At 45.4% G+C, this 143,842-nt stretch overlaps 2 protein-coding genes across 11 annotated transcripts; one reads left to right on the plus strand and one right to left on the minus strand.

Annotated features, from left to right (window-relative positions):
* Nucleotides 1-5,341: 5,341 nt before the first annotated feature.
* JHY (junctional cadherin complex regulator) lies at nt 5,342-76,830 on the plus strand. Of its 10 annotated transcripts, none has more exons than XR_007920379.2 (9): nt 5,345-5,518; nt 7,767-8,187; nt 24,023-24,536; nt 40,763-40,876; nt 50,105-50,748; nt 61,093-61,387; nt 64,944-65,044; nt 73,834-73,914; nt 74,666-74,794. XR_007920379.2 is itself a non-coding variant. In XM_051848511.2 (9 exons), the coding sequence occupies exons 2-9, from the start codon at nt 7,850-7,852 to the stop codon at nt 76,581-76,583; spliced, it is 2,313 nt and encodes a 770-aa protein (XP_051704471.1). In that variant the 5' UTR covers nt 5,348-5,518; nt 7,767-7,849; the 3' UTR covers nt 76,584-76,830. The 10 variants fall into 10 exon arrangements, 8 of the variants coding, with proteins under 8 accessions (XP_051704498.1, XP_051704492.1, XP_051704487.1 ...); XM_051848511.2 differs by lacking the exon at nt 64,944-65,044 and adding an exon at nt 76,386-76,830 and having other exon boundaries at nt 5,348-5,518; XM_051848516.2 differs by lacking the exons at nt 5,345-5,518; nt 64,944-65,044 and adding exons at nt 5,757-6,033; nt 76,386-76,830.
* Nucleotides 76,831-92,077: 15,247 nt separating this feature from the next.
* BSX (brain specific homeobox) lies at nt 92,078-95,683 on the minus strand. The gene is made up of 3 exons (XM_002708337.4): nt 95,422-95,683; nt 93,305-93,501; nt 92,078-92,326 (listed from the first exon to the last, which is right to left on the minus strand). Exons 1-3 carry the CDS (start codon nt 95,681-95,683, stop codon nt 92,078-92,080), a joined length of 708 nt encoding a protein of 235 aa, XP_002708383.1.
* Between the last annotated feature and the right edge of the window lie 48,159 nt (nt 95,684-143,842).

Here is a 143,842-nt window from a genome sequence, read left to right on the forward strand (position 1 = left end):
CCTGGTTGCTCCTCTTCCTGTCCAGCTCTCTGCCGTGGCCCAATAAGGCAGTGGAGAATGGCCCAAGTGCTTGGGCCCTGCACCCACATGGGAGACCAGGAGAGGCACCTAGCTCCTGGCTTCGGATCAGCGCAGTGCGCCAGCTGCAGCGGACGTGAGGGGGTGGGGGGGTGACCCAACGGAAAAAGGAAGACCTTTCTCTCTGTCTCTCTCTCTCACTGTCCACTCTACCTGTCAAAAAAAAAGAAAAAAAAGAGAAAATTCAGATGGAGTCTGATGCTCCTGGCTTTGGCCTGGCCCAACTCTCATTATTGCAGGCCTTTGTGAAATGAACCAACAGATGGAAGATCTCTCTCTCTCTCTCTCTCTCGGAAACTCTGTCTATCAAATAAGTAAAATAAATATTAAAAATAAATTAATTAAAACTTAAAAATACAAATAAAAGATAAATTTACTTTGGTGCCAAAATTTTTGAAATTAAAACATACCAGGGAGCTTGAAAAAGCTCATGGAAAACACATATGATGAGAAAGTCATGCAAGGATTCCAAGCTTTTGCACAAAAATAAGTTGATCTTTTAATTCTAGTTTCCACAAACCTTTGAAAGTATGTTCATATATTCAATGGGATTTCAATCTACCAAAAATTCTCAATGCCGAGTTATTCTGAACAATTTTTTGTGGTTAAGAGTTTATCCCTTAAGATTTTAAGCATTTTATGGGGCAGGCATTGTGGCGCAGTGGGTTGAAGTCCTGGCCTGAAGCACCAGCTTCCCATATGGGCGCCGGTTCTAGTCCCAGCTGCTCCTCTTCTAATCCAGCTCTCTGCTATGGCCTGGGAAAGCAGTACAAGATGGCTCAAGTCCTTGGGTCCCTGCACCTGCGTGGGAGACCTGGACGAAGCTCCTGGCTTTGGATCGGCGCAGCTCCGGCCATTGTGACCATCTGGCGAGTGAACCAGCAGATGGAAGACCCCTCTCTATCTCTGCCTTTGCCTCTCTCTAACTTTGCCTTTCAAATAAATAAAATAAATCTTTAAAAAAAGATTTTAAGCATTTTAGTATTTTGGATAAATGTGTTTTTAAAAGATATATTTATTTACTTAAAAAGCAAAGCTGCAGTGCAGAGAGGCAGGGGGAGAGAGGAAGAGAGAGAGAGGGAGGTCTTCCATCCACTGGTTCACTTCCTAAATGGCTGCAACTGTCAGAGCTGGGTCGATCTGAAGCCAGGAGCCAGGAGCTTCTTCCACATCTCCCACATGGGTGCAGGGGTCCAAGGCCTTGGGCCATCATCTACTGCTTTCCCAGGCCACAGCAGAGAGCTGGGTCAGAAGTGGAGCAGCTGGAATGCAAACTGGTACCCAATATGGGATGCTGGCAATGCAGGCAGCATCTTTACCCAGGTCGCCACAGTGTTGGCCCCTTGGATAAATATCTTTTAAAAATGCTACATTCTCACTGTCCACTCTGCCTGTCCAAAAAAAAAAAAAAAAAAAAAAAAAAAAAAAAAAAAAGGCACACAAAATGCTACATACTTTTACCCTTTTAGTCAGTATTCAGCAAATTGATTTACCCTAAGTTTTAAAAAATTAATCATTATGAAAATCAGAATTTGTGCTTGCTCTAATGTGTGACTGTCACGTGGAATGATAAGTGTAAGGTGCTTATTCCCTGCACCAAATGATCTCAGGTTGCATTGTCTGCTTGCATAACTCTTCTTGTTGTGATATTTCTGTCTCTACACTCACTGGCATTGCCCTTCCTCTGCCCTCAGAGTGCCCCAGCAACCCATTCTAATCATTGCTTCTAATTCAACGTATGTATAAAGGAACAATGCAACTTGTTTCAGTGATGTAAGGAATGGTCACACTTCCTGGCTACCTGGGACAAGTTCTGTTTATAGCTGTTATCCTGGCATAATGTATGAATAGCATCATTTTTTTTAGTTCTTGCCTGGATTTAAGTAATAAATTATCTTATCATGCTAGTCATATACCAAGTAAGAGAGTATCCCTAACAAAGAACATGATGGGCCAGCCACTCTTACCGGTTCTGTTAAAGAGCCTAAAGGACTATACTTACGTGTTCTCCATTCAGATGCTAAAATGTAGATATTGTGACTTTTTTTCAACATCTATTGAGCATCTATTAGATGCCATGCACAATGCTATTTCTGCAAGTTTAAGAGTATAGTAAGGAGATGACCAAAGAATGCAAGTAATTTGTTTCTTTCAGTTTCATGTATTCATTTGAAAGGCTGCATGACACACAGGGGGGGACAGACAGAGAGAGAGAGAGAGAGCAAGATCTTCTATCCAATGGGTCACTACCAAATAGCCACAACAGCCAGACCCAGGCCAGGTGCAAGAAAGAGCCAGGAACCCCACCCTGGTCTCCCATGTGGGTGGCAGGGGCCCAGGTACTTGAGTCATCTTCTGCTGCCTTCTCAGGTGCATTAGCAAGAAGCTGGATCAGAAGCTGAGCAGCTGAGATGCAAACCAGCCCTCTGACTGGTATGGGATAAATAAGTCACAAGCCACAGCTTAACACGCTGCACCACAACACTGGCTCCCCATGCAGGTAATTTCAATGCAGTGTTGTACAATATGTACTCTTGACTGTGTCGGGACCACAGAAGTACTATCAGCCTAACACAGGGTTTGTCAACCTCAGCATTGTGGACCATTTTCTGTTGCCATGGAGGCTGCGCTAGGCACTGTAGGATGACTACCAGTAGCCATGGCCTCTGATCACTAGATGCCAGGAGCACTCCCCAGGTTGTGACCATGTAAAATGTCTTGAGATGCTGTCAAATGTCCCCTTAAGAACAGAAACTGTCCAGGTTGAGAATTATCCTAGCCCCAGAACCACAGAGACACTGTTTGGTGGTGGTGGTGGTGGGGTATCTTTAAATTCCGCCTGGGGAAATGACGCTGAGCGAGGAGTCTGAACAGGTGTCAGAACAGGAGGTGAAAGGGGGCAGAGGGAAGGACTCGTTGGACAGAGCTTGAGGAACAGCGGGGAGAGGGAAACAGGGCGCATGCATGAATGGAATGTGGAGGAAAAGGAGTAAACTTCGGCTCAGATCACTAGTCTATGTATTTTAATCATCTGACTTGTTTTTCTCATTCTTCTCTGTGTTTTGGTTAGTTCAGGGTCAGCTTGACAGCTGAATTCTGAACAGATAATATATGCAAAAGCACTCTGCAACCCCTGGGAAGTGCTATTCATATGGAAATTAACAATATTATTATTATAACAGCCGATGAAAACAATGCACTTTATGGCTTTATTTTGTTTGCATGCTCTCTGTAATCCTCACGAATTGTGAGGCCAGCATTACTGTGCTGCCTGTTAGCTGCTGTCTCTGGGCTTTAGATACTTTGTATGGGTGGAGCAATCTGTCTCCTTTGCCATCCGGCCCCTTGTTAAACTCTTGCCACCAGGGGGCAGCAGCAAGCAACCACAAACGGGAGAAAGGAAAAGGGATTCTTTTGCCATTCTTGGCCCCGATTCCTCCCAGGGTCACCTTGGAGTGTTTCTTCAGGCCAGCAGCTCAGTTTGTTCCAGGAGCAGCAGTTGATTCCAGTTTCTCCCATATTCCCAGAACCAGTTTCATCGGGACCTTTTCAGGGACACAAGCACGCGCTAGCTGGGTTCTGGTCCTGGGAGGCCTGGATCCCCACTCCGGGGGCCTCTCCTCTAAGCTTCCGTTTGTGACTCCAGGTTTATCTCCGTGTTCCACCAGCTATGGAGTGGAAGCTGCTTCCCGTAGTTACTATGTCCCTGATACTGCTGTTTGCTTTTCTGGGTCTAAGGACATTTTCCAATTCCCCATGTTTCCTGTCATTAATGAGCCAACTGGTACCGAAGCATCCTTGCTTCTTTAAAGTCAGTTACTCAAATCTACTTGGGGTTTTAATGGGATTTTATGCTATTTTAACGTGAACATAATTCCCAACACTTCCTTCTTTCACTCTTCCTTAAAACATTTTTGACAGTGAAATAGTCTACACGTACCTAAATGTGTGGCTTAACAAAGTGTTATAAAAATAAACATCTACAGAACCACTACTGAGGTCGGGAAATAGTATCCCCAAAGCACCCTTCTCCATAACCCTCGCTCTGCAGCCACAGCTGACCACAATCTCAGCCTCACGGGCATCACTACTTAGTTTTCTCCATGAAGTACAAATGCATAAGCACAGTTTAGGTTAGCTTGTCTGCAGTTTTCATCTACAAAATCAAACCGTAGCTGCTTTCTCCTGGATTTTTGTTGCGGTGGCTCTATACTGTGCCTGACAGATGCCCCACTTTTGTCAGATGCCCCACCTTGCTGTATGTAACTGTTCCGTTCATCCCCACTGCCGTCTAGCATGTTGCCATATGGAATGTCGCAGTGTAGTGAACCACCTATTGTTGATGGGATTTCGATTATTTACAGTTTTTTTTTTATTTATTTTTTTTTTTTATTTTTGACAGGCAGAGTGGACAGTGAGAGAGAGAGAGACAGAGAGAAAGGTCTTCCTTTGCCGTTGGTTCACCCTCCAATGGCCGCCGCGGCCGGCGCGCTGCGGCCGGCGCACCGCGCTGATCCGATGGCAGGAGCCAGGAGCCAGGTGCTTTTCCTGGTCTCCCATGGGGTGCAGGGCCCAAGCACCTGGGCCATCCTCCACTGCACTCCCTGGCCACAGCAGAGGGCTGGCCTGGAAGAGGGGCAACCGGGACAGAATCCGGCGCCCCGACCGGGACTAGAACCCGGTGTGCCGGCGCCGCTAGGCGGAGGATTAGCCTAGTGAGCCGCGGCGCCGGCAATTCGATTATTTACAGTTTTGATGCACAGGAGCACACAGTTCTTCCGGGGAAATGCCCAAGAGAGATTACCGGATCCTAAAGTACACGTATACAAAGACAAATCATTCTCCAGACTGGTGGCACCAGTTCACATCCCCTTGCAGGTTCGCACCCTAGGGGTTCGCTCCCCACCTGGCCCTCTAACCAGGCACCAGCACACTTCTGGCGCCTGGCTGGTGAGCAGGGTGTTCACTGTGGCTTTAACTTGCCCTCTTCTGAGTGTTAACGAATTAAGCACCTTTTCAATAAACCACAAATATTTACGGGCCACTTGATTTTTTTTTTTCTTTTTTGGTGAAATACGTGTCCCAGTCATTCACCCGCTCATGGTTGGATTTTTTTTTTTTTTTTTTTTTAAACAGGAGTTCTTGGTATCCTAGCTGCTTTATGTACGGCAGCCCGCCTCTCCTGCCCTTCGGCTTCCCGCGTCGGGGTCAGGGTGTGCGCGCGGCGGCGGCCCCTCGGCGGGGCCCGGCCTCCGCGCCAGCGACAGCAGGTGCAGTTGGGCGCGCGGCGGCCCGCCCTCCCCGCCTGGGCGCAGCGGGCCCGAGGGGCGCGGCCGGCTGTGTTGGCCGCCGTCTCCAGGCAGCGCCGGGGCGGGCGGGCCGCGGAGAGCGCCGGCGGGAGCCCGAGGAGGATGCAGGGCCGCCGGGAAGCGCCGCGCAGGTGACGGGCGGTGGCCTCCCGGCGCCGGGGTGGGCGGCGCGGCCGGGGAGGGAGAGCGGGGGGACCGGGAATCCGCCCGAGCAAACTGGGTCGGGACGGGAGGACTCTGAGGAGCCAGCCTTGGGACGCTGCGAGGTCGGGGTCGCGGGCCACACCCCGAGGGGCTCCCAGAGCCGGGTCAGGCGAGGCCGGCCCAGGCCACGAGGCTCGCGCGGCCGTCACTTCCTGCACCTGCAAACGCCCCTGGCGGCGGGCCTGGTCCCTGACCAGTGTCCGAGCGGCGGCCCCCCTCAGCACCTCTCACCTCTGCAGCGCGGTCAGGCCTCCTGGTTCCCGGGGAGGGAGGTCGCAATCCCAGGGCTGGTGGCCCAGACCCAGGTTCCTCAGGCCAGGCCCTGCCTCCTCCCTGGACATCCTTGGGCGGTCGGCCTGGAAACTCCCGCGCCACGACCGTTTCCCGCTGCGCGGTGCCGGGACCCGCACCCCTCAGCCCGCTGGCTAACTTCTCTAGGCTTGTCAGTATTTCTTCTTTCATCCCATGCCCTCAAAAAACCAGAGCTCCCCAGGAAACCCAGCCTGTGTGAGATTTCACTTTGCTCTTCTCAAATTCCGTTCATCTGTTAACAAAATTATTACCCCCTACATTGCCTTGCCTATGAATTCCGGGAAACTCTAGCCTTACCTCATTGAAGGAAAGAAGAGCTGAAGGGGATGAATTATTTTATGAAAGAGCAATTCTAAAATGGACTGTGATGGTTATTGTACGCTTGCTCCTCAAGGTCTTAAATAATGACGGTAACTCTGACAGTAAAACTGGTGTTTATACAAACTGTGTTAGTTTAAATGTATTAGTGTTTGGTAGATCTGTTGCTTTATGGCAATGTCCTAAAAATAAACAGGCAGTCTGCTTCTCTGCAGTAAATAATATGGCAGAATACAATATGTGTTTTTAAAATCAGAGATTTAATACAGGAAACCAGTCTGTAAAATTAGGTTTTACTGATGTCCATCTACCAACAGAGAGAACGGAGTTGACTAGAAAGATCTCGTGTGCATTTAAATATGAAGGTTACCTTTTGTCTGCTAGGTTTGTCAGGGTGCTTCCCCCACCCGCCCACCCCCAGGGAGTTGAGCTTCCTTGGGAACATAAGCAAATTAGCAACAAGGTCAACATCGGGCGCAATCCTGAGAGGAGGAATAAGGCCCTGTTATTTAGTTAAAAGTTAGGATTTGCCAAGAGAACAAGAAAGAGCACAAATCTTACAGTAATCTCCAGTAGTAACGGTTTCTGTTACCTGGGGGGAGGGGGAGACATAAAGGCAGTGAGATAGAAGATAAACCAAAATAGAAACACTAGGTAGAGATGAAAGGAGGCACATTCCAAAAACATCATGTGCTTTCAATCCTGTATGCACTCCAGTGCTTCAGGGGTCATTATAACAGCCCTTTGAAACAGTGAGGGGCGCTGGGAATCACACTCAACAAGGTGGCAGAGACTCCAGCTAACTCTCAGCTGTTGCTCGGGCGATCTCCCACCCTCCCCGCTTTCCCCAGGACAGCATCAGGTTTGTGGACATCCAGCCTCTGCTGTCTGTGAATTGCTCAGTAGCACAATTCACAAGGCCCCCACATCTTTTGTTGAACAGCTTGAATCGTTATTCTGTTGTTGTTGTTGTTTTAAATACCGAGCTGAGGTTGATCTCCACGTCACGTCCACCTAAATCACATGTGTCTAGCAACCTGGGTGTTTCAAAAAGTCTTTTGCAAAAGATGTGGTCAGCTGAAACAGGTCTAGGAACAAAACAACTCACTGGTTCACAGCTGCACTTTGGGAAACCACTCTTCTTTCTCTTGTCTTTGCTTTCCAAAAGGTAGATCTTGCACCTGTTTTCCTGTACCCATGGATATTACTGAACAGAGCGTATTTTTACTGCCCTGGGCATTTGAAATAAAGCTTTCAAGGTACTTTTGTGCTTAAAACATGTGGCTTGGTCCAAGCTTGTTGGTAACAAGCCCTGGGAAGCTAGAAGCAGCCATTTTAGGCTACTGATGAGCTCTACACCAACTGTATTGCTGTACATAGACAAGCAATAGTTTTTCCAGTGTACCTCCCTCATAAACACAAAAGGGTGCAGGAAAAAAAGCCTACAGATAACAGATTCTCTTGACTCACTGACCTTTTGGATTAACATTGCCATTAAGGAGACTCCAGTGACCCCAGACTAACAAAAATACATTTTGTTTTTAGGTAATGCTTTTGTGAACCACAACTTTAAGTCAACCAGCTGCTCCTCTCAACAAGAGTATCCTCTGTTAATTCTTTCACCTTGCATGATGAGTCAGAGAAAGCTAATTCCCAAGCCCTCTCTGCAGTCTCCTGTCCCTCATCCGAAGCTGAACTTCTCGTCCTCAGACCCACCTGTGAAGCAAGACGACCTGCACCTTTCCAAAGACTCCTTGGAATCTGACTCAGAAAGCCTCGCTCAAGAGATGCACTCCCTTTCTGAGCGGGAGTACCAGCTCCGGGACAATGACATGGAGCCTGACAGTTTAGAGGGAAGCCCTGGACCGGACAGCCTGAGTGAGACCCAGGAGGAAGCCAGCAGAAGAGCAGCCGAGGCGGCCAGGGAGGAGGACGTCCGTGCCTGGGACAGTGTTGTGAAGGACAGGTAATGAATCGGCTCGTGCAGGGTGGTGATGTTACATCCGTACTGGGACCATTGCAACTGAGAGAGAGGCGGCAGCCTGTGGTAGGCAGGTCTCCAGTGGCAAAGGACAGCTTGTTGCCTTTTTTTTTTGTCGCTTTCTTTACGTTTTTTTTAAATGCAATGGTTATCATCAAGGACCTTTGCGTTTCCTATACTCCTTATATCCTTGTCCGTATTTCAAGGTTTGCCCCCCCCCCCCGCTATGACCTCATCTTGGAGAAGGTTCAGGATACATGTGTGTTTGCAGTCTGGTGGCCTTGATTTGGTCCAGGCACTGCTGTTTGGTGATGATTTGGAGTAAGTCACCCGTCTCAGGATGCTCCCTCTGTCAAATGTCTCATGGCCTAGCTGAGGATGTCAGTAACATACAAATAATGAGAGACACCTATCTGGCCCCTTGTGTCAGAACTAGTAGAAGTCTACCTCCCAGGCCTTGTATGATCAAAGAGGCTGGTGTTGTGGCATACTGGGTAAGCTACCACCTGCAACACTGCATCCTGTATGAATGCTGGTTCGAGTCTCAGCTGTTCCACTTCCGATCCAGCTCCCTAATGCACCTGGGAAGCCAGCAGAAGATGCCCCAAGTGCTTAGGGCCCTGCCACCCACTTGGGAGACCCAGATGGAGTTCTGGGCTCTTGGCTTTGACCTGGCCCAGACCCAGCCATTGTTGCCATGTGGGAAGTAAACCAGGTGGAAGACCTCTCTGTTTCTCCCTCTCTTTCTCTGCTTTTCAAATAAATAAGTCAATCTTTTTTAAAAAAGTTTAATCTAATAATCAGTGTGTATGGTAACTTTGAGTGGCCACGAAATGTCAGGAAATCTAAAATAATGTGGTAATATCACTGAATTTTTATGCTCAAATTTAAATTAATTTATTTTTAAATTGTATTTAATTTAAGTTTCATATATTTCATATATACAGATTTACGAGCATAGTGGGACTTCCCCTCCCTCCCACCCACATTCCAGCCCTTCCTTCCTCCCTCTCGGATTCCCAGTCTTCATTTTTGCAATGATCTATTGTCAGTATACTTAGTGACATATAGCTCACCCTACTCTGAGTAAAGGGGTTCAGTAAATAGTGTGAAGAAAAAGAAAAGAAAACAAAACAAAATAAAACAAAGCTAAGCAAAAGATTAATCTTCAGTGGAAGAGATAAGGGCAGTAAACAATCATCCACTCTCAAAATGTCTATTTTGCTCCAATACTTTACATTTCAGGTATTCTATTAGTTGTATCGGATCAGAGAAAATATGTGATATGTGTCCTTTTGGGACTGGCTTATTTCACTAAGTATAACAGTTTACCGTTGTGATCATCTTGTTGCAAAAGACAGGATTTCATTTTTTTTCACAGTTGAGTAGTACTCCATAGTGCATATATACCATAATTTCTTTATCCAGTCATTAGTTGATGGACATCTGGGTTGATTCCATATCTTAGCTATTGTGAATTATGCTGCAATGAACATAGGGGTACAGATAACTGTTTCACATACTGATTTCTTTTGGTTTGGGTAAATTCCCAGGAGTGGGATGGCTGGGTGATATCCCTGTCTTAATGAAGCAGTAAATGATGCAATGCAGTACAGAAGTTAAAAGCTGTTGATTAGAAGGGGGCTTTCAATGCAGTGGGAAGCAGACTGCTTGGGTTAAATACTAGTTCTACCATTTACCTTGTCCAAACCTAATTAATGTCTCTGTGCCTCAGTTTCCACACCAGTAAAAATGGGATGCTAATAATAATAATAATAATATTAATGGTACCTCATGGTGTTATTGTGAGGCTAAAATAATACATGTTTTAACAGCAACTAGCACAGACCGAGTTTGGAGTCTGATTACAGGGACCTGGAAGACTTGCCATGGTACTGGAAGATGAATTTATGGATCACTGAGTATAACCACTCACCTCACAGAGCTCAGCTGACTTGCCCCAGTGTGCGGCCCCCGCAAAGGCCATAAGTGAGAACCAGAAGTGGCGCCCGGTCCTTAGTCTTTTTCTTCCTTCCTTCTGCTCCTTCTTTCTTTCTCTGGGAATCTTGAATCAAATCAAACTCCTGTGTGTCTTCAGGGGCCACAGAATGCGGTGAAACTGATCACTGTGGTCACCAAGGTGCTGGGTGCAAGAGCACACAGGTGGGTTTGAGAAAGACAGACGCCTTCGCCTGGACTGGGGAGAATGAGCCAGGAGGAGAGAAAACAGGCTCAGGGAGAGCAGTGAGATGAGGCGGCGCTTAGCGAAGGCTGTTCTGCCAGCTCGTGCCTTTTAAATTACAGTGTAATCACGCAGTGGGCAAAGCCACTTCAGTGTGGTAATGCCAATGACAAATGCTGCTGATGATATCACGTCAAAGGTCAGTCTGTGGTTTCACTTAACTCTTTAATCAGCCCTGCAGGCAAGGTGCTGCTGTTTCCATTTTGCAGATAAGGAAAATGAGGCTAACAGAGATGAATATGGTCACCATGCTCTGAAGGGATATTGTTGTTTCAGTATTCTTTAATCATGAAAAAAATTTAACCTACAAAAAAGTACAGTGGAAAGTATGGTAGGGCTCTTATTGCCATATTTGTTGCAGGTATATTTTTTAAAATTATAACATATTAGAGAAAAAGTTCCCTTTATTTATTTGAAAGTCAGAGTTACACAGAAGGAGAGGCAGAGAGAGACAGAGAGGTCTTCCTTTCCATCCACTGGTTCTCTCCCCAATTGGCCACAGCTGCCAGAGCTGTGCCTATCTGAAGCCAGGAGCCAGGAGCCTCTTCTGGGTCTCCCACATGGGTGCAGTGGACCAAGGACTTGGGCCATTTTCTACTGCTTTCCCAAGTCATAGCACTCATGTGGATGTGCCTCTCCTTACGAATCTTTTGTTCATTTCTTTAGTGGGTAATCTGTAAGCAGTGAGTATGAGTGTGTGTGTATATATTCACTAATTGTACAATCACTAATATGTGTGTAGGGGAACCCTGCTTTGTTCAGGTAGAGGTTTTTTTTTTACATTTTACTATTATATTTTTAAATTTAGACGCATGGCCTTAGTTCATTCATTTTTAAAAATGTTATTTATTTGAGAGGAGAAAGAGAGAGAGAAAGAAAAGAGAGAGAGGGGAGATAGCGCTTCCATCCGCCGATTCAGTCCTACAAATCCCCCCTGCAATTTGAGAACCGAGAACTCAATCCAGGTCTCCCTTATGGTTGCCAGGAACCCAATTACTTGAGCCATCACTGCTGCCTCCCAGGGTCTGCATTAGCAGGAAGCTGGAGTCAGGAGCTGGAGCTGGGTATTGAACCCAAGAACTCTGATATCAAACATGAACAACTTAGCTGTTAGGCCAAACGTGTGACCCCATTTTTAATTACTGTGTAAGTTCCGTTATATGTACAGTTTATCCATTTTTCTATTGATAGCATTTGGGTTGTTTCCAGTTTTCGTTACTCGGCAGGGTGCTCAGTGCACATCCTGTGTGTCCCTCCAGGCATGTGTGCCAAAGTTTCTGTAGGGCATATGTATTCACAGGTGAATGTCTTCAAATTTACCCACCTCGCCTGCAAGTTCCCAATCCGCACAATTCCCCAGTCTCTTTAATTTTTGACATTCTGACAGGTTATAAAATCCTATCATTTTATAAATTTGCTTTTCTCTGATGACTTGTGAGCTTGAGTATCTGTACTTAAAAGATCTATATATTTGAAAGGCATAGCAACATTGAGATAGCGAGAGATACAGAGAAATCTTCTGTCCACTGATTCACTCCCCAAGTGGCTGCAATAGCCAGGCAAAAGCCAGGAGCCAGGAACTCTATCCTGGTCTCCCACATGGGCGGCAGGGGACCAAGTACCTGGGCCAGCTTCCACTGAGCAGGAAGCTGGATTAGAAGCAGAGCAGCCAGGACTTGAACTGGCATTCTGATATGGGATGCAGACGTTGTAAGCAGTGGCTTAATCGACTGTTCTAGAGCACTGGTTCCTTTAATATAATTTTGCACGTTTTTAGCCAGAGATCAAGTCAGATATACTCTTTGGTATGTGGTCATTTTCATTTAATAAAATATCATCAGTATCTTGGGTATCTTTCTTTATTTGTATTTATAGATGTACCTCATGCTGCATAATAGTCCATGATACGTTTATTCATTTGCTAGTAGGTGGACATTGGGATGTCCCCAGTTGTGTGGTTTTTTTTAAAGATTTATTTATTTGAAAGGCAGAGAGAGGGAGAAAGAGAAAGAGAGAGAGAGGTCTTCCATCTACTGGTTCACTCCAGCAACGACTGGAGCTGTGCCGATCCAAAGCCAGGAGTCAGGAGCTTCTTTCTGGTGTCCTACACAAGTGCAGGGGCCCAAGGACTTGGGCCATCTTCTACTGGTTTCCCAGGCCATAGCAGAGAGCTGGATCCGAAGTGGAGCAGCCAGGACTTGAACCTGTGCCCATATGGGATGCCAGCAATTCAGGGGGCGGCTTTACCTGCTATGCCACAGTGCCAGCTTCCTGATTTGTGTTTTTGTTTTGCAACACTTTAATTGAAATGTTATATCTATATAGTTTATATATATGTATGTGTGTGTAGTATATATACATATATATATATATGTAGGTACTAAAAGTTTTGTGAAAAAATAAAGTATGAGCTTATTTTGATGCAAAGACAATTTTTGGTGCAAATTTTTTCATAATATATGGAAATTGTTTACTATGGAAAAAACTATACATTGATTTCAAAATTTATTTTACACCAAAATAAACTCATATTTTTAATTCCATTTTTCCACAAGCTTATTGAATTACACTTGTGTGTGAAAGAATTGACAGAGTTTGGTGGCAGATCAGATATGAGAAGTAAAGGGAGAAGAAAAGCCACAGGTTGCTTTAAGGATTTCATCACAATAGCTGGCAATTTTAGAATGCTTATGGTGGCCTAGACATTTTGCCTGTACTCTCATTGAATCCTTATGCTATCTCTGATAGGCAGTTACTGTGACGATCCCATTTTAAGGGTACAAATGAAGCAGAGGGGTTATGTACACCATTCCCTGTGTCTAGTGAGCGCTGGCGCGAAAGCTCAGGAGTCTGAATTCCTGCTGTCACCGTGTTTTTACCCTGGCTCTCCTCTGAATACTGTGTAGTCTCCTGGGCACTCAGTGGTAGTAGTTCTTATTTACAGAAATGGCAGCATTGGAAAGGAGAGACCTCTAGCAATAGCAGGGTATTCTCAAGGTGAAGAATTTAAGGCAGGGATCCACTAGGTGGCCTCATTTCTTCCTTTTGTCCAGCTCTAAGGGACCTGACTTAAACCCCTGCTCCTCACCAAAGGACAACTTAAATACTGTTTAATACATTTCAAAGTAAACAGTGATGCCCGCACAAATCAAAAAGGGAGTTTTGAAGAACTAAGGCTGTTGTCTTCTGATGCAGAGGCCCTTTGGTATTGCTGTCTCCCCCGGGTGGATTTGCCTTGGAAGCATTTAATGACTGCCAACCCCAGGATTAGAGTGGGTGACAACCCCATTTAATTGTTTGGCTGCACAGTGCATTGATCAACCAGAGGCCCACTTCCCTGCTACAAAGGAAAACAGGACTGAAGCCTTTAGCCAAAGAATGCCTCAAGAATATGATCTGGGTGAGTGTGTAGTTCCTGATTTCTCTGCCCTGTCTCACTTGAGTCTCGGAAACCTTTCCCGGGTACATTAGTGCTTGGATCTGAGTATCTCAGGAGGCACGAAATTCACAGATGAATTGATCTCAGATTCTCAAAACGACATTCAAGTAGGCTTTCAATTCTGCAAGGTAGACAGCATTCTGGGAATTGTAGTTCAAAATAATTAGTCAAAGTCTTGCCTTAAAACCAAGGAGAAATCTCTTTCTTCTTGCTTTTATAAGCAATAATTGTGAAAGCTGCCCGGCAGATCACTTAGCCCTACTCGTGTGTTTTGATGTTACTAGAACCTCCTCAAAGCAATTACTCCCTTGTATCTACCAAAGTCAAGCCATCGTTCAATGTTTATGGATTAGAGAAAACCTTTTACTTAATAGAAATTGGAGCCGTATTGACTGCAGTGAATGAGTCGTGAGTGGAGAGAGGAGCTTCATGTGATAATCCTTAAACCCCACTCCAGAACAAGCCTTGTGACACTCGGTGCGCACAAAGAGATCAATGTAATTCCTAGAGCATCAGAAATAACCTCTTCAGTCCTGGAGCCTCTGCAGCCTTGCATATTAAGAAAGAAAAAGCAGCAACAGAATACTTCATACATGTGTTTAATAAGGTCTTCTTTAGCAGAATACTTACGTAATTAACTACAATTTCCTTATAAGAGCCTCTTAGATGGGTATTATTTTCCCAGTCTTGCAGAGAAGGGACCAAAGCTGTGAAGTTTGTGGAGGTGTACAGACTCACTCAGTGGCACAACCAGAAATTTACCTGAATTCTCCCAACTCAAAAGCATGAGCTAGGGCCTGCGCTGTGGTGCAGTGGGTTAAAGCCCCAGCCTGCAGCGCCAGCATCCCATATGGGCACCAGTTCAAGTCCCAGCTGCTCCACTTCCGATCCAGCTCTCTGCTATGGCCTGGGAAAGCAGTAGAAGATGGCCCAAATCCTTGCATCCCTGCACCTGCGTGGGAGACCTGGAAGAAACTCCTGGCTCCTGGCTTTGGATCAGCTCAGCTCTGGCTGTTGCAGTCATTTGGGGAGTGAACCAGTAGAATGGAAGACCTCTCTCTCTGGCTCTACCTCTCTCTGTAACTCTGTCTTTCAAATAAATAAAATAATTCTTTTAAAAAGAAAAAAGCATGAGTCCCTAGGGCCTGCATTGTGGTGCAGCAGGGTGAGCTGCCACCTGAAATCCTGGCGCCCATACCGGAGTGCCAGTTTGAGTCCCAGCTGTCCATTTTTGATACAGCAGGTGATGCCCCAAGCACACGGGTCCCTGCAACCCACATGGTAGATAGGATGGAGTTTGTGGCTCTTGGCTTTGACCTGGCCCATCCCTGGCTGTTGTAGGCATTTGGGGGAGTGAACCATGGAATGAAAGAGCTCTCTCTCTCTCAGTCTCTCTCTGTCACCCTGCCTTTTGAATGAATGAATGAATAAATAAATGAACTTTTTTTATAAAGCCTGAGCCTCTAGTAATAAATATCAAGATAGGTCAACAAAGACTGATCTGATGAAAGATCCCAGTTCACTGTGTAGTGAAAGGTAAGATACCACAATTTCCATATGGAGGGGCCAGCGCTGTGGCGTAGTGGGTAAAGCCGCTGCCTGCAGCGTCAGCATCCCATATGGGCACAGGTTTGAGTTCCAAATGCTCCACTTTCTATCCAGCTCTCTGCTGTGGCCTGGGAAAGCAGTAGAAAATGGCCCAAGTCCTTGGGCCCCTGCACCCGCATAGGAGACCCAGAAAAAGCTCCTGGCTCCTGACTTCAGATCGGCACAGCTTTGGCCATTGCAGCCATCTAGGGAGTGAACCAGCAGATGGAAGACCTCTCTCTCTCTCTCTCTCTCTCTGCCTCTGCCTCTCTGCCTTTCAAATAAATAAATCTTTTTAAAAATATGGAGCAAACCAAAGCTAGGGTAAATATGCACATAAAATTTATAAGTTTTAGGAAAATCATAAAAATTTGAAAGGCTACCATATCCTTGGGATAAAGAGACTTTAACTGGATTTCACTTCGGGTGGTGAGGTCATAATAAACCTCATTCTTCAGCGCCTCTCCTGGGAAACAGGTGCTTTCCTTTCTTATCACCTGGAAACACAGTCTCCACAAAAGGGAGGCTTTCTGTCCAGTAAGCAGCTGCGTTAGAGAGTAATGGGAGGGAGAGAGGAACAATGAGGGATTAACAGTTAAGTTGAATATTCAGAATTATCTGGAAGTTAAAAAGGAACTCAGTAATAGCACTCTGCATTTTTTTATTGTTGTGATTTATCATTTTTCCCTCCAATGCTTTCATGTATTGTTTCTGACTGATACAACGATCAGGTGAGTGGTGACTTCCAGGGCCTGAAGGGTGTTCCACAACCGAAACAGAGACATCCTGAGCAGAGACCGACTCGGGGAGGCCAAAGCTCAGGATTTCCGTGTCCCCCCAGATTTCCCAGGCTGTTTTTATAGAACACATTGGAAATATTTAAGCTGAGGTTAGGCTACAGTCTCTTAAAGGTGTAGTAGCAATGTTTTCGCATTGATGGGGAGAGTAAACAAGGCTTTTAAGGCTGGTTCTAGTACTCTGAGATTATTGAGAACATTGTAAGAGCGTCCAGGGTCAGCGTTTGCTCCTGTTGCTTTCTGGAACGTCATCCTTGTTGCTACATGTTGTCTTGGAGTAGATCGATTTTCACTTTGAGTCCACTGGTTGGCCAGTCTCTTCAAATACGTCCCACTGCATCCGTGTTCCAGGGGCTTTCCACACAGCCTTTGGGAAATCCCTAGGAGCGTGTTCTTTCTGAGAGATCAGAGTAGTGACTTTGTGCCGTCTCTAGGTTATTAGTCATTTTGTTTTGCGTTCCTTCATCTCCTCACAAACTGTGCTTTAGTTAAACCCCGACGCACTCATCAGAGCAGGCATGGTGCCACTGTAACAGATGAGCTGTTGTGGGAGTCAGGTGTGCGTGGGCATGAGTCGCATCTATTAGGGCCAAAGTCCCAGCCAGAAATGCTAAAGCCCCCAGAGACAGTCACTCCTTCCTTTCCAGTTTAGTTCAAGAATTGGGATGTGTTGTTCTGTTAAAATAAGTAAATACACAGCCAGTTCGAAACGTAACAAAGAGTAATCTAAGGGTACATCACCTACAATCCCCTGAGTTTGTCAAGAGGATCAAGGGGCTGCTAATGAAGTTGCTAAAGGGAAGGTCTAGTTCATGGACTTCACATTCTTGTTTATTTCCACTTCCTGACAAGTTTGGAAATATAAACAATTTTGATTAGCATAGTTTTTTACTGGATTGAATTCAAATTAAATAATTTTCCCAGCACTTGCTTACACTGCTGGCTTTTTGCATCAGAGGCCCCCAGTCCAACCAAGAAAATAACAGATTGTTAGAGCAGTGGGCATTGCTAACGGTCATCCTGTTCACCTGTTGCACAAAGGAAGACCTCAAGGCCCAGAGAGGGGAAGCGACTCATCCACTTCCTGTGCCTGGTCAGTGGCAACCTGGACTCCACCCCAGGGTCAGGGCCTGGCCCTTGCTTAGCCCCCATGATCTCACAGCTGTCTTGTGATTCAAGTGCTCCTAATATCTGGTATTTAAAACGTAAGAAACTTGGCAGGTGCCGTGGCTCAGTAGGCTTGCGGTGCACCGCCTTGCGGTGCCAGCACACCGGGTTCTAGTCCCAGTTGGGGCGCCGGATTCTGTCCCGGTTGCCCCTCTTCCATTCCAGCTCTCTGCTATGGCCAGGGAGTGCAGTGGAGGATGGCCCAAGTCCTTGGGCCCTGCACCCCATGGGAGACCAGGAGAAGCACCTGGCTCCTGCCATTGGATCAGCGCGGTGCACTGGCCGCAGCGCTTCGGCCACGGCGGCCATTGGAGGGTGAACCAACGGCAAAGGAAGACCTTTCTCTCTGTCTCTCTCTCTCACTGTCCACTCTGCCTGTCAAAAAAATAAAAATAAATGTAAGAGACTGTATCTGAGGAAAGCATAAGCCCCTGGAGATCGTATAAATCGACATCCCTTTCTGCCTGTCAGCCGCTGTTTTGGGGAATGAAGGGAACACACAAGCCTTTCGTGGCAAATGTCTGGCATTCGCATTGTAAACTCACTGAACGAAGGGAATTAGGCTTCCAAACACTGTGTCAGACAGCATCTCCCCTGTGAAGGCACCGCCTCGGTTTCACATCACATAGTCTTAATAGAAGTGAGGTACTAGAATTTTACATTGCAATTACTCACATGTCCTCTTTAGATAATTTGTTTTCGTTTAGCTCAGAGATTGTCCTTGAATCAAGACTGGTAATAATAAGGATCGGAGACAGCTATGTGGGTATTTTGCAGCCTCAAATCTGTTTTAAAGAAAAAAAGAGGGGGGAGGGGACTTTGGAATCATCCAAATTATATAATTGCTGTAAATAAAATTCACTGGATAGCTATCCAGCCCCTTCTCTTTATTGTTTCTGTCAGTCTTTGGCCTTCAGTTTGTAGACCATCCTTTTTCTATTAAAATGTTAAATTTCTTCAGCAGAGTGACTATCTGCATTAAATGAAGTTTTCTGGGTTTCAAATAACCTCCAGAAAACATTTCAGTATACTTGTGGAACCATTTTATTTAATACTTGCAAGAGTGAATTTTTAATCTTTTGGATGTATTTCATTTTATTTACTTAAAAGCCATTGATAAGAAGATTAAGATGAGCATAGAATTCAGAAATCCTTGGAAACCATTGTCAGCTTTATAGTTCTTTAAAGAAGCGTTAAAAACTTTACACTTAAACAAAAATTGAATTTGCTGCTCATATGCATAAAAGATTTAATGGCATATAAATTGGGAATAATTGTTCTGTTTAAAAGGATTAAATTAAACCTAAATCAATAATGACATGTGCAGTTTCAATTTAACTGCCTACTTAAAATAAAGTGGCAAATAAATAACAGCTAAATGATTAATAGCAATGCTTTTATTCACCTCCTCAACAGGCAAAATGGCCAGTTACTGCATATTTTATTGTGAGTGCACAGGATGTTAATTGTACTAGAAACATGCTCTAATTTTAGTAATTTTTTGATTGAATACAATACTGAATGTGAGGCTCTTCATTACATGGAGATTTGATTTTATTTTGTTTGAAGTTATCACAGTAAGTACTCAAATAGGGTCCATTAAAGCCAGCAAATATCATGGCCTATGCATGTGAGATAACTCCCACCCCTTCCCTCAGCGCTTGGGTCTCTAACCTAGGATCTGAAGAGGAGCCCCCGGCATCTGTTGTCTGAATGGCAACAAAAGAGTTGTGTGCTCATTGTCTGTGTAACCTTTCTATCAAACAGGGTGGGGGAAGAGGTGCATGTTGTGTGCACAAATGATTACTTATGAAAGGACACTTCAGGCTCGTTTTGTCCCGGTGTGTTGACCTGGACCATAGAACACAATGGAGCTTCTTAGCACACAAGCCCAGAACAATGGGATTCTCTAATATCATGTTCTATCCCAACCATTAGGTTTGTTTCTGTGAAGTGTTCCAGCTTTCCATGCTCATGATTTTGCAAAGCACAACCTCCCATTTGTTTCAGCATAGGTTGTTGCATTCAGCAAGGGGATGTTATAGACAGGCGTTGCAGGTGTAAATGGTACAGTTTCACGAAAGCTCTTATGAGAGCCACAGTTTCAGACTCTACCCTCCTCTGGATGCATTCTGGGAGTTTCTCTCCAAACAGTTGGTTCAAAAACATGTTTCCCAGCCTCAGCAACTTGTTTTCTCTGGTTTGTTTCTGGCTTGTCCAGGTTACATTTAAACATCAATCTTTGCTGTCGTATATGATATTTCTTCTACAGTCATCTAAGAGTGGAAATTTGTCACGGTTAGAAATTTCAGCTTTTTTATAGGTCTAAAATAATTTCATTCTCCCAGTTTTATCTTCCTCATTATCTTTCAGCAGATGTTAAAAATAAGTCTATCATGTGGAAGCACTGACATTTCTTAATCCTGTTTCCTAAATTGTTGTTCAGATGTAATCCACAGTGTTAATTCTTCACTACCACTCAGTGCATCCCAAGATAATGTTGTACCCTGGAAACATTTTTCCAAACGTAAGCCCTGGAGAGAGAAGAATCCCTTTGAGAGCCATCAGCAGGAAGTACGATGCACAACAACACTGTTATGTCATGGGGACCACACGTAACCCTCAGCAAGCCAAGACCAGCCTCCCTAGCTAGCCCTCACTGAATCCTTACTCTGTGCCAGGAGCACGGTTCTGTGCATTTGTATATACTAATTTGCTTAATCCTCTCAACACTGAGAGGAAGGTACTGCTGTCACCCTTGTTTTACTTATAGGGAGGCTGATGCACAGTAGGTAAACTATTTGCCTACATTCACATAGGAATGGCTGGTATCAGGAACCAAATTCAGAAACATGGTGACCAGCTGGAGTGCACCAATTCGCTTAGTGTCACAGCAGACGTTGAAGTCAGGGAATCCACTCCCCTCTGTCACTGAAGATCACCGATAAAAAAGTAATCCTGGCATTGCTCAGTTAGTGATTCTTTTATGAGTCTATCACAGGCTTAGAGAAAAATGGAGTTGGAGTGGACTTTGACATATCATCTAACAACTGGATCTAGAAATAAAAGGGTAACATACTTCCAGTGATAAGCAAGGTTGGGTCCTCCTTTCTGAGTACCCATAGCATCCTATATTTCTTTGTTTCTTTATGCACCTAATTAATCAGTACAGTTGCTACCTAAAGCCTGTCCTCCCCACTGGAGGGCAAGATCTATCAGTCTGCTTCTGTTTTGCTCCGTGCTTTGTCCTCTGTGCCTGATAGTCTGCCTGTACCTAGGGAGGTACTCAGTACATCATCTGCCGACTGACTGACAGATCAGTAACTCACATAGGGCAGAGTCTGCAACACACTTGCTTGATTACCACCTGTCGGAGTGACACAATACAACTCACTGGATGGGAGTCGGGTTCCAGAGCTGACTGCCAGGGCCTCTCTTCTGGCTCCTGCACTTGTAAGCTCTGTGACCTTGGGAGACTTACTTAAGCCCCAAAACCCTCAGCTCTCTCTAGTACTAAATGAGGATAATAGTCCTTCCCTCAGAGTTACTGTAAGGATCAATCTGAAGAGTCACTGCAAGCATCCCTTGGATCAGCATACAATACATAATGCACACGAGATCCCTGGTGTTGTCACCTAACAAAGGTGGCCAGCCTGCTCCACGCAACACAAAGTAGAGGACCACCTTTCTTTCCAAAAAAGATTTTATTGCTTCTGTTCATAATCTCTCCCAGAAACTCACCACTTCAACTGTCCAGAAGTATTTATTACAGCCTTTGCTCTCTGATTAAACTCTCGGCCCAGATGCCTTCACAGAGTTTACAAAGTCCTTCAAGATCTGACCTCTACTTAACCTTGAACTCTACCTCTCAGGTTTCCCCTGTTTTATCCATACAAAAGCTGATCTTTGGAGGGACTATATTCCCTCCACTCCATTCCTTTTTACATGCCATCCTGCCAACCTGGGATACACCTCCTGCCCATTTTGGCCTTAGGTCTCAACTGTGCCATCAGTTCTACCAGAAGCCTTTCTCCCATCTACCAGGACAAGATTGGATGCCCCACCCAAGTTGTCCTGATAGCTCATGCTTGTTGGCTCATCACTCCAAACTGTTCACAGCTTGCACCCTTGTCTACCCCTAGTAGGCTGCCAATCCAATGCTGTACCGTTTGCTACTATGACCCCAAGCATAGTAATTGCTCAGTAATTACTTTATAAATTAGTGAAAAGTGAAAGTTAAATTCAGTTTTTTGCAACAGCATAGCATGGGTGTGGGAAAACATATCCTTTCTTCATTAAACACACTCACTCACACACACACACACACACAGCATTCATTTTTATGAAGATAGTTCGTGAGCTTTCTCTTCCTACTAAACAATCACACTCAAACCTTAGGTTTAACTTAGTACAAGATAAGCCCTAAATTCATTCACTAATTTGGTTCAATGCAAAAAACTTCTGTGTGTTTAGATCCTAATTTAAATCTAAAGCTATATAAGAGTTGACTAGAGTCAACAGTTGTTATTCTATAAGCATTTTCCTTTTTTAAGATTTATTTTTATTTATTTGAAAATCAGGTTTATAGAGAAAGGAGAGAGATCTTCCATCTGCTGGTTTATACCCCTACATGGCCCCAGTGGCCAGGCAGGTCTAGGCAAGGCTGAAGCCAGGAACCTAGAATTCCATCCAGGTTTCTCACTTGCGTGCACGGGCCCAAGGACTTGGGCCATATTCTGCTGCTTTAGCAGGGAGCTGGATCAGAAGTGAAGCAACCAGGCCTCAAACCAGCACACAGATGGGATGGCTGGCTTAACCTGCTACACCACAATGCTGGCCCATAGATGCATTTTTTTGACTTGTGCCTCCACAGTACAGTGTTCTAGGACATACGTGGGGAGCTTATGAAGGCAGAACCCAGGAGCTTACAAAGGCGAGAAGACAAATTTACCATTGGAGAGCTCAGTGAGCACAGTGATAGAGCATTTGTGCAGCCCTGTGAAATAAACACAGTGAATATGAATGATCCGTATTTACAGTTGTGAGAAACTGTCTCGGAGGTGACACAATTTGCAATGGACACATAACTGGTAGAGAGAGACCCTGAATATGGGTCCAGGTCTGTCTGGTTCACGTCTAGATTATGCCCTGCTGGACCACATCATGTCTTGTGTACGTGCTGGTGACTTCAGAGCCAAGTGAAAGGCCAGGCAGAGAGGGCCTGTGTGCTCCTAAGATGGGACAGCCTCCAGGTGAACCCTGCTCATCAGGCCCCAGGACCAGGCCGCCCCTGTAGGGCTCAAGGCGTGGTGAGACCCGTATTCTGACAAGTGCGATCTGTGCCCATCTGGGCACTGCACTGGAGGAGACTGGAGCTTGTCTCATGTTGGCAAAGGAAGAGCAGCCTGTTTTCAAGAAGTTTCTTATCTTAATATGTGAACTAAAAAATTCAAAATGACAATTTAGCAAGGCATGGGAGTTTTGGCTTTTTGCTCTGGTTTTTGCTTTCCATCAAATCAAAGAAATCTAGGTCCACATTAAGAAGAGTAAATTAGCATTAAAGGGGCCATTAGTTTGTTTACCCAGCATAAAATTATGTCCTCTGTAAACGGGAATATCAAATAGCATAAAAAGCCCAGGTGATTTACATTTTCTTTTTGATTAGAGGATTGCATCCACTGTACTCAAGGAAGGAAAATCTCTCCCATTTAGCTTTTGAAGATCAAAGGGGCCATTAAATATGCCATATTACTGGCATTTTTTTCTTTTTTGGTTAAGACTAGGGGGTGCTTTACAAATTGAGATTGTCATGAGGAAAGGGAGGACTTCATTTGGGGTCAGGTGCACTGACTGTGGACTCTTCACTCCCCCCAGGGAGGACCACATGCTTGACTTTCTATTCAAATAGGGCTGCCTTACACTGTGAGCACACCCTGACCTGTCTGCTGGGCTCTCATGCTAACACCATGAACCTTTCAGGGAGACACAGTCTGATTCTGAGGCTTGGGGAGGTTTCTGTAGTTCCCTTGGTAAAATAACAACAACAAAATGCAGTGAAAAGCAAAGTCACTGAAAAGAAAAATGATCTTCTGTGGGTGTTTCATCAGGATAAAACCTGGCTTTCCTTCCCACAGGGGCAGGCAGAGGCAAATGTTATCTAGGTGACAGTCTGGGTTTCCCCTCCTATATATAGACAGATGTGGATATCACCAGCTAGGATGACGATTCTATCTTCACCATCTGAACACTGAGTCACTGTTGCTGTGCCCAGCACCCTTTGAGCTACAGTGGTTCATGACTTAACCTAGTGGCCTTCGTTTCTCGGTCGTTCTGACATTTAGCATTGAACTATCTTCTAATTTTATTTTGGATTTCAGTGAACTTGGATAATTAAGACCTTTTTGCCCTTATGTGTTGTCAGGGGTGGGGGAAGGGATCTAATCTGAGCTGAGCTATGTCTAACATACAGATAGTGAAAGTAAAGAAGGAAGAAAGGTGGAGATTGATTTAGAATAAAATGATCAAGGGACTGTAATGAGTGAACTTGTTTTGATTGAGGACTTGCCATTTCTTTTCTGCTTTGGGCAGCCAACAACCAATGAAAGATAAATATTCAGACCTCCAATATGACCCAAACTGGAATAAGAAACAGGAAAGGCAGCTGTCGGCTCTGGAAGGGCTGTCGGAGTCTGGAGAGAGCTCTCTGGAAAACCTGCCTCTGGATCCACTTCAGCCTTCCAAGGAGACATCGGCGGAGCTCTCAGGGGGGAAAGACAGCCAGCAGAGTCCACAGAGTGCAGCCTCCTTACTTGGGAGTGAATTTTTAAGCACACACTATGAGCACAGCACTCCTTGCAGTGAGCCGTTTTCCGAGCTGAGCGATAGCGACCTGGAGGAGGATTCCAGCAACCTCTCTCAGTATGTGAAGAGTTCAAGTTCACATAATGAGGTTTTCCTGTCGGAATCACGAGGCCGTCGGCGAAAGAAGCCCAAACAATATTTTGTAGAGAAAAATAAGCTGACCTTGGGATTGCCCACTCCTAAAACAGACTCTTATCTTCAGCTTCACAATAAAAAAAGGGGGGAAACTCACCTGCAGCAGGTAAGTAGAGGGTTCCTAACTATCTCTTCTGAAACACTAAATGGGAATTTGCTTTTGTTTGAGATGATTGAATAGCTCTTCCTTTGGGGCGATGGTGTCACTGTAACCACCTGGCATTGTGGAAAAAACGCTTCCATCCTAGGCCCTGTGGGCTGCCCCTTCTTGTAGAATGAGAATTATTCCTCAAATCCTTAACATCAAGAACAAAAGCAATCGATGGTTTGCAGTGCTGTGACTGCTAATTCAATTATTGTATCCGAAATATCTCTATTAGAAGAATTAGAGAATTTTTAAACATTGTGTATCCTGATAGATTTAGGAATGAGTATTTGATTCCCTATGATAATTGCCTTTGTTTCCACCGTAGCATGGTTTTTCAAGACTATTAAGTGCCCCAACACAAGGGAGGTGATGTGATGGACTCACATCAGTAGCTACAGCTCCTGTGCATAAGTGATTCTCCACTCAGATTCTGTGTTCATATAGGGTGATCGTGACAGTGGGAGCGGGGGAGGGGACAGGGTACAGCATGGTGGCAGTGGGGGCAGGGGAGGGGACAGGGTACAGCATGCTCTTTTTTATAAAAAAATTATTCAAATGATTCTATTGTCTTTGCAACAGTCATTGATAATCATTACATCATACTTTGTGGACCTGCTTAAATGATATGATACTGTTAAACCTTGGTCTCTCCATCTATAAAACTAGGGACAGGTGTTGTGGCAGAGCAATGAAGCCTGCATCCCATGTCACAGTGCCTGGTCAGGTCCTGGCTACCACACTTCCAATCCAGCTGCTTACTAATGAACACCCTGGGGGGCAGCAGATAACAACTCCAGTACTTGGGTCCTGCCACCCACATGGGAGACCTGGACTGAGTTCCTGGCTTTGGCCTGGCCCAGCCCCAGCTAGCTCCAACTATTACAGGCAATTGCAGGAGTGAACCAGCAGATGGAAAATATCTTTCTATTCCTTCTCTCTCCCTCTCTCTCTCTCTCTCTGTCTCTCATATTGCCTTTCAAAATAAATAAATAAACCTTAAAAAAATTAGAAAATATTAAATGCCCTCTCTTCCTCATCTGGTTGTTTTGAGTGTAAATTCGATGCCAAATGATTGATCCCACCCTGTTGGAGGCAGTGAATTTGGTTCTGTTCCATGGGAGCACAGAAAGGCCTTATCAGCCCACCTCCTGGTGGATACTTCCACAGACCAGACAGGAGAGGCTGGATCCGCAGAATTCACCACCCTCTTTGGAAAATGGCTTGAAATTCATGACCTACTAACATGGGGCCCTTTTCGGACATGAAGGAGAGATTATTAAATTTAATGTGAATACCCTCAACTCTGCTCTAGATCCTAGCTGGAATTATTTAAAGTACTCTAACCTGTTCTGGCCTCTAAGCATTTCCTGATGGACAACATAGCTGAAATGATGGACACTCATGGATTCTTTGATTCAGACTCTTTATCATGTTATTGGATTGTGTGACACCTTTGCCATTGTAACATTAAAATAAAGGAATGGATGTCATTGATTTAGCTGAATTATCAAAACAAATTCTTCAGCAGCTTTCAACATAATTTACTCAATTTTAGTTTAAAGATTGTCTTATAAAAGCCATGTAAAATTTTTAATTGTTCATTTAAAAATATAAATCCATCTGTCCAATATCTGTGAGAAATATTCACAGCTAGTAATTTCTCACAGTCCAAGACAATAGTTTTCATTACTTTAAAAAATGTTCTTGGGGCCAGTATTGTGGAAAAGTGGGTTAAGCCACCACTTGCAACACCAGCATCCCATATGGGCACCAGTTAGAGTCCTGGTTGCTCCACTTCTGATCAGGCTCCCTGCTAATGCACCTGGGAAAGCAGTGGAAAATGACCTAAGTCCTTGAGCCCTGAACCCACGTGAGAGACCCAGATGGAATTCTGGGCCCCTAGGTTTGGCTTGGCCCAGCTGGGCCATTGCAGGCATTTGGGAGGTGAATCAGCAGATGGAAGAACTCTTCCCTGTCTCTTCCTCACATTCTGTCCCTCTGCCTTTCAAATAAATAAATAAATCTTTAAAAATGTTCTCAAAAGAAGCTGATCTAGAAGGAGAAGCAGATTGTGAGACCAAAAGAGATAGTTATATTTTCAATGATAAGAGAGAAAAATATTTGTTATAAACTCTTTAGTTGCTGATTTCTTGATTGCTGATTTTGTCAATAGTTACAAGTTAATTTTAAACAATTTTTGGGTGAACTGATTGTCAGCGATTCCATAACCTGATTTTCGTTGTGTTACGCCACAGAGAAAACTAAATCATTTTAGCTTTGCTCAGTCCTTAAACTCTTGAATAGTCTTGGAGGGGGCTATTGACATTTTCCACCACTTTCTCCAGGTTCAAATGACTCAGGGTTTACTGCTAATCAATTTCAAAGTTGTTTATTCACCATTTGTCTAGCTTGTATTTCCTTACTCTTATTCCTATTTAAAGGAATTTATTCAAGAGGCAGAGAGTTTCCATCCACTACTTCAATCCTCAAATGCTGGTGACAGTTGGGACTAGGCCAGGGCTGAGCTGGAACTGAAACCAGAAACCAGGAACTCAATCCAGGTGTCCCATGTGAGAAGCAGAAACCCAATCACTTGGGTCATCACTGTCTCCCAGGATCCATACCAGCAGGAAGCTGGAAACAGGAGCCAGAGCTAAGACTTGAACCCAAGCACTCTGATGTCATAACCACCAGGCCAAACAGCTGCTCCATCATGTTTTTTAAGGATGGAAATGAACCTGACCTAATAGCAACATAATGGTATGTGTAATTTGTTTTATTTAATTATAGCCAATAATATAAAATGATGTGTTTCTTTTGAAATACTACTTATAAATGCGTGCAGGTCTTTTCTGCAGATAGAAATATGTTCCCCATGGGCAGGAACTGTAGTCTGTATTTACTTTTAATCTTCACAGTAAGTAGCTTAACACAGTTTTCCTGGGAAGGGCTCAGAGAATATATGGAGACTAAAAAATATATCTCTTCCTTTCCCCCAAACTGTACTGGCTTTAGTGTGACTTCTAGTGTATGTAGGGGAAATGGTGTTTGTGGAGCACTGGTTCAGTCACCTACAAAGCTTATACAACAGTGACTCTTGCTGCACCCAGACCTGCTTAAATCTAAGTAAGAACCTGAGATTCAGTTTTGCTTTTTCTTTAATGCTCTTAGGGTAATTCTAGCCTGAAGCCAGGTTTGAGAACCGTTGTTCCAGATTAGAGGGGTGGTTCTCAGCCGTGGCTTCACATGGGAATCACTGAGGAATTTGAAAAATACCGATACTTGGCTGAACCACTGAAATTCTGATTTCCAGGCTGCATGCTCAGCATGGGGAGTTGTGCACACTCCCCAGGTGGTTTCAATAATGTTAGCCAAGGTAGGGAATCCCTGATTTACAGCAATGGTTTCCAAATTTTAGTGTGCGTCAGGATCTTCTGAAAACTGTTCAAACAGATTGCTGGGCCTGCTGCCCCAAATTCCCTGAGTGTGCGGGGTGGGGATGGGGGTAGGGTTGGAGGACCAAGAATCTGAATTTTCTACATGGTTCCAGGTGATGCCGCTGCTGCTACAGGGCCTATGCATTGAGACTCACTCAGGCCTTGCTTCTCAAACTTTGAAGTGCTTATGAACCAGCTCAGTATCGCGTTGAAGTACAGGTTCTGGTCCCGTAGGTCAGCGGGAGAGTCACAAGCTCTCAGATGCAAGGCTGCTGCTCTACAGATCACACTGTGACAGCAAGGGCTAGAGTCAGGAGTCTGCAGATGTTACCAGAGACCTAGCAGTCTAAATCAGTGGAAGGCAGTACCGAGAGAGCATTAATCTTTTCTACCACTGATAGGCTCATTCAGTTGATTTGTGGTAGGCGGTGAGAAGGTAGGAGCAGCAGATTTGGAGGTTATTGTTTTAAATTAAGCAGCATCCACCTGGAAGCTTTTTACATTGGATATCAGTTTTCCTGGGAATTCTTCGAGAGAGATGACAAATGTCTTCCAAGGAGGACTACTGCAAGGCTAAATGGCACTTATTGTTGATTGAATGCACGAATATTGATTATCATTTCACAACCAAAAAACTCAGGTGTAAGTACATCCTGTTGTTGCAAACACCCAGGCCTGGATGAATCAGGCAGGGTCTTAGGGTAGTACATTGTATCTGGGAAGATTTTTCAAAGTAAGTCTAAGTTTGCAGCATCCCAATAAATTTGTCAATAGATTTTCTTCAAAATGAAGGTTGAAGAGTTGATTATTAAGTTTGAATGAAGAATAGCCAAGAATAATAAAGAAAACTCTGGAAACAAAGAGTAATGAAAGGATCTAGCCCTACTAGATAATACATTATAAAACTTCAATGATTAAATAATGGAGTGATATTTAATGCCTGTGTGACAGAAAAATGGAATATACAGAATAAAAAGCCCAAACATGAAACCAAATTACATATGGGAATATATTATATAATGATGTGATTTGAAAAGGGCAGCATCTGAAATCAGAGAGAAAATGATGGCTAGTCAACAAAACAGCTGGGCAGCCGTCAGAAAAACAGTAAAACTAGATCTATCTCTCATGGATACATCATAAATTTCAAGAGGATCAAAGATTTAATTTTTAAAAATAAACCATAAAAATACTAGGAAAAAATAAGAAATTTGCCTACAATCCTGAAATGTTTCAGAATTCCGAATATATAAACGATTAATCAGAGACTGGATGTTCAGCATAGTGGATGTCTGCATCCCACATGAGAGTGACTAAGTTCAGTTTGTAGCTCTGACTCCTCACTGCATTTCCAGGCCAATGTAGACCCTGGAAGGTAGTAATGGTGGCTCAAGAAATTGGGTTCCCATCACCCATGTGCGAGACTTGATTTGTGTTCCTGACTCCTGGCTCTGACCATGGCCCAGCTGCAGCCGTTGTGAGCATTTTGGGAGTGAACCGGTGGATGGGATAACTCTCTCTCTCTCTCTCTCTCTCTCTGTCTCTCTCTCTCTGTGTGTGTACCTCTCAAATATATTTTAAAATAATTTTTAAATATTTATTTATTTGAAAGGCAGAATTACAGAAAGGGTGAGTATTTATTTATTTGAAAGGCAGAGCCAACAGAGAGGGAGACACAGAGAGAGACAGAGATCTTCCATCCACTGGTTTACTCTCCATGTGGCCACAATGGCCAGGGCTGGGCCATGCCAAAACCAAGAGTCTGGAAGTCCATCCAGTCTCCCATGTGGTGGCAGGGACCCAAGTACTTGAGCCTTCATCCACTACCTTCCCATGTACATTAGCAGGGAGCTTGATCTGAAGTGGAGCAGCCAGAACTCAAATCAGTGCTGTGTATGGGATGCAGCTTAACCTACTGTACGACAGTGCCACAACCTGCCCTCCCCAAAGTTTTTCCTAAAATATTGATGTTTGATTTTATAAATATCAAAAAATTCTTCAAGAATAAGCAAAGCTAAAATCTAAAGAACAATCCAGGAAAAATATTCCTAATTCATATCACAGGCAAAACATTACTATGTTCAATATATAAAGAATGCCTAGAAATCAGTAAGAAAAAGACCAAGATCCTAATAGAAAAATGGAAAAAATATGTGAATAGATAATTCACAGAAAAATTAATACATATGGCTGCTGACCATGTGAGAAGATACTCAGCATTAGTTGTTTTAAGAAAAATGCCAATTCATACCATGTTGAGATTCCATTTTTCACATGTAATTGAATCATCAGAATTCCAAAAGCTTGATGATCCTGTGAGCAAAAAATAGTTAAGCTGGCAAGAAAATAAATTGGTATAATCAGTATGGAGGATAGGTTGTTATTATCTGTTCAAAATGCAAATTCCCTCCTTGAGAAAGAGACATAGTGACTAAGAGGGTAGACTTGGAGCCAGGTTGGTTGACACTGCCATCTACCACCTACTGTTTGACTCTACACAGGTTACTAAACCTTTCCATCCCTCAGTTTCCTTAAAATGAGAATGACAATAGAATTTTACTCGTAAGATTATGAAAAAGATTGAATAAATGGGTTAATATATGAGAGTGCTTATACTAATACCTGATTCATAGCACCACACAAATGTTCACGATTACTATTTTTATTTGACCCCAATGCATTCCACTCCTAGAAACTTTTCCTGGCTGTACGTGTGCAGTTTTCCATATTTGTGATAGTAATATTTGTAGTCCCCCAAATGTCTGTCATTTGGGGAATGAATAAGTTACGGTATATCCATACAGTAGAGTATACTGAAGCTGTTGAAAAAGTGAAGATGTTCTCCAAGAACATTACAGATGGCTTACCAGCATCTATTAGTAGGCAAAAACTTCTAGGTAATAGTACATGCAGTATTTAAATAGTGGGAAGGGTGGCAGACACCTAGCCTTGTGGTCAAGACACCCACATCCCATATCGAGTACTTGGCTTCAGTTCCTGGCTCCAGCTCCTGACTCCAGCTTCCTGCCAAGGCAGACCCTAAGAGGCAATGGTGATGATGGCTCAAGTAATCGGGTTCCTGCCAGCCTTGTGGGAAACCTGGATTGAGTTGCTGGCTCCCTACTTTGGCCCAGCCCACTCTGACCATTGCGGACTTTTAGGGAGTGAACCAACAGATAGGAGCTGTACCTTTGTGTCTGTCTCTCTCTGCCTCTCAAATAAAATTTTAAAATATAAGTGGAGAGGAAGAAAAATATGTATCACATTTTCTGTATGCAAAAAAAAATGTGGAAGACCACATAGGTAGTAATTATAAAAGGAAGAGGGGTGGTGGGTGAGAACACAACTTTTCATTTTGCACTTTTTAAATTATTTTAATAATCTTATTTTAAAACATTTTTCCTATGTTTATTTGAAACTTGTAAAGAGAGATGGGCAGAGAGGAAGACAGAGACAGAGTCAGACACAAGAGATCTCCCATCCTCTGGTTCCTTCCTGAAATGCCTGCATAGCCAGGGATTGGCCAGTCCAAAGCCAGGAGCCAAGAACTCAGTTCAGGGCTCCCACGTGGGTTGCAGGGACCCAACGACTTGAGGCATCACTGCTGCCTCCCAGTGTGTGTAGCAGCAGGAAACTGTGATGGAGAGTAAAACTGAGACTCAAATCCGGACACACCACATGGGATGAAGATGTCCCAGGCAGTGAGTGGCCTAACTACCTCACCAAACACCCGACCCACAGCTCTTATTTTTGAACCATATCTGTGTGTTGCCTTCTTAAAATGTAAATTGAAAGCTAGCAGCAAAAACAGAGAGAAGACATTTACAATATACATTGTGTAGTTACCTGTGTAAGTTCATACCTCCTGATTGACAGAGTAGCCTAAATTGTACTTTTTGCTTGTAAATAGTGGCTCAGAGTAAAACCACTGATTTTTTAAAAATATTTTATTTATTGATTTGAGAGGTAAAGTTACAGACAGTGAGAGGAAGAGACAGAGAAGGTGGTCTTCCATCCGCTGGTTCACTCCCCAAATGGCTGGAGCTGTGCCGATCCAAAGCCAGGAGCAGGAGCTTCTTCTGGGTCTCCCACATGGGTGTAGAGGCTCAAGGACTTGGGCCATCTCCCACTGCTTTCCCAGGCCACAGCAGAGAGCTGGCCTGGAAGAGGGGCAACCAGGACAGAATCCGGCACCCCAACCGGAACTAGAACCTGGTGTGCCAGCGCCACAAGGCGGAGGATTAGCCTAGTGAGCCTCAGTGCTGGCCCACATATCTTTTGATTGTCCATTCGAATGCATTTTGAATATGTAAGCTCTTAATCACATGATGTGAGAAGCGAGGAAATGATGTGAAAACCAGCACACACTAGAGGGCACCTGAGTATCACGGCCCAACAGTAACTTTGCTGGCAATGAATACTCCGTGCTTTTATTCATCATTTGTTCCGGAGCCAAAAAGTATTTGCCTGCAACTCATTAGAGCTTGGGTCAATTTCTGATCTACCGTGAAAGGAAATTGTGTTTTGAAAAATGAACTTTCTATCTCGATTCTAATATGACTTTGAAGACAGATGAAGGTGAAATTTACAATGGTTTCAGAAAGGAGCTTTAAGTGCTTTATGCATGTTATTTGGCTCTCCCTTGTAATTTCTTGGAAAGATATTTTACAAATGTGAATGTAATTGCATGCAGTCATCAAGACAATAAGAAGCCACAAGCCGAATGCACTATCCACTCTACAGATTGGCCCACCTCTGAAACTCTTTCTCAGATAGCACATGCTAGGTTCTCTTCTTCTCAGTGCTAGGCTCTGGACATCTAGTGCCCCTGTCTTTCAGGAGCGTACATGCCAGTCCTGTGACAAGGACAAGAAACATGCAACAAATTATTTTCAGTACTGACCAGCACCTTAAAGGAGAGAGAATAAGCTTTATTTAATAAAGTAGTGAGGAGTAAAGGATGCCTCAAAAAGTTTGTGAAAAATAGAATTAACTGGCATCCTGGTGAGTTGGGTTAAGCTGCCACTTGCAAGATTCTGGCATCCTGTGTCAGAGTACCATTTTGAGTCCCAGCTGCTCCACTTTCAATCCAGCTTCTTGTTAATGTGCCTGGGAAGGCAGCAGATGATGGTCTAAGCCCTTGGGCCTCTGACACCCATTTGGGAGACCAGCATGGAGTTCTGGGATTCTGCCTCAGCCTGTGTGAGCTATCCTTCAGGACAGGGAACTTGGGAATGACATTGGATCATAAATAGCGTTCAGTTCTTGAAGTACAGTTGATCCTAATAGAATACTGCTACTGTGACTCCCTGTCGTCTTCGAAGCAGACTTCAAAGTCTCAGAGTAGCGTGAAAGGCCCTCGGTGATCTGGACCCTTCCTGCCTTCAGCCGTATTCCTCACCACTCCCACTGGCATCTGGAGCCCCTGCCCCAGCCTGGGAGCAGTTCCCAGGTCCAGCATCTCTTCTGGGCCTCTCTGTTCAAACTCATGACCCACTGGCCCCTGGCTCATCTATTCAGAAAAACCTGACCCTCTTTTTGAGAGCAAAGTCATTCTTTGAATATCCTTTCTCCCACTCTGTCCTCTTCCTCCTTACCTGAATGTCATCCTAGAACCCGTAAGGGCACATAACACTATTTTGCTCCTCAGTCTCTGTGTTTTTTTTTTTAACTTGTAAAATCCTTAAGGTTATGAGCTGAAAATGTAATTTTAAAGTTTTTTTGTTCTAAAATTCCATGGTTTTTAAAATGACCCCCCCCCCCAACTAATGTGAACTAGTGTGCTGTTGACTTAAATACTGGAATTCACAATCAAAATATCTGGTTTAAGCCCCATTGTTATCACAGCCATTTCCAACCTTGGGCTTCTAAATGTTTGCCTTCCACCATGGAACCAGGACTACCGGGATAATCAAATGACACAGCGTATGCACAAGCTCTTTAGGGTTATAAATCCCCATATAAAAGTGTTGTATTTATTTTGTTATATTTATCGCTGGATGTGTGGTTTGAATTTACCATCTCCTACTGGATAAGATTACTATCTAAGTGATCTATTGCTCTTCTTTTCCATTGTTTTGAATTTAGTTACACTTTTGGTTGTCTAAAAGAAGACCTTTATTTAAATTATGTTTTAGCAATTACCCCATTTCATTAGAAACAATTTTTTATATAGAATTCTTCCTGTCTGGTGGTGCTTTTGAGTCTCCACCTCTCCCATTATCCTTGTAAAAATTACTCTTCTACGGATAAAAACTCTGTAGATGTTCATTGATTGATGGATTTTCTTCTTTTTGCCCTGTGCTCGCACCACAAGAGCACTTACTTACGACAGCATAATTTCAATTGAATGTGATGGCTTTTTCAATCGGAGACTTTTCTGAAGCCACCTTTCTGGTGTGTGCTGCTCAGCACTCCGTAGTTAACTACCCATTTGTGTGATCCATAGAGTGACACTTCATTAACCCGACATTACTGTGGAGGGACCCACAGAAAGAAAACTTGCCGCATCACTAAAGCATCCCCTCTCAGACTCCACAAATCTCCTATAATTAATCGTTTCTAAGGCTAGTTTGCAAAAACGAACCACGTGAACGGAGTCATCCTGCGCTGCCTTACGCAGGGCCTGCGGCACTGTTCTGTAGTGGTCAGAAGCTGGGGTCATGGCGAATAGTTCTCCACCTGTTCGTCAGAGGACCCAGACGGGGTCGGCAGTCATTTTACGCTGCTGTTGATGTGTTCTTGTAGAGCCTGTGGCCTAGTGGGAAGCAGACGCCCAAGCAAAAACTGCTATACAAACCCAACATCTGAAGTGTCCAATGTCCAAAACTTTTTGTGATGCCAGTGTGATGCCATGGGAAGATTCCACACCTGACTTCATGTGACAAGTCAATACACAAGCACACTAACATTATTGTTTTAAAATTTCTTTGTGGCTATGTGTTTACCATGCGTATGAAAAAATGAATTCCATGTTTAGACTTGGGTCCCTTCCCTAACATATCTCATCATGTGTGTGCAAATATTCAAAAATTTCATAGAGTATTCCTAAAGATCTCTTGTGTATTCTTATTTTAAAAGACAGAGACAGAGATAGTAAGAGAGAGAGAAAGAGAGAAAGATAAAGTGTCTCCCATCTGCTGGTTGATTCCTCAAATGTCCACAGTAGCTGGGACTGGACCAGTTTGAAGCCAGAAACCAAGAACTCAATCCAGATCTCCTCTGTGGGTGACAAGAACCCAACTACCCAAGCCATCACCTGCTGCCTCCCAGAGTGCACATTAGCAGGAAACTGTAATCAGCAGAGCCAGAACTTGAACCCTGGCTCCATGATGTGTGACCTGAGTGTTCCAAAGCACATCTTAACTGCAAGGCCAAATGCCCAGTCTTCTGGTCTGTGTCCTTGAGAATATCCAATTACTTCATTAAGTCACCATTTCTTTATTAGGTGCTTAGTATGTGTCAAGCATTGTCACAGGTGCCTGGGACACATCACTAAAGAAGACAGATGGAAAATCCCAGTGCTCATGAGACTAACCTCTGTTAGGAGGAGACACTCAACAGACAAAACAGAGAAAGGGGTGCATGAGTAAATGGCAAGTGCTGGATGCCCATAGAGGAGTTAAGGGGGGAAACGAAGCAGAGAAGAGCTGGTAGGGATCACCAATGTGCGTTTTAAACAGGTTGCGAGGTGAGAGAACACCATGAAAATACGTGGGGAAGAGGGTTCCTGGGAGAGGAGCTGCCAACGGCAAAGCTCAGTGACTGCAAAGCCAAGGGGACTGGGCCGAGTGAGGAAGGGGAGATGAAGTCCAAGTGCCCACCTTATTCTGTTAGCAGGTGGCTACCTGGATTTACTAGACACCACAAAGCTAACCCAATAAGCAAGTACATTATATAGTTCTCCCTGGTATCCATAGGGAATTGGCTCCAGAAACCCCTCAGGTACCAGAATCCCTGGGTGCTCATGCGCCTTCTGTCAGTGTCATGGTGTTTGTGTATAACCTGTTCTCATCCTCCTATTCACTTGACAACATCTCTAGATGACCAAGGATAACTAACCCAGTGCAAATGCTATGTAAATGGTTGCTATACTCTATTGTTTAGGGAATAATGGCAATATATTACAGTACAGATGCAATGTGGTTTTTTTCATCTTTGTTTTCATTGTTATTTGAAAGGCAGAAAGAGAGAGAAAAAGAGAACGAGGTCTTCTATCCACTGCCCCACTCCTCCAAATGCCTGCAAAAGCGAGGGCTGGGCCAGGCTAAAGCCAGGATCCTAGAACTCCATCCACATCTCCTAAATGTGGCAGGGACCCAAGGACTTGATCCAGACTCAGAGATAATAATAATGGCCCATCAGCAGAACTGAAGATACCATAAGAGGAGGGTGAGAAGCCCCTTCATAAAGCTTTGGAGATTAAGGGCAGTGGGAAAGTTCTGAAAGGTTTTTAAGTAGGTGACTATTAGTTTGGGGGCTTATTTTATTTGCACTTTGTTTATTTGAGAGGCAGAGAAAAATGAGAGAGAGAGAAAGAGACAAAGAGAGAGACATAGAGCTCCCATCTGTTGATTCACTCCCCAAATGCCTATGATGGCTGAGGCTTGGCTAGGACTGGAGCCAGAACTACGAACTCAATTCAGGTCGTCCATGTGTGTGGCAGGGAACCAATTACTTGAGCTGTCACCTGCTGCCTCCCAACTGCTACCTCTCATCAGAGAGGTATTATCAAAGAAATAGTATTATCAAAGAGATAATGTAGAAGTATGTAGAGGGGCCGGTGCTGTGGTGCAGTGGGTTAATGCCCTGGCCTGAAGCGCCAGCATCCCATGTGGGTGCCAGTTCGAGACCCGGCTGCTCCACTTCTGATCCAGCTCTGTGCTATGGCCTGGGAAAGCAGTAGAAGATGGCCCAAGTCCTTGGGCCTCTGCACCCATGTGGGAGAACCAGAAGAAGCTCCTGACTCCTGACTTTGGATTGGCTCAGCCGTTGCGGCCATCTGGGGAGTGAACCATCAGAAAGACCTACCTCTCTCTCTCTCTCTCTCTCTCTCTCTCTCTGTCTCTCTCTCTGTGTATGTGTAACTCTGACTTTCAAATAAAAATTAATAATAAACATTCTGAAGGCAAACATCTGAAATTGCCTTTATATAAAAAAAAGAAGTATGTAGAAAACTAGGGTCAGGGACCAGAGCCAGTTATGGAAACCAGGCACATCCCTGTGGGACACAGGTGTCTTAACTGCTATGCTAAAGGTCTGCTTCCAGTCTGGGGTTTTTAAATCTGCAGTGTAATAATAATATTCAAAGGTTTCAGTGTCATACGCGTACATGCTGACTACATTATGAGGGGTTCCATAGGAATGGAGAAAGTAGCCAACCACAGACCCAAACCATTTCATGTGTTTTGTCTCTAAACAGCTGAATAATACAGACCCTTGGACAATTAAAGCAGCTGTGCTGTGCCACTGCTGCAGCCTCGTGATGGCAGACCATTTGTGTTGCAAGGCTTCAGCCTCCTCTGTGGGCCTCGTGTGAATACAGGCAGCAGCGGTGCTGGCATGAGCAGGCATAAACCAACACACCGCAAAAACAATATTAGAAATGGGACAGAAATAAATACTCCACGTCATGCATTAGCCAATAATAAAGAAGCTCTCCCTGATTCTTGTGATTATACCTGGAAGGAGGAATTAAATAACAGGAAGGCTGGAATGATGGTTAGCAAATACAACCTTAAAAAAAAAAAAAAAACCCTTTGGCTCATTTCATTTGGAATGTGTGCGAGTTATCAGGACAATACCATCAGGGAATGAGAGTAAGAATCTAATAAATCAACATCTAAACATCAGGTCAGTAGTAAAAACAAAATATAAAGGGAAAAGTAGCAAAACCTCCAGTGTTTGCAGAACTTAATGGCAATATGTTTATCCAAGTACATGTCAATGTGTGTCTATGCAGATATGCTAATTCTTACCTGCCTGTCAGTGAGGCATCAACTTTTGTGTGTGTGTGTGTGTGTGTGTGTGTGTGGCACTGTGTGATTCTCTAAGAACCTGATGAGTTTCTTTGAGAGAGAAGTAGCAGCCCAATCTAGCTCAGCTGTACTCAATCTGAGTTGCTTTCCTACCTACAAACCCTCACTTCAAAGCAAGGAACATAATGTACAATTTTTTAATGGCTCTAGACCCAGGCACTCAGACTCTCTGCTCTGCGCCTTACCTCAGTGTAAACACCTAATCAAGATTGCCTGCGCTTCAACAATAGCAGCCAAATGCAATTCGAGAACCATAAGCCTTTGAAGTCCTCCCTGCAAAGGCCGGTTTTCTAGTCTGGGATAATGACGGGCCATGATTGCTTGTCTTTGTTGTATCTTTTCAGTAGAGAAGCAATTATAGGCCCCAATTTAACAGAATAGACATTACACAGCTTATGATGCTCAAAATGCAATTTCATTTGATCATTTTCTCGATTTGATTGGTATTAATAGAATGGCTCACAAAAAAAAAAAAATAGCTGGCAGAGGTTGTGTCCCATTCCACTTTCAAAGAGATAATGTAGAAGTATGCTTTACTTGCCCGGATACTCTCACCAGGGTGATGCAGCCACCCAGTTCCACCAAAATAGCCTGTGGGTGGAAATATTGTACATTCTACATTCTCTGGGAAAGGAAACATGAGACACTGTATTCTTAATTTGTAAACTTTTTACCTGGGCTGTATAGGAGAGCGTATCACTGTCAATCGAACAGTTAATATAAACTAGCTGAGCCGGGGTGTTTATTTCCTTTATTTCCTAGGTGTTTATGAAAGTCAGGGAATCCTCATGCCAGTGGCAGGTGTATGAAAGAGCTCAGCTTCACTGTCCCCCAGCCGCCGGACAACAGTGCCTGCACCACGTTGCCTCTCGGCGGCTTACAGGAGGATTATTTCCTTGCCTGCTTAGCCGTCTTGGCTGTTTCACTCTCTTGATCTTCATGTCTTCCTCCAGGACAGAGTGTTTTGCTTTGAACGAGCTTGTGTTTAACATTATGGTAATTAGAAATCCATACCTTTTGCAACCATGGAGGCAGAAGTCGTCAAACGTGACACTTTGGCGGTGGCCTTGTGTTTCTGGAAGCAGCACTGTGAGAGGGACTGAGCCATGATGGGGATGTGAGAGATGGTTCCCGACCTTGAGCAGCAGTGCTTAGAGTGCTCAGCTTTCCGTTACAGCACAGGTTCAACTGTGTAAGGGCGTGAGGTTTTCCCATTCTCAGAGTGGGTGAGTCACTCGAAGCCTGGTGATTACTGCCATTAATAATCAAAAGGATTCCAGAATCCCATAGGTCAGTTTCATTCCTTGTTTTAGGAGTGAAAATGCAGGCAAAAAGTTTATTTTCATTTTTTTCCGATTTTCAGGTCAACTTTGGGGTGTAAGTCCACAGCATCTATTCAGCTTGTTTACTTGCATTGTGTGTGAGTGTGTGTGCATGTGTGTGTGTGTGTGTACAGTAATCATGATCCCTACTTCAAGAGTAGAGGTAGTTAGTTCAAGTAGGCATAATGTTCCACCCAAACTCAACGAATGTCTCATTTGTGCTACAGAAGTCTCGCTGAGTGTCAAAGAATGAAATTAACCTCATTGACAAACATTTATTTGTCACTTAGTATTTTTTAATTAGAGGCAGAGAGACAGAGAAAGGTAGAGACAGATGGACAGAGAGAGCTCCCCAAATGCCCACTAACAGCCAAGGCTTGGCTGAAGTCAGGAGCTGGGACGCAATCCAGGTCTCCCATATGGGTGGCAGGGACCCCATCACTTGGGCCGTCTCCACTGCCTTCCAGGGTGTGGATAAGGAAGAAGCTGGAATTGGGAGCCTGAACTAAGCACTGAACTTAGACGCTCTGTTGTGGGGTGCTCATGTCCTAGCTGGCATCTTAACCACTATGCTAAATTCCTGCCCCATCACTTAACGTTGAACACATATTTTTATCTCTTTCTGAAGTGAATATTAGTCCTCAGAGGTATGAAGCAAAAGTAGACAGCAGAGGGAGAATGTGAACGCGATCATGACAGATTCCAGACCCTGCGTTCTTTCTAGTCTTACACCCCTCCCCTCGTCACATTACACAGCCTGCAGTAGAAAATCCCAAATCTAAATTTTAGAACTAATCACATCAGTTCAGAAAGGGAGAGACATGACAGCATTCACAGGTGGTGAACCAGAGTGTGGAATGGTGAAGAAACACTGAGATGGCTCCTCTAAATAAGAGACAGCTTGGGAAAGACACCTGTGTCAGCCTCTGCCAGTGCAGCGCTGTGGTCAGAACGCAGAACTGACCTAATCTGTGTGACTGCAGAGGGCAGAGCAATAGAAAACGCAGAAAGGCGAATTTTTGTTGTATAAGGAAGAGCTGTCTGGCATTGCGCTCTCATTGGCCTGATCACAAGTTACCCACAGCATCTAGCTCCAATTACTGTTTTAAGACTGGGTCCCTTGAGGGTGTATCAAGCATTTAAATGAAGTAGTCGTTTAACCTCCAAGCACCAGTTTCCCTACACCTGCAAGAGAAAACATTGTTTATTCTCATCTTTTTGGGGGCCAGATCTGGGCCCTGAGAGCTGAAGACATGAGTCCTTGGGATGAAGTAAAAACAAAGCCCCACCCTGCAGGACCTCTGTCTGGAATGCACAGACTTAATGCCCCATGGCTGTCAGACAAGAATGGATCCAGTTAACATGCTCTATGTGTTTTCCCCTCTTAGGTCTCCCACCCGGCCAGGGGAACGGAGAAGACGCCTGTTCAAAACGCCAAGGAGAGTGAGCCTGCTGCCATCGATCCCGAAGACAAATGGCATCAAAGAGCACAACAGCTAAAGGTCACCCGCTAAATTGCATTTTAAGTGTGTTGCAAGCAATACTGCTGAATATAAGCAATGTCCATGACTGAGTTACTTAAGGGTTTATTTTTATGCCTAAGAACAGTTACTCAGCTTCCTGTGGCTAAGACTGGCCTCTGCCCAGAGGAGCCATTGCTTGCTCGGCCAGCCAACCCTGCCTGTTTCTCCGAAGGCCCTGTTTCCTAGAAGAATAGCATCGTATCGCACTTCAGACACAGGGAACATTGCTCACATGAGAGCAGAATGCAGGAAGAGTCCCAGTTTTAGGATTGTCCAAATGTCCCAAGTCCATTTCCTTTGTGGGTTGCCAGTTGTGTTATTATCCCAAGGAGACAGGGACACGACCCCAAAAAGTAGATGGGATACTCAGAGCCTCACTGAGCCATCACTGACAGGATATAAAAGCTTACCAGCGGTCATTGGCATGATCGCATCCTTTTTGGCCATGGGTTTACTGCTTTGAAACCATAAATGTGATTTTAGGGAAGATTTTTTTGGAAATTGTTCCTACTGACTATTTTTCTTAAAAAAAAAAAAGGAAAAAGCACTAGAAGCTGCTTTCTCCTTGAACCAGTGTGTGGAGTCCCGTAGAATCACTCCTGGGCCTGGTTTTATCCGTGCTTGAGAAGGGATGACCCTGTGACATCACCGAGTCTAGAGCCTGTTGACATCATCCGTTAAAACCATGTACAGAGGTAAACGTGTTAATAAAAGCAATACAGTTCACCCCCACCGAAGTGGGACAGCCCAGCTCTTGTCCTCGGTGGTGGCCTCCAAGCCACCCTCAGCATTGCCAAAAAGGGGAGGTGGTGAGGAGAAAGGAAGGAGTAAAAGCAGTCATTCAGCCAAAGCTTCCTGAAGGCTGATACCAGAGAGGCCACCCCCAGAAACTGAGAGGAGGAGGACATCTCGTGGCAGGGGGTGTGGAGGACTGGATGTACTAGCAGACCCCAGAGAGAACCCCTGGGGCTCAGCCAACAGGATCCAGAGGACGAAGAAAACACTCTATGACCTGTTGTGTGTTGTTGGCCATGACTTGAATTTCTGGGCCTTGACCTGCCTTGTACTGGTTGCCAGACTCAACCTCTTCCAAGTCGTAAGGTGGTCTTCTTCCTCCTCCTCCCCTTCCTCCCTACCCTCCTCCCCCCCCCTTCTTTTTTTAAGATCTATTTTATTTATTTGAAAGACAAAGCTACAATTGAGAGACAAAGAGAGAGAGGTCTTCCATCTGCTGGTTCACTCCCCAAATGGCCACAGCAGCTGGAGCTAAGCCAATCCAAAGCCAGGAGCCAGGAGCTTCTTCCCGGTCTCCCCCATGCATGCAGGACTTGAGCCATCCTCTGCTGCTTTCCCAGGCACATTTTCAGGGAGCTGGATCAGAAGTGGAGCAGCTGGGACTCCATCCAGCACCCATGTGGGATGCCGGCACTGCAGGCTGGGGCTTTAACCTGTTGCACCATAGATCCAGCCCCGGGTTCTTCCTTATTAAATGAAGGCTGGCCTAAATGACCTTGTAGATCCATCCCAATTGTAAAGTACCATGATTCTATGATCACTTATTTCTAGTTATTTAGGTTATTATAGAAAGCACCTTTGAAGCATTGTTGCAATCAGTTGCTTTCATAATTGTCACTAAGGAAAATCATAGGTTGCCCAATGATAAAATAATCAGGGTAGGGGCTGGCGCTGTGGCACAGCAGGTTAATGCCCTGGCCTGAAGCGCCGGCATCCCCTATGGGAGCCGGTTCTAGTCCCAGCTGCTCCACTTCTGATCCAGCTCTCTGCTATGGCCAGCTCTCTGCTATGGCCTGGGAAAGTAGTAGAAGATGCCCCAAGTCCTTGGGCCCCTGCACCCACGTGGGAGACCTGTAGGAAGCTCCTGGCTCCTGGCTTCGGATCAGCACAGCTCCAGCCGTTGGCAGCCATCTGGAGAGTGAACCAGCAGATGGAAGACCCCTCTCTCTATCTCTACCTCTCTCTCTGTAACTGTCTTTCAAATAAATAAAATAAATCTTTAAAAAAATAATAATCAGGGTGAAATCACAGTGCTTGATTTATGCTGTGCCCTTAGAGGCAGTAAAAACTTCATGTGGCCACAGATCAGGAGAAAGCCAATAGAGTGCTTGTTAGGCTCTGTGTGTCCCAAGTACTCTGATTAGTGTGTTTATCACTCACTCCTGAGTGAAGCCAAAGTGGAAGAAGAGTTGAAAAGATTGTGAGACCTGCAGTGACCAACGCACAGTGGCCAAGGCGGGGTCCCCTCTCTCTCTTCAGGCAGGATTTGTTCACAGCCCACATCCTAATGCTGGCTAAGCCCTGGGCCAACTGCAGGCTGTGTTTCTTCTTCCACTTGCAGTAACCATATTTGATGCTTTCTCTTTGATCTTTCTCCTCCTCAAGTGTCACCTCCTGCAAGATTTCTTAGCCTTTCCCAGTCCTTTTCTATACTCCTCTTTCAGCTGCTGCTGTGTCTGGCATACCCCACCCACCCTGCCCTGTTTCAGTAGCTGCTGCCTGTGTTTCTTTTAAATCAACTACACTAGAAGATTCTTAAAGGTTGGGATGGTATCTTTTTCCTACATCCCCTACCACAGTGCTTTGTCCAAAGCTGGTGCTCAGTAAATACTCTGGGCAGGCATTTGGCACAGCAGGTGTGGCACCATTGGGGATGTCTGCATCCCTTCTTGGAGCGCCTAGTCCAAGACCTGGCTCCTCTGCTTCCCATCCAGCTTCCTGCTAATGTGCACCCTGGGCAGTAGCAGATGATAGTCCAAGGGCTTGTGCCCCTGCCACCCATGTGGGAGACATATATTGAGATCCAGACTCTCAGTTTCAGCCTGACCTAGCCCTGACTGTTGCAGGCTTTTGGGGAGCTAAGCAGCAGATGGAAGATCTCTCATCTCTCTGCTTTCAAACAAAATGAAAATAATTTTTAAAAAATTTGGTAAATACATATCTACCCATTGACTAAAGAAACATTTGAAGGTCATTTAGTGCATGTCCAAGTGAAAGTGGACCACATTTTCTTTTCTTAATTTTTTTTATTTTTATTTTTTATTTGCCAGATAGAGTTATAGACAGTGAGAGAGACAGACAGAGAGAAAGGTCTTCCTTCCTTTGGTTCACTCCCCAAATGGCCGCACAGCCGGCACTGTACCAGTCCAAAGCCAGGAGCCAGGTGCTTCTTCCTGGTCTCCCATGCAGGTGCAGGGACCCAAGCACTTGGGCCATCCTCCACTGCCCTCCCAGGCCACAGCAGAGAGCTGGACTGGAAGAGGAGCAACGGGGACTAGAACCGGTGCCCATATGGGATGACGGCACCATAGGCAGAGGATTAACCAAGTAGGCCATGCCCCCGGCTCCCCTCATTTTCTTGCAAGATGACTTTGAAAGAATGTACAGTTCCTTCAGCAAACCTATAATGACAAAAAGAGCTCCCTAATAGGAAATACCTTTAGTGAGATAAGAATAATTCACACAACAAGTGTTTATCGAGTACCTGCTAGATTCCAGGCACTGCATGACAGGAGTCTGGCCTGAATGATGGAAAAAAAAAAAAAAAAAAAAAACAGCCATCACAGTAAAAATCTCTTCAGTAAAATAAATAAAACTCGAGGGAAAATAATTTTAAAGAACAAAAATGGTCCCTCCTCTCTAGGAGTTCAGAATTACTGTTGTGTAATCGCTGGGATGTGATGATATGGAAGCCTCCACAAAACTCAGTGGGACTAGAGGAGCACCCAGTACTGCCCTAGGAAGGCAGAGAACCCTGCCCGGGAGCCAAGTCTTCAGAGCCAGCCCTGGAAGGCTGAATTGAAAGAGCCTAGCAGACAAAGGGGGCAGAGCATGGCGAGAGGGCGAGGGAGTGGAGTAGGAGGAGCCAGAGAGTGGAAGATTTTCTGTGTCAGGAAAAATATTTCAAATTCTGTCCTGTGGACAGGAGGGAGCTGCTGGCAAATTGTGAGCAGATTAGTGACATCATCAGGATTGCACATTTGAAAAATCCCTCTGCCCATGGCCGAAGGAATACGTCGGAAAGATAGAAGACCGGAGGGACAGCAGAGCCAGTATGGTGACACTTGTGATTTCTACAAGAGGGAGAGGGAGGAGTGGAATGGTGGCAGCGCTGCTCCTGTCTCTTATGCACCCCACACGCCCAACTTTTTGGTCTGCCGGGTTTATCTTACTCTACCAACTGGGTGAAACCTGCAGGTCAGGACAGCAGCTGATGTCGCTCAGCCCTTGCACAGAGACGAATAGGCAGTGGCACAGCAGACCACTAAGAGGTTGGTGGTGGCCTGAGCGAGCCATTCCAGAGGAGGGTGACAATGGATGCTCTCCCCCTACCCCTGCAGGGTGAGGAGGCCACAGTGAGGGATGGGCAGTGGGGCCCCGTGCAGCCCATGTACTATCAAGATGCTTGGCAGGGAGTTGAGATACAGGTAGCGTTTAACCAGAAAATGGGACCAAGGGATGGTTTCTTTCTTGTTTCCATAGGAAAGGCAAAAACAGTTGCATGCCTTATGGAATGAGAAACTAGACACAGGACAAGGAAAGAAAGAGGTTTGGAAAGCATACATGCTTTATTTCACAACAGGCATTTCCATGAATTTTTTAAAAAACCCCTGGTATGCATGGATTTTGAGTTTTTGCACCAAAATAAACCTGTGTGTCTTTTAATTCCAGTTTCCCATGAACTTTTTGCAGTACCTTCCTAGGCCTAAGACGATCTAAGTGCATGTATTTACACCGTATGAACTGCAAATAAGTCATCTTCCCATCTGATTTAAGAATCTTAGACATGCCTATAAGACCTCTAGGTCAGGACAATGAATCCCTTCTCATTTAACCTTTCCACCTGGGTCTCCCTGTCAAGAATCCTTTTATGCTTCCTTGTGAATCCCACAGGTTTTCCAAATCGCATTTGAGTTGTGTGCCCAGACAGGACTCAGAGTGAGGGGGCAGCTCCCACTGGCGGGAGATGCTTCCCAGGTGTCGTAGCCTGTGTGGGCCACTGCAACAAGGCAGTGCAGACAGGGTGGCTTATCAGGGACAGACCCTTTGGTCTCTTACTGTTCTAGAGGCTGGGAAGCCCAAGGTCAGGGGGCTCAGTGCCTGGGGAGAGCCTGCTTCCTGCTTCATAGACGGCACCTTTTCACTGCATCTTCACAAGGTGGGAAGGAGGGAGGAAGCTCCCCTGGACGTGTTGTCTAAGGACGCGAACCCCAGCCTGGAAGGCTTTGCCCCATGGCCTAATCACCTCCCCTGAGGCCCCACATTTTAACATCTTCACCTTGGGGTTAGGATTTAATACATCAATGAGAGGGCAGGATACAAACCATTGTACCTGGCAAGGCATATGTTGTCCATGGGGGAAAAAAAATGCGAATTTCCTCAGTGAAGTAAGGCTCCAAAAGGATAAAGTAGAATATTTCCTTTCCTTCCATTATAAAATAACTCTTGACTTTCCAGGAAAGGAAAAACTAACAGTAGTATGGAAGGCATGTGAGAGGGGCTGGAGCTATGGCGTAGTAGGCTAAGCCTCTACCTATGGCACCAGCATCCCATATGGGCACCGGTTGGAGTCCTGGCTGCTCCTCTTCTGATCCAGCTCCCTGCTAATGGCCTGGGAAATCAGTGGAGGATGACCCAAGTGCTTGGGCCCCTGCACCTGTGCGGGAGAACCTGGAAGAAGCTCTGGCTCCTGGCTTCAGATCGACTCAGCTCCAGCTGTTGCGGCCATTTGGGGAGTGAACCAGCAGGTGGAAGACTTCTCTCTCTGTCTCTCCCCTCTCTGTCTGTAACTCTGCCTCTCTAATAAATAAAATCTTAAAATTAAAGAAAGCATGCATTAAAAAAAGAAAAGAAAGGGACATGAGGCCAACTTTTACAAATGAACGCCCACGTCCTGACAATCACTTCCTAAGTAATCTTCCAAAGTACTATTTGGTTTTGCCTCCAGCCCTACTAATAAATCCATGTTTCTTATATTCATCTAAACACAGTGTTCTTTCTTAGCACAGTGACATTTAGGACCAATTAATGTCAGTGCCCAAAATTTTCTTAATACTATCAGATGGCATCTGTAACCCAAACTCAAAGGACTTGTGCTTTATTGTTAATAAACAGACAGAAAACCAGAGCACACCAGAAACTTCTCTGTGCCACAACTTAGCAGGCACAACTCTTGGGCCTCCAGGGTTGAGACAGGGTAGCTGAAAGCAAAGTGGCTTTTGTGTTAAGGCAGAGCTTTTCGGTTGAAATCAGAACAATCGTTCTCCCTCCTGCTTATGGGATGTAAACAGGAAAGCCGTGAAAGGGAAGCAGCCAGTGACTGCCCTTCCCGGGTTGGGGACACACTCCCCTTCATGCCACAGTGTGAGTGAACATTAGTGTCTAAGCATGAGGCATTAGGCCTGTGCTCACGCTCCATGCATGACGTGAAAACCCGCTGCCATTAAGCAGTTATTCTGAGTGTAGTAGGGACCGATTGCGAGTGTTGGTAACAAAAGAACCCCAGTGAGAGCAGGATGAAATAGAGGATTTCAGTGCTGAAGGAGATTAAATAGCCTGAGAATGGCTTTGTATATTAACTTCTGGGAACTCTGGGGTCTCACCACCTGAAGAGTGACACCTGATGCCTCCATTGTAGAGTAATGCATCTCAAGTAAACCACAGATCTCAAGGAGGCGGTCTGGAAGGCGAGAGAAATCACATCAAGCTCCTAACTGTCTTCCTTTCTGGGGCCTGAAATGTCATCTCTGGGCACTTAACACCTTACGTGAATAGCGGATTTAACACTTGAGACAATCGAAGTTTCATAAAGTGATGAGTCCTTGGCCTTGTTGACAAAGCACCCCGTGAGGAGTGACAATGGTGAGCTGAGCTGTCAGCAGCAAAGGCAACAACCTGATTAAAATCGAGTGGTAGCCCAGGATTTCAAGTCTGGTACCTGAGAAGAGAAATCTCTCCCAGATGTTGTCTTTTTCTGGCGGGAATGAGGAGCAGTCGGTGGGAAAAGTGCAGTGAGATGAAGGAAGAGTGTCCCTGGTCATTGATTTCTCTGGTGAGTCAAAGGCTGGACTGATACTGAGAAGAATGACTGTCATCACTGGTTAATATTTAGCAAGTGTAGTGAAGGGTTGGCTTTTTTGACCTCCATGAACAGCAGTGACAGCCATGAACAGAGCTGTCCGTTGTGTTGCACAAAACTCCTATAAAATTGTAAAGGAGCCGTTTTGTTCTGCGTCCACTACAAGGAAGGATGCTCTTGGGGCTATAGATTTGCAGGGCCTTCTTAGCTCCGCCCCCCCCACCCCCCACCCTCACACAGCTCAGTATCTCGCAGGGGAGAAAGGAAGCTTCTCCTTATTATTTATTTTTTGGAGCACTGCAAGGAAAAATTTTAAGTTTAGAAGAGCTCATCAGAGCCTGGGAAATCCTCCAGAAATCTCAAATTTTGAGAAGAGCATACTATAAATCCCAAATTAGAAGCCATTTTTATTTTAAAATATATAATAAGAAATACTGCATGTTACTATTTTAAAGTTAAACTTTCCACTCTGTCATTATAATGCCATTTCATTAGACATAGAACGTCACTTACTAATATACAGGAATAAGCTTAGCGACTGTATCAGAAAAGTGAAATAAAAGCCCAACTACCCCAATAGTGTGATCTTCAGAGCACACTAAAGCGAATGATTTGAGCAGGGGCTTGATTTTTTTTTTTCACTTTAAAATGTTTCTTCTCCAGTAACACCTAACCATAGCTTTTCAAAATTAACGCTGCACAGATACATTCCATAGAGAGGTTTTTTTTTTTTTTAAAGCTATGTGTGTGTTCGTTCAGAAAGGGAGAAGTGAGTTGTAGTTGTGTAACACACAGATGCCTGTGGCCGTCTTGCTGTTCTCAGTAAGCATTTAATCACGCTTTCCAAAGGCCTCTTCACTCTGTGAGCTTCCCTCAAAATGAGGAGCGCTTTATTCCTTGGAAAATATTTCTGAATGGCTATGGCACAATATAATTACATAGTGTGTCTATTCTACCAGGAGTACATTTTGTTGTTAGGAGACTCTGGAAAGCATAAAGACTGTTCTGAAATTGAAATCTTTCCCCAGATGTTTGCTTGCCTAAGGACAGGCTACAGTAAGGAGCGGAAGCCAGACGGCCCCTGCGGCTTCGCAGAGGCCCTCTCACGGCTCAGCCTCCTTTACAAACCCCTGAATAAAACGTCATTTGTTTCCTCTGGTAAAGAGGCCATTTCTGCCTTCTGACCCGCATGGGTGAAGTCTCATCTTCGAACTGTGGTTCATGTTAAACTTGTACTTGGTTGGCAGAGCCAATCGTCGATGTTTTCTGGTTAAGATTTTGTTGCAGTGCTCACTCAGCTAAAATAAGCTTGCCTATGGTTATGTAGATTTGCACTTTCTTTCCATACGTGTCTTAGAGGTCAGGCCCCCGTTCCCTTTCTATACCTATCCTGCCCCAATTGGTAACACTTCCCTTTACAACATTTTAAGTCAGAGACTTATCCTTTTTTCTTTTTTTTAAAGATTTATTTATTTGAAAGACAGTTACAGAGAGAGAGAAAGGGAGAGACAGAGAGAGAGAGAGAGAAAGGGAAAGACAGAGAGAGAGAGAGAGAGAGAGAGAGAGAGAGAGAGAGAGATCTTCCATCTGCCAGTTCATTCCCCAAATGGCCACAATGGCTGGAGCTGGGCCTATGCGAATCCAGGAGCCAGGGGCTTCTTCTGGGTCTCTCATGTGGGTGTGGGGGCCCAACCACTTGGGCCATCTTCTACTGATTTTCCCAGGCCATTCACAGGGAGCTGGATCAGAAGTGGAGCAGCCAGGACTCGAACTGATGCTCAAATGGGATACTGGTGTTGCAGGCATTGGCTTTACTCACTATGCCACAGCGTCAGCCCCGAGACTTATCCTTGGTATGAAGCAATTCTAAGTGCTCCATGTCTCTGGCACATGGTCTAAAATTTCCAAGAGGATCCTCTTAGCTATTCAGTCTCCAATTGCTTGAAATTAGGAAATGACCCCTCTGTGGCCTTTGTCTACTGGATATCACTCAGCTCCAAACTCCACGGTCAACCTTTCTTGAAGTCTCAACCCCCAGTTTGAAAAACACTAACTTAAAATTTATGAAGAGTGTCAGCCTTATCATTGTATACTAACCCAAAATATATTTTTAGAATTACCAGGAAAACTGTTCTGAATATGAGAGTACAAAAGGTCAATCTTCTGAAATAGTGAACAACCAGCAACCTTCTAGAAGACCAGCCAATGCCAAGACTGGAAAACAGCATGGCCACCAGAATGGCCTGAAGTCTTTCATGACCGAAGAGGTCACCATCGGTCAAGGAAACGAGAATAACACCTCCAGACAGCAGCAGAACCTAAATCAGCCTGTTGATGCTTTCATTAGCCACCAATCAGTTGTGCTTGTGAACACCTCCAATGATAATTTACAAGGATCAAGTGCACTTAGGAGACAGAATCCCAAAGTAACCTCCACTACATCTGCCCCAGCAAACCAGGCTTTTGCCAAGGTGTTGTCTAAGAACTCTACTAGCTATCCCCCAGTGCTGAATGTGAAAAAAGAAAGAGGACACAGAGACCAAAAAGAGAAAAGACTGTCACATCAGCAGCCGCATCTCAGCACCCTTTCTAATATGGACTTGAACAACCTCGATGAATTTTCCAAGACACGTGTGCACCCCACCCAGAGAGGCCCTCAGTTTGTTTATAACATAAATGATCATGGATTCACCAAAAATAACAAGCAACCCAAACAGCCATATACAGAGACAAGATATAGGAACTTGGAAATATTATGGTAAGAATTCTCTTTTTTCAAATGGTTTTTAGAGAAGTGGGAGACTGCCGGAGTTACCTGGAGAGGAAGAAGGGGCAGATGAGTCCCTGGAGATAGTTAGTTGAAAGAGGTTATCCACTTAACAACTTCCTGGCTCCAGTTCCTGCAAAATATAGTCCACTTTTGATGCATTTTCTTTCTACTTTTTTGCCTTTCTCTACTTTTTCTACTGTAGTTAGACTAGAAAATAAGAGGGAATGAGGAAAGACATAGGGACCCAATCTAAAAAAAAATTCAGTATGTGTTTAAGGTTGCGTCTTAGGTTTTAGAGGAAACCTATCCAAAGAAAATAATCTAAAATGTAGGAAAATATGATGCACCCAAATATCATTATTCATAGAAACGACCTAAAAAGCCAGCCATAGGGAAATGTTTAGATAAGTTATGATATTTAATATCATGTGAACACTAAAATTATTACTATGAGGAGATCCTTTTTTTTTTAAGATTTATTTATTTACTTGAAAGGCAGAGTTACAGAGAGGCAGAGAGAAAAATCTTCCACCTGCTGGTTCACTCCCCAAATGGCAGCAATGGCCTGAGCTGGGCTGATTCAAAGCCAGGAGCTTCTTCCAGGTCTCCCACACCAGGGTAGGGGCCCATGGACTTAGGTCATCTTCCACTGCTTTCCCAGTTGCATTAGCAGGGAGCTGGATCAGAAGTAGAAGAGCCAGGACTTGAACCAGTGCCCAAAAGGGATATGGGCACTGCAGGTGGTGGCTTTACCTGCTATGCCACAACACCAGCGCAGATTACACTTTCTTTTACCAAAAAAAAAAAAAAAAGTTTGATTATTCTCATCTACTTGAAAGAGAAAGAGAGAGGTCTTCCATCCTCTGGTTCACTCCCCAGATACCCACTACTACAAAGACTGGGCCAGGCCATGAAGTCAGGAACCCAGAACTCCATTTTGGTCTCCCATATGGGTTTTAATGGGGCCCAAGGACCTGGGCCATTCTCTGCTGCTTTCCCAGGTGCATTAACAGGGAGCTGGATCAGAAGTGGAGCAGCCAGGACTCAAACTGGCACCCATATGGGGATGCCGGTGCAACAGGTCATGGCTTTAACCACAGCTCCGGCCCCCAAACATATTTTGTATACACCTGACATATGCTGGCTATAATGCTAAAATACTACAGAAAACACCAAAGAAGTATGGTTCATGGGGCTCCCTAAAGTAGAGGGAAAATTTTACACATATGAGGGTACTTCAAAAAGTTCATGGAAAATGGACTTAAACCTAAGTTTAATTTCATGCAAAACCTTTTTGAAATTTTATATACAAAGGATCTTCAAAAGGGTCATGGAAGACATAATATTATGAAAAATACGTGCATGGATTTCAAAATTTTTGCAGCAACATAAACTTATCCTTTAATTCCATTTTCCATGAATGTTTTGCAGTACTTTGCTATGAATTGATCAGAAGACATTTAAGTGCTACACATGTTGGCATAGAGGGTTCAGAGTTAGCTTCCTGGAAAAGATAGTGAAAAACTGTAAGCACCATGTCTTTTTTTCTCACTCTAGAGGGGTTGATTCTAACATGTTTACCATTAAAATCATGTTTAATTTCTGTTGTATAAAGAAATAGGGAATTACTTCCTATTCCTGTTTGTCTTTGGAAAGAATTTTGTCATAAATTGGTATTTAACTTTGTCAAATTTTTGTCCATTCTTTAATGAGATAAAATACATTAATAGATTTTTTAATGTTATACTCTCCTTTCATTCCTAGGTTAGCACAACTCGTCATAGTATTCTTCTGCTAAATTGCTTGAGTGGATTTTGTAGCATTTTATTTTGTATTTAATGTTCACATGCATGACATGAAATTGGCTTATCATTTGCCTATCTGCCACTGGCCTTGTCTGGATATGCTATCAAGATCATACCAGCCTTCTAAAATGAGTTGAGGACTTTCTCTCTTCTTGAGTCCTCTGGAACACTTTATTTACAGTTGGAATTAGCTTGCTATTTAAAGACTTGATAGAATTTTCCTGTAAAGCTGTTTTGGCCGTGTATGTTTTATTTATTTTTTAAAGAATTATTTATTTATTTGAAAGAAAGAGTTACAGAGAGTATAGGAGAGAAAGTCAGAGACAGAGATGTTCCATCTCCTGGTTCACTCCTCAGATAACCACAACTGGCTTGATCAGGCTGAAGCCAGAAGCTTCTTCCGGGTCTTGGGTGGCAGGGACCCAAGCACTTGGGCCATCTTCTACTGCTTTCCCAGGTGCATTAGCAGGGAGCTAGATAGGAAGTGGAGCAGCCAGGACTTGAACCAGCACCCATATGGGATGCCAGCACAACAGGAGGCAGATTTACTTGCTGTGCCACAGCTCTGCTCCCTCATTTATGTTTTTTGTTGGGCTTTGTTTTTTGTTGGGAGATTTTAAACTCACGATTCATTTACTATAATGATTATAAATCTTCCCAATCTTTCTACTTCCTCCTCAGTCAATTTGATAAAATTAATCTTTTTCTAAATAAGAGTTCCATTTTTGATCAGTTTAGACTGTACTATCATAAAACTTTTTATAGTATTTACCTAAATTGCACATTATTTAATTTCTACTATATCTGCCATCATGTTCTTCCTTTCATTTCTAATATTTTTGTCCTTTTTCATTTTATAAAAAAAAATTTATTAATTCATTTGTTTGAGAGGCAGAAAGAGAGAAAGACGCACAGACAGAGCTCTCATCCACTGGTTCACTGTTCACATGCCCACAGTGGCCGCAGTTGGGTCAAGGCAGAAGCCCAGGGTGGGGAACTCAATCCAGGTCTCTCCCATGCAGGTTGCAGGAGCCCGATTACGTGAGCCTTCCCGCTGCCTCCTATCAGGAAGCACTCTGATGTGAGACATTGGCATCCTAGCAGGCATCTTGACCAAATGCCCATCCCTTCTTTCTTATTTTTTTAAATTAATCTCTCAACCAAAGGTTAATTTATCTCATTCCCTCTGCCTGTCGAATAAGATTTTTTCAAACTTTTTTTTATATTTGTATCATATATTTCTCCCCCCACAGAAACCTTTTATTTAAGGAATACAAACTTTCATAAGTACAACTTTAGGAGCATAGTGATTCTTCCAACTATACAGTGGGAAGATTTTTTTTAATGCTAAGAATTTTTAAATAGGGGCTGGGCACTGTGGCGCAGCAGGTTAACACCCTGGCCTGAAGCGCCGGCACCCCGTACGGGTGCCGGTTCAATTCCTGGCTGCTCCACACCCAATCCAGCTCTCTGCTATGGCCTGGAAAAGCAGTAGAAGATGGCCCAAGTGCTTGGGCCCCTGCACCCATGTGGGAAACCCAGAAGAATCTCCTGGCTCCTGGCTTCGGATCAGCACAGCTCTGGCCGTTGCAGTCAATTGAGAAGTGAACCATCGGATGGAAGACCTCTCTCTCTCTCTTTCTCTCTGCCTCTCCTCTCTCTGTGTAACTCTGACTTTCAAATAAATAAATCTTTAAAAAAAAATTGACTGTCAGCAACTGCTTTTCACTTTTTAAAAATCTTCTCCTATGGCACTTTCCACAATCTTAGTTATACTTACTGCTGTGTTTTGCTGCAATAATCTTAGATGTTTCTGGTGACTGCCCCTTCGAGTAGGTGAAAATTTGGCTTCTTGTATCACCATACTTCCCCTCACGTATCCTCCAAAATGAGCTATGACACAATTTGGAGTGAGGCAAATATTCAGGGTGTTTTTTTATTCCAGCACATTTATAATTCACATCCTATTATTATGTTTCATTTTTATTTTTTCTTTTTCTAAAAATATTTATCTTATTTATTTGAAAGGCAGAGTAACAGAGAGAGGGAAAGACAGAGATCTTCCATCCGCTGGTTCACTCCCCAAAATGGTCACAGCAGCAGGAGCTGGGCCAATTCCAAGCCAGGAGCCAGGAGCTTCAGGGTCTCCCATGCGGATGCAGGGCCCAAGCACTTGGGCCATTTTCTACTGCTTTCCCAGGCCATAGCAGAGAGCTGGATCGAAAGTGGAGCAGATGGGATTCCAACCAGCACCCATATGGGATACCAGTGCTGCAGACGGTGGCTTTACCAGTTATGCCATAAAGCCAGCCCCAACTTTTATTTTTTCTAAAACTTAGGAATTGTCTTGACCTTTTTCTTTTACCTATGTCTCTGTGTGTGGCCAGTGAGTCCCACCCTTTCAGCAGCGGCTCAGTACACACCTCCCCAGGGGCTAGTGTCAGGCTTGGTTCATCCTGGGGGCTCCCTTCGCTCTTCTCCCTCTCTCACCCTCCTGTCCTTTCCACCCCCGTCTCTCTCTCTCTCTCTCTCTCTCTCTCTCTCTCTCTCTCTCTCTCTGGCAGAGAGCATCCTCCCCTGCTCATGAGGTGATGTTTTCAGACCTTACATGGCTGGAATTCCCTTACTCTGCCCTCAGCCCTGACGGAGAACGTGGCAGAGGTTTAGAGAATTCTGGACTGGAAACCATTTTCCCTCGGAACTGTCTTCCTGCTCCCGGAGTTGGTCATTTATATAATTTATACCTGACTTGTTTTTTTGTTTTTTTTTGTTTTTTTTGCCTATGGAAGCTATAAGGTTGTCTCCTTTTTTAAAGATTTTATTTACTTACTTACTTAATTAATTATTTGAGAGGTAGAGTTACAGACAGAAGGAGAGACAGAGAGAAAGGTCTTCTATCCACTGGTTACTCCCTAAGTGGCCACAACGGTCAGAGCTGGGCTGATCAAAAGCCAGGAGCCAGGAGCCTGGAGCTTCTTCCAGGTCTTCCATATGGGTACAAGGGCCCAAGAACTTCAGCCTTCTTCCACTGTTTTCTCAGGCCACAGCAGAGAGCCGGGTTGGAAGAGAGGCAGCAGGGACAAAAACCAGGGCCCATATGGGATGCTAGCACCCCAGTTGGTGGCTTAGCCTCCTACACCAGGGCACCAGCCCCTAGGATATTCTCTTTTTCTCCAATGAAGTGAAATTTCCTAATAATACTCATTTGCCTTGCTTTTGGTCTATTTTCATAGATTGTGCTGGAAACTTGTGGCCTTCAGTTCTGGGAAAAATCTGGAATCCTGAGCACTTTCTGTTTGCTCTTTCTAGAAACATCTGTTGTTCAGATATCTTCTTCCAGGATTGCTCTTTACAATTTTCTCTTTCTCTTCCTTTTCATTTCTTTGTAATTTTGCTGTACTTTTTTGAAGGGTTTGTTGGTTGTGGCTTCCAGCATTTCTATTGCTCTCTCTCTCTCTCTTGCTCTCTCGCTCACTCGCTCGCTCGCTTGCTTTCTAATTTCCAAGAGCATTTTCTCCTTCTGTGTTTGTTTTCTGCGTGCTCCTTTTATTAGCTCCTTATCTTTTAAGCTCCCAGATGCAGCCTCATTTCTTCTCAACATCTTACACATCTCAACAAGGCAAAACAAAAAGTGCCAGCCTTTGGGACAGAACCTCTCAGTGTTTCTAATTCCACACTTGGTTTCTCTTCCCTGCATGTTTTTCTTGGCAATGCCTACTTTTCACCTGTTTTGCTACCTTCCACGTTAGGGCTCCTCTCGGGTATCGGCTGGTGGTGATGAAGTGTGAGGGAGTAACAGGCTTCCTAGGAGCTCTGAGGGCCAGGGCGGGTGACTTGTGTGGGCTGCGTGATGGGAAGCCTTGCTGTCCGCATTAGTTCTTTTGTCCTGGTTGGTCAGATGCATTATCCATGCCTGACACAGGCAAGAGACTTCCAGCCAGTTCCCATGACAGTGACCCTCACGTGGACCTCCCCACCCCCACCCCCACCCCGGCTTCTTTTTTTTTTTTTTTTTTTTTTCAGGCGCCTTTTAAGGATTCCAGGGTGTGAGCAGTGTGGCTTCCCACGCTTTCCTGGCAGGAGACCTACTTTCCCGAGTCCACCAACAGTCGCCATTCAGGCATTCGTTTCCAGCTCCCAGTTTTGCTCCTTCAGAAATTTCTTAATATATAATTTTCATTTGGATTTGGGAGTTAAATTGTGTGTGTGTGTGTATATAGGGTTTTTTCCCCCTACTATCTTCTCATCTTGAAAATATTCAGAGGCTGGGGGCCGGCACCATGGCTCACTTGGTTAATCCTCCACCTGTGGCACCGACGCCCATATGGGATGCCGGTTCTTTCCCAGTTGCTACTCTTCCAGTCCAGCTGTGGCCCGGGAGTGCAGTGGAGGATGGCCCAAGTGCTTGGGCCCCTGCACCTGCATGGGAGACCGGGAAGAAGCACCTGGCTCCTGGCTTTGGATTGGCGCAGTGTGCCGGCCCTAGCGGCCATCTGGGGGGGTGAACCAATGGAAGGAAGACCTTTCTCTGTCTTTCTCTCTCTCACTGTCTAATTCTGCCTGTCAAATGAAAAAAAATATTCAGGGGCTGGCGCTGTGGTGTAGCGGGTAAAGCCGCCGCCTGCAGTGCCGGCATCCCATATGGGCATGTGTTCAAGTCCCAGCTGTTCCTCTTCTGATCTAGCTCCCAGCTGTGGCCTGGGAAAGCAGTAGAAGATGGGCCAAGTACCTGGGCCCCTGCACCCATGAAGGAGACCTGGAAAAAGCTCCTGGCTCCTGGCTTCCAATCTGCCCAACTCTGGCCTTTGCGAGCATCTGGGGAGTGAACCAGTGGATAGAAGACCTGTCTCTGTCTCTCTCTCTCTCTCCCTCCCTCTCTCTCTGTAACTCTACCTCTCAAATAAATAAATAAATCTTTAAAAAAAAGAAAGAAAATGTTCACACTTAGTAGAAGCTTGGGAGAAAAAAATCTACAATGAATACCTTTAGATTTTGTATCTTTTAAACTTTATTATTTTACATCTTTTACCTTTGTGGTTTTTTTTCTTTTTTTAAAGATATATTTTATTTATTTGAAAGACAGTTACAGAGAGAGGTAGAGAGAGAGAGAGAGGTCTTTCATCTGCTGGTTCACTCCCCAGATGGCCACAATGGCCGGAGCTGTGCCAATCCAAAGCCAGGAACCAGGTGCTTCTTCTGAGTCTCCCACGCAGGTGCAGGGGCCCAAGGACTTAGACCATCTTCCACTGCTTTCTCAGGCCATAGCAGAGAGCTGGATCAGAGTGGAGCAGCTGGGATTAGAACCAGCACCCATATGGGATGCCAGCGCTTCAGGCCAGGGTGTTAACCCGCTGCGCCACAGTGCCGGCCCCATCTCTATGCTTCTAAGAAATTTCCTTAGATAAGTTTCCCAGTTCAGTAACTCTGGCTGTGTCCTTTGTGCTTTTTAATGTACCCGTTGAGTTTTAAATTTCAGCAGTGGTGTTTTTATGTCTCGGATTTCTATTTGATTGCAATTTAAAGCTCTGTGTTCTGAGGGCCATTTGGTGCAGTGGTTAAGACACTGCTTGGGCCTCCCGCATCCCATACCGGGGTTCCTGGGTTTCAGCCTTGTTTCCACTCCCCATCCCAGCTTCCTGCTGATGCACATCCTGGGAGGCAGCAGGTGCTGCTCGGGTACCAGGTGAGAGAGCCAGGTTAGGTTCCAGGCTCCTGCTTTCATGCTGGCCCAGCACCAGCTGCTGCAGGCATTTGAGGAGTGAATCAGTGTTAGAGACCCATCCCATTGTAGTCAACTGGGGACTGAACCAGCAGATGGAGATCTCTGTCTCCCCTTCTCTCTCTCTCTCCCCACCCCCCCCCCCGACCTCTCCATTTCAAGTGAAACAAGAAAACTTCTGTATTCTTTTTTACAATGCAATTTTTCAAAATATGTCTCAGGATTTTGGTTTCTTCTTTCAAATCTTTAATCATTTTAACACTTTTTATAAATGCTACCTAATATTCTGTTACTGGAAGCTAGAAGTCTACTACTGTTGTTTGCGCGCATGTACATGTGTGTTTGCTGGCTCTCGTGATTAGCAGATTATCTCTGCTCTTGTGCTGGGCCGCTGGACTGTGAACTTAAGTTCAGCCACCTAGTCTGTAGAAACCGAGGCAAGGTTGTCCCTCCAAAAAATTTTTGTATTTGCTTCTGACAGATACTCCGTTAGCATCCCTCATTCAAATTCATTTTTATTTTCATTTCTTCATGTTTTTTATTGAGGGTATAGCCCTTTAAATGTTATAGTCTGTTTTTAAAAAAGGTTTGTTTATTTGTTTATTTTGAAAGTCAGAGTTATATAGAAAGCGGGAGAGACAGAGAGAAAGAGGTCTTCCATCCGCTGGGTCACTCCCCAGATGGCTACAATAACCAGCCTTGGGCCAGGCTAAAGTCAGGAACCAGGATCTTCATCCACGTCTCCCATGTGGGTAGCAGGGGCCCAAGGACTTGGCCATTGTCTGCTGCTTTTCCCAGGCCATCAGCAGGGAGCTGGACTGGAAGAAGAGCATCCAGGGCAGGAATTGGTGCCCACATGGGATGCCAGCATTGCAGGCAGTGACTTTACCCGCTACGCCGTGAAGCCGGCCCCTAAAGGTTATAGTCTTTCTGCAGGAATATCAGTTCTGATCCCCTGCCTTACCTGGGGCCAAGATCATACATGTCTGTTCCAGTGTTAGCTGTTAAAATTCAACTCACAGGCCAGCATTGTGGTGCAGCACGTTCAGCCACCATTTGTGATGCCGGCATCCCTTATCAGAGTGTCAGTTTGGGTCATGGCTGCTCTGTTCCAATCCAGCTCCCTGCTAGCACACCTGGGAAAACACCAAATGATGACCCAAGTACTTGGGCCCCTGCCACCCACATGGGAGACCCAGATGGAATTCCAGTCTGTTGGCTTCAGCCTGGCCCAACCTTGACCATTTGGGGAGTGAACCAACGGATAGAAGATATCTCTCTCTGTGTCCCTCCATCCCCTGCCCCTCTGTCATTCTGTTTTTCAAATAAACAAATCTTTTTTATAAAACGCAGTCTGGGGGCCGGTGCTGTGGCCTAGAAGGCAACGCTGCCACCTGTAGTGCCAGCATCCCATTTGGGTGTCGGTTCGAGTCCTGGCTGCTCCACTTCTGATCCAGCTCTTTGCCGTGGTCTGGGAAAGCAGCAGAAGATGGCCCAAGGTCTTGGAACCCTGCATCCATGTGGGAGACCTGGAAGAAGCTCCTGACTCCTGGGCTTCGGACTGGCACAGCTCTGGCTGTTGAGGCCATTTAGGGAGTGAACCAGTGGATGGAAGATCTCTCTCTCTTTTTCTCTCTCTTTCTCTCTGCCTCTGCCTTTGCCTCTCTGTAACTCTGTCTTTCAAGTAAATAAATTAATATTTTAAAAAAATGCAATCTGAATCTTCCACAAATGAGGCAATCTGATTTAGTTTTTGAACCTCCTTTTTTTGTTTGTTTGTTTTGGTACTTAGAGATTCCCTGCCTCTCATACAAATTTAATCATGTATTCAAAGAATATTTGTTTATTTAATCCATCAATTTTAAGTGTTTTGTAATGAGAAAATCTTTGATTTTTTTTCAAAATGGTGTTTGGTCTGAATGCACTAAATGAAATTTCTAATTTAGTACTAGAATATCCTAAGGAAAAATAGAAAGTTTTTTTTTTAAGATGTATTTATTTAAAAGTCAGAGTTAGAGAGACAAAGAGATATTTTCCATCCACTGGTTCACTCCCCAAGTGGCTGCAATGCCCAGGGCTGAGCTAGGCAGAAGCCAGGAGTCAGAACTCCCACTTGGGTGCAGGGGCCCAAGCACTTGGGGCATCTTCCACTGCTTTCCCAGGCCATTATAGAGAGCCAGATTGGAAGAGGAGCAGCCAGGACAGGAACCGGTGCCCATATGGGATGCTGGTGTTTCTTCTGGCAGTTTTCCCCACTATACCACAACAGCAGCTCCCCAAAGAGGAAGATTTTAAGATAAGAAATCAATGTATCCCTTCAAAGATCGAGCTAAATATCTTTGATTTTTGGGGATAATAAATACATGAAATTAGGGATTCATAAAGACTTTTGTACCAGAAGTCAAATGAAGGCAGGTTTTATTTTTTTTTAAAGATTTATTTATTTACTTGAAAGAGTTACACACAGAAAGAAGGAGAGGCAGAGAGAGAGAGAGAATCTTCCATCTGCTGGTTCACTCCCTTCTGGCTGCAACGGCTGGAGCTGTGCTGATTCGAAGCCAGGAGCCAGGAGCGTCTTCCAGGTCTCCCATGCAGGTGCAGGGGCCCAAGGACTTGGGCCATCCTCTACTGCTTTCCCAGGCCATAGCAGAGAGATGGATTGGAAGTGGAGCAGCTGGGACTCAAACCAATGCCCATATGGGATGCCAGCACTGCAGACGGCTGCTTTACCCATTATGCCACGGTGCCGGCCCCGAAGGCAGGTTTTATTAACAGGTTTGTGGCTTTTTTTTTTTTTTTCTCCCTAAGGAAATTCAGTTCCTCCTCTGACGGACAACCTGTGAGAGCTTCTCCAGAATCCCAGCTCACTCAGATAATGGAGCAGCATCAGCAAGCCCTGGTGCAGCTGACGGAGGTGCAGCCCCGCAGCGGTGCCTTCCCCGGCACCACACTGCCCCCGATCTTGTCACGGGTGGAGAGTGAATCCCAGCTCAGTTCAGAGAGAAGCCAGAGACAGCAAATGAAAATCAACCGTAGCAATTCTGAAGGCTACCTGTTCCAGCTGGAGAAAGGGAAAAGGCACAGGAAGAGAAGCAGCCTTAAGGTGAGGCAAGCACCCATTTCCATTCCGAAGAGATGGGCCTTGACTTTCATGCCCTCCAGGTGCAGCCCTCTGGCAGGTATGGTCATGAGGCAGCTGCCGCCAGGACTGGATGGCCCAGGCCCTAAGGGGCCCCTGCTGCTCCCTGCAGTTCTCTCCCCTACCCCTCCAGAATGCCCACCTCCCCCTGCTTTCCAATCTTCTCTGGAAAGTGTCCATGCCCCTCCTGGCCCCTCCAGCTGCACTGAGTCTCCCCATGGACGCCCCTGTAACAGTAAAGAGCCGGTCGGGGCGAGTGAGCCAGGGAGCCTTATTGCCTCTGGATTTTCCCCACCACCCAGCCTGGGCTCCTCACCTCTTGAGAGCCCCCCAGCCTCCGCGGTGCGGTCCCAGCCAGTGACGGAGCCCACCTGCGGAAGCTGGCCAACCTTCACTGAGCTCTCTGTCTGCAGCAAGATTCACCAGCACCTGGGAGCACGTCAGTCCTTCCCCACAGGGACTGGCTTAGTAAGTGAAATCGGGGGCCCACAGTAGAATACTTTCAGGAACAGATGAGGGCGCACAGGAAGGAGGCGTTTTATGTCCCGTGCATTTCTTCATGAGACATAAAACCCGGCAGGAAAGGCCACTTCCCTCTAGTGTCAGACAATAAGGAAAACGCACCGTTTCACAGGGCCGCAGGGAGGGCCTGGTTGGAGACACCAGGCCTGTGGCGAGGCGGGTTCCCTGGGAACAGCCTCTGAGCTGCAGGTTTGAGTGCAGGAAGCACCCTTGAGACGCTCCCTTGGGAAATGCCCTGTTAGTGGGGAGTGGGGAGGCACAGCAGGACAGAGGGACAGCAGGAACTGTGATACAGATGGGACAGAATCCTCAACCAAGGCCTTGAGAGCTCTGAGGCCAGTACCCCTTCCAAGACAAGGGACCCGGATTTCAGATGCCCCACGTCAGCCAGTCACTGGGATAGTGCTGTCCCTGGGGAGTGGCTGTGACTTTGGGTATAGCAGCTGCATCTGGCAGAGGGAGGTTCTAGGGAGGATTCAACCAGGAGCCATCAGCAGCTGGGGAAATGAATGCCTCCGTCCAGAGAAACATCCGGAAAGTCAGCATGGGAGGAGGTAAGCAGGTGGTCCTTTATTCAAAGTATGATGGTTGGATTCCTACTAGGAACCTGCTAGGTGTGGGACGGAAAGATGAATGAGCCAGGACCCCTCTCCGGAAGAACCTTAGGGCTGCAGGGCTTTAGGGAGGACAGACGTGGAAATGGCTTCAGTACGATGTTGGGAGCAAAGCAACCATCCTCGTGTATGTGCGGGAGCGCAGAGGACACGCTTCCCAACCTGAGAGCCAAGCAGAGCGGCGGGAGACAACAGGGGCTGCGTCTTAGAGAGCTGGCAAAGGAAGGAACGTTGCAAGAGTGCTTCAGGCAGGGGGCCGGCAGGCGCAGAGGTGCCGAAGTCATGGCAGCGTGATGCACGCCAGGGCCGGGCGAACACTCCTGTCACTGCCGCTGTAACCAGGGGGCACCGGCGTGGGGAGCAGCGGGTGAAGATTAGTGGGGGCCGAGTTTTAGAAGATCTTTTCATTCAGAGACGAAGGACTTTTAATTCTATAGGCCGGAGGACGACCACTGTGGCTTGGGCCCCAAAGTTCACGTGTTGAAATGTAATCTTCAGGTTCACGTTTGGATGGTATTTGGAGGCGGGGCCTTTGGGAAGTCATCAGGGTCCCATGAGTTCATGAGGATGGAGCTCCTGCGATGGGGGTCAGTGGATTATAAAGAAAAGAGACCTCAGCACCCCCACTTGCTCTTTCACCATGTGATGACACAGCAGGAAGGCCCTCACCTGGGGCTGGGGCCCTGCTGTTGGACTCCGTGGCCAACAGAACTGGGAGCTACATAAACCTCTATTCTTTATAAGGTGTCCAGACTCGGTGTTTTTTTGTTTGTTTGTTTGTTTGTTTTTTTACAGGCAGAGTGGACAGTGAGAGAGAGAGAGACAGAGAGAAAGGTCTTCCTTTGCCATTGGTTCACCCTCCAATGGCCGCCACGGCCGGCACACTGCGCTGATCCGATGGCAGGAGCCAGGTGCTTCTCCTGGTCTCCCATGGGGTGCAGGGCCCAAGGACTTGGGCCATCCTCCACTGCACTCCCGGGCCACAGCAGAGAGCTGGACTGGAAGAGGGGCAACCGGGACAGAATCCGGCACCCTGACGGGGACTAGAACCCGGTGTGCCGTCGCCGCTAGGCAGAGGATTAGCCTATTCAGCCGCGGCGCCAGCCTCAGACTCGGGTGTTTTGTGTAGAAATGCAGAATGGACTAAAAGAGGGGTCACTGAAGAATTTTAAGCACAGTCACGTCTGTGTTTTAGACCTCTCTGGCTGCAGTGGGCAGAGCAGGTGCAGGACATTCCAGGAAGTTAGAGTTGCTAATAATTCAGTGGACCCTCCGGTGGGGCCCTCAGAGAAAAGGAAATGGGCGGCATTGAGGAGAACGGGGAAGCTGGGCTAGAGCAGCCAACGGTCATCTCACAGAGGAGGGAAGTCGGCTTGGGGCGGGGGTGACCCAAGCCCCCTCCTGCAGCTCCCATCTCAGGGCCCCTTGTGTGCCCCAGGTCTTCAGCAGGCTCACAGCCCTGCGTCCTCACTCCGGCCCTCTCATGGACCAACCTGAGGGCTCTTTGAACTCCTTGTCCTAGCCCCCTCCCTCCTATCTTCCATCCTGCTGGGGTGCGGGTAGGGGTTCCTGATCCCTGTACAGGCCCTGGAGACCACCGACTTGTGGCTGGGAAAAACCCCAGTTCCACTGGAAATAAGGAAAAACCATGTTTTGGATTCACAGGTAACTAGTTTTCCCACTGGAGCAGCATGGGAGTAGTCCCAGTCAGCAGCATGTGGTGGAGCTTATTAACTCAGCCATTCCTAAGCTTGGAGCTCTGGCACCTAAAATCCGTGAACTTGGGGAAGCGCCTCATTCACCCCTTTTTTCTTCTGTGCACCATCGGAAGGGTTCTTTCTGCTGGAGATCTGGTGTGGTGTTCAATGAAATCACGTATCGCCTCAGCTTATTCCCTAGCAAAGATCCTACAGCTACAAATGTTCACTTCCTTTTCCTCCCTCGGGTCTCTTTGTAATTTGCATTCACTTTTACTGGGGGAGGGGGGATAGAGGAAGACCTCCCGGTGACTGTACATCAGAAATCTAAGGGCCTAAGAGGGCAGGGGGGTTTCCAGTTAATGCCTCCCAAGCCCTGCTTCCCACTGGGACAAGCCCTCACTTCCTGCTTTGTCTCACACAGCCATTTCTCAGTCCCACCCCTTCACCTGCGGCTGGCAAATCCACAGAAGCACTCTTTGTCCTTCGAGTTATTGCAGAGGCCGAAACGACTCAGAACTGAGCTATTTGTGCAGGGCAGCGGGTAGCCGGGGCGCCAGACAGAGGAAAGCATTATCCAGGTCATGCCCGTGGTTTCCAAGGGAAGCGCCCGCCCCGGATCACGTTAAACACGTGAGGATTTGGTAAAGATCATAGGCCCCAGAACCCTCCCTCCTCTCCTGGCAGTTGTGTCGTGATGGATCTGTGAACACCAGGCATCGTCCGTGCCGTGAGGTCCAGACGTCACACAGTAAGAGATTAACACAGTGCGTGCGACGCCAAACAATGTAAGTGTGCACTTGTGGCGTCACACCCTGCAGAACGCCTGCCTTGGGAGCCCCCATGGCTGGCTGTGCTGAGCCGAAGGAATTAGCTCACGGGCCTTGTCCCAGGCACTCTGGGTGCTGCTACTTGACTGCATCTAATAAGAGGTTTACTTGGATTAAGTTTAGCAACCACAGAGCAAATTTCCTTCACTTGCTGCTCCCCGGTATTTGAGGCACTGTTTTGGTTTTTCTCGTTTCGGTTTTATTTGTGTCCCTTTTCCCAGTGACTTTCTCACAGCTTACACAGCCGAGGCATTTTCTGGAGAATAGCTCTGCAGTGTCCACCCCACAGGGCACAACATGTCAGAGCTGAAATGAGCCCTCCACAGGACAGCCCACGTCAGATTCAGTTCAGGCACCCTCTGTTGTAAGTCGACAATCAAAGTCACCCTTGTGACTTGAGAAGAATTGTGGTTCTGTACTGCTAGAAGCCTCCCATCAGGAAAGTCCTGTGCCGTTGTCTGCCAAGGCGGTCAGCCATGAACACCAGGCCCCGCGGGCGGCTCTGCACTCAACAGTCTCACACAGTGCCAGCTCAGTGGGTCTTGTGTGAAAACCGATCTCGAATCCCATCGGGGATTTGTCGAGAGAGTGCCGTATTTTCCAGCCTCTTCCCTCTGTGTTTGGAGCCTCAACGGGACTATGACTGTGGATTTAATGCGGCTTTGTCTTTTTGGAAGCATACTCCTGTGACCTGTAGTCTTGTGAAAGTCAAGGAGAAGTAAAGCAAATCAAATTGTGGGGATTATTTCATTATATAAAAGACTTTTGTGGAGACAGAAAGTGGATTAGTGTTGTCTAGGGCTGGAGGCGGAGGGGGCTTAGGGAATGACCCCTAATGGGGACAGCGTCTCTTTTTAGGGAGACGAAAATGTTCTGAATTGGATTGTGGTAACGTTTAGACAGCTCAGTGAATACACTAACGACCACTGAATCGTCCATCCTCAAACACATGAGTTCTGCAGTGTGTGAATCATATCTCAATAAAGCTGTTAACAGACTTTTGATGCAGCAAGATCAAACAAAACTGCAGCGCTGCGAACCAATCAAGATTACTTGCGCCAAAGTTAAGTAAATCCAGGATTTTCACTGCCAGTCACCCAGAACAAACTCCGTTAGGAGCCCTCCCTGTCCCCGGAGCAATGTGCCTTTGCTCTAAGCACTTCATCTTGTAAAGGGATCAGCTTCACTGGGAGGTGGCCCCTTTGGGCCACCTCTCTCCCTTCACATCCACAGGTAATGCCAGACGCTTGGCCCTGCTTTTCTGACAGCCAAGGCTCTGTGTCTGGAGAGCAGTGAGCAATTACTCATGCCTCACAATGAGGCTTTTGTGAGTCAGTGGAATGATTAAAAGTTAAGCTGCTTCGGACTAAGGATGTAATTTCTGGGCACTGATCATTTCTTTCTCATCATCTTTGGACAAATTGGATTTATGACTTGGCTACGAGCAGGGGTTTCTTCCCTTTTCATTATTGGTTTACTTTGGCAAGTGGATGATAATTTAGTGACTGCAAAACAACGGTATAGCCGCATATGTGAGAAAAACAAATCTGTGATCTCTGTGAGTTATTTGAGTTCACTCACCTATTAAAAATTAGTAAGGGTTTTGAAACGTGATGATACCTAGTATGAGAAAGGTTTGGAGAGAAAGGAATCTTCCTGCTTCTTACTACTCCGTTGCTAATGAATAGTGTTCATTGATGGCCTTAAACATACTCATTTGTCCAACTCTATTAATTCATCTCAAAGAAATAATCCAAGTAGGCCACAAAGAAGGCCCATCCCTGGGCATCTTACATGTACAACATTTAGAGGAATAAACAGTTCAAGCCTAACTAGACAATAAAATGTTACTCTTTTGAAAAACATTTAGTGATAAGAAAATACTGTAATGCTACAGTGCTTAGAGAATAAAATGATTTATAGTGTACAGATAATTTTATAAAAGGATGAAGATAGATAAAATGGACAGGAAACAACTACAGTTGTTTGCTAGGTGATACCTTCTGTTTTTTAAAGGAAAGTTATTTTTATTTTTTAATTTTTGTTTATCTGAGGGACAAAGAGATAGATTATAGACACATACATACGTACATACCTGCCTTCGTACATACTTACACAGGGCTTGTAGCCACTGATTCACTATCCATATGCCCTCAACAGCCTGAAGTCAGGAGCCAGGAACTCAATCCAGGTATCCCATGTGGGTAACAAGAACTCAATTAATTGAGCCATCACCCCTGGGTCTTCATAAGCAGGAAGTTGGAGTCAGCAGCCAGAGGTGGGTATTGAACCCAGACACTCTGAAATGGGATGCACATGTCCTAATTAGCATTTTATCCACTAAGCCACAAACCCACCTCCAAGATTTATGTTTTTAAGTGACCTTCAATAGGCAACATGAGGGTACTTAAAAATGTTCTTGGAAAGTGGAATTAAATGACAGTTTATTTTGGCTCAAAAAAAAATTTAAATCCACAGTGTTTTTATAACAGTCATTTTCCATTAAGTTTTTGAAGACACACATACATACATACACCCCATATTTCTTCTATCTACTTTGTTAAGTTTCATAATTTTATTCTAGAGGCTTCCTTAAGAAAGAATCTGGGGTCAGGCATTTGGCAGAGTGGTCTGGTTTCAGACATCCCACACGTGAGTGCCTGCAATTAAGTCCCGCCTCCATTTCTGATCCAACTTCCTGCCCCTGGACACCCTGGCATGGGTGTGCAGTGATGATGAACCAAGTACTTGGGTCCCTGCCACCCGTGTGGGAGACCTCCATGGAGTTCTTAGCTCCTGGCTACGGCCTGGCCCAGACCTGGCTGTTACACCCACTGGGGAGCGAATCCGCAACTGGAAGATCTGTCTCTCCCTCTCTGTCACTCTGCCTTTCAAATAAATACTCTTAAAAGAATAATAAAGCACATAGGAGGATTCCCTAGGTTATATAAGGCACTTGAGCAGCCACAGATTGTGGTGTCCCAGGGATGTTTTGAAACCAATCCCCAGTGGGTTCCAGGGGATAACTGTATCAGCTTGTGAGCCTGTACAGTGTGAGGTGGTGATGAGAAGCTAATTGGAGTGACCTTTGGAGAGTCAGTAGACCACCGTGAGCAGGACACATTCTTGTAATGGTTGTCATTGTGTTCATATTAGTTCAATCTTAAGATTGGGGAGTTTTTTGGCCGGCGCCACGGCTCACTAGGCTAATCCTCCGCATTGCGGCGCCGGCACACCGGGTTCTAGTCCCCGTCAGGGTGCCGGATTCTGTCCCGGTTGCCCCTCTTCCAGGCCAGCTCTCTGCTGTGGCCCGGGAGTGCAGTGGAGGATGGCCCAAGTACTTGGGCCCTGCACCCCCATGGGATACCAGAAGTACCTGGCTCCTGCCATCGGATCAGCGCGGTGCACCGGCCGCAGCGCGCTGGCCACGGCGGCCATTGGAGGGTGAACCAACAGCAAAGGAAGACCTTTCTCTCTGTCTCTCTCTCACTGTCCACTCTGCCTGTCAAAAAAAAAAAAAAAAAAAAACAAGATTGGGGAGTTTTTTGCAATTATAGCTAATATGACGAAATAATCTCTTTCATCCCAACTATCTCTACCAAATTCTATTTTAGAAAAAGATTCACTAGATATACATCTTACGATGTATATCGATTAACAAAAGCTTTCAAAATTTATAAAAAATGCTATGCCTTGTCATTAACATATAGAAAGGGAGCATTACCAACAGTGAATACAAAAGCACTGCCCTCTCAATAGGGCTATCTCTTTCTCTACCATCAGCACAAACTTAGATGTAATCTAAAATAATATCATCATCCAAACCATCTCTGCTACCCCTTACCAAAAGATAAACTAATTAACAAAGAGGAAAGGATTTGGTGTCCCCACTAGGGGAAGTAGCAAGTCTGAACCTCACCCTTTTTTGAGATTTATTTGTTTACCTCTTTGAAAGAGTGACAAAGCTCTTCCATCTGCTGGTTCACTCCTCAAATGGTCATAATAGGGGCCAGTGCTGTGGCACAGAGGGTTAATGTCTTGGCCTGAAGCGCCGGCATACCATATGGGTGCCAGTTCGAGACCTGGCTGCTCCACTTCCAATCCAACTCTCTGCTATGGCCTGGGAAAGCAGTAGAAGATGGTCCAAGTCCTTGGGCCCCTGCACCCACATGGGAGACCTGGAAGAAGCTCCTGGCTCCTGGCTTCAGATCGGTGCAGCTCTGGCCATTGCTGCCAATTGGGGAGTGAACCAGCAGATAGATCTCTCTCTGCCTTTTCTCTCTCTGTGTAACTCTGACTTTCAAATAAATAAATAAATCTTTAAAAAAAAATGGCTGTAATAGTTGGGTCTGGGCCAGGTCAAAACCAGGATCTAGGAACACCACACTGGTCTCCCACATGGGGTGGCAGGGACTTAAGCACTTGAGTCTCCATCATCTGCTGCTTCCTGGGCTCATTAGCAGGGAGCTGGATTGGAAGTAGAGCAACCCTGATTCCAACCAGCACTCCAGTGTGGGATGTGGGAGTCCTAAGTGTGTACTTAACCTGCTGCACCACAGCACTCGCCACTGAACCTCACATTTAATGTCAAAAGCTGTGGTGTGTGGAATATTTATTCTATCCTGTGGTCAGATCATTAGAATCTTTCCTGCCTACTATTGTGCTCAAGTGTCAAAAACCAATAATTAAATAGCCTTGCTCTATTCTGTCCTTTTAAGTGTGTAATACTAGTAAGAATTATCACATAAAATTATGTGTATTGTGGGGAGCAATCCGGACTAGACTAAGTTACTCGAATTAGGACTTATTCTATGCATCTGCTCTCCCACAATATGGCGCTGGGAGAGAAGTAAACAGCTTCCGCACAGCTGCCTCCAGTTCAACCAATTAACTGTAGGACTTGCTCCTGATTGGAGAGCAGCGTACTCAGCCGAGTTGGGATTGGCGGAGGAGGACTATAAAGGAGGAGAGAGACGGCATGCACCAGGAACATCTATGGGGAACATCTAAGGGAACCCGTGCAGCCCCCGAGAAAGCCGGCCGGCGGTGTGCCGCTCCCCTGCGGAAGTGGGGAATGCGGCCAGGGGGAACTGCCCTTCCACGGAGGTGGAAGGGATAGTAGCCAACCCGGGAAGAACCAGCAGCAAACCCGGGGAGGGCCGAGCAGACGAAAGAACAGCGCAGGGTCCTGTGTTGCTCCTCCACGAAGAGGGGGAGCGACATAATGGTGCCGTGACTCGGATAGGAAACCTAGGACGGATAGCAAACTTAGGAGGGAAGAAACGGGAAGAAACGGGAAGAATTGGGAAAATATCGGAGAGAGAGACTAGCAAACAGCCTAGGGAAAAGCTGGACGAAAAAGGAGCCGGAAGAAGCTATTGAAAGCCTAGGCATAGACTCGGATTCGGACTACGGGGGGAAGCTGGGAGAAATCTCTAAGGTCGAAAGCGAAAGTAAAAGCTAGAACAGACAGACTCGGACGCGGACTGTGGGGAGAGGCCAGGAGAAATGAGGGAGGAATGTCGTTGGAGGAGAGCTTGGGGAAACATACCGGGTAGAGAAAAATGTTAGGGAAATTGAAGCCGCGGGGGGCAGGCCGAGGCGGAAACGAAAGCCACTTTGGGGTTCTCAAGTTAGCCCGGGAACAGGGGGCGAAAAGTTGAAACTAGAAGCTGAGACGCAAGCCAGGTTGGGATCCGTCTGATTAGCCCGGGGAGCAAAGGACGGGAAGCCAAACCGTGGGGCGGAGACGTACGCTGGGTTGAATTCGCCAGGCTAGCCCGGGGGAACTTAGATTGAATCCTAGTGGCGGAGACGCAAGCTACGCTGTGTTACTCGCGGAAGCCGCCGCGTGCAGAGAGAGCACGGGGCGTGAATAGATAGGGAACGCTGGCGTAGGCCGTGGTTCAGACGCGAAAGGGTTAAGCGTGGAGACCGCGGAGCGGGAGCGCGCGAAGCCGAGCCGCGCAAAGCCGGGAAGCTGCGCAGATGAGAGAGGCGCGCGGGCTGAAGCGGCGCAGAGCCGGGAACCCGCCGGCGGGGCGAGGTGCCGGAAAGCTGCGGGGATAAGAGAAACAGAAGTTTAGAAGTAAAAGAGAAATAGGAATGTTGGCAGACAGAAGTAAAATGGGAGAAATAGAAATGCCCGGAGATAGAGAAATAGAGAAAAATAAGGCCTCCCCTCAACATGCCAATTAGGAGGCTTGGATTCGGTCTGCCTGATTTAAGGCGGTAAGCGCCAGCAAAGCTCGACCAGAGTATGAGCTGCAGGTCACCGAAGATAGGCACAAACCAACACTAATAAGTCTCCCCCACAATAAGGCAATGAGAAGGCTTGGATTCGGTTTGCCTGATAGGTCTTGTAAGTCCCCTGCAGGCAGAGCAGAGCATGCGCTGCAGGGCACCGAATACAGGCACGCATCAGCGCCTAAAAACCTCCTCACAATGGCGAAGAGAGGACCCGGATTCGGTTTTCCTGATTGATAGGACTTGTAAGAGCCTGTGGCAGCTCTAGCAAGTAGAGCAGAGTGTGTGCCGCGGGACACCGAAGACAGGCGCGTATCAACGCTAAAAAATAAAAAGAAAGGGGGATCTGTGGGGAGCAATCCGGACTAGACTAAGTTACTCGAATTAGGACTTATTCTATGCATCTGCTCTCCCACAATATGGCGCTGGGAGAGAAGTAAACAGCTTCCGCACAGCTGCCTCCAGTTCAACCAATTAACTGTAGGACTTGCTCCTGATTGGAGAGCAGCGTACTCAGCCGAGTTGGGATTGGCGGAGGAGGACTATAAAGGAGGAGAGAGACGGCATGCACCAGGAACATCTATGGGGAACATCTAAGGGAACCCGTGCAGCCCCCGAGAAAGCCGGCCGGCGGTGTGCCGCTCCCCTGCGGAAGTGGGGAATGCGGCCAGGGGGAACTGCCCTTCCACGGAGGTGGAAGGGATAGTAGCCAACCCGGGAAGAACCAGCAGCAAACCCGGGGAGGGCCGAGCAGACGAAAGAACAGCGCAGGGTCCTGTGTTGCTCCTCCACGAAGAGGGGGAGCGACAGTGTATCTTTCAAAATATCCAAAATCAGACTGGAGGGACAAAATAAGACAGTGTCATGAGTGTATTATAGTTGTTTGTTACTAAAACTTAGCTCTTTGTTTAAGATTTGTTCACTTGAAAGGCAGTGTTACAGAGAGAGAGAGGGAGAGACACAGAAAGAGCTCTTCCACCCATTTTTTTTGGAAGGGCTCCCCAAACTACAAGTTCACTCCCCAAACAACTGCAAGGGCTGCTGCTGGGCCATGCTGAAGCCAGGAGCCTGGAACTCCATCTGGGTCTCCCACATGGGTGGTAGGGGCTCAAGCACTTGGGCCACCTTCCACTGCTTTCCCAGGCACATTAGCAGGGTGCTATAGAATGGCAGGGACTCAAACTGGCTCTCATATGGGATACAGGCACCACAGGCAGTGGTCTAATACAGGCAGTGGTACCACAATGCAGGCCCTTCCCTTTTATTCTTTTCAACAATCAATAGCAAAATTTCGAAGTTGGGCCAGCGCCGCGGCTCAATAAGCTAATCCTCCACCTGCGGCACCGGCACCCCGGGTTCTAGTCCCGGTCGGGGCGCCGGATTCTGTCCCAGTTGCTCCTCTTCCAGTCCAGCTCTCTGCTGTGGCCCGGGAGTGCAGTGGAGGATGGCCCAAGTACTTGGGCCCTGCACCCGCATGGGAGACCAGGAGGAAGCACCTGGCTCCTGGCTTCAGATCCCCGCAGCGCACCGGCCACAATGCGCCAGCCGTAGCAGCCACTTGGGGGTGAACCAACGGAAAAAGGAAGACCTTTCTCTCTATCTCTATCTCTCTCTCTCTCTCTCTCTCTCACTGTCTAACTCCGCCTGTCAAAAAAAAAAAAAAAAAATTCGAAGTTGTTACCTTCTTTGCTTTTCTTCTGTGGAGTTTCTAATGGACCAAACTATCTCACCACTAGGCAGGTGCTCCCTCTTACTTATCTGATGCATTGAGGATGCCTCTTCCAGGGAAGTCACTTGGTTTGGTGAGTTGCACTGGACTGAACGTAACATCACAACAGCAGTGACATGCATGTGTTATGTCAAGAACATTAATAACAAAAGAGCCCATTACTGGCATGAAATTCTTTATGATTTTCATAATTTTAATTTTATTTATTGCAGCAGTGGAAAAAATCAAAACATGCTAGGTAACCAGCTACAAATTACTAAGGAGAGGACTACCAGTAACTACCATTAAAATGGAGGAATGTGGGCCGGTGTCGTGGCTCACTTGGTTAATCCTCCACCTGCGGTGCCGGCATCCCATATGGGCACCAGTTCTAGTCCCAGCTGCTCCTCTTCCAGTCCAGCTCTCTGCTGTGGCCCGGGAGTGCAGTGGAGGATGGCCCAAGTGCTTGGGCCCCTGCACCCGCATGGGAGACCAGGAGGAAACACCTGGCTCCTGGCTTCGGATCGGCGCAGTGCCGGCTGTGGCGGCCATTTGGGGTGTGAACCAATGGCAGGAAGACCTTTCTCTCTGTCTCTCTCTCATTGTCTATAACTCTGTCAAATAAAAAAAAAAATTTTTTTTTAAATGGAGGAATGTTCAGGGCACGCACCATTCTCCGACAGTCCTTATAGGCTTCCCTTCTCATTTACCTTCCTCCCTTATGTGTCTATGACAACTTGGGGGGAACAGGCAGGTCCTTACAAGACACTGTTTCTACTGGTTGTATTTGTAGCGTTCCAAGCTGAAAGGTTATCAGAACAGCGACTTGAATCTTGGAGGCCTCGGACCTGACTTTGAGTCCATCAGAGACAAAGTGAGTGCAAAGTGCAAACAGTGCATTCAGGCTTGACTCTACCTACCTATCTTTTAAGCAAAACTGAATAAAGGTGCCCTCGGGAATCAAGTCCTACTGCAGATGTCTTGCTGTGAATAGAGACCCTTCTAAAATAGCATTGGCAATAGGGACACAGCCACCCCTGCACCCGTCTTAGCATAAAATGAAAATACTTAACCATGTTGTGCTAAGTGTCCGCCTTTCACACGAAAAGCCTGGACACGTGCACATGGATCGAGATGTGCAAGCTGTGTGGTTGCCTTTTCTGATAGAGTCGTCTTGGTAATTCCTAAGAGGAGCCACAGAGATGACACCTAGTCCAATAGTTTCCCAGTCCCTGCAAAGTACAGCTACTTTATCCTGTTTCCTCTCGTGAAAGAAGATCTTCATGTAATGTGTTTTAACTGCAGTTGCACTCAAAGCATAAAAAGAGAGTATAGTTCAAAGTTGGAAACAAAAAATGAAAATAAATTGGGGAAATGCAACAAGGAAGAGGCTGAATGTGATTCAGCCACTGCCAAGGGAACACTGGGGCGCTACTGCAGGGGTCGTCCTGAGAGAGGCCGCCATGCGGAAGGACATGCACGGACCCAGTTCCCTGCCGCCACCCCACACAGGATAGTCTCTTTCCTGTAGTGCTGCTGATACACGGTGCCCACTGGCGTTACCTGGAAGTGCAGGGAGAACTAGCAGGACCTGCCCCGCCTCATCATTTTGTTTCTCTGAACAGATGCAAAAATTCATGCAGCAAAAGGAATATGCAAAGCAGGTGAAGGAGTACAACATGAAGACACTATCCCTTCTGTCAAAACCACAGACAGCAAAAGCGGAAAGCAAACCTGCCATCCCTCGTCAGAAGGTAAGACGTTCTCATTAAGGCATTTACTTCTTCAGTCAGAACGAAAAGGAACATTTTGTTAACTCTTAAAGAATATTGCCCATCTCTTTGGAAGGTATTTTAACTACTGCCATTCCTGTAGCTACCCAGCACACAGACACACACACACACACACACACACACACACACTGCTATAAGGTTAACTTTTTCCCCTGATGTTCATCTCCACCTCTGCCAAGTATAGTTTGCTTGCCACACATAAAAATCAAATAAGAAAACAATTTCTTAGAAGAAATTAGCAATCTTGATTCACTATTGATTTCTTTCTCTATCAGTAAATAAGTTTTAAGGAAATTAGCGTCTTCTGGCTATTTATATGTCAAAGAACAATGCTTCATTGTTTCTCTCATACTCATCCCCCTTCGCCTTTCTGTAAGGTTCTTTTATTGGAGAAAACTGATTTCGTAAAATACAGAATGTTCTCCCTGCCCGTGTCTCCCAGTCAGAAGTCATGATGTGAATGAAATGCGTACCGTGGAGACACGGGGTTTTGCAGTGCAAGTCTACACTCGATCGATCTGTCCAATCGCAGTGCGGACAAAGGACCCCTTGCATGAGAGACAAGTGATGGCCTGGTGCCTTTAGGAATTTGTACTTCATGTTCTCTTTCACTGAGCATGATGTTTTCTATTTATTGCATTTCTTCCTCAGGCCTGAAAGACCTCAGCCCCTTCCGCTGAGTTTCCATGATGCCACTTTTTTCTTTTCCCTCCAATCCCCATTCGTTTTTCATGAAGAGTTTCAAAGAAACAAAACTGTAATTAGAAATTCCTTTAGAATCTACCTACTGAGAAGTCTGGATTTTTTCCTATGTTTCAGACTTTTTTTTTCCTTTCCAGGACTGAAATTTATCTTCTATTTCTATTTCACTTATCAATAGGTTCTAATTAAAATATATAACTGATGGAAAGACAGATTTAGAAATTCTGTTTGGTGAGTTCTGATTGTTATGGTAATGCATCTCAGAATTGACATGTCTGGGGGGAAAGGCTGCCATATTTTCAGCGTCTGGATTTCCAGAGATATCCTAAAGAAAGAAAAAAATGCCAGCCTCAGATCACTACTGGAGTTGAAAGAACCATGCAACAAGAACAGTTGCTGTAACATTGGAGGTTCAGTTTTACATCAACTTCAGTGTTGTCTTTGGTCTCAAGCTATCCTCTTTGGATAGAAAGATCTGTTCACATCTTCCTAATAGAAGTTTGCTTTTAATGAAGCTTCTAGAAATCAAATAAGTCAAACACAAGAGAAATCTATTTCCAGGCACTTGAAGGAAACTCAGTTTCATGAAGAAAGCATCCACAGGGCATAATTGTATTATATCATTCTTTGACTTTTTTTTATCTACAACATCTTGTTTTGCAGTTGATCTGTTCCATTTAAACTGTGCATTGTTAACATTGTCTGCTTTTTCCATGCGATCTCCATTTCCACCCAATAAGTTATTGCAGTAGCCACCATTCATGCCATAAATGTATAAAGATTTCCTAATTTAAGGAAGCTAGGACTCATTTCCCATTCCAAATAACATTTTATCTTGTAACACATTTAGGCTTTGGAATACGCTAAGACCATCCCAAAACCCAAGCCATCAAATCTGACCGATCGAGCCTCAAAGGAGAAAAAAAAAAACAGCTACGCTGGAAAAGAAGAGAGTTTACCTGAAATCTCCCTGCTGGAAATGCTGCAGAATAGGCACGAAAGAGAGAAGCAGGCCGTGGCAGCTTTCAAAGTCCTGCACATCGTGTAGCCCCCGACACCCGGCAGGAGACCAGGCGTGGAGAAGCCCTACCACCTGTCTGCCTTGAGCATGGAGGCCTGTCATTATCGCTCTAACTGCAGCCCGCATGTGCTTCGTGCAGGATTTAAAATATGGGGCCCAGTCACAGTATGGTGCCATATTTTACATCCTAGTGAGAAATTTCTTTTTAAATGATTGTCGAATCACTTAGAACTTGGACTGAAAACTAGAGAATAAAGCCTTTGGTTTTGTAGTATATCTTTTGATTTCTTATTTTATCTTTTGATTTCTTAATTAATCTCTACCTTTCTTAGCATAATGAAAATCTTGAAGTTACCCAGAAATAAATGTCTCCACATGTGTTTCTCCCTTATTGTCCTGGTTTGGGGAGGGGAGATATAAACACTTCAGTTTTTCCACGAACTCAGTTGGACTCATGACAGAACATTTTGAGATAACATTTCAAAAATATTACTAAAATGTCCAAGGTTAGCAAAGAGCTTATAAATAAAATGGGGAAAAAAAGGTACATCTAGGTGGGCCTTCTCAAATACAACAGACCCAATGCTGTTCTAACAGAGCATCAAGACATTATTAGAATTACTCCAGCAAACCCAGAAATGGCCAACTCAGGCAATTCTAAGAGATGACCTTTATCGAAGCTTCTGACTTCACGCATAGAAATTTGTTGGGCATTTTTTCATCACAAACATCTTAATATATTGGTAAATGTGTGTTTTCACACATGCAAAAATAACATTAGATAAGACAAAAGCATTCTATAGTGTGCTACTGGATGTAGAAATTAATAAATGTTTTTAATTTCTTGAATTTTAAGGCAATGTAAAAATTCCCATCCGTAAAATAATTACTGGAGAGGAGGATGCTGTAGTGCAGCAGGTTCAGCTGCTGCTCGGGCACCTGCATCCCCCATCAGCGTGCCACTCCCAGGACCTCTGCTTTCATTCCAACTTCACGGTACTGCATCCTGGGAGGGGGCACGTGACCACCAAGTGTTTTGGCCCCACCCACACCTGTGGGAAACTTGAATAGAGTTCTGAGTTCCTGGATTCACCCTGGCCCAGCCCTGGATGTTGTAGGCATTTGGGGAATGAACCAGCAGATGAAAGACATCTCTCTCTCTGTAGCTCTGCCTTGCAAGTAGGTGAAAATAAATAAACATTTTAAAAAACTACTGGAGTGTTTAGTATTTTACTTCCTGATATTAATTGGACTTTTCATTCTTAGGAGGGCATATCCAGAAATTGATTTTTTTTTTTTTTAGATTTATTCATTTATTTGCACTCACTGCAGAGTTAGAGAGAGGCAGAGGCAGGAGAGAGGTCTTCCATCCACTGGTTCACTCCACAGATAGCTGCAACGGCCGAAGCTGCACTGATCCAAAGCCAGGAACCAGGAGCTTCTTCCAGGTCTCCCACACGGGTGCAGGGGCCCTAAGACTTAGGCCATCTTCCACTGCTATCCCGAGCCATAGAAGAGAGCTGGATTGGAAGTGGAGCAGCCGGGACTAGAACTGGCGTCCATGTGGGATGCCGGAACTACAGGCAGTGGCTTTACCCACTACGCCATAGAAACAGCCCCTGGAAATTGATCATTTTAACGCCAACTTTGGGCAAACCTCTTTACCTCTACGTGTAGCACAAGGACTAGCCGTGGAGATTTACTCCTGTGTTGTATGCATTTTATTCATACAGATGAGTATACACATCGGCCTATACATAATTGTCTCAAAACTGGAAGCAGCTAGAGTTGAGAGCCTGGAAAAATAACAAGTATCTGAAGATAAATAGAAAACTGACGAATCATGTTTCAGTAGTGTTATGAACATAATACCATATATGAGGAGTTAATTTAGGACACTTCACAGCCTAAATTGCTCCTAAAATGGACTTTTAAAGAAGGGGCCCCTTTAGAGTACATGGTGAAATTGTTTCTAGAAACCTGAGCTACAATGACAAACCTGTATTAATTTTTTTCCTAAATAGCCTTAAATGTGAACTCCCTCTGGAAGAGAAAAGAAAGCTTATAGAGACATTCTCACATCTTCGTATTTAAAGGATGTGGCAAAATTTTTAAATCTTCAATTTCTAATAGAGACTTAGAGCTTTGGAGAGAGTTGACCTTGTTCACCTGCCAATTTTTCAAAAGAGGAAATGGAGATGAAGGCAGAGTGAGTGATGCAAAAGTCCATGGGTCCTACTGAGAGCAACAGAAGCCCAGCCAGCTCTCAGTCTCTACCGTTCAACACCAAAGACAGTATGGTTTGATGATGTGTCTCTTGTCTGTCTGTGTGGGCAAAGAGCGTGTTAGCTGCTATGAATTTCAACTTGGGGCCTGAATTTCCATTGAGTTCAATTTTTAGAAATATGCACTACCAGGGCCAGCGCTGTGGCACAGCGGGTTAAAGCCCTGGCCTAAAGCGCCGGCATCCCATATGGGTGCCGGTTCTAGTCCCAGCTGCTCCTCTTCTGAGCCTGGGATAGCAATGGAAAATGGCCCAAGTCCTAGGGCCCCTGCCACCCACATGGGAGACCTGAAAGAAGCTCCTGGCTCCTGGCTTCAGATTGGCTCAGCTCCAGCGATTGCGGCCATGTGGGGACTGAACCAGCGGATGGAAGACCTCTCTCTCTGTCTCTACCTCTCTCTGTAACTCTCTTTCAAATAATAAAAATTTTTTTTTAAAAAAAGAAATATGCATTACCTACACCTGATAATTTTCAACACACACGATTTGGCAGCCTCCTTACCATACAGAGGAAGTTGTAATAAACATACAAAGCAACTCAACCTAGATCCAGACCAATAAGAGATGTAATTTCACATTTTTCCCCAGAACATTCTCAGAATCTTCCCATAGCCTTTTCTGTTATCCTAAGCATTGCTAAACCCTTCAAACACTTTCACACATACTGTCAAGAACCCACACTCAGCTCAAGTAGGTGAAGTGATTTCAGTTCATGTCAAACAACTTGCCACAGAATCATTACCCTCAGAGAAAAGACTTTACCATCCAGTGCACAGGACACTAAAACATCAGTATTCTTTTATGTTGCCCATTGGGATCTAGAATAAACAAAAAACTATTTGCTAAAAATTGGAATTGAAATCAAGGAATGGATCAAAGGGGCCCTTGGTGTGTCCCCAAGTCATCTTACAGCAGAGTGCCACTCACTAAGCTACAGAGACACTAGGACAGGGGAAAGATTCTGCAGAAACGGTGAATGACAAACACTTTTTTTGCCCCTCCTTTAAAGTACATTGTATCAGGGCCAGGGGTGTGGCATAGCAGGTAAAGTTGCCACCTGCAGTGCCGGCATCCCATATGAACACCAGTTCAAGTCCCACTGCTCCGCTTCCGATCCAGCTCTCTGCTATGGCCTGGGAAAGCAGTGGAAGATGGCCCAAGTCCTTTGGCCTCCATACCCGCATGGGAGACCTGGAAGAAGCTCCTGGCTACTAGCTTCAGATTGACACAGCTCCAGCCATTGTGGCCATCTGTGGAGTCAACCAGCAGATGGATGACCTCTCTCTCTGCATCTGCCTCTGCCTCTCTGTAACTCTGCCTTTCAAATAAATAAATGTTTGGGAAAAAATAAAGTACATTGTATTAATAACAGCAATATTGATCTTTTATAAACCAAAATGGATCAGTGATCAATTCCATAGCATTTCTGTTTCAGATATGCAAAAAGGAAAAAACAATGTACCTACTATTCAACAATGAACTTCAAACTTGAATGATTTAATAGTAGAGGGCTTGTATTTGACCAGATGTTATATATGTCATTGAAAGCAATAGTGTAATTCTGCCTAATCTCTATGGACTGGTGCAAATAAAGGCCTTTAAATCATGTATTCTCTTTCATTACAGCCTCCTTTTCATGGTGTTTTTCCATCTTGAGTTTCCAACAAGAGCGTCCTCTTAGAGAGAGCTTTTTTTTTTTACAAGTAGCTGAATTTAATGACAGCTGTCTTCTTGATATTGTTTTGTATAGTAAGGAGTCTCCTGGGAGTTATCCAGAAACCAAGTCAAGGAAAGACAATATTGAAGGACAAAATAAAAGGTAAGCCTAGCAAAGGCACTGATGCCTAATGGTTCCAATTGGGGCCTTATTATTGGTTAATGAATCATTGTCGAAACATCACAGCAAGCATGAGCGTGCACAGTCTAGTCTATAGTGAGAAAATGACTCTTCATCCCAACAGTTATTAACTGGGAGTTGTTTGAAAACACGTCCAGTAATTATAACAACACTGGAGCTAATTGAGAACTTTGAGTTGATAGCAAATGGCCTACAATAGCAGGCTAGATCAACTCCAGGGGATTCATTTTAAATTACTTACAGAAAAATCGCAGAAAATGGACTGAATTTGGGTGATAGTCTGTAGATATCAGGATAAGTTTAGCTAATTATCTCCCAAGATGTGCTTAAAAGTATTAAAAGTAGAATTTGTAAGCATAAAGTTCTTAAGAACAAATAAGGTTTGTTCTCGTAAATGGTTTTTAAGATTACTTTTTCCTCACCCAACAGAAATTCATGTTCAATAAAAGTAATGCCTGTAATATTTATAGTTTTGTTTATAATATCAATAAGACAGAAATAATACAAATGTCCATCAACAAAATAATATAAAAGCCCAAGTGAGTCGGGTTATTACTCCATGATGGAATGGTTATTCAGTTAGTACAACTCTACTTGTGTTGTCATTTTTTTTGGCAACAATCTGGAATGTTGCATATACATTTTTGTTTGTCTAGACTTTCTGTTTGATTCCACTGGTCTTTCTATTTGTGAACGAATACAGTATGGGGCTTTACAATATTACTTATGAACTGGGTTCAATTATTAAATTTTCTTTAAAAAAAAGATTACCTTTTCCTATTAGAATTTCTTGATTCATACGTATTTCATCCACCTCTCAAGTATTCATAGGATGACTATAGGAGTTTTCTCTGATGCTGTGGTTTTTTTTTCCTAATTTGTGTTTCCTAAGGGTAAAAACAGACAAAAAGATACGCAAATATCCCTTTTGCTTCTTTTGTTGTTTTTTTTAGTAGGAAAAGTATTTAAAACTATAGCCCAAAGTAAGAAGTTTGAATTACTGTGAGTTTTATCTATTTATGTTGTTCTCTTCCTCTGTATCAATAATTATAAGAAGTTTCTATATTGTCAGACAAAATTATATTATTTCTGTACTATCAGGGTAAAATATGTCTTCTAATAAAATTGCACTTAGTCACATATTCCACTTTTTAAAATATGTTGAAGTAGGGGCTCAGAGTAGCAGGAAAGCCTGATATTCAGAACTGTCCGCTCACCTTGCTGCCTCCAGCCTGAGAACAGTGTTGGTTTCTGCTCACCCTCTGGCTTCATGAAGCAGATCACACCTCCTTCTCACAGAGGGACTGTGAAAGTTTAAGATGCCCCACCTTCCTAAGCAAACATCTGGCTGATAGAAAGCAAAAAATTTTGGATGGCAGACTTTCCATTCATTTATTCATCTCCCTAAATTCCTTCCCAGTCTGAAACATTCCCATTTTTCATGTTTGATTATTTAATTTGGACTCCATAAAATAACTGGAAAGTGGGGACTTTCCCAAAACATCACAAAAACAACATATAGAAAGAATGCAATATTGTAAGATGCAAAATGAGTAAGTTTTCCAGCCCTCTCTATCCCCCAATACAGGGACTCTTAGGAAAATAGAAGGAGAGGAAAAAACAATTTGGTTTTCTCCCTTGTTACCTCTCCATTGCCTTTTCATTCCCCCTTGCAAACCTGGGTAATGGAAGTAATTAATTTTCAATAAGCTGAATAAATGGTCTTCCGCTGTTAAATAGCTCTAACAGGTTGAGAGGATCGCAATGGTGTGAGCGTTCCAGGCAAATGTGCTCAATGAAGCTTTGGAAATTTCTGATAAGGTTTCATAAATACCTTTTATTGAATTGGCAGCTCGTCTAGACCAGCTTCAATGCTGGGATTGGCCCCCTGATTTTTCAGGGTACCCTCTGTTGCTAGGGCTCCAAGCTTTGGCAAGAGTAATTGAAGTAGTAGGGACTCCCTAGGGTGCCAATGTGATAGCAGGGGAAATAACTATTAGAAATTTGAGATCCAGAAAGCATAATCAGTCATCTTTCAGGAAACTGCCCTCACACGGGAAGGAAGTCGGGAACGCATGGAAGGGAACCAGTGGAGATCTCTAGCTAAAAGGTTCAGCCCCACATGTACTCTTTCCTCAGTGGCAAATACATCTCCCAAGTTAATATTACACGTTCGATTTTTTCACCATCCAGACAACTATCAAAATCAGTAACATGAAGCCAGAAGCCAGACTGGCCCTCCCTCATATCCCTACCCTGTCACCTGGCAGGGAGGCCTTTTCCCATTTTGCCTTGTTCCCTTACAATGGTGACACTCTGAAATAGTGCTGATGAGGTCCCTAAATTTGTTGTCTCTACTTAAAATTGATAATCTCCTATGATACAAATCTCAAGCACCTATTTTTTAATGAAAGCTTTAGATGAATATCAAAGAACTATTTAGCCATGTCTAATATTTTAATTAGATTATATTCTCAATTTAACCCATTAAACCTCCTTTGATGATCCCCATATTTAGTGTTTAGCCTCAGATGCATGAGGTAATGAATACTGGACCTTTTGATTTAATGAGAATTTCGGCTCTTGCAGCCTACACCCCTTTGTATACCTTTTATTTCGCTGGCTATAGAATTCAGTTAATTGAAGGAGTCTCTTACCATCACACATTAAGGAGTATAAATTAGCATCCCTATTTGGATTGGAAAAAGCAAGCGGGCAGTTTTGCTTTGATGTGAGGCTTGAGCTGAAGGAGCCAGCAGCCCTCTGAAAATGAGCTGATGGCCTTGTTATCAGGACAAAATGCAGATGCGTCCATGTCGCAAAACACTTAATGTCTTAATTGATCACCTTCCAATTCTCCCTGTCCTGCGGGCATCATCTATTGTAGGAGTTGTGTGTGTGTGTGCATGCACTCGTGTGCCTATCTCTATCTTGCTTCCTCTGTTTATCTTTTCTGTTTCTCCCCTTTCCTCCATCAGTTAGGAAACTAGATTTTAAATTTATGTGAGACCAAGGAAATGAAATAAGATAAATCCCCAACCTTGAAATTTCTAAGAACATCCTGTAAAACTACTCAAGACCCTCCAGAGACAAAGATCATTAGGGACTAGTTGTAATTCCCAATGCTGTCAACCCAGCAAATCCCAAGCTGTTGGTACTGCATTGCTTCATGAGGTGGGAAGAACCCTCGGGTGCTTCCTTCCTTCCCTGGCCACAGAAGGTCCCATAGCTATTCTCTTGCCAGTGCCAAATGCATCTCCCAGATGAATCTTACGCTAGTTTTTGCCATCCAGATGACAACTGTCAGGATCTGTCTTGAATCCTGGCTGTCCCTACCTGCCTCCAGCCTGTTACCTGAGAGCAAGGCCTTTCCCCGCGTTCCCTGTGTTTCATCTGTTCTATTGACAATGCAATTCTCCTGTACCTCAACAAATTCAGCTACAGAAAAGAAAGACCAAGGTGAAAGATCAGCATTAAATCACATTAAATTCAAATTACAGGACTCCTGGACAAATAGGGTAGACGAACACATCTATTTCACTCCTGTAACAAGACCCACAGAAATCACAATTAAGCATTTTTAAAAGGCATAAACATGTAAGGGAGAATAGGAGAAATGGCCATTGTAACAAAATTTTGAAAACCGGAAAGCAGATAAATGAATTGCTTAAAAAAATTGAAAGACTCCAAAAGTACCAAATTCGCCAAGAGGAAAGCCAAGAGTCTATCCGACTTACTCTATAAGATACCGAAAGCGCTCAGGAATGGATGGCATCAGTTACCTCTGGAAGTAGGGTGAATGGGAATGAGACAACTGGATGGAAGTCAGTTTAAGAATAGGTAGACCTGCAGGTCCACCCCCCAGTTTCTAGGCAGCCAAGCTCTGCCCTTCCACTGCCCCAGTAGAGAGGATGGAATGGTGTCAGCTAGTGAGGGCTAACTGGCTGCGTCACAGGGACTTTAAATGTGTATTTAAAATATGGAGACCTCTGAGCCTCTTCCATCTGCCTCCTAAAATCAGGAGTTTGGAAAAATCTTCTCTGGGGCATCTAACCAGCCTAATGAAAATACCTAAAAATCCTGACCTCCGAGGCCATTCAACTAAAGAACTCAACCATGGTGTCCCACAGTACAGTTCACAACCAACAAGTTCTGCTCACGTGCCCTGGTTAGTTTTTCATGCTTACAAATGAGTAGACAACCAAGGATCTCCAAAAATCTAAGAGCTTTACACAGGATACCTTGAAAAAGAAGAAAGGGGATAAGGAAATGAAATGAAACCTTTGGAAATAGAAATATGGTAGCAGAAATTAAAAATCAAAAGTAAAGTTAGACAATAACATCAAAGGATTTTCCTAGATCAGAGTAAAAAGATAAAGGAACAGAAAATAGGAGAAAAAAGATAAGAAATTTACAGGATAAATGTAGGAGATAAGAATCCAAATAATATAAAGTTGCATTAAGAACAAATATGAAAAAGAGGGACTGAAGTTAAAGAATTTTATGAAGGCCATCCATAACTGAACAAAATGAATTTTCAGACTAAAAGAGCCTTTTGAATCACCAAAAAAAAAGGGGGGGCACATAATTGTAAAATTTCAGTAAACTGGCTACAAAGAGAATCATACTAGCTTTCAAAAAAGTAAAATAGATAAATCAGTAAACATTAAGAATCAAGAATTAAAGTAACTTCAGACTTCAGAGTGGTAGTTTCAAGATGAAAAACTGATATATTCAAAAATATTCAAAAATTATTTCCAACTTAGAGTTCTATACTTAACCAAAATACTAATAAAGCATGAGACCAAAATAAAGATGATTTTAGACAAGGATGATCTCAAACATCTACATCTCAGGATACTATAGTGGAATGTGTGCCACTAAAATGTGGGAGTAAACCAAGAAGGAAAATATGGGAAACAAGGCTACCGTTGTGGCAACAGGTTAAGCCACCGCCTGTGGTGCTGGTGTCCCCTGTGATTGCTGGTCCACTTCCAATCCAGCTCCCTGCCAAAGTACTTGAGAAAGCTTCAGACCATGGACCAAGTGCTTTGGCCATTGCCACTCATTTGGGACACCCAAATGGAGTTCCAGGCTCCTGGCTTTGGCCTGTCTCAGCTCCAGCAACTGCAGCCATTTGGGAAGTGAACCAGGGGATGGAAGAGCTCTCTCTCTCTCTCTTTCTCTCTCTCTCTCTCTTCTCTCTCTGTCTCTCTGTGTGTGTGTGTGTGTGTGTATCTCCCTCTTTCTTCATAACTCTGCCTTTCAAATCCTGTTGGTTATAGGAATATCTTCATAAACATCCCAGCAAGTGGTTATTCAACCCTGGCTCAAATGAAGACAGGGTTAAGGGACTCTGTACCTCCCAGGAAAGCCCATTTGAATTTCAGATGGCTCTTTTTTTTTTTTTTTTTTTTTTTTTTTTTTTTTTTTATTTTTTGACAGGCAGAGTGGACAGTGAGAGAGAGAGACAGAGAGAGAAAGGTCTTCCTTTTGCCGTTGGTTCACCCTCCAATGGCCGCCGCTGCAGCCGGCGCACCGCGCTGATCCGATGGCAGGAGGCAGGATCCAGGTGCTTTTCCTGGTCTCCCATGGGGTGCAGGGCCCAAGCACCTGGGCCATCCTCCACTGCACTCCCTGGCCATAGCAGAGAGCTGGCCTGGAAGAGGGGCAACCGGGACAGAATCCGGCGCCCCGACCGGGACTAGAACCCGGTGTGCCGGCGCCGCAAGGTGGAGGATTAGCCTATTGAGCCACGGCGCCGGCCCTGAATTTCAGATGGCTCTTAATCAGAAGTTTTCTCTAAAGTGGATCTAAGACTTTACTAGACGGACTGGCGTTGTGGCACAGCGGGTTAAAATTTCACTTGTAACACTGTCATTCTATATCAGTGCTGGTTCAAGTCCCAACTACTCCATATCTTTAAAAAAATATATTTATTTGAAAGAGTTACACAGAGAGAGGAGAGGCAGAGAGAGAGAGAGAGAGAGAGAGAGAGGGAGAGAGAGAGGTCTTCTGTCTAATGGTTCACTCCCCAATTGGCCACAACGGCCAGCTGATCTGAAGCCAGGAGCCTGGACCTTCTCCTGGGTCTTCCATGCGGGTGCAGGGGCCCAGGCACTTGAGCCATCTTCCACTGCCTTCCCAGGCCACAGCAGAGAGCTGGATCGGAAGAGGAGCAGCCGGGTCTCGAACCGGCGCCCATATGGAATGCTGGCGCTTCAGGCCAGGGTGTTAACCCACTGTGCCACACTGCCAGCCCCCAACTACTCCATATCTAATCTAGCTTCCTGCTAAAAGGTCTGGGAAGGGAGGCTTGGACCCCTGTTATTTATGTGGAAGACCAGGATGGAGTTACTGGCTATGAAGACCTTCTCCTCCACATGTCACAATGACAATAGCCCCGCCATTAATTTTAGCATAACAAATTATTCATAACAATAAGATCATTAAAATGGGCTTCTTGTCTGGGTTCTGCCATTGTTTTTGGCAAGGTACTTATTATGTCTGGCCCTTATTTCTTTAATTTACACAATGAAGATCTTAGATTTTGTTAAATGTCTCTTCTGACACTGACAATTTTTTCCTGACTGTTCTTTGTCTTTAAATTCATGGAACATCACTTTGCTCTCATTTACTTTCTAGAATTAGGTGTCAAAACTTTAAGGAATAAAAAATCCATTTCACTCTTAATTCTTCTAATTGCTACAGCTGTATTAAATTAGTGTATATGAGCTGAAGTCTTAGTGAGATGATGATTTTAATAATTTCAAACTTACAGTTCCTTTTTATTAAAATTTTAAAAAGATAGAATACTCCTATCTAATAGAGAGGACCATTCAGGATATCTGACCCAACCTCCCAATAATGGAGATTTCTCTAATAGAGAACCCTTTATACTTTATCTTCTAGCCTGTGCTTTAACTTTTCTTTAATTAAAAAAAAAAGACTTTATTTATTTGAAAGGCAGAGTTTCAGAGGGAGAGACAGAGAAGTGGTACAGCTGGGACTTGAATCAGTGTCCATTTGGGCTGCTGGTGTTTCAGGTGGCAGCTTAACCTGCTGTGCCACACCACCAGTCCCTGCTTTAACTTCTTTACTGAAAAAGGGCTTAGTGCTTTGTAGACTTAGCCTGTTCACAGTGTCTGGTCTATTAGAGGCACTCAAATGTCCAAAATCTCCTTCCCTAGACACAATCACTGGTTCTGGTTCTGACACCTTTAGCATACAGCATAGGTCTCCTTATCCTTAGCAGCCCTGCAACCATACAAACCCAATTACCACAGCTAACTTCCTCACCCATTACTACCCCCCCACCAACTTTCCTCCTCCAAGTTCAAAAGCTCACACTCCTCGACTTGTTGTTTTGCATCCCCTTTGCTATCCAGGTTCCTGCATACTGGATGAATGTTAAGTTTGTCATTTTCAAAATGTGATGTCAAGAACCTAACATATACAATATTCCAATTAGCTTATCTTTTTGCACATATACTGAGCCAAATTTAGGAAAACCAGGGAGCCAAGCTGCAACTAAACATGTGTATTGCACCATTCTCAGCTCAGAAAGCATGTGGCTTGCTTGGTGCCTTCCTGTTTGCCCCTTCCTGTCAAATACATTGCAAGAACCAGTACTCTGTCTTTAGAAGTGGTGTCAGGGATTCCAGTTAGACCTTTCTTTGTGCCACTATTAGCTAATACTGAGTTGGGTGGTGTATTTTCAATTTCTTATCTTCTGTGTCACCTGAGCAGAAATATTAACGTGTCTTTCTGAGAAACTATGAAGCATTCCATCAGAAACAAAACATTAGGACAAATGTGGAACAAGTTGTTGATTCCACTGGAATTAGATATGGGATCACTTGCTCATCTAGGCTATTTTAAAATTTTTATCCCTAAATAAGTAAATCTTTTAAAGTAAATAAATAAAAGGGGACGGCACTGTGTCATAGTGGGTAAAGCTGCCACCTGTGGTGCCAGCATCCCATCAAACCATATGCCCACTAGTTCAAGTCCCGGCTGCTCCTCTTCTGATCCAGCTCCCTGCTAATGGCCTGGGAAAGCAATGGAAGATGGCTCAAGTGCTGGCCCCTGCACCTGTGTGCAAGGCCCAGAAGAAGCTCCTGGCTCCTGACTTCAGACTGGCCCAGCTCCAGCATTTGTGGCCATTTGGGGAGTACACCAGCAGTTGGAAGATCTCTCTCTCTCTCTCTCTCTCTCTCTCTTTCTTTCTCTAACTCCACCTTCCAAATAAATAAATAAATCTTAAAAAAATGTTTTATCCCTTCACAATCAGACCTATGTGTGCCTTTAATATATCATAATGGACACAGTTTGATCAAGTCTTTACCACAAAGAGAAAATAAGTTGAGGCAAAAGCCTGAGTAATTCAGAAAATAACATCTTTTCAGCCTATGGAAGCTGTGGTCAGTATTGAAGGCCAAAACCAAAAACTGCCATCATGTTACATTAAATTGAGACCAAATTGTGTCTGTTCATACCTTTATATTTAATTCCCTGTATTAAAAAAAAAAGCAGCAGCAAGGTAAACCCTGCTGTTGGATTGTTTGCCACCAATGTCAGGGAGTTTTTTGACCAGAAAACTGTGCCACAGTCAGTGTGGCTGCTTCATGGTTCTGAGCTCTTCCCTCCTCACTGAGTCCAGCCGGGAATGGCCACAAAGGGAGGACCAGGATGAGAGGGGATGAGCACCTTCCCATGTTTAATGCTCATCAAGCTTAGGTCCAGGCACAGCTGTGCATAAGCCAACAGTGTTTCCCATTCACCTGCTTTTTCCTGACAAAAGGATATGGGATGCACCTAATCTGCTCCTCCTAGACCCGGAGTAAGCCCTGGCGTCTTGTGAAGGCAGGGGAAGACAGAAATGCCTGGTGCTTTGGGGTTTGTGTATACACACACACACACACACACACACACTCTTCCCCAGATACACAATATTTCTACTCATTTTAAGATTTTCCCCAAATCCCGCTTAATAGTTGTTTTTGTTTTTGTTTTTCTTCCTGGCACCAGAAGAACTTGAGGTTTCCCGCTTAGCTCCCTGATCTCGTGTCATAATATCCACCTTCCCTTTCAGGTTACCAGTAACATTCTCATCCACAAATCATGTTTTCTGGTCTCTGCAACCAAGTCTTTTAAGCATTTGCCATAAACTCCTGCCTTTTAATGGCACTGTCATTGTTGGATCAGAGAGGTGGGAGAGAGATCTCAGCCGGGATTTGCTGCTGTCTGTAGCCACATCTGCACAACAGAATGGAATGAGACTCATGTTCTTAAAGTGATGGAGACAAAAGGCCAACTGATGCGTTGTTACCAGAAAAAAAAAAAATAATAAAACTGCATGGGAAAAAGAAGTAAACAGGGAGTTAAAAGGAATATTTAATCCTCCTTGGGCTGTTAGCAAAGCTTGAATCCAAGGGTAAATCTTTCAATCTTGCCCAGCCTCAATTTTCTCATCCACAAAAAGGAAAAATTATCCATGTCGATTGTGACTCACAAGCTCATTGGGCAGTTTGGAAAACCCAAAACAATGTGCAATGCTTATGCTTTAGAAAGCAGTGGTTTTGTCTCCTACACGATGCAGCCTGGGTAAAGCTCTCTGACACTTTACTCTGCCTCGGGTAATCTTTCCCCAACAAGCCTATTGTAAAAACAAAACCAAAAAATTATTTAATTTAAAAAACCGACTGGATGCTCACAGAATCCTGGAATTTAGACCTAGAAGGATCTTTAGAATTTATCCCCTTATTGGAGAAATGAGGAACTAAAAACACTGCTTGTAACCCAAGCTCACACCAGTGTAATGATTCCAATGATTAGCACGCAGGGGTCGGGACTCCGCCCCGCATACTCTTTCCAGCCTTCCTGGGCTCACTCATCTAAATACACCACCGGAAGTGAAAGGGAGATGGGGAGCTGAGGTCGCCTCTGGCATGATTGCTGTATGTGATAAGTGTCCTGGGTATGCAGCGTCGCCACACACTTCGTTAGCGTAATTGCAAACTGCAAATATCAAGAGATCTCTGTCCCTTCAGCATGTCAGGGACACACACACACACACACACACAATGTCGGTGACCTTTTCCAAGACCATAATTCTAATGATTAAAACCACAAAACCCGGAGTGGGGGAACGAGATCTGTTAGCGAAAGGTCCCTAGCAAGTTCATTTCCTACGGGGCATAGGACACTGCCTAGGACGGAGGGAAGGAGACGGGCTCGTAGGAGTCTACGGTGACCAGCAATTCCCGGAAACGTGCGTTCGTCCCCAGTTTTGCCCGGCAAGCCCTTTATTACCTAAAGAGACTGCAAACCCAGTAGGAGACCTCTCAAGGAAAAAGGAGAGCGGTAATACGGCAGCCGGTCAGACCCCCGCCCCACCTAGATAGTCGCAAACAGGGGCACGCGCGCAACCCCTAGCCTTTAAGGCTGTTCGGAGCGTTCTCCTTTACAACTTAACCTGGCTGAAACGTCGCATTCCCTGCGATGCACTAACACCCGGAGGAGCACTCGCTGTTAAAAATATCAGTAGCCGACGGGACGCGGAAGAGTTGCGGGATGCGAGCGCAACAAGTTCGGGAAGCAGAAATGGCCATCTGCGGGTTTCGCTGCCCGAGCCTGCGGCCGAGCTCGCGCGCCGCTCAGTACGCGGGAGGCAGGGCGTCCAGGGCGGCTGTGCGCGAGGCCCCCCGCAAACTCAGCAAAGTGCCCGGGGTGCAGATCCGCTAGCGGCTAGGTGGGAAGCGGCTGGGGCCGGGGAAATGGAAGCGCCGCCCGGAGAAGGAGGGAGTTCTCTTAGTCTTTGAGTTAGGCTGGGGGCGTGGGGTGCGGGGCGAGCAGCGCGAGACTCTGTCCGGGCCCCAGACGTTCGAAGCATCACGCTGTGGCTCTGCTGTGATCCGCGCAGAGCGCAAGGCCCCAGACACCGGGCCGGGTAGCTGCAGCCCCTCCGACTGCCCACGCGAGGGCAGAGGGTCCGAGTGGAGAGCCCGCGGGACCCGGGGAACAGAGCCGAGGGCAGGCGCAGGCGGCTGAGAGGCGAGGGAGGCGGGGGTCTGCGGTTATGGCGGAGGAAAACGTCCCCCACAGAAGGAGAGAGCGGGGCCCTCGAGCCCAGGCTCCAGTTTGGGCCGCGGCACGAGGAGGATCCGCGGTGCGCAGAAGGAGCGGACGCAGGCGCGACTCGCCGGGTCGGGGATAGGGCGGGCCGCGCGGACTGGAGGCCCGGCCGGTGGGTTTGCGTCTTGCAGGAGCCGACTCCGAGCCCCGCCGCGAACCGCAGTCCGAGTCTTGCCGCGTAGGGGAGAACTGCGCCGGGGCCCCGCGGTCTCCTCCCACGCCTCCCCGTCCCAGCCCGGCGGCTCACAGCACGTGCGGCCCGGAGCTGAGCTCCCCTTCGTCCCCAATGTCCACCTCGTCCTCTGGCTCGGTCAGCACGAAGGGGCCGGCGGGCAGGCTCAGCCGGGCCTCGGCGGCGGCGGCGGCGGCGGCCTCAGAGCCGCGAGGGCTGCCCTGGGGGCTCTCCGGTCCGTCCGGGGCTTTGGGTTCGTCTTGACTTTTCCTCAGCTGTTTTTTATGCTTCATCCGCCGGTTCTGGAACCACGTTTTCACCTGATTGCGAGGAGACAAAAATCAGAAAGCATGTCATTCCTCGGGATCCAGAGTTACTAAGATCCCAGTGACTGCTCGGTTTAGGGAAAGGCACCGCAATGCACCGACGAATTATCCTAGAGCTGTGGCTGCCTTGGGTGAAGCCACACCCGTACCCCTCTAAATAGCCGCCTTAGGTCTGATAGAGAAGGAAACACCCCAAGGCTTCCGGGAGTACTTATCCCAAAATAAAGGTGGGGACCAGAATGGAGTGGTTGTCTAAGTCCTAAAAGTGTCACTCGTTAGAATCGCTGATAGCAAGTGCTGGCTGGAGTCCCCCTCACGCTCAATTTAGGCTCCTCTGATTGACGCATCCAAACTTCTGGCCCGGCACGGGAGGGTGAGAACGGAACCCGCTGGCTCTCGTCGTGGAGAAAACCAGACCCAGCCCGGCAGGGCTAAGGACTTCACAGCGAGTTGCGTTGTGGCTGACAGAGAGCAGAAGAGATGGCGCGGAAGGAGGAATTGCGCGACTGCAGGTGCAGTGGCCGGGAGAGGAAAACGGTTCTTCCGCCCAGAACAGGGGAACAGGCAGGGGACTCCGATTAATGCGGGCGTTGAGGAGCGCGGTGGTGCCTATGAAGATGCGGTTGTGAGAGGGATGGAAATCAAGAGGGAACGGTCCTCGGGTGCGCTTCTCTCGGGAAACGGACGCTCTAACCATCTTTCTACCTCTTCCCGGGCTCCAAGAGAGACTTGGAAACCACAGTGTTTAAACCGGAGGCGGTCGCCAGAACCAACAAGGAGCCTTGGCTTCCTCCCATCCAGAGCCCCCGGGGTTGTCTGCCCTGAGGTTGGGGTACCAGCACTTTACTGAAGGGTCTAGCGAAAGCCTAGAACAATGGACCTGCGGGAGGAGGTCATTCCCATTCCTCAGTGCGTGCCGAAGGGGACGGAGGAGTGGAGCAGAGGCCGAGGCCTCGCTCTCCTCCTGCCCACCTGCGTCTCGGACAGGCTGAGGGCCGTGGCTAGCTCCACCCGCTCTGGCGTGGACAGGTAGCGCTGGATCTCAAACCTCTTCTCCAGGCCCGAGAGCTGCGAGTCAGAGAAAACCGTGCGAGCTTTTCGGCGGCGGCAGTGCTTCCCCGGCAGGTCCGCGTGCTGCGCGTGCGGGAACAGCGCGGGCACCGGCACCCCTGCGGAGAGAAGAGCGGCGGGGTGTGCAGGGCCAGCGTCGCCAGGGAGCAACCTGCGCCCCGCTCAGCCCACAACCCCTGGGCCCTGCTCCTGCCTTGTGCCTCTTGCCCCCACCAGCCTCCGGCTCATCCCAAAGCCTCTGGGAGCCCTTCTCCCAGGAATCCCGGGCCAGGGGTAAGGGTGGGAGAAAGCCAAGAGGATTGCGCTTGGAGATCGTTAGCAGGAGGAGGGCCATCTAGAAATACGAAAATAAAAATAAACAGTAAGTAAAATTAAAAGGAAATTGGAAAGTAGATCCGGAGGCCTTTACAAAAAGATTTCTTGGAGTGACTTCCATAGGGTGTGCCAGCACCAAGTCGGCTCTTGGCACCTGGTGAAGTTTTCTTGGAAATGTCAGACGGTCCAGGAGCCTTCCCCATGTACTCCCAGGCCCCTGACTACAATCAGAGCCCTTCTGGGGCTTGTAGGAGACTGGAAATGATCTTACCTCCCAGACACACTGAAAACACCCTTCCTTTTCCCCGAACCTCCCCCATGGGCCCGCAGCCAAAGGGAACAGAGCAAAACTCTTATCCAGACATTCAGGTAGAGAACCAGGCTGAGGAGACTGTTCCCTCTCCCACTTCACTTGTCAGTTTCCAGGGTCCATCGGGAGACCCACTCTTTCCTCTGGTCCTCATTCGGTTTTCTCACTCCTTCCCTCCGACTCCAAGAAGAGCAAGAGACAGGTTGAAGCGCCTTTCCCTGTGGAGAGTCTGCTTGTTTTTCCTGACCCAGGAAAAGCTTTACTCAGTATCTGAGAGGCCCCAGGCAGACAGAAGCTGCCACAGACTTCAGTATCGGCCAATCCCATAGGAAAAATAAAATCAAGCAGTCCCCCCATCCCAGGTTTTGACCACTGCTCTGTGGGAGGTCAGGTGGTGGATCCAATGCACAGCTGCGAACCTCCACTCCAGTGCCCTAGAGTCTGGGTGTCCCCACTCCGCAAACACTTGTACCTTTTTTTCGGGACTTTAGTGCCCATACCTCACCAACTGCCTCCTGTCTTCCCCCAACACCTGCCCAAACCATAGTTGTTTTCATTGCTGTTCTTAACACTCTGACCTGAATGGAAACACTGGAGAAGAAAGCATGGATGTGGCCTCTTGGAGAGAGAGGGGGGAAATGGCATTTTCTTGCATCTCCCTGGCCCCACCAGACTTCACAAGATCCTGCTCCTCACCGGGCTGCAGAAATCAAAACACTTTAGCATCTTTCTCCAGCAACTCCAGCAACTGGGGCAGAGAAAGGTAGCCCAGCCCAAGAGTGTGAGTTAAATGCCAGGTGTGTGGGTGTGAAGGTGGTTAAAGGGCTGCCTCCATTGCATCCCTTCCTTTATCTTACCCTTTCTCCTCTTATTCAGGACAACCCAAAGCGTTTGTCCTCCAAGCATCACAAACTCTCCTTCACTTCTATGCCCTCCGTAGGATCTGCCAACATTCAGCAAAGGGAAGAAGACAGCTGCCCAGTGGCAGAAATTTCATCTTCAAATCTGGAAAGTTGAGTCTCCCTCTGAGAGGGGAGAGGGACCAAAGTAGGCCAGAAAATTGCTCATGAGAAGAACTGAGCATCGACCACCAAGTGTATTAACAAACCCATTCATCCTCAGCTGCCTCTGGGCCCTGTTTGTCTCCTCTGTTATTAAAAATATGGAATGAGCACGAATTACCCCCATGGGCTGACATCCCTCAAGGGAGCTCCATGGGCTCTAAGCCCCATCCCCAGCCTTCCTCTGTCACTTAGGGAAGCAGGCTGCCCTGCCAGCGTAAGCCAGCTCTGGCATTTTCTTGGCTCTTTCATAGGCTTAGGCTCTGTGATAAAAGATCTGTTAGAAAACTTACACTCTCGCTCCCCGAATCTTGAGGACCCTGTTAACTTACCCGAGGTGGTCAGGAAATAGGGGTGGTGGTGGTCTCCCTTATGCAGGGGGTGATGGGCGTGAGGAGCCAGAAGGGTAGGGGTGGGCATGAGGGGGTAGCCATAGTCTAGCAGAGGCACCCGGGAGGCCAGAGAACTGGCGAAATGGTCGGGGGCCACCTCCCTCAGCGGCTTGGGCTTGTGCAGCAAGATGTCCTCGATGAAGAAGGATGTGGGCCTCTGAGAAGACGCAGGGTGGAGAGGAGAGGTGAAGTTGAGATTCATCTCTGAGCCGAGCGCCTGCCACAGGACGAGGGCTGCGGACGAAATGTGGAAGCAAGCGGACAGCCACTCTCCGAGGCCCGAGGCTCGGATCTCCGCTGATCCCTCCTCGGCCTGGGCTACCCTGGGCGCTGCAGAAGCGAGAAGACAAGCTCCTGGGTAGGTTGGGTTTATGTGTTGGAGAATTGGCAGCTTGGAGAGGGGAGTCGGGAGAGCCAATGGCGAGGCTGCCAGAGGCAGAAGGGAGGGTGCGGCGGGCTCGGGGCGGGGCGGGGCGCTGTCCGCGGTGCTGAATGCTCCTGGCCAAGCCTGGGGAGAGCCGAGCCGACTGGATTCTTGTTCCGGCCAGGTTTCCCGACAGCAAATTCTGCCCCGCCACGGCAAGAGCTACTTTGTTCCCAGTCATTTTTTAAAGAAAGATAAAAAGAAAAAATCCCTGTTGCCCGGAAAACTCCTCTTCAGAGAGACAGCGCTAAAAGGGGCTCCAAAGCGCAGGGGATAAGCATTTATTTAGATTTGGGCCAGTGTTTTAAGAGTTTCACTCACTGATGGCAGAGGGAAAGGAGGAGAAGTGAGGAGAAAGAGCACCCACTACTTTTAAGTTGCTGGACTCAGTTGAAGTTGATGACTGAGGGATGCCCCGAAGGGTAAATAAAGAAAATGACAATGACAATCTCAGGGTGTCACCTCACTTAGAGGAAATGGGTGGGATGGGATTGTATCTATCTACATTACTCAAGTGGTTTGATCTATGTGTCAACGTGTCCAGAGCTATCTCTTACTTCTCTCCCCTGAATCCCCTCAAACTTCCACCTCGTCTCACTCACACAGCTTGCATCTCTGCTATATTTTTCCTTTCAATCCGAGCCTCCCAAAATAACTGTACTACGTGTTTGTCTCTGGTTCCTTTTCCCAAGCTCTTTCCTTTCATTTTCCTCCCTCCCAATCTTTTGTTTTTCTGTTTGTCTTTTTTCTAATCTGTCATATTTATTTCCCTGGAGTCAATTTGTTAAAATTAAGGTGATCATCCACAACACAGCAGGGGTAATTTCGGCTCGCATCTCCGAAAATTGCTCTAATTATTGATGTTAAACTCAGGGAAATTAAAAGAAGCCACTTCTCTTCCATCTCCCCATTTTTAAGCTCTAATTTGCTGAAATCTAGTCATCATCACAATTCCAATCACTACTGCTAATAGTAAAAGTGTTTTAATAGAGACTGAGTCCTCACAACCCATGCTATTAGATAATTAGGGGAGGTGTTAGAAAGCCAAGTGCTAATCCTTGGGTGTGCGGGTAGGATTTCCATCTGATCTAGCAGGTAGAACAAATTAATTACCAGAATCAATTAGGCTGCAAACTGTGGTGCTCCAGGAAGTGGAAGCGTCCTATTCCATACAGATGAACTGGAAACTGGTACATAGATGAGGAGGAAAAAGGGGAAGGATGAGGGTTGAGGGCTTTAAAATAAGATCTTGGCAAGTAAGCATGTTAATGAACACTTTGCCCTGGAGTCTGAAGTGTGCATTTGTGTGTGTGTGTGTTTAATGGTAAGAACTGAAGACCCAGGAGCAGATGGTGACAGAGGGGAGATAACAGACTTTCCAGAAGTCATTCTCTATCCCTTACCCCAGCAGAGTCATCTCAGGGCTAAAGAAGATGGAGGAGACTGGGTGAAGAGGTGCTGGGGTGAGGGGGCCACACCACCCATGCCACCTCTTCCCAGTGTCAGTTTATTTCCTATTCAGTGAGTGGAAAGCCCCTAATACCCTCAAGGCTGCGTAGCTATTGAGGGCTGGATGAGTGTACACCCAGGCTTAGGCCGTTGCTACCCAGAGAGACAGATTTGCACCCAGCCTTGGGGGCTGGATTTCAGCTTTATTCTGGGGCGGGGACTAACTTCTGCCACATAAGTCAAGAGATTAATGAATGTCTCTTTAAGAGCCAGGACAGTGAAAACCTCCTCGGGTGGCCTTTGAGCCAGGGCACTGCATACCCTCCCCCAAGAACTTAGCCTTAAACAGCTCCCAAAGCTCTGGAGGCGTGGCAAGAGGAAAGGGGAAGGGGAGCTGTCCTCCATTCTCATTCTGCGCCCCCGTGGCGCAGGCTCCCTCCCCCGGCCCTGCTCCCCGGCGGAAAAACACGGGCGGGGGCGGACGGCCCTCACGATCCCCTTTTCACTTGCGCCGCTCGTGCTAGCCTTTCTGGGAGCCACGCGCGCCGGGGAGGAGAGAGGCGAAGGCGCTTACCTCGGGGAGTCCGGCTGCCCAATCTTTGCTAGGCCCTAGTGGGAACCTACAGAGCGAGAGGCGGAGAGGGGAAACTGCATCGGCCCAGAAAGGGGCGATTTCTTCCCCTGCCCCTTCCCCTTTGCGCGACGCTGGCTAACAAAGCTCGGTGGCTGTGAACAAACCCAGCCGCCGGGACCAAAGCGGGCCCCCGGGGAGCTCGGCGCCGGCGGGAGGAGGCATCGCCCTTGTGTGTGAGGGCGACCCCGGGCGCGCTGTGCGCTCGGGTTTTCAGACCTCAAGCTCCCTTTAGAGCGACGTCCCGGGCCCTGGGGGAAAATCGTGAGGCTGGGAAAGCCGGGGTGTTTTCCGGGCTCCCGGGCAGAGCCGTGCGGGGAACGCTAGGATTTCCAGAACCAGTTCGCTCCCCGCCTGTCCGGGCCTACCCTTCTCCCACGGTGCAGGGAAGGGGGCCCCAAGTGTCCTGGCCCCTCCCGAGATGCAGTCCTGGAGGGTCTTGCGGTTGGAAGAGGCGTTCCAAAGCCAGCAGTCGCCTCTCCTCACCGCCCGGTCCCCGGACAGGCCCCATGCAGCCCAGATGTGTTTGTGGCGGGGGTGGGGGTGTAACTATTCATTTTTGTACCTCTTGCAAAGATTGTGACACGGGAAGGGCGTGAAGAACTTTTTCCCATTTAAAAGCAAAGATGTTTCATTGCCTGATTTCTCTCTCTCAAGTCCAGACCAACGCTGACTGATACAAATATAATGGAAACTACATAGGTAATTTTAGATTTTCTGTTGGTCAAATTTAAAAAACAGGAAAATACGTTTTAAAAGGAAGATACAGGTGAAAGATTAATGTATTTAATGTAAACCTAGTATCAATAATAGCACTACTCAACATTAATCCAAAGTAAGCATTATTACAGTTTCTGCATTCACACTAAGTCTTCAAAATCCAGGGTGCTTTTTAGTTACTGCACATGTCAGTTCAGACTTGCGTGTTCCAGGTGCACTGTGGGCACATCTGGCTAGTGGCTATTGTATTGCATGGCCTATGTGTAATTGCTGCAGTCCCAATTGCTCCTCTCCAACACAGATAGATACACAGGGGAAATGGAAAACAGTAACTGAAAGCAGCCTAGCACAATCTCAACGCTTGCCATTCACCCACCCAATATCTAATTATTCCCAGCATTCATTGAGCATCTACTATACACCAGATTCCTTGCCTCACACCTTCCTGAGTTTCCCCCAAACCTTAGGAGATTAAATATACTCACATGACATGACATATAATTTTGATTCTCACTTAACTAAAATCCATCACCCAGGGCCAGCAGGCTGTAACTGTCTGCAAAGCTGACAAAGCCAGATCCTGCACACTGTCCAGAGTAAAATAAAAAATAAACATCAAATGAATTACCTCCCTAGTCCACCCAGAAGACCTGATAGCACTCGTGCTTGTGTTTTCAACTGAAGAATTATTAATTTGAAGGAAAAAAAAAAAAGATGTGCTTTTCAGGCAGCTAATAATTAAACAGTCCCTCTCTCTTTCATGTTAGCCTCAGCAAAAACTGTCATCTGAGCTGGGACTTGGTTTCCCAAAATAGAAAATAGAAAACCCTATTGATGATCAAAGGGAGAGACTAGTTCCATTAGCCAAGTTCCCTATACCGTGGCCTTCAAAATAAAGAGAGAAATGTATTTTAGAAGGATCTGAGTAACACACTTTACTCATAACATTTTGTATTATATTGCTTGTTGTCTGTTTCAACTTACCTTCTATCTGAGTACTTTATTTTAAGCACTACCAAAGTGGATGACATGCCTACAAAAAGAACAAGAGTTGCTGGCTGCTTCCAGCAAATGCATCTTCAAAAATAATGCTTTTGCACTGAAAATGGGGATGTGAACCCACAGGAGAACGCATTCAAGGATGTAATATTCAAATCACAGTGTTCCTAATGTAAAGAGGACCAAATCTCTCCAATTTGCTCATTCAGAACTAGGTCAGCCTGTAGGGTCAAAAACTATCATTTCAATTCACTCTTGAAGTTGTCTATGCTGCCTTTAGCATCTCAATTCAAAATATGCTTCATAAAGTGATGGAGAGACAGGAAGACCTAAAATAGGGAATTAAGGGTTTGAAAAATAAGAGATCCTCTGCCATTTCTTAATCCTGTAAATGAAATGTAGAGAGATGAGAATGATATTTAAGCAGTCTCTTATTTGTATTCCACCATTTTCCCATCCAATCCCACAAGCATATACAAATATATTGCTAGAGAAAAAGCCAATACGCTTACAAAATAACTGCTAAATATCATTTTCCTTCCTTCTAAACCATCCAAAGTCTATGATTAGGTTTAAAATATAGCACCCACTGAAACAGCAAACTTCAAATAATAATACCAAATTAGTATGCATAGCTTTGAAAGGGCTACATGTTGTGAGATTCTGGTGATGGGACCGGTAAGATCTTTTCAATTTCTAATCAGGTACATAGATAACCTTGTAAACATTTTTTAAAAGGACTTTGTGTATGGGGCTAAATATTTGGTATATTTTTGTTAAATGCTGTATTGTTTATATTTTGTTTGAAGATACTGTTCATGAAGCCAAATTGAGGTGTATTATTCTTCCTTTTTCTTTTTTTAAAGATGTATTGTATTTATTTGAAAGACAGAGTTACAGAGTGAGGTAGAGACAGAGAAAGGTCTTCCATCCACTGGTTCACTCCCCAGATGGCTGCAATGGCCGGAGCTGTGCCTATCTAAGCCAGGAGACAGGATCTTCTTCCGAGTCTACCACATGGGTGCAGGGGCCCAAGGACTTGGGTCATCTTCTACTGCTTCCCCAGGCCATAGCAGAGAGCTGGATTAGAAGAGGAGCAGCCGGGACTAGAATTGGCGCCTATATGGGATGCCAGTGCTTCAGGCCAGGGCATTAACCGGCTGGGCCTTGGCACTGGCCCCTATTTTTCCTTTTTTTAAAGATTTATTTATTTATTTGAAAGGCAGAATTACAGAGAGGCAGAGGCAGAGAGAGAGAGAGAAAGAAAGAAAGAGAGAGAAAGAGAGAGAAATCTTTCATCCACTGGTTCACTCCCTAAATGGCTGCAACAGCCGGAGCTGGGCAGATCTGAAGCCAGAAGCCAAGAGCTTCTTCCTGGTCTCCCACATGGGTGCAGGGCCCATCTTCTGCTGCTGTTCCAGCCACTTAGCAGGGAACTGGATTGGAAGTGGAGTATCCAGGACTTGAACCAGCACCCATATGGGATGTCAGCGCTGCAGTTGGCAGCTTTGCCTACTATGCCACAGCACTGTCCCCTGATTTGTGTTCTTATAATGCCCACTGATAATGTAATCAGTCTAAAAATAGACAAAAGCAGGAAGGTACAAATATTGTCACAATAAAAGAATAATATTGAATTTGTCTTACAACATTGGAAATGATAGACCCTATTAAAAGTAGACAGAAAAAATACTGGTAAAATATTCTTTTTTTAATTGGAAATATGAATATATTTTTATTAAGATCTCACAATGAATGACATATTAGCACTGTCATGATAAAGAATCCATGACCCACTGTGGCAGGAGAGCTCTCAGCCAGTGCCCAGTGTCCACTGAAGATGGCCCCATTCAGAGAGGATGTTTCCTTGGATTCCACCAGCTGCACTGCAGCTTCCAGCCACGCCTCCATGACTTTCCCAGAATCCTTCATTCCAGCACCAGCTGACCCTCTGCCACTCCTGACTCCTTCAAGTCCTAGGTCAAAGACCTTGTCTCATTCAGCCAGCCGCATGGAGTCCCATGCCACCCTCAGGGTTGAGGACACATGTCACACCAAAAGCAAACACCAGGGGTACATGAGCATACAGTGCCTGGACATAAGCCTAACCTCAGAGAATCCATGCTTCCTTCCCAGTCATACACGATCCCCTAGAGAGCAAAGGAAGCTGCTCACTCATGTTAACAGGTACGGAAGGATTCCGTATGCCAGGCACAAGGACACAAGGTGGCCAGTGTTCACTCCCAGGACCCCCCGCACACAACAGGAGGTCAAAGCCTGAAAGGAACCAGATCTGCCTCTCAGCCACGGCTCTCCTGCCCCTCCGGCCTCTGAGGGCCACCTCACTGCATTATTCACAAGGGGGAAAACAGGATGGCAGGGAGACGGGGAGAAACAACCCCGTAAACAAACAAAATACAAAAATGCAGAGACCAGGTTTCATACTACGGTATTTTATAATAGAAAGCAGCTAAAAAGGCTACACTAACAGACACTATGATACAGGGCCTCCGGCTCGGGGAGGGGTCAGCTTGAGGGCGTGGAGGGCGCGGTGGCACCAAGAGCCTCTCGATGGATTGCTGAATGGACTGGATCTGCTGCTTCAGTTGTGACCCTTCTTTGATGGCGACGGAACAGGCGATGACAGGCCTCGAGACCCCACAGGCCTGGCCCAGGGCCTGCTTGGAGTGCACAAACACGTAGGGCACGTTCTTGTCCTCACACAGCAGCGGGAGATGCAAGATGATCTCCAGGGTCTCAGCGTCTGCAGCCATCACAGTGAACTCTGAGATGCCTCTGTTGAGGGTGGCCTCGTTGACCCCTTTCCGAAGCTGCTGGGAAAATATTCTTAAATAAAGTTAAAATAGGAAAGACCTCTTTGTATATAGCATAAAAATTTAAAAGTCATGAGAGAAAAACAAATATCTTAATTTTTGAACATTCTGTATTTCTGTTATCAAATTATGAGCATTCTCTACATCAATTATCAAATTATGAGCAAAAAGCAAAACTGGGAGAAAGTATTTGCAACTTATCATGGACATAAAGATAACTTATTATATATGTAAAAAGTTTCTAAAAATCAACAAGACAAAAGATGAAGAACACAACTGAAAAATGGATAATGGGTAGGAAGAAATAGTCCACCAAAAATAGAACAGTGAGTCTGAAACATTTGAAAATGCACTACTAATAAGACTAACATCTTTCATCCTTAAATTAAAAACAAAATCTAATGACTGACACTTGATAAATCTGTAGGAAAATCACTGTCATTCATGATGCAAAGAGTATACATTTGGCTTTTATGAAGAGCAATTGATAATATCAATCAAATTATAAATGCACATTGAAATTTATTGAACATGTATGATTTGTACATCATGGTTAAATTATACAAACTTTTTTTTTTTTTGACAGTCAGAGTGGACAGTGAGAGAGAGACAGAGAGAAAGGTCTTCCTTTGCCGTTGGTTCACCCTCCAATGACCGCCGCAGCCGGTGCACTGCGGCCAGCGCACCACGCTGATCCGATGGCAGGAGCCAGGTGCTTCTCCCGGTCTCCCATGGGGTGCAGGGCCCAAGCACTTGGGCCATCCTCCACTGCACTCCCGGGCCACAGCAGAGTGCTGGCCTGGAAGAGGGGCAACCGGGACAGAATCCGGCGCCCTGACCAGGACTAGAACCCGGTGTGCCGGCGCCGCAAGGCAGAGGATAAGCCTAGTGAGCCACAGCGCCGGCCAAATTATACAAACTCTTAAAAGAGGGAGCTCTAAGTTATATTGTTAAGTTACAAGAATAAAGTTCTGAAGGCCAACATTTGTTTTAGAGAAGGAAAGGGATAGAAAACCATTTGATTAGGTATGTGGCACTTGCCTCTGTCAAGTTACACAAGAAACTCACAACGTACAATTTTTCAAAGGTTTATTTATGTATTTGAGAGGCAGAGTTACACAGAGAGAGGGAGAGCAGAGAGAGAAGTCTTCCGTCCACTGGTTCACTCTCCAGATGGCCACAGTGGCTGGAGCTGAGCCGATCTGAAGCCAGGAGCCAGGAGCTTCTTCCAGGTCTCCCACATGGGTGCAGGGGCCCAGCACTTGGGCCATCCTCCACTGCTTTCCCAGGCCGTGGCAGAGAACTGGATTGGAAGTGGAGCAGCCAGGACTGGAACTGGTGCCCATAGGGACGCCTGCACTGCAGGTGGTGGCTTTACCTGCTAAGCCACAGCACCAGCCTCAGAACACATTTTTAAACTGAGCTTTGAGAGACTAAGACCCAGAGTGCCAAGTGGAGGCCATGTTTTAGTACAGTTTTGCAAAGGCTTCCCACAATTCGCCAGCCAAAACATTAACATAGTGGTGCCACCACATCCCAAGGATTTACTCACCTTCAGCCATTCAGGAGGGATCTGGCATCCAGCACTAAGTTATTCTTTAACCGGGAACTGTCAAATAATATTACAATTAATCATAGAAGTATTTGTGGGTCAATTTTGGGAGAGTGCAATATGTGCAGTGGAAAATATTAGAGTCATAATAGAAATTAAATCCTTGGCCTAAAAGTAGAAACAAAATATATACTTGTAAGAAAAGGTCTGCAGGACCGGCACTGTGGTGTAGTGGGTGAAGCTGCAACCTGCAGTGCCGGCATCCCATATGGACGCCGGTTCGAGTCCCAGCTGCTCTACTTCTGATCCAGCTCTCTGCCATGTCCTGGGAAAGCAGTGGAGGATGGCTCATGTTCTAGAGCCCCTGTACCCCTGTGGGAGACCCAGACGAAGTTTCTGGCTCCTGGCTTCGGATAGGTGCAGCTCCAGCTGTTTCAGCCAACTGGGGAGTGAACCAGTAGATGGAAGAACTCTCTCTCTCTCTTTCTCTCTCTCTCTCTCTCTCTCTCTCTCTGCCTCTGACTCTCTATAACTCCACCTTTCAAACAAATGAATAAATCTGAATGAAAGAAAGAAAGAAAGAAAGAATAAAAGAAAGGAAGAAAGAAAGAAAGAGTCTGCAAAAGCATACTCATCTTTTTACAAAGGTAAAAAGGCACATGTTCAATGAGTACATAAATCACAGAACTCTCGGGTTCAATCTCTGAATACTGTTTCCTACAGGAATCGTAAAGCCAACTCAGGCCTCATCCCCTAAAGATGAAATTATTTTACTAATTAAGGAACATACAGAGTGAAGCCCTTTGTTCTTGTATGCTTCTTTGTTCATATTGCCTTATGTTGGTTTCATGTCTTCAGAAGTGTGTGTCCGGCGCCGCGGCTCACTAGGCTAATCCTCCGCCTTGCAGCGCCGGCACACCGGGTTCTAGTCCCGGTTGGGGCGCCGGATTCTGTCCCGGTTGTCCCTCTTCCAGGCCAGCTCTCTGCTGTGGCCAGGGAGTGCAGTGGAGGATGACCCAAGTGCTTGGGCCCTGCACCCCATGGGAGACCAGGATAGGTACCTGGCTCCTGCCATGGAATCAGCGTGGTACACCAGCCGTGGTGGCCATTGGAGGATGAACCAACGGCAAAGGAGGACCTTTCTCTCTGTCTCTCTCTCTCACTGTCCACTCTGCCTGTCAAAAATAAAAATAAAAAAAAAATTAAGAAGTGTGTGTATGTGTTCATACCTGAAATAGATGTGAGGCTTGTAGGAGTGTTACTTCTTGAGCATGGCTATGGGCCAGGCATTGAGAAAAATACACACATACAATAAATATGTACACACTGACATACAATACTTCAGTTACTCCTCAAAACTACCCTATGAGGTAGGTAATATTATCACCTCTATTTTACACATGAGGACAATAATAGGGCTTAAGCAACATATTTCCTCACCTGTAAAAGGAAAAAAGGAGAGTTGTGATATTTAAACAAGCAGGTACAGGTGCAAGAAATATACCTCAAGGCCGGCGCCGCGGCTCACTAGGCTAATCCTCCGCCTAGCGGCGCCGGCACACCGGGTTCTAGTCCCGGTCGGGGCGCCGGATTCTGTCCCGGTTGCCCCTCTTCCAGGCCAGCCCTCTGCTGTGGCCAGGGAGTGCAGTGGAGGATGGCCCAGGTGCTTGGGCCCTGCACCCCATGGGAGACCAGGAAAAGCACCTGGCTCCTGGCTCCTGCCATCGGATCAGCGCGGTGCGCCGGCCGCAGCGCGCCGGCCGCGGCGGCCATTGGAGGGTGAACCAACGGCAAAGGGAAGACCTTTCTCTCTGTCTCTCTCTCTCTCACTGTCCACTCTGCCTGTCAAAAAAAAAAAAAAAAAGAAATATACCTCAAAGAATTATCACTGTAATAGTAAAAAGGCATTCTTTTTCTTTTAAAGATGAATTTATTTATTTGAAAGGCAGACTTACAGAGAGAGAGGAAAAAACAGAAGGAGCTCTCCAATCCACTGATTCACTCCCCAAATGGCCGCAATGGCCAGGGCTAGACCAGGCAGAAGTCAGGAGCTTGGAACTCCATCTGGGTCTCCCACGTGGGTGGCTGGGGCCATCGTCTGCTGATTTCCCAGGTGCATTAGCAGGGAGTTGGATCAGGAGCGGAGCAGAAAGGACTCAGACCAAGATCATACAGGATGGCGGCTTCACAAGCACTGGCTCCACAGTGCCCCAGTGCTGGTCCCTAAAGGCATTCTTTAAATCTCAGCTTCAGATGATTAATATACATTATCCCTCGTTTCTGGCTCGAGGAGGGGTATTAACTTTTTTTAAGATTTATTTTTTATTTTATTTGAAAGACAGAGTTGGGGCCGGTGCTGTGGCACAGTGGGTTAAAGCCCTGGCCTGAAGCGCCGGCATCCCATATGGACGCCGGTTCTAGTCCCGGCTGCTCCACTTCCAATCCAGCTCTCTGCTGTGGTCCGGGAAGGCAGTGGAGGATGGCCCAAGTGCTTGGGCCCTACACCCCATGTGGGAGACCTGGAAGAAGCTCCTAGCTCCTGGCTTCAGATCGGCTCTGATCTGGTGGCCATTCAAATAAATAAAATAAACCTTTAAAAAAAAAAAAAAAAAAAAAGGCAGAGTTACAGAGAGGTAGAGACAGAGAGAGAGGTCTTCCATCCACTGGTTCACTCCCTAAATGGCCACAACAGCCGGAGCTACTCTGATCTGAAGCCAGGAGCCAAGAGCCAGGAGCTTCTTCCAGGTCTTCCTTGGTGCAGGGGCCCAAGGACTTGAGCCATCTTCTACTACTTTCCCAGGCCAAGCAGAGAGTTGGGTCAGAAGAGGAGCAGCTGGGATGCCGGCCCTGCAGGCAGCAGCTTTACTCACTACGCCACAGTGCTGGCCCCGAGTGTTAACTTTTTGAAACTATATATAATTTATAATGAATGAATTTAATGTCCTTTATAGACAAATGTTAATTAAATACAGCTATGCATAAATTTGGGCCTAATAACTCAGGAAGAAGAGCCAAGCTCATAATAAAGAATAGTAAATATTCATTTGGGTTAAAGTAAAATAATTCTCTTTGTGCTTTAATTTTTGAAACTTTACTATTACTTATTTTTTAATGTATTTCACATCTACACTATTTGTACTCAAAAGGTACTAAAGGATATGTAAGGAACAAACCTCCTTCTTACCCAGTCCCCAGTACTTCAATCCCTAAGGCAACTAATGTGAGTTTCCTGTGTAACTTTCCATTGCATACATAGTCAAATCTGCCCAGTTTTCTCCTCCTCCCCTCCATCCTTAAGGCCAGTGCTGTGGTATAGCAGGTAAAGCCACTGTCTGCAGTTCAAGACTCGGCTGCTCCACTTCTGATCCAGCTCCCTGCTAATGTGCCTGGGAAAGCAGCAGAAGGTGTCCCAAGTCCTTGGGCCCCTGCCATCCACATGGGTGACCCGGATGAAGCTCCTGGCTTCTGGCTCAAGGCTTCTGTCTGGCCCAGCCCTTGCCATTGTGGCCCTTTAAGGAGTGAACCAGCAAATGGATTTTCTCTCTCTCTCTCTCTCTCTCTCTCTCTCTCTCCCTCTGCCTCTCTTTTTGTGTTGACTCTGCCTTTGAAATAAATAAATAAAACTTTAAAAACAAAAAAGAAGCAAATATCAGCATTCTGTACTTAGCTGTTTTCACTTGACAATCTATCTCAGTGCACCTGTCTTTCTGGGTCTGTATAATACAACCATGATTAAAAGTCACTTCCACCTTCTTTCTGAAAGGATCTTCCTATCATCTCTCCATCTAAATAAACTCCATCCAAATCTAACTCCAGTTCATTTCTTTCTTCCCCCTAAAACCACTTCTCCTTGCAGTAGTCAGCATCGTGTTAACAGATGTACAACCACTGGGCTTTGGATATGAGCTAAGTAACTGCATTGATAAGTTTATCTTTTTTTATTATCAGCTTCTGTTTTCCCAACTACATTAGATGAATGTGCATTATTTTATCCATAGGTAATATATCTAAATAATTCAAAATTCAAAAGTTCTAAAAAGTTGTGAAGTGAAAAGTCTCCCACTTTCCCTTCTTCCTGGTACCCAAAACTCTGGAGGTAACCATGGTCATCAGCTTCTTGGTATCCTTCCAAAGATAGCTGAAGCACCTGCATGCCTACCCTTTCTCCCTCCTTCTATATGAAGGGTTGCGTACTACATGTTCTTATGCACCTTGATTTTTTTTCTCCACTTAGCAACTTTTTAAGTGAATATACTGTAATTATTTAACCAATTCCCTACTGATGACAATAAGGTATCTAGAATGTTTCAAATCTTTTGCTACTACAAAAAATTACTGCCATAAATTAATGCATTAAATAATCACACATATACATAATTTTGCACATGAGCAAGAATATCTTTAGGAATTCTTAGATTAATTGCTGGGTCAAATTAATAATTTTGAAAGGCTGTGCCAAACTGTTTTCCATAGAGGTAGCATCAACTTATACTCCTATCTGTAGCATCCTAGAAAGTCCCAGGATATGCTCATCTACATGATTTATGGACAATATCTGTTTTTCAGTAGGTCGTTTAAACCTTGTAAGACTTAGAATATATGAGATGGAATTATCTGCACAATGGGTTAATGTCACCTACCTCAGAAACCTGTTGCAAGGACAATTTTGTGATAAAATATGCAAAAGAGCTTTGAAAGCTGTCCAGCAAGAGGAAAATGTTAGTCATTATTAAGAATAACAGCTCCTGAGGCCAGCACCGTGGCGCAGTAGGTTAATCCTCCGCCTGCAGCACCAGCATCCCATGTGGGCACTGGTTCTAATTCCGGCTGCTCCTCTTCCAATCCAGTTCTCTGTTGTGGCCTAGGAAAGCAGTTGAAGATGGCTCAAGTATTTGGACCCCTGCACCCGTATGGGAGACCTGGAAGGAGCACCTGGCTCCTGGCTTTGGATCAGCAAAGCTCCGGCCATTGCGGCCGTCTCGGGTGTGAACCAACGGAAGGAAGACCTTTCTGTCTGTCTCTCCCTCTCACTGTCTGTAACTCTACCTCTCAAATAAATACATAAATAATCTGAAAGAAAAAATGAAGGAAGGAAGGAGAAAAGAAAAGAAAAAAGAAAAAAGAAAAGAAACGAAACGAAACGAAACGAAACGAAACGAAACTGGGCAGTTGGAATGGAGTTGGGGCTGTCCCAGCTAAGGAGAAGAGCACGAGAGCTGAGAGGTGGGGTGGAACATGGTGTATTTGCAGGAGACTAAAGTTAGCATACCCAGAGCAGAGATGTCAGCAGCATTTGCAAGTGTGACCAAGATCTTACTAGTGAGTACTTCGAAAGGTAATCAGAAGATTGTTCATAATTTTGTGTATGATAGGGTGGCGGGAGTGGGGGTAGGGGAGAAGACACCAAAGAAAGTTCTCTGAGTGAAGCTGTAACCACAAGTGGTAATATTTTAGGACATTTTCTCTCTATGCATGAGGAATTAGAGGAAAGGTACTGGAAAAATCAGAAAGTAAACAATTAGTGCTTCTAGACGTAAGTCCATTCAGACAAGAAATAATACATTAGTTCAACAAGTAGGTATTAGTCACTTTCTGTGCATGTCAGCCATGGTAGTACTTGCTTAGAGATATAATAAATATAAATACAATATCTTCCTGACTTTTAAGGCTTTAAACCTCATGATAATGCACCATCTCAATGGTTGACAGTCTCTGTTCTTTTCTTGCTACTCCCTCCAATCCTTTCTTGCCTAGCCAGAGGGATCATTCAAAAATGAAAATGCAATTAGATTAGCCCATGCTTAAAATCCTTTGGCAGGGGCGGATGTTGTACCCAGTAGGTTAACCCTTTAATTTGTGAAGCCAGCATCTGACATCAGAGCACTTGTTTGAGTCCTGGCTGTTCTGCTTCCAACCCAACTCCCTACTAATGTGCCTGGAAAAGCAGTCAAAGATGGCCCAAGTATTTGGAAGACCCAAAGGGAGTTCATAGCTTCAATAGCAACCATTTGGGGAGTGATTCAGCAGACAGAAGATCTCTTCTGTGTCTCTCCTTCTCTCTCTACCATTTACCCTTTCAAATAATTTTTTTAAAGATTCATTTTTTATTTATTTGAAAGGCAGAGTGGCAGAGAGAGACACGGAGAGAGAGAGAGATCTCCCATCTGCTAGTTCACTCCCTAGCTGTCTGCAGTGACTGGGGCTGGGCCAAGCTAAAGCCAGGATCCAGGAGCTTCAATTAGGTCTCCCACATGGGGGCAGGGGCCCAAGCACTTGGGCCATATTCTGCTGCTTTCCCAAGTACATTTGTAGGGAACTGGACAAGAAGTGGAGCAGCTGGGACTTGAACTAGTGCCAATATGGGATGCTAGCATTGCAACCATTTGCTGTGCCACAGTACTAGCCTCAAGTCAATATATTTTTTAAATCATTTGGTGGAATGTTATACCACAGCAATAATTAAAAAAAAAACACACACACACACCCTTTTTGGGAGCCGGCACTGTGGTGCAGCAGGTTAAAGCCCCAGCCTGAAGCACCAACATCCCGTATGGGCACCGGTTTGAGTCCCAGCTGCTCCACTTCCAAACCAGCTCCCTGCTAACATGCCTGGGAAGGCAGTGGAGGATGGCCCAAGTGCTTAGGTCCCTGCACCCACATGGGAGACCCAGAGGAAGCTCCTGGCTCCTGGCTTCAGATCGTTGTGGCCACTTGGAGAGTAACCAGCAGATGGAAGACCTCTCTCTCTGTCTCTACCTCTTTCTGTAATTTTGTCTTTCAAATAAATAAAATAAATCTAAAAAAAAAAAAAAACCTCTCTGGGTGGTTTCCCAATGCTGTAACTCTTTAGCATGCCATATTCTCTCTCATCTGTAAGTCTTAGTATACGCCACCCTTCTACCCTGAATATTTATTTTCTAGAGATCTCTCACTCCAACACTGGCTTCCTCCTACACAGTTCTCAGCTAAAACACAACTTAAAAAGAGAAAATCCTGTCTTCCCAGAAGCCTTCTTTGATGCCACCAGTGGAGTGAGGTGCCCTTTCCTATGCTATCACACCCTTCAGAGATCATCAGAATTTTTTTTGGCCTTCCAAATAAGTAGATAAAACTTAAAAAAATAAAATGGCTTGAAGGTTAATCAATCCCTTGTCACATTTCCAATTCATCACTGAGTGGGACAGAGATGCTGGTTGGCTGGTGCCGGCACTATGTCACAGTGGGTTAATCCTCCACCTGTAGCACCAACATCCCATATGGGTGCTGGTTCTAGTACCAGCTACTCCTCGACCAATCTAGCTCTCTGGTATGGCCCAGGAAAGCAATAGAAGATGCCCAAGCATTTGGGCCCCTGCAGCCGCTTGGGAGACCTGGAAGAAGCTCCTGGCTCCCAACTCTGGATCAGCCCAGCTCTGGCTGTTGTGGCCATTTGGCAAGTGAACCAGCAGATGGAAGACTTTTCTCTCTGTATCTCCCTCTCATTGTCTGTAATTCTACCTCTCAAATAAATAAATGAAACCTTTAAAAAGAGAGAGGGAGAGAGAGAGAGAGAGAGAGAGAGAGAGAGGGAGAGATGCTGGTTGGTTATGGATTTGGAATAACTGGTTATTGCACAACAAGCTGTAGGAGGAGTGGTTGCCATAACAACCTTTAAGCTCATTAAATACCACAAGGCTATAGTGCACAGGAAAAACCCAGATTCAAGTAGGTTTAAGGTCTGCAGGCTCCGACTATTTTGGTTTATAAAGCTCTATGTATTTAGAATCCAAGGATTCCTAGCCTGGTAGAATCTTAGGTATGTTCCTTTTTCTGTTTCTTGTGCACACATAAGCTCCAGAGAAGGTATGTGATCTGTCCAAAGTCACACAGCAAGTAAGCAACAAATCAGAAGATAAAAAGCCTGAGTCTTTCCACATCCAGTGAAATGCTAGCGTTTCATGACTCCCAGGACGTTGGACCCTTTCCCAAATGTGCCAGTAACAGGTTTGCAGCATTTTCCTTTTTTTTTTTTTAAGATTTATTTATTTTATTTGAAAGTCAGTTACACAGAGAGAGGAGAGGCAGAGAGGGAGAGAGAGGTCTTCCATCAATAGTTCACTCCCCAGTTGGCCGCAGCGACCGGAGCTGCGCCAATCCAAAGCCAGGAGCCAGGAGTTTCTAATGGGTCTTCCACATGGGTGCAGGGGCCCAAGGACTTGGGCCATCTTGTACTGCTTTTCCAGGCCACAGCAGAGAACTGGGCCGATCTGAAACTAGGAACCAGGAGCTTCTTCCTGGTCTCCCACGTGGGTGCAGGGGCCCAAGCACTCAAGCATCTTCCACAGCCTTCCTAGGCCACAGCAGAGAGCTGGATTGGAAGAGGAGCAGTTGGGACTAGAACCAGCTTCCATATGGGATGTCAGCACCAAAGGTGGAGGATTAACCTACTGCACCACAGTGCTGGCCTCACCACATATCTTGTACTACTAGGTTCTACATAAATAGAAAACTTTCTAATGCAAGATCCATGGTCTTCACTTGATCTTGGCCATGAAATGGGGAAAACTGGATTTTTCCATGACGCCAAAGTACCGCTCTCCAGACCACTTGCTGTTTATTAGAAAGAGTGTCATTTTTTAAGATCATCCTGCCACCACTTCAACCCAATGATCAACTTTAGCTGCCCTAATGGTGGACAACCAGACAGTGCACTTGCCTCCCATGGTAATGCTAACTGAAATACCTACAAAGTATCTGTAAGATGTTGAATCAGGCTTAGACCTAAGTTCAAGTTACAGAACACACAAAGGCTCAAACAGCAAGCTCGGCTGTGTTGCATGGAAGCAGTCAGACAAATCCAGAAGACCCTCGTTCCATGAGGCCTTTCTTCATTTCCTTCAACAAGGCGATGTCACAAGAAAAGCAAGAATAAAGCGACAACTGGAGATTTAAGAGACAAAATCTAACTCCATTGATCTCTTCACTGGATCCTGCTTTGAACAAGCCACCCATAAAAGATACTTTTGAGAAATGGAGAGACTTGGATATGGAGTAGGTATTAAATGATATTAGGGAGTCTTTGCTAATTTTCTGAGATATAACCATGGCATTGTGGTTATATAGGGAAAACACCCTTTTACAAAAAAAGGTGCATTAAGGTAATTAGGGTGAAACTTCAAGATGTCTGAACTTATTTTAGATAAACCTTGGGGGAAAGATGACATAAGTATGATAAAGGTTAATAACCATGAAATGTTAGTGATAGATACCTGGGTTTTTTTTTTTTTTTTTTCCTATTTGTCAGATATTTCCATTATAAAAAGAAGAATAAGGGGGAGGGCAGGAAAGTACTATTCAACTGCAGAAAGAAAGTTAAACAATACTAAAACTGATGCCTGCTCAGTGCCCAGTACCGAGAAAGCAACAGAGGCCAAGAGAAATCAGACCTTGTGGCTTGAGGTGGGCAAGGAATACTTCCTGGAGGAGGTGAGGCTTGGATGAATGAAGGAGAAACATGCATTGGCAGAGCTGAAGACGGTAACCATAGCAAAGTCAAGACAGTTGTCGGTTGAAAACACACTGCCTTCCCACGTGGGCTGCAGGAAGGGGGCTGAGGGGTCTAACCCTCAGAGATGTCAGGCCTCACTGCCTAATTTGATGTTGAAAGTCTACTCATTATTGGTCTGTGCATGAACTCAGAGCCTGACCTCCTGCCGTGCACCACTATAAGCTCCCAGCCAAATAATCAAAGCTAATTACCAGCACAAAGGGATGCTCATTTGCAAAGAAATGACCCCCAACTACTTGTTGCACCATTCGGAGGTCAACACGTCCAACCCAATTAGTACTTTCCCAAGAGATTCCTGTGACTCCTGCTCCCATCATAACTCAGACTCTAGCTCCAGCTCTGGCCAAAAAAAAAAAAATAAATAAAAAAATAAAAAATAAAAAAAAATAAAACAATACCCCCAGAAGCCTTTGAAAGCCGGAGGGCCATGTTGTTTCACAGGCGCAATGTTGGCCATTTTTTACCTAACCTTTAGGAACAAATTCAGCAAGTCCACATCAAACAAAACAACAGCCGAATGGAAGATGTTGCCATTTATATGCTCTGACTAATGCAGCTTCTGATTTCCCTTCCAAATTAAATGCATTTCGCTTGGTACATTTTCAACAGACGTTACTCATCTGCCCGATTAATGAGTTTGCTGTGAAAGCGTACTTTGGAGGCAATTTGAAACAAAAGCGCCTTAACGTGACTGCGGCTCTGCTTCCCCAGCCCTCTCCATCTTAGCCTCGCTGCCTCCCTCTCCCTCCCCAGAGCAAATGCATCACCGTTGCGGGGCTGGGGAAGCTGGAGCCGGCTGAGGATTCTCTTCTGTGTCACTACACTACATTAGGAATAAAACCTTCCACTTAAACACTTAAATGAAAACATCGAGAAACTAATTTACTATTTGCAATCACATGATTTAAGCCGAAGCTGCCTTAATTTCCTTCCCATTTTGCTTCATATTCAATGTGAACACACACTAGATTGGTCTATGAAAAGGCTGTCTTCGAATCACAACACTTAAGACCTCTTTCATTTTCTTTTTGATTAAATAATTGAAATTCCTGTCAGGGCCTGCACTTTACTGCTGCTCCAGTTTGGTGTGTAAGGATAAAGACCCCCCCCTTTTTTTTTTTTTGCTGCCTGGGTCTTAAAAGCCAGCAAGCTTTACTTCATTGAGGGGCTGATCAAATGGAAGCACGCTATTCACCCATTTCGCAGAAATTTCCTGTGCCCATTAAGTGATTGTTTGAGGCAAATTATGGAAAACACGTCCCCTCTAAATTTAGCCATCCTCATTCATCGGGAGACTTCTGCCTCCTGAAAGGAGCTGCTCCAGTGCCAACTCCATCCATTAGGAAAATAAAACTGAAAACCCACATGCACCGGTCAATACAGACGCAAACACACAAATGCCCAAGAACTCTTAAGGTGCAGAAAAATAAGTATCAACTATGTCCCTAAATCTGTATATATCAAATACATGAAACTCACATAACTTTTTTTTTAAAAAAGTTGCAGGAAACTTTATTTGCTTAAAAACTGAAAAACCTGTGGTTCTTTACCTTCTCTGATGAGCCATGGAAAAGAAACTCCAGATGAATATCATTGCTCTATGTGTAGCCAGGCTGTCTGTAGCTGGAGTTAAGTGGGGGTGATTCCAAAGGAGGGATGAGGAGACCCCATCGTGGGACAAGCGACAGTGAGATGGCAGCTGGCCTCTGCAGTATGTGTAGAGCCCTAGAATGTGTTTGTTTAAATACAGATTACACATCTTCTTTCACAAAGCTGGCCACACTCCCTTGGATATGTGTACCCACTCTATCAAGCTGCATGCTCTGGGAACTTTCAGAGCTTTGGTCTTATCTGTAAAATGGGGCCATAGATAAAGGGCCTCTACCTCCTCACAGCATAGTTCAGAGCTTTCAATGAGATAATGCATGGAAAGTAGTTAGGGTGGCACTTGGCCCAGGGTGAGCGCTTAATGAAAAGTAGGCAATGCTGCTGGATGCTCACGACTCTTTATATGCCTCTTTACAACTGGACCATGTTCATATTATCCCAAACAGCTTACCTTCAGTGGATGGTCATGTCCACATCCTCCTCATTAAAAAGCAAACCAAAATCTGTCAGATGCAGGAGTCATATGCTACACACACAAATATATACACACACAATTTTATAGCAGGAAATAGCCTTATGGGGTATCTGGTCCAACCTCTGCCTGCAGTAGCCCTCCAATCAAAAACATCCAAGCCAGCTCAGTGTCTTCCTCACATGAAGCCACAATTGACCTTCATGCAACCTGTGCTACGAGTCCTCGCAAGTGAAAATTCAGTACCACGGACAGAGAAGCCTTTCCAAGATAAAAACAAAAACAAAACACACAACTGTCTTCTCTGAGTATTCTTATGCTCAAAATAAACATCCCAGAACCTGGAGTTGTTCCTCTTTATCCATTGTTTTAGCCCTCTCAGTAATATTGATCTCTGAACTTTAAAAGAGGACTTTCCTTAAACATAATACTCCAAATGTGGTCTGAATAATGCTAGGTAGAAATATGTATTGTATTCATTCCTTGATTAACTGATTAACCCAACAATTACTGACAGAAGAAACACAGCAAGTTACATACATGGAATACACGTGGAGTCGTGTTATAAATGCTGCATATGAAAGATGACCCCTTGATTGTGCGTGTGGAAGATTATCCATGGCAAAGACTTAATTCCAAGAAAAGTTGCTCCCTTTCCAACCATTTTTCCTGGAATTCTTTATTGTGTTTTTCATTGTTACAAACTTGGAGGATGCCAGTTAATTTTCTACCTCAGCGTAAATAAAAGGAAACACAGCTTCCACACCAGAGTTATTTCATACTTCTCAGTGTAAAAACAGAAAGATCTTGGTAGTCACCACTGTTTTGTACTATTGTGTAATCACCCTTCTTACATTAGCCCTAGTGACTGAGAAGGAACCCCATAGCTAATGAGGAAAGTTGCGAGAGTTATCAAGGTCACACTTGTGAATGTGTTGGGCAGCCCTGGGAGGTGAGTTGGAAGAACTCCTGTATGAGCAGGTGTTTAGATGGAGTTTGCACAGCACCAACAGGAAGAAGAGCACTGCCGAATGGCAGCTATCAGGAGTGGTGCGACAGCTATGTGGGGAGGCTAAAAGAGAGACATGACGTCTTTGAATTATCCTGGTCGGGGACAGGCATTTGGTTCTGTGGGTTAAGACCCAGTTTGGGACACCCATGTCCTGGATCAGAGTGCCTGGGTTAGAGTACCTGCTCCAGCTTCCTGTTAATGTGCCCTGAGAGGCAGTAGATGATGGCTAAACTCCTTGGGTACCTGCCACCCATGTGGCATGCCCATATTGAGTCCCTGGCTCCTGACTTCAGCCTGAACCAGCCCCAGCTGTTGGGGGCATTTGGGGAGTAAACCAGCAGATAGAAGATCTCTGTCTACCTTTCAGTTAAATAAAAATAAATAAATACATCCATTTTCCAAAAGATCCTAGTCATCCAGAATTCCCTTTCTCTAAAGCAAACCTAACCATATTCATGGAGAGTAGGGAAAGCTGGGTATTTATTTTGCAATTGTTAAATTAGGGCAAGGATCTCGTTTCTACATTTGGGATTTTGGTATCTCTTGGGAGCTAGAACAGTCTTCTAGCTCAGACTTTCAAGCTCATCCCAGAGCCCTTGTTCTCTCATCTTGCCCATACTTCCTCTTTGTGCTCTTTTAGATATGATTCTCAGTGTTCTCACTTTTTTTTTTTTTTTTTGCCTTTCCAAGCCTTCTGCCTCCCAGGCTTTGCTTTGGCAGGAAGCTAGGATCGGGGCTGGAGCTGGAAATCAAACCCAGGTACTCTGATGTGGGATGTGGGTGTCCTAATCAGCACCTTAACCGCTAAGTCAAACGCCTGCCCCAGAGTATGTAATTCTTTTGAAAAAGTTTATTGATCTACAGGGCCAGCACTGCCATAGTGGGTAAAGCCACCACCTGCGGTATCAGCATCCCATACCAGCATCCCACCACCTGCTCCTCTTCCCATCCAGCTCTCTGCTATGGCCTGGGGAAGCAGTAGAAGACGACCCAAGTGCTTGGCCCCCTGCACCAGCATGGGAGACCTGGAAGAAGCTCCTGGCTCCTATCTTCAGATGATCCGAGCTCCAGCCATGGTGGACATTTGGGGAATAAAGCAGTGGATGGAAGACTCTCTCTCTCTCTTTATGCCTTTCAAATAAATAAACTTTTTTTAAAAAAAGTTTGTTGATCTCTAGTATGTAAGTTTTAGAATCTCTGTACCGGCCGATCCATTAAAGACTACTCAGTTGTGTTTTTTTGTTTGTTGGTTTTTTTGTTTTTTGACAGGCAGAGTGGACAGTGAGAGAGAGAGACAGAGAGAAAGGTCTTCCTTTTGCCATTGTTTCACCCTCCAATGGCCGCTGTGGCCGGGGCACCGCGCTGATCCGATGGCAGGAGCCAGGTACTTATCCTGGTCTCCCATGGGTGCAGGGCCCAAGTACTTGAGCCATCCTCCACTGCCTTCCCTGGCCACAGCAGAGAGCTGGCCTGGAAGAGGGGCAACCAGGACAGAATCCGGCGCCCCAACCAGGACTAGAACCCGGTGTGCCGGTGCCGCAAGGCAGAGGATTAGCCTAGTGAGCCGTGGCGCCAGCCAACTACTCAGTTCTATGACTCCTCGGACACTGAGTGGGGAATGTATCCACTGCAGTCAAATCACGACAGGAATGTCTCCCCTCTGAGGTCTCAGATGCGGGAAGAGCAGGCTGTCAGCACTGGAAGCACATGTCAGCCCTACAGCCGTGAGCAAGTCGCTATAGGCGTTTTCTCTCTGGTAGAGAGGGAATAATGCTGCCTCAAAGACAGTGGTGGCCTTTCAAGAGGGAAAAAGATAGCAAACATGCGACATACAGGATATAGAATTTTTTTTCTTTGTTAATCCACAAACTTGGACCAGTTGCATTTCTCCTAGCACTATGAAGGAAAAACCTTGGAACTTGTCCAGTGGCTGGGCTGTCTGAAGGTTTTATCAACCTTATTGAGAGAAAGATGTCCCCTTTTAGACTGGTGCCTGGATCCAAGAATCCCTTTAATTACAACAAAAGCGAAATTTGCTTCTAAAGGGCCAGCATGAGAGGAAATCATCTAAAAGGTTGTTCATTTGTATATGTCTGTGGTATTAAAACTTTTTATTCTGTTCCTAAATGATGATTGCTTTTTTTTTCCATTTTTTAAAGATTTGTTTATTTATTTGAAAGGCAGAGATACAGAGAGGCAGAGGCATAGAGAGAGAGGCAGAAAGAGAGGTCTTCCATTCTCCGGCTCACTCCCCAAATGGCTGCAACAGCTGGAGCCAGGAGCTTCTACCAGGTCTCCCACATGGGTGGCAGGAGCCCAGGGACTTCGGCCATCTCCTGCTTCTCTTCCCAGGGAGCTGGATTGGAAGCAGAGTACCCAGGACTCTGGCGCCCATATGGGATGCTGGCACTACAGGTGGCTGCTTAACCTACTGCATCACAGCACCAGCCCCAAATGTTTCTTTTTAAAATATGGAATTAATAAAGTCTAAAGTTTCCAAAACAAGGGGCCAGTGCTTTGGCATAGCAGATAAACCTGCCGCCAGCAGTGCCGGCATCCCATATGGGCACCGGTTCGAGACCCGGCTGCTCCACTTCTGATCCAGCTCTCTACTATGGCCTGGGAAAGCAGTGGAAGATGGCCCAAGCCCTTGGGCCCCTGCACCCATGTGAGAGACTTGGAAGAAGCTCCTGGCTCCTGGTTTCAGATCGGTGCAGCTCCAGCTGTTGTGTCCAACTGGGGAGTGAACCAGCAATGGAAGACCTCTCTCTCTCTCTCTCTCTCTGCCATTCCATGTAACTCTGACTTTCAAATAAATAAGCAAACCTTTAAAAAATCAAATATTTTAAAAAAGTTTCCAAAATAAAAAACTGAAAATCTATGCTATCCCTTCAAACTGACCTAAGACAACCTTGTACCATCCTTGATTTCTTTTTTGATAGATATCAGTAACTTCTAACAGTTGAGATGAGAAAAGGATCTCAAGTTCTTCCCCCATAATTTCACCCTTGTGTCATATATTATAGTGAAAGAGGCAGAGATTAAATTCATCTGCACACAGAAATGTAAGCAATTAGATCTGAAAAACAGCCATGCCACCAGCTCTGTGTGCTTAATAAAGTTGAAGCTCTCTGTCCTTTTCCAGGGTTTCAAAGTCTTAGCACTACTGATATTTTAGGGTGGGCCACTCTTTGTTGTAGGCTATGATATACATTGTAAGATGTTTAGCAACATCTCTGACTTCTACTCACCAGATGCCAGTGGCAACACACACACACACACACACACAAGCACAGGAGAGGTCTTCCAAAAGTTCATATAAGGGGCTGGTGTTGTGGCACAGTGAGTTAAGCCACAGCCTGCAATGCTGGCATCCCATAAGGGCCCAGGTTTGAGTTCTGGCTGCTCCACTTCCTTGCTAATGGCCTGGGATAGCAGAAGAGGATGGCCCATGTGCTTGGGCCCCTGAAACCACATGGGAGATCTGGAAGAAGCTCCTGGCTGCAGCTTGGGCCCACCCCAGCCATTGCTGTAGATGGAAGATTCTCTCTCTCTCTCTCTCTCACTTTCAATCTCTTTCTCTCGCCCTCTCTCTCTGTAACTCTACCTTTCAGATAAATAAAATAACCCTTAAAAGAAAAAGTTCATCTAAAAGGTGTATTACGAAAAAAACTATGCATGGGTTTCAAAATTTTTGCAACAAAAGGAGCTTATTTTTTAAATTCCATTTCCCACAAACTTTTTAAAGTACTTTCTATGAACACACACAGAACTGTGACAAGCAACAGTGTCTCCAGACATTGCAAATGCTCCTGGGAAGGTTGAGAGATGAGGAGCACATAATCGTCCCCAGTAGAGAACTGCTCACTCCAACAGCATCTGGGAAGCAAAGTCCATTCACAGTGACTCAGGTGATTTCTCAATCAGAGCCAGGGAGCCAAATCCTGTATTAAATTCCTAAAATATACCAAGCAGTATTCCAGGTCTGGGGCACTGTTCTAAAGGGTTAGGCTAAGGGACTTGCTTGAAATACGTTCCCTGTTCACTTGTGAGACAAAGTGTCTCACCAACATTTCTAAGTAACCCATACATTTGGAACACTACTCATTTTACGAGTAAAAAAAATAATTTCTATCACAAATTGCACACATTAGCAACACTCTGGTGTTAGTAGGAAATAAAGATTATTAAATTGGCTATAATGGCCACTTCAAGGATATACACGTTGGGGCTGGCGCCATGGTTCACTTGGTTAATCCTCCGCCTGCGGCAACGGCATCCCATATGGGTGCTGGGTTCTAGTCCCGGTTGCTCCTCTTCCAGTCCAGCTCTCTGCTGTGGCCCGGGAAGGCAGTGGAGGATGGCCCAAGTGCTTGGGCCCTATGCCCGCATGGGAAACCAGGAAGAAGCACCTGGCTCCTGGCTTCGGATTGGTGCAGCACTGGCCGTAGAGGCCATTTGGGGAGTGAACCAACAGAAAGAAGACCTTTCTCTCTGTTTCTCTCTCTGTCTATAACTCTACCTGTCAAATAAATATTTAAAAAAAGGATATACACGTTTGATTAGAGAGATTCCAAAGCTAACTAACTGACCATGAAATGTGAGACAGTTCATACTCTTCATACAGAAGTAAATTTTTAATTTTAATTTGTATTAATTAATTAATTAATTAACATGCACATAGACAAAGAGAGACTGACAGGGATCTCCCATCCACTTGTTCACCCCCCAAATGCCCACAATAGGCAGGGCCAGTCCAGGCCAAAGCCAGAAGAGGGAGAACAATCCAGATCTCCCAAATGGGTAGCAGGAGCCCTAGTATTGCAGTCATCACCTGCTACATCCCAGGATGCACATTAGCAGGAAGCTAGATTTAGAAGCAGAGCCAGGAATTGAACCACGCATTCCAAAATGGAGTATGGGTATATTGCCCATTAGGCCAAACACCTGCCCCCAGAAGTAACTTTTAAAATATTTCTTTCTTTGAAAGACAGAGTGACAGAAAGGTGGTGGTGGGGAGATATCATGCATGTGCTGATTCATTTCCCAAGTGCCCCTCAATAGCTGGGACTGGGTCAGGCCAATAGACCAAAGCCAGGAACTAGGAACTCCATCTGCATTCTCCACATGTGTGAGAGGAACACAAGTACTTAGGACATTGCTGCCTCCTTGGTACATTAGCAGGAAGATGGATTGGAAAGGAGACCCAGGACTCAACCCCAAGGTCTACTATCCACTGGTCCACTCCCCAAATGACCACAACAGCCAGAGCTGAGCTGATCCAAAGTCAGGAGTCAGGAGCTTCTTCTGGGTCTCCCACATGGGTGGACTTGGGCCACATTCCACTGCTTTCCCAGGCCATAGCAGAGAGCTGGATCAGAAGTGGAGCAGCCGGGACTCGAACTGGTGCCCATATGGGATGCTAGCACTGCAGGCCGCGGCTTTGACCTGCTGCGCCACAGCGCCGGCCCTGTCCCAGCAGTAATTTTAAATAAAGACAATAGAATAGTTCAGTCCAGTAGTTAATTAGGGATCTTGAATCTTTATGTTATTATTATTTTACAGATGTTACTGATCCACAAGATCCAAACGGCTGAAAACAACCTCCCCACATCAAACAGCTTCCTTGTGACAGGCAGTTCTGTTGGGAATGAGTCCCTCCAAAGGGACCCTTGTACTCACACTGTTCCTGAATGTGATTTATAGCCAAATTTAAATGAAAGCCAACATCCCCAGCCACTTTTCCCAGCTGACAGTGAGGCTGGTTTAGAACAGAAGTCAGCTCGAAGTCCATCTTGGGGATGAATTGCATGATTGCCAACCAGAGTTTGTTTCTCGGCGAGTTTGTGTGTATAAGAATGCACAAGTTGCAATTAATTCCCAGCGAAGTCACTACTCAAGTTAATTAGAAATGCAAAGTGTGAGTCTAAATGTTATGAGATTATAAAATGGCTTAATAATGGGAACAATGAGATTGAAGCATATGCATTCTGGCCATGTAAATATTTCCTAACAGTGCCAATCTGATTTCATTTGCCTAATCATGCCATTGATATGCAGCCACCAGCCTGCAAATAGAAAGGCTGAATTGCAGCAGATCACCCTTCTAATGTCATAATTATTAATATTGCGGGGAAATGGAGCCGGGACACTCCGATGGAAGCTGCTGGGCCTTGTGGATTGTGATGGGGATGGCACTGCTGGGGAAAGAGGAGGAAGGTGACACACCAGCCCCATCCACATTCTGCTTGGTGGACAGAGGTATGTAGGTAATTAGTCAGCTGAACAAACAGAAGTGATGGGAATGCTGGAAGGAAGAGTTGCAGGACATCACATTCCCCAGTCCTCAATCAAAATCGTAATGAATCACACACACACACACACACACACACACACACTCCTTGAGAAAGAGGAGAGGAAGAGACACGTTGTGGTAATGAAACATTCTGTTCATGAGAGTCCAGATCATTGCAGGATGTGGCTAGGGCGTGGACAGGGCAGCAGCCTCTCCCTTTGGCTTCCTCTGTGTGGTCAGTGCATTCCATATATTTGGTGCACAAATCCCTTCCATCAGCATAGAATCAAATTTCCCCTTCTTACTCAATTGTGCTGCTTTGGAACATGTATTCTGTCACTAAGTCGTTTCCCTGTGGGTCTGTCTTGTTTCTCCTCTTTGAGCGTGAGGAGTGTCTCGTCAAGATCCCCTCTGTGAGGAGGAGGAGGGGTGGGAGTGTGGGTACGGTGGGAAGAATCACTATGTTCCTAAAGTTATATTTATGAAATGCATGAAGTGTGTATTCCTTAGATAAAAGGTTTCTGGGGGCGGGGACAAGTCTCCCCTGCATCTTCCATGATATTTCTTATGGTGCCATAAAATTGGCAGTTTGCTTGATCCCACCGACAGTGGCAGGAACTCCTCCAGGTAGCATGGTGAGGAAAAGGCTGCTAAGACATGGGTTTGAGTACTCTGTTCCAGCTTCCTGTCAATGTGCACCTTGGGGAGCAGTGGTGATGGCTTAAGTACTTGGGTCCCTGTCACCCATATGGGAGATCTGGATTGAGTTCTAGACTCCTGCTTTGGCCTGGTCTAGCCCAGGCCACTACGGATAGTTGAAAAGTGAACCAGTGGACTGAAAACCTCTCTCATGGCTGGCGCCATGGCTCACTAGGCTAATCCTCTGCCTGTAGCGCCAGCACCCCGGGTTCTAGTCCTGGTTGGGATGCCTGTTCTGTCCCGGTTGCTGCTCTTCCAGTCCAGCTCTCTGCTGTGGCCCAGGAAGGCAGTGGAGGATGGCCTAAGTGCCCTGCCCCGCATGGGAGACCAAGAGGAAGCACCTGGCTCCTGGCTTCAGATCGGCGCAGCACGCCAGCCGCAGCGACCACTACAGGGTGAATCAACAGAGAAGGAAGACCTTTCTCTCTGTCTCTCTCTCTCTGTCTAACTCAGCCTGTCAAAAAAAAAAAAAAAAAAAAAAAAAGAAAGAAAACCTCTCTCTCTCTCAAATGAATAACTTTTTTTAAAAAAATTGGGCAAATGATCTAACTAAACCTCAGCATTCTTATCAGTAAAATGGGACTAATATGAGCATTGAGGTAACACAGATAAAACATTTAGTATGGTGCCTGAATAACAGAAGCTCTCTATATATGTTATCAATTATTATTACTATTAGTTTTGATTTATTTCATTATTACTATATTTATACTAAATAATATCACCATATTATCACTAAAACTTATTGTTACTGATATTCATTACAAAATAAGAAAAGGCGGTATGACAGGAAACTCTGGCAAACCCAAAGACATAACCCTTGGTTTCCCTCTTGCTCTCAGACTGTATACAGAAATGCAGGTTGTCATTACACACATGTCCACAGTAGTCAGAACTGTGAAATGTGTCCTGAAGAAACGATCATTGCTAGGACTTCCACGGCACCAGATATGTGTCAGGCACAAATAACTCACTTAATTCCTACAGCAGCCGTCGGAAGTGGATCCTATCATTATCCCCATGGGATGACAACCTCTGAACCTCTGTGTCTGAGGTCATAGAGCCGATAAACAGTAGACCTAGGCTCAACATGACATCATCAGCCAGCCTCAGAGTCCATCCGTGCCCTTCCGGTACGGTTGAACCACACTGCGCTCCTGCCTGATTAGAAAGGAATCCACAGGAAAGGAGAAATCCTGAGTCCACTCCCATCGCTCTCACTTTGGAGCTAAGAGCGTCTCAGTGACGAAACAGAGGAGCCTGCTTGTCAGCACAGAGTTGTCCAAGTCCAATTCTGAAAGCCTTTAGCAAAACCTGCCCTCCACAGGTGAAAGCAGGCCACAGCACTCACTACTGCGTTCTACCACCCTTATTTGTCTACCTTACCTGTCCTTGGACCCTGAAGACATGTAAACTTGCATCCTTGGGCTTAGAGAAACACAAGAATCAGAATCTGGCATTTGGATTTGAAGCCAAGTTGTTTTACTCCAATGACAGAGAGCGTTAAGCTGGGCCAGTAGAGTTCAAATGAGGAGAAGCTGCGACATGTGAGAGGAACCTCTCAATCCTCGGCCAGAACTCTGAGGCTGCACAGAGGACCAGAGGCCTTTTGCTTAGGAGCATGGGTTTCAGGTTCCAGAGAGTTGGCCCCTGGCGATGATATTAACTTGTCCTCACATATCTCAGTCTAGCACACATCTGTTTGCTCAGTAGACCAGAGTTCCCCAAAGGCAGTTTGTCTTTCCTCTGCATCTTCCCCATTGCAGTCAAGTCAGGATTTTGTTAAGGGAACACTCCCTTGCAGGTGCACATGCAGGCTTCCCAGCAGATAACTAGGAGGTGGTGAACACTGAGGCATGGTAGCTTCTCTCCAGCAGAAGCAGCAGCTGGTCTTGAGGTTTTGCTCTAATCTACAGCTGATGACTTAGTTCTCAAAGTACAGCTAAGGGGCGAACTGATGGAAGAAGCAGTCACTCATCACTTTGTCTCCACGGAGGACTAGCTCCAAGACCCTCTACAGATACCCAAATCCAAGAACGCTTAAGCCCCTTACATAACATGGTGTGGAATTTGCATAGCACTGACACACATCCTTCTGTGAACTGTAAATCATCTCTAGATGCCTTACAATACCTAATACAATGTAAAGGCTATAGGGATGGTTGTTCCACTGCATCACTTAGGAAATAACAGTAAGAAGACGTTTGTTCATGTTCAGGAGAAGATGCAATTTTTTTTTAGTATTCTCTGTCTGCACTTGGTTCACTCCGTGGATGCAGGACACCCGCATACAGAGGGCAACTGCACAGCATAGGGGTGACGAGTGCAGAAGCAGGAGCAGGAACACCGAGGCCCAGATCTTGGCTTCTCTTCTCTTCAGTTGCATCACCTTAGGTAAGTCTTCAATCTCTTCATGCTTCCATTGTGCTCATTTTTAAACGGTAACTAACAACAGCACCCACCCTGGATGTTGTGGGGATGATTCATTCTGTTAATCCATGGAAGGAACTGAGCATCCTGCCGGGTGCAGTGTAAGCGCTCAAGAAAGCTCCATTGTGCCGATTTTCAGTGCATGTCAATCAGCCACTCAGGTGGTTCCTCCTGTGCTGACCCCTAATTCCTGTGGCCCATTGCCCTCTCTGTTCAGTGTCTTCCTCTGGGTCAGATACAAAGGAAGGGCAGAGGCTACAGCGCCCCTTTCTCTTCTCTCTTGGGGCTATGATGAACAAATGATAACAGCACAGGTTGGACTCAATTAGGACAAGATCTCAGAGCAGATGTTGCTGTGTCAGAGGATGGGGTTAGAGAATTGGCTCCAGAAGGCTTAGGAACATCTTAGAGGATGCTAATTGGTTTCTTGCTGGTAATTTTTCACCCCTAAGTGAACAAGAAAGAGGGCATCGCGGAGGCTCATCTGCTTTGCAGGTGATCAGGCAAATGAATGTCTGTGTCTAGGGAGAGGTGGAGATTGTCTTTTTTTCCTCTCCAAAAGGAACACAATCTCATTTGTCCCAGGCAAAGATTTAATTCCTGGCAGTTCTACAGAGTTGGAAGGGAAGAAATGTCACCTCTAAAATTTCATGGGGTTTCTATCTCTTGAACACTCTCACTCCAAGAGGTGCGGGGTTGTGTAGATTTGATAGTCATGTTACATATATTTTTAAAATTTAGTTATTCTTGAAAGGCAGAATCAGAGAGAGAGAGGTAAAGAGACAGAGAGAGAGTGTGAGAGAGATTTTCTATCTTCTAGCTCACTCCCCAAGTGGCTGCAACCACCAGGTCTGGGCCAGGACAAGGCCAGAATCCTGGATCTATCCAGGTCTCCCACTTGGGTGCAGGAGCCCAAGTACTTGGGCCATCTTCCACTGCTTTCCTAGGTGCATTAGCAGGGAGATGTATTGGAAGTGGAGCAGCTGGGGCACGAACAGATTCTCAGTGGATGCTGGTGTTGAAGGTGGCAGCTTATTCTGTTGCATCACAATGCCAACCCCTGGATAGTCATTTTATCAGCAAGGAGTTTGGGGAGAGAACATCAGTCTTGGAAACTGAAAAGAGCTTGGCTCTCAGTGGGAGATATCAGGTCAAACAATAGAAAGTATATCTATAAGAATCTATCCTAAGGACAGGTGCTGTGGCTCGGCAGGTTAAAGCCATGGTCTGGAGGTACCCCGCATCTCATACGGGCTGCTCCACTTCTAATCTAGCTCCCTGCTAATGTGCCTGGGAGAGCAGTGGAGAACAGCCCAAGTGCTTGGGCCCCTGCAACCACACGGGGAGACCCAGAAGCAACTCCTGCCTCCTGGCTTCGGCCTGGCCAGTTCCTGGCAACTGTGGCCATTTAGGTAATAAACCAGTGGATGGAAGAGATCTCTGTTTCTCTTCCTGTCTGTCTTTGTCTCCTTTCTCTCTTTCAAATAAATAACTAAATCTTTTCAAATAAATCTTCCAAATAAATAATTAAATCTTTTTATAAAAATCCCCAGGAGAGCTCTTTCTGTTTCTTGAGAATACGTCAACTATTGCAGGGCCACGCTGGATTGTGTGAATCTCATTAAGTGACAGCGTCTTTGAGGACAGGGGCTTTGCCTCACACACGACATAAGCAAACACAAATTACTCACTACGTGCCAGACACTGCTCTCTTTGTTTCACCTATATTAACTCATTCAGTCCTCAGCAATCCTGTAGGACAGGTGCAATTATATCCCCATTTTACATTTGAGGAAATTGAAAGGCAAAAGCCACACACAGATTGAAGCCTTTCAGAGTCCTACACCTCTGTTCTCCTTGCATCTCCAAACCCTACCACAGTATGTGCTTAATGCATTTTATTGAACTAAGTGCAAAAATGGCTGATGCTGTGAGCATATAATTCTAAGTGCTCCAGAAATGTTTGCTAAAGAAATGACTGGCCAGAGGCTCCGCCAAGAAGATGACTGACTTAAGCTGTGATCCTACAATAAGACCTGCCACCAACCTCAAAGTAACTCTAGGAAGGGGAGGAAACCATTGAATGAGCTGCCTCACCTACCTGTCACTGCAAATCAATCTCTGAGTTTTATCTTGGCTCCCTGACTTGGAGCATTTGAGTCTACCTTGACATCTTCTTCCTTCCTGTTCTTATAGTTACCACCTCTATTCCATGAGTGGGCACCCCCACCCCCACTCTCCCACCCAGCTGGTGCACTAAGAATACTGGTCCCATCTCTCTGAACCCCAATCCCCTTTGTACTTTGCTAGGTTAATCCTCAGCCCACCATTCCAGACTTTCCACAATTATTTGCCATGAAATCTCACTGCTTTCTCTCTGCCTGACCCACGCACGCTGGCCACCCCCGCTCTCAAACACTCTTGCATTTTCACATCTTTTCTCATAATTTTTTTCAACCTAGTGTCTCTGGCTCTTAGGTAGACTCAAATGCTCTGGTGGAAGAGGGTATAATAGGAGGAACACATTTAAAGTCAGATAGAATTAGGATTTGAGTCTTTGCCCATCACTTAGAGTTCCAAGAATGTAAATTATTATTCTTCTTGATCTTAGTTTCCTCATCAATAAAAGAAAAACAGTGACACCTACCTTGTAAGATTGCTGAGAGATTAGCAATAATTCACTTGGTTGATTCAACAAGGATTTATTGAGCATCTATTGCGTGGCAGGCATTATTGTAGGCACAGTGAACAAAACAGGGAGCAGACCTTCAAGTGGAGGGGGAGGGAAGAAGTGAAACAAGTAAGTGCTTATCAAGTGGCCAGTGTATGTCTGGCACACAGTTTCTCCCAGTTAATGGAAATCGTTTTTATTTTCAAATATTTCAAAGGTCCACATAACAGGTGCACAGTTCTCTGCCCCAGATAGTTCTGGGCAGGAATGTCAAATTTCTTTGATTTCAACTGGAAAACGCAGAAGGTTCTTTGAAGGAAGGAGTGGTATTTTGTCTATTAAGGTACTACCAAGTAGTTCAAGTATTGGGCACAGCACCACCGAAATAACCCATGCTAAACACTTGTTTTCTCATGACAGAACCTTTAACACACAGTTTTATTAGCTTTAATTAAAAGTAGGCAAATGGATTACTTAATGAATCTACTTTGGTAAACAAAACCTTTCTAATGTGGAGCCACTGCAAAAAAGAAAAAGTTTAGGACTGCCAACCACAGCTCTTGCAAAGTCCTTCTCAGCAGTCTTCCTTACTGATGCTTTGGCTGCCTTCATGACGCTGGTCAAATCCCTTCACAACCAAGCCATTTTTTTCTGACTCCATCCGCCATCTGTGGGTCTCTCCTTGTTGAATTGCCAAAGCTCATCGCACCTCTTTTCAACATGTATACTTGGTAGTATCATCGTTCAGGGCTTAGATGTGTGCCACTTCTGGTCAACGAAACCTTGGGGGCCAACAACAACTGTACCAGAGTTACTAGCAAAATCCCTTGCTTCTAGAAGACACTCTCCCTCTTTCCTTCTTCCTTCAGCTTCCCCACTTCACATCATGACCACGGTGTCTTTTCTCTGCCTCTTGCCCCCAGGCCATGATCATCATCTGCACCAGACCTCTCTCCTCTTCTTCCAGAACCAGACTTGCTGGAAACCGTAGATCCAGTCATAAAACCGCAACAGAGGAGGCAGCTCTCATGCAAGGCAATTGCAAGATATTGGGTGTGACAGGTTGTAGGTTGTGAGACCAGGGAGGTTCCAGTCTTAAACTCGACACTCATCTCTCACTGTGACCTTGGATGAGTTATTTTACCTCTCTGGGCCCCAGTTCCTTCATCTATAAAGTGGGAGAAATAGCCAATAGTGTCTATTTCATATAGTTGTTGGGAGGATTAAAGGAGATAACATAGGAGGGTACTTCAAACAGCTCATGGGAAAATAAACATCTGTTAATTCCATGGCTCATGAATTTGTGGCATGTAAAGTCAGCATTGAGCCTGGTATATAGCAACTGTTCAAGAAACATTGTCCATAACTATTATTTCAGGGCATCCAAAAGGCTCTACTGTATGATTTGAACATTATTTGTCCCCACCAAAAATCATTTTGAGATTTGGTCCCTGGTGTAATGGAATTGAAAGCTAGGGGGCAGGGGCCGGCATGTGGCTCACTTGGTTAATCCTCCGCCTGTGGCGCCGGCATCCCATATGGGCGCCAGGTTCTAGTCCCGGTTGCTCCTCTTCCAGTCTAGCTCTCTGCTGTGTCCCGGGAGGGCAGTGGAGGATGGCCCAAGTGCTTGGGCCCCTGCACCTGCATGGGAGACCAGGAAGAAGCACCTGGTTCCTGGCTTCGGATCTGCACAGCGCTGGCCATAGCAGCCATTTGGGGAGTAAACCAATGGAAGGAAGACCTTTCTCTCTGCCTTTCTCTTTCACTGTCTATAACTTTACCTGTCAAATAAATAAATAAATAAATAAATAAAGCCATGGGGCTTTAAGAGGTGAGGCCTAACCCTAACCCTGACTGTCCTTGTGAAGGGACTAACTCTGGTTTCTGGGAGTGGGTTGGGTCCCACAGGGATGAATTAATTCCTACAGAGTTTTACAAAAGCATGATCCTGAACCCTTCCCCACTTGCTTACTTCCTCTTTTGCTATGTGACCTCTGTCACATGATCCCAGCCACCATGAGGCCCTCCCGAAAGCCAATATTAGCACCATGCCATTAAGCATCTAGAACTGTGAACTCAAAGTACCCAGGAGCTGACGTGGTGGCGCAGTGGATTAAGTCACTGTTCACTGAGCCAGCAAATCATATCAGAGCACCAGTTTGAGTCTTGACTGCTCTGCCTCCAAACCAGTTCCCAGCTAATGTGCCTGGGAAGGCAGCAGAAGATGGCCTAAGAGCTTGGGCCCCTGCTGCCCGTGTGGAAGACCAGGATGGAGCTCCTGGCTTTCCTGGTTTCAGTCTGGCCTAGCCCAGTGCTGATATTTGGGGAATGAACCAGAGGATGGAAGATCTCTCTCTCTCTCCCTCCCTGTCACTCTGCCTTTCAAATAAGTATGATCAATCTAAAACCCACATGGTAAAATAAAGTACCCAGCGGGGCAGGCACCATGGCTCACTTGGTTAATCCTCCGCCTGTGGCAACGGCCTCCCATATGGGCACTGGGTTCTAGTCCCAGTTGCTCCTCTTCCAGTCCAGCTCTCTGCTATGGCCCAGGAGGGCAGTGGAGGATGGCCCAAGTGCTTGGGCCCTGCACCTGCATAGGAGACCAGGAGAAGCACCTCACTCCTGGCTTCGTATTGGCACAGCGCTGGCCGTAGAGGCCATTTGGGGAGTGAACCAACAGAAGGAAGACCTTTCTCTCTGTCTCTCTCTCTCACTGTCTATTAACTCTGCCTGTCAAAAAAATAAAGTACCCAGCCTCAGATATTTGCTTACACCAAAGCAAAATGAATCAAGACAGGCTCCAAAATCCCATGTTGTTCACTCCTGCTGGTTGGAATCCAAACTGTCTACACAAGAGCACATGGGCTTGGTTCAAGTCCACTCCCCTACGTAATCACAGTGCAACTTTCAGGTAAGACCCTTAAACTGAGACTCTACCTTCTTATCTTTATTTATTTATTTATTTATTTGACAGGCAGAGTGGACAATGAGAGAGAGAGAGAGACAGAGAAAAAGATCTTCCTTTACCATTGGTTTACCCTCCAATGGCTGCTGCAGCCGGGACTAGAACCCAGTGTGCCGGCGCCGCAAGGTGGAGGATTAGCCTAGTGAGCCGTGGCACCGGCTTACCTTCTTATCTTTAAAATGAGGATGATGGGGCCAGAGTTTGTGGCTAAATTTCATCAGCAACATCTGCATCCCATATATGAGCATCAGTTCAAGTCCTGGCTGCTCTGCTTCCTGCCCAGCTCCCTGATAATGCACCTGGAAAGCAGTAGAAGATGACTCAAGTGCTTGGGACCCTGCCACTCATGTGGGAATCCTGGATGGAGTTCTAGGCTCCTGGCTTCAGCTTGACACAGCCCTGGCTGTTGTGGCCATTTGGGGAATGATCCAATGGATGGAAGATCTTTCTCTCTCTGTCTCCCCTTTTCTCTGTCACTTTAACTTTCAAATAAATAGATAAAGTTTAATTTAAAAAAATCAGGAATGATGCTGATAATATAGTACTTCTTGAGGACATTGTGAGGACAAATGAGTGAATACATATAATTTCTTTTTTTAAAAATATTTATTTACTTGAAAGTCAGAGTTACACAGAGAGAAGGAGAGGCGGGGGGGGGGGGGGTCTTCCATCTGCTGGTTCACTCTCCAATTGGCCGCAACGGCCGGAGCTGTGCCGATATGGAGCCAGGAGCTTCTTCCAAGTCTCCCATGTGGGTACATCTTCCACTGCTGTCCCAGGCCATAACAGAGAGCTGGATCGGAAGTGGAGCAGCCGGGTCTTGAACCAGCACCCATATGGGATGTCGGCACTGCAGGTGGTGGCTTTATCCACTATGCCACAGCACTGGCCCCTACATATAACTTCTTAAGAGGGTACCTAGTACTCAGTCAATGCTCAGTAAATGTTGGAATTAATGGTGTGGCCAGCACAGCTTTGTCCCATTACAGGGAGCGCCTATGTGGTATAGCTCAGTTTACCCCACAGTGAGAATGATTCTTCAGTTGCACCCTATTAGATAAGGGTGGCAGGAACGTGGCAGCAGAGATGGCTAAGCATAGTTCCTGGCCTCTAGGAACATTCGATGTGGTCCAGCAGATCTGCGCCATAGTGATTAATAATCATGCAGGAATTCGCACTTTACAAATGTACTTGCCATTCTGCGTATGATCACAATTCTAAACTAGATGTTATCGGTCTGTAAGTGATTCACAGAGGGCCCACAGCCAGTGAGCAGCAGAGTCACAATGAGAATGAGTCTCCTCTCCACAAAGTAGCACTTGCCCTAGAGACTGGATTTTGACAGGTGCAAAGGGAGCAAGCACCTGGGATTCCTGAGGGAGTATAGGAGACAGCTCAGAGAGTGGAAGCGAGGCAGAACTGCAGGAAAGTAACAAGCGCCCCTACCTTATCCCTCTGCAGTGGAAGGAAGGGGACTGTTGTACAAATGGCCTCAGAGAGCTTACAAGAGCATGGGGGAGAGGGAGCTCCCTGGAGAGTTCTTGTCGCTGTACTCCCCTTCCCCGTGGCTATAGCCCACTTTTTCTTCCGTCTTCCCCACCCCAGTTTTACCAAAGGGCAATTAAGCTCCTTCCTTTCGACTGAGGAGGCTGCACTTGTCATTCAGGCCTTTTAATTTCAGCTCTGCTTTCTCCTCCTCTTTTTAGCAGCTAATGAGTCCTCTCCTAATTAGAGTTTTACAGTTGCCTGGAACCAGGCCCAGTTAGTGCTTCTGAATGGGATACTTTTAACCTACTTCGCCTTGCAATTAGGGCATCTACCCAGGTGTATGCACATAGGAGGCAGGCCCAGGTGAGGGTAGAGGCAGAGGCTCTGAGTCAAAGGCACACATGCATTGTGTGTTTACACATGCACACACGGGTACATTGCATGGGCATGTCTCTAAGTGCAGCAGAGGTAAGATAGGCATCTTTGTGCGCATGCCAGGCATGTGACTGCAAAGGAGAGCATTTGGCTGCAAGCTTCTCACTCAAACGTACAGAAGTTCCCCTCATCCTCAATTTCAGTTACATGTAGTCAACTGTAATCTGAAAATGTTGAGTGGAAAATTCCAGAAATAAACAACTCATGAGTTTTCAATTACCTGGCATCCTGAGTATTGTGATCAAATCTCTCGCTGTTTCAATCTGTCCCTTCTGGAGCAGGAATCGTCCCTGTTCCCAGTGTGTCCTTGCTACATATACTACCCCTGTTAGTCTCTTTGCTAACTGTCTATGCCACAGATCAGCCGTCACGGTATTGCTGTGCTTATGTTCAGGTGACCAACATTTTCTGTGATAATGGCCCTAAAGCACAAGAACAGTGATGCTACCAATTTTATTACAATATATTATTACAAATATTACGTTTTGTCATAGCTGTTATTGTTAACCTCTTTTTGTGCCTAATTTATGGATTACTCTTTATCATAGATATGCAGGTATAGGAGAGAGCATTGTTTATATAGGGCTTGGTACTATCTGTGGGAAGCATGCACTGGGGGTCTTGGAATGTATCTCCCATAAATAAATAAAGGGGACTGTTCAACCTGTGGAAGGGAGGGATGTGTGTAGAGAGCTGTGGTTGTGTGTGAATGCATTAAGGGACATGGACAGAGAAGCAGAAAATGGGAGAGTTCTTGCTGTCTCTTTCTAAGGAAGGAATTTATTTGAAATACATATTGCATGTGCTTATTTCCCAATTGAAAAGGTTCAAAAAGATGCACAGTAAAAAGAGGCCTCCCTCTTACTCCTGTCCTCAACCACACGGTTCCATTCTCAAAAGCCAATCTTATTGACCAGAGATATTCTATATGTAGAGAATATGTGTTTTAAATATCTTTTTATAAGAGTATGATAGCTCAATATACACATTGTTCGACACCTTGCTCTTTTCATTAAAAGGAAATATCTTGTCTATTACTATTGACAGTCCCGGGCCAGTGTCCCACAAAGCTCTGTCTCTGTAGAGCTTTTTCTATCTTTTTAAGGACTGCATAGTGTTTTATGCTCATACCACTATTGCTTAATTTCCAATAATTTTGTGAAGTAAAAATGTTTCCTCCCATTTCAAGCAACACAGTTTTCCCTCATGTTTGTTCTAAGGAAGCTTAGTTCACTCTTAAGCAGGTTCGTAGCAACTTAGTCAAGTAAGTCCTGACCCTAAGCACCCCAGGCAGGGATTCCAATCAGAGGTTGGTAGATTGGGAAAGGATATGTCTTAGTGGATCTGAAGCTGCCTACTCGGCTTGAATTCTGAGATGCCAGAGGCCAGAGGTACCTGAGATTCCCAGCTTAGTTATACAGATGGCCCACCTCCCCATGTGCAAGGGCAGGCAGTCAATCTGTAAATATTTACTGGCATCCCATATGGGCACCGTTAGAGTCCCAGCTGTTCCATGTCTGATCCAGCTCTCTGCTATGACCTGGGAAAGCAGCGGAAGATGGTCCAAGTCCTTGGGCCCCTGTACCCACGTGGGAGACCAAGAAGATGCTCTTGGCTCCTGGCTTCAGATTGGCTCAGCTGCGGCCATTGTGGCCATTTGGGGAGTGAACCAGGAGATGGAAGATCTCTCTCTCCCTCCCCCTACCCTCCCCTCAGTCTGTAACTCTGCCTTCCAAATAAATAAATAAATCTTTAAAAATAATAAAATAAAATTTAAAAAGACCAGGCAGGTTAACTGATTTCTTTGTTTATGGTCTTCTGAGGCCAAAATCGAGGAGTCAGCTGGCCTGCCGAAGAGGCTGTGGAGAAGAGTCTGCTTCCAGACTCATTCAGGTTGTGGTGGAGTCGCACCTTGCAGTTACGTAGGGCTGATCTGCCTGGTTACTCGCTGGCTGTTAGCTGAAGGCTGCTCCCAGCCTCTAGAGGCTGCTGTCCGACTCAGAGGCTCTCTCCACCCTAAGTCAGCACCCGTGGGTCAGGAACTTCCTGTGTTTGGATCTCCTGCCACCAGATGAAGGAAACTCTCAGATTTTCAGGGGCTCACAAAATTAGATTGGCTCCACTCGGATAATCTTCCTGTGTTAAGGTCAACTGATTAGCAGCCTAATCACATCTGCAAAATCCCTCTTGTCATGCAACATAAGACAAAGATGGGAATACACTCAAGAGCAAAGACTATGGAGTCCCGCGGAGTGTGAGGTTTTAGGTTGCTCCACATTTTATCTTCCCTAACACTTGGTATAGCCTATCTTGGAATGTAGTCCCCATTTCATTTTCACTATTATGAATGGCCATCTGATATCGGTATTTCAGCAAGGATGTATTAAGTCACCGCTACCATGCGCTGAGTGGAGTACCTAAAACCACATACATATTTGGTCTGGTCCAAATATGTAATGGCATACAATGCATGTTTGTTAACTTTTCCAGATAGAGAAGAGACAAAACGCAGCTAGACATGGATTCTACCCTCAAGGAGCTTAAAATAAGTGTGTAGGGAGGATTAGTGACCAGGACACAGATAACCAGCACATAGTCAAAAAAGTAATAAGGGCATAGAGAAGGTACATTGGAGTACTGTAAGGATTCAGAAGACAGAGTAAACATGTCTAAAGGGAGACAAATCGAAGGAAACCTCTGGGAGTATGTAGCACTTGAATGGATTTTATAAGAAGGAATCAGGACTTAGACATGCAGAGTGATGGAAAACCATGACTAATATTCAAGTAGCTAACATTCTAAGCAGGTTAAAGGGTATGAACAAATTATGGAATGTCCATAGAACCTCAGACATTGAAGAAATCCTAGTGACAGATTCTCTAGACCAAGAACTGCAAACAGGTAGCTTTCTGGACACATTCAATGCCTAGAAATATTTCATTTTCTCTCTTTAGTGTTTTGTAAAAGTTTAAATTGGAATGCATCAGTAGGGCAAGCACTCTCGACTTGTAGCTTAGTCAACATATCGTCTTGTCTTAAACCACTCTGTCCTCTGCATAGATTCATTCAATCACCCGTTAGTGGACCTGTGGGCTCTGTTAGCTTGGGGTGTCACCAAATAGCCAACCTGAAGCAAGAGTTGCTCTGAGTCCAGACAAGTAAAGGGGACAATGAGAAGGCAGAGTTTCCTTAAACAATTGCCTCCCCAGGAAGCACTCTTCCCGGGGTTTTCTAGCAAATGTTAGAGGAGTGTCCAGGATGTCAAACAGGGGGAACTGGGGGAAGGGCCGGCCACACACATCTTCCTACACTGTATGCCATGATACCTGACTTTGACTGGATTCTTACCGCTTTCCTGTGTGTGCTGATCTGGCCCCCTTTGATGTTACAAAATGTTACAAAATAAGCCTTCCTGGACCATTCTCTGAAAAACAAGCTCCAGCCAGTAAATTGTTTCAGATTCTCTACCCCTGATCCTGTCCCCCTCCCTTGTCTAAATCCTACACTCTGGGCTACACACTGCATCTGATGACTTAGTGCTTGACACCATAAAGTCTAATCCTTTCATTTTTTTTATTAAGAAAACCAAGGAAAGCTGAGTGACCCCTCAAGGAAGCGTAAAGGTGAACGTTGGAGCTAAGTTAATGTTGGAATTCCAGCCTCTCAGTGTCCTGACAGACCAAGGAGCTCAGCTGAACTGGCTGGGAAGGCAAGAAAGCCCATTATGGCTGCCAACAAAGCTGTATGTTTATTTTTCCTTGTCAGAAGATTTTATAAAGGAACAAGGAAGGAGCCCAGGGTTTCCAAAGAAGAGGACAGGGGCTAACACGGGCTTCTTTTGTCATTTTGCCTAGAGCTGTGCTGAGGACCTAAATGGCATGAAATTTCTTAACAGGACAACTAGAATGTCCCTTCCTTTTCAGAAATGCGACTGCTTCCTCGAGTCAACCTCAATCAAGCAGCTGACTCATCAAATGGGGCTGCTGTAGACTCTGCAGCACCACCTGGTGGTCCCTGTCAGAGCAAGAGGAAGGAAGACCGATTGAAGAAGGATGCTTGGCCCAGGTAGCATATAGAACCCCCAGACATGAAGGTGTATTACAGGTAGCCAAAGGTTTTATTTGACCTAGAGCCAAAGCAAGGGGAAGTTCGACGACGGCGGGCTACACCAAAACTCAGGACTTTTGAAGAACTTGAGAGAATTTCTCCCCGAAGTGCCAGAGAGAAAGGTGCTACAGAAACACGAAGGCAGTCAGGGAAAGGAGTCTTTCAGGAAGAGCTGGACTCTACCTGCTCCCTGCAGGCTCCAGAGGATTTAGCCAGGAGACAGTTCTCCAGGATTTCCAGGTGCAAGGGGGAGAGACACCGTCCTAAGTAGAAGGGATTTCACTAAGTTTGTGGAAAATGAAATGAAAAGATAAAAAAAATTGGTGTAAAACCCTTGAAATCTATTTGAAACATTTTCATGATATGAATTTTCCATGAATTTCTTGAAGTATTTTAAAAATATTTTTACAAATATTATTCACTTCTTAAAATATGCATTGACTGCAGGGCCAGTGCTGTGGCAGAGCGAGTAAAGTCCCAGTCTGCAGTATCGGCATCCCATATGGGAGAGAGTTTGAGTCCTGGCTGCTTCTCTTCTGATCCAGCTCTCTGCTATGACCTGGGAAAGCAGTACAAGATGGCCCAAGTCCTTGGGCCCCTGCACCCACATGGAAGACCCAGAAGAAGCTCCTGGCTCCTGGCTCCTGGCTCCAGATCAGTCCAGCTCCGCTCATTGCAGCTATCTGGGAAGTGAGCCAGAGGAAGGAAGACCTTTCTCTCTCTCTGCCTCTGGCTCTCTGTAACTCTGCCTTTCAAATAAATAAATAAATCTTTTAAAAATATATATGCATTGACTTTACTATAAACCAAAAACATAAATATAATTTAAAAGTTGAAAAAAAAGAAGTAACGTTGGACAGTTATATATTCTAAGGGAAAAGAGTACTCAATACTGTGCTCAACTTAGTGAATTTGTTATTCAGAAGGTATGGGTTCAAAATTCTGAAACTACTTTACGTGTAATCTAGAGTTGAGAAAATAAGTAAATATATTGTGAATAATGAGACTAGTTACTCAGACTAGTTACTGTCTGAGAAGGGAATTACAAACAATAAAGGGAAGAGATACAATGAAAGTTGAGAGTTGGAAATATCAATATAAATCCATGGTTTTCAATAGATAGACAAGTAGGTAGAGACATGTGTATGAGTATACATATATATACTTCCTAGTTCTGTCCACTGAGTGAAGAAACAATGACACTCCAATAATGATAGATGCCTGGTGCCAGGATCTTACTTTCTAAATATTCTCCATTTAAAAAAATGGAGATGGCTGATTATATGGGTCTGACAGAAAAAGTATGAAGTGAACTTAGGACATCTTGTGGTGCTAGGAAGTAAGGAAGTGCTCAAATAATGATAATAACACCATGAAATGGCACAACCAACTTTGATGGCACTCCCACATCTGGGACAATTTAAATAACAAGATAGAAATGATTCCAATGGATTAAAACCCACAGATTAAAAACAAAATGCATGACCCCACAAATTGAAAATTGAATAAATAAATAAATGAAGGTGAGGGTAGCATAATACATGTAGAAGGAATGGTGAAAACAGAAAGTCCCCAAGGCAAACATTGCACTCATCATTGCTTCAAGGAAGAATCAATGGCTGCTAATATGACAAGAAATGTGATATTTACATAGACTCAAAATGTCTCTCCAAAAGATGCTTGTTAATTACAGTAAGAAATATGATACATTCTCACTGGAGAAAGCTGGCAGATGTCACCTTAACTAAGTAACCAAAGTTACTGTCAAACCATAACACCATAACCATAAACACCATGTGCCGCCTGATACGATACAGAAAAGGTCATGGCATCACTTAAGTGGTAATCTTTCCCAAAATGCACAACCTGAACTTAATCATGAGGAAACTCAGACAAACCCCAAAAGGGAGGATGTTCTACAAAACAGCTGACCAGTGCGCTTACAATGGTGAAAGATGAAAGAAAACTGAGACATTATCCCAGCTTAAAAGAAGCTAAGGAGACAAGATGGGATTATGAATCATAAAAATGATATTGTCAGGGTACATAAGGAGAATCAAATGAAGTCTATAAGTTATTGAATAGTAATGTTAATTTCCCAGTTTGACCCTTGTGTGTGGTTTTGGAAGCTGACATTTGGGAGTTAGAGAGTATATAAGAACTATTTGTACTATTTTTGTAAGTCCTACATTAATTCAAAGTGAAAAGTTAAAAAAAAAAGAATCAAGATTTATGTATCTGGGCCGATGCTGTGGCAGAGCGGGTAAAGCCGTTGCCTGCAGTGCCGGCATCCCATATGGGTGCCGGTTCGAGTCCCGGCTGTTCTACTTCTGAACCAGCTCTCTGCTATGACCTGGGAAAGCAGTAGAAGATGGCCAAATACCTGGGCCCCTGCACCTGCGTGGGAAACCCGGAAAAGCTCCTGGCTCTGAATCAGCTCAGCTCCAGCCTTGCATCCATTTGGGGAGTGAACCAGCAGATGGAAGACTTCTCTCTTTTTCTCTCTGCCTCTCCCTCTCTGTACCTGTGCCTTTTATATAAATAAATAAACGTTTTTAAAAAACAGAAAGAACAGTTTCTGAAAAAATATGTGGCCTGCACATAATAGAACTTTTCATATAATACTAATTTGCTAAATAGAGAATTCTCCTTCTATTAGCTAGAAACCCAACAACTGTCTTCATGCGTATCTCGCATATCAGTATCTTAATTAATTGATTGGATATGATTATTGTGAAAATTAAAAGAGTTAATTTTTATAAAGTACGTACAATGGTGCCTAGTACATGGTAAGAATAATAAAATAAATGAGCACATATGGGTGGAGGATCCTCTAACCCAAATGTATACAGAAGGGGAATAATTAAGAAAAACATCTCAGAGCAAGTGATTCATAAGCTGAAACTTAACGGGCAGAATCATCAGCCTTTGCAAAGACCAGGAACTGAGTTACAGCATAGCGATGGGCAAAACCGTAGGATTTTAATGAACAGAGTGAGGAGCAGTGAGAAATAACGTTCGGGAGATAGGTGGATAGGGATCAGATGACTCAGGGGCAGTAAGATGAGTTAAGGAATGCAACTGTGAGAAGTCATGCCAGAATTGATGCAAGAGGGTTGCCTTCGTTTTCCCTTAGAGAGATATCCCAGGCAGCAGAGTGGAGATTTGTGGAGGAGACTCACTGAGGGCACATTGCGCCAAGATAGTCAGTTAGGAATCTTTCGTGGTAATCCAAGTAGAAGATGGTGGCAGGCTGGACAAAGAGAAGTGGGCAGCCTTGAAAGATATTTAGAAGGCTAAGTCAATTTGCTTTTCCCTAAAATATGAACACTATGGCAGGAGACTTTTAACAGCTTTACTACAATACAATAGACATACCATACAATTCACCCTCTTGAAGGTCACAATTCAGGGCTGGCATTGTGATGCAGCAGGTTACGCATCCGCCTATGAGGCTGGCATCCTATATGAGCGCTGGTTCAAGTCCCTGCTGCCCCACTTCTGAACCAGCTCCCTGCTAACGTGTCTCAGAAAGCAACTGAAGGGGTCAAAGTGCTCCCCTGTCACCCATGCGGGAGACTCAGCCGCAGTCCCAGGCTCCTGGCTTTGGCCTGGCCCAGTGGTAGCTGTTGCAGACATTTGGGGAATGAACCAGAAAATGGAAGCACCCTCTCTCTCTCTCTCTCTCTCTAGTCTGCCTTCCAAATTAATAATCTTTTTTAAAGTGTACAATTCAATACTTTTAGTATATTTGCAGAGGTGTGCATCCATCAGCACAATTTTAGAACATTTTTGTCATCCCAAAACAAAACCCCATACCCCTTAACAGTAACTGTATTTCAACAGAAATCCCCTGTCATCATCACTTGGCAACTGCCAATCTCCTTTCTGTCTCTATGGGTTTGCCTGTTCTGGATATTTCATATAAATACATAACACAATATGATTTTTTTTCTTACCATTGTGCTCCACAAACACTCTCTCCCTCTCTCTCCTTCTCCTCTCCCTCTCCCTCTTCCTCTCTCTTTCTCTCTCTCTCTCTCTCCATTTCAAATAAGTAAAAATTTTCAGGGTAGAGATGGCCAAAGCAGACATGTCTGTGAAATAGTTTGCCAATATGGCCCCTGGCTTCAGATCGGCCCAGCCCTGACCGTTGCAGCCACTTGGGGAGTGAACCAGCAGATGGATCTCACTCTCACTCTCACTCTTGCTCTGTAACTCTGCCTTTCAAATAAATAAATCTTTAAAAACAAAAGATTACTGGTCTACACTTTTTAGAATTTATCTCTTCCCCTACCATATTTACCTGTTGTTTTTTGTCTCTAATTTTGTCCATAGTACTTAAACACGAGAAACACTCTCCTGGGTCAGGTGGATGGTGGTGTCGGCTTCAGAAACACACACAACCTAGAATAAATTCTCTATGTCCTTCTTTGTGTCTCCCTCTATAACACCACCCCATTGGCTCAAGGAACACAAATGTCATTCACAGACAACCCTTGCAGAGGCTCCTCAAGGTCTCCTTCCTGACATGAAGGGCAGCTCTACATGAAACCCAACCCAAAAGAATCGAGGCAAATTTTGTTTCTTAGTTTTATCCTCTGCCCTCTTCTCCATTTCCCAAGGCCATGGCACGATTTTTTAAATGGGGTCAACTCTGATTTCTTTCAGGCACATGGGCCCAGGGTTGATTTTCTGAACTTGTTTTCAGCACAATGTGCATTCTCCTTGCAAACAAAAACTCCATCATGCTTTCTTCACCTGCTCAAAGATGCAGCCCCGCCATCCGCATCTCCCTAAAAGCTTTCTGCAGCCCACTAAAAATATCCGATGTTGACAGATGCAAGCTATCAATACGGAGACTCCAGATCCCAGGGTGAGAAGTGGCCAGAGGCGAAGTCTTGATAAACAGCTCAAATTGGCTCTTACTCCACAGGTGACGCCTAGTTTATCTGGGTAATTGTAAAGGGCATTTTACAGCAAATCAATTAAATGAAAATCTTTTAAACCCTTTTTAAATGGGGGAAGGAGGGGAGGAGAGAGAGGGCCAACCTTTGTAAGCTAACAGGTGATTTTAATTGGAACCAGCAGCGTTATACCATGTTTTTGACCCATTTGGTAAAGGCAGAAAAAGAAATCAATAAATTTCCATCAGCATTTGCCCTCCTGGAGTCTTATAAGTAGAATGGAGACACGAACCCCAGTTAATGGCTTCATCAAGCACCTCACTGATTCTTTAACAGAATTAAATAGGTTGCAGGTCTCTAACCCCTGTCCTCTATCATTGAGATTGAAAATGCCTGGCATGCTGGGTGCTGCTAGCTGACATGTCAGGTGCCATCCTTGGCTTCATACGCTCAGCTCCCCCGACCCTGACCGTGACAGAACCTCCTGAATCGGCCTTGTCTCAGAGGTGTGCATCCACGTGCTGGCCCTTCTTTAAAGAGTAAAACACAGAAACTCTAAGTCTTACTCTTGGAAGTAGATCCATAGTGAATCCATGGGGCCTCAGTCAGGCCGCTTGACTTCAGCCACCTGACAGTTGTGTAACCTTGGGCAAATTACTTAACTTTCTTAATATTCTGTTTTCACATCTTCATAAGGGAATACTGATACCAATCCTTAGTTCATTGTGTTGCTGCATGTCAGTATATATATATATATATATATATATGGGATATATATATCCCACGCAAAGATTAGAAGACAATTGACAGCAGAAGTCATGAAAATGTCAGGGTAGGCATTGTGGTGCAGCTAGTTAGGTTGCTGCCACTTGGGATGCCTACATCCTACATTAGAGCGCTGGGTCAGGGGCAGACATTGTGGCTTAGTGGGCAAAGCTGTTGCCTGTGGTGCCAGCATCCCATATGGGTGCCTGTTTGGGTCCCAGCTGCTCCACTTCTCAGCCATCTCTCTGCTATGGCCTGGGAAAGCAGCAAAGGATGGCCCAAGTGCTTGGGCCCCTGCACCTGTGTGGGAGACCCAGATGATGCTCCTGGCTCCTGGCTCCTGGCTCC

The sequence above is a fragment of the Oryctolagus cuniculus genome, chromosome 1 (assembly GCF_964237555.1).
Source record: "Oryctolagus cuniculus chromosome 1, mOryCun1.1, whole genome shotgun sequence".
In the NCBI taxonomy this organism is placed as follows: Eukaryota; Metazoa; Chordata; class Mammalia; order Lagomorpha; family Leporidae; genus Oryctolagus; species Oryctolagus cuniculus.

Bases quoted from the DNA above. Each gene is read 5' to 3' on its own strand.
- JHY (XM_051848511.2), top strand. From the start codon at position 7,850: ATGATGAGTCAGAGAAAGCTAATTCCCAAGCCCTCTCTGCAGTCTCCT. The intron at 40,877-50,104 runs GTCACCCGCTAA...ATATATTTTTAG, and splicing joins AAAGAGCACAACAGCTAAAG to AATTACCAGGAAAACTGTTC. The intron at 50,749-61,092 runs GTAAGAATTCTC...TTTCTCCCTAAG, and splicing joins AGGAACTTGGAAATATTATG to GAAATTCAGTTCCTCCTCTG.
- BSX (XM_002708337.4), bottom strand. From the start codon at position 95,683: ATGAATCTCAACTTCACCTCTCCTCTCCACCCTGCGTCTTCTCAGAGG. The intron at 93,502-95,421 runs GTAAGTTAACAG...TTCTCTCCGCAG, and splicing joins CTATTTCCTGACCACCTCGG to GGGTGCCGGTGCCCGCGCTG. The intron at 92,327-93,304 runs GTGGGCAGGAGG...CCTCGCAATCAG, and splicing joins TCAGCCTGTCCGAGACGCAG to GTGAAAACGTGGTTCCAGAA.